At 34.9% G+C, this 127,287-nt stretch overlaps 3 protein-coding genes across 5 annotated transcripts; 1 reads left to right on the top strand and 2 right to left on the bottom strand.

The window, feature by feature from the left end:
- Nucleotides 1-20,031: 20,031 nt before the first annotated feature.
- Nucleotides 20,032-20,779, bottom strand: LOC129906971 (peptidyl-prolyl cis-trans isomerase Fkbp12). Its single transcript, XM_055982968.1, has 2 exons — nt 20,624-20,779; nt 20,032-20,560 (listed from the first exon to the last, which is right to left on the bottom strand). The coding sequence occupies exons 1-2, from the start codon at nt 20,658-20,660 to the stop codon at nt 20,271-20,273; spliced, it is 327 nt and encodes a 108-aa protein (XP_055838943.1). The 5' UTR covers nt 20,661-20,779; the 3' UTR covers nt 20,032-20,270.
- Nucleotides 20,780-24,883: 4,104 nt separating this feature from the next.
- LOC129906970 (epsin-2-like) lies at nt 24,884-25,678 on the bottom strand. Of its 2 annotated transcripts, none has more exons than XM_055982966.1 (3): nt 25,447-25,678; nt 25,030-25,397; nt 24,884-24,969 (listed from the first exon to the last, which is right to left on the bottom strand). In XM_055982966.1, the coding sequence occupies exons 2-3, from the start codon at nt 25,353-25,355 to the stop codon at nt 24,915-24,917; spliced, it is 381 nt and encodes a 126-aa protein (XP_055838941.1). In that variant the 5' UTR covers nt 25,356-25,397; nt 25,447-25,678; the 3' UTR covers nt 24,884-24,914. The 2 variants fall into 2 exon arrangements, with proteins under 2 accessions (XP_055838941.1, XP_055838942.1); XM_055982967.1 differs by having other exon boundaries at nt 25,030-25,383.
- Nucleotides 25,679-38,966: 13,288 nt separating this feature from the next.
- Nucleotides 38,967-104,376, top strand: LOC129906969 (F-box only protein 42). 2 transcript variants are annotated; one of them, XM_055982964.1, is made up of 4 exons: nt 38,967-39,079; nt 39,149-39,279; nt 98,999-100,245; nt 103,010-104,376. In XM_055982964.1, exons 2-4 carry the CDS (start codon nt 39,159-39,161, stop codon nt 103,433-103,435), a joined length of 1,794 nt encoding a protein of 597 aa, XP_055838939.1. In that variant the 5' UTR covers nt 38,967-39,079; nt 39,149-39,158; the 3' UTR covers nt 103,436-104,376. The 2 variants fall into 2 exon arrangements, with proteins under 2 accessions (XP_055838939.1, XP_055838940.1); XM_055982965.1 differs by lacking the exons at nt 38,967-39,079; nt 39,149-39,279 and adding an exon at nt 58,529-58,694.
- Nucleotides 104,377-127,287: the final 22,911 nt, after the last annotated feature.

Raw genomic sequence — 127,287 nt, 5'->3', positions numbered from 1 at the left:
ACGACAAAAATTCTATGTATTTTTCAGCTTTTTTTTCTTCAGTATTGGTTTGTCGTACGTCGTACAAAACAGATAGGGTAGAAAATTTCGAACTTCTTTTGTCTTACATGTATGTAGGTATATGACCCAAATAGAATATAAACAAATATAATAAACCTACTAGAAAAGTATTTATTGAAAATAAGGACTTCATGTGCTATAAGGACAACGAATTTAAAAACTAAGGGCTGCATTAAGCTTTGCGCTACTTGAGGTTTTGCACTATTCCTAGCGGTGCAAGGAAGAAAAAAGTGCATCTGAGAGACATCTCAAATGTTTTGTCATGGTTCTTGTCGTTTGTTAATGCCGCTAGATACTTGACCTCATCCTCGGTCGCAAGTACCGCTTATAAATATGTACACTTGTTGAACTTCTATCGAACACAAGATCAAGAAGTCGACCGTCGGTCGCGGGCGCCGCTTCGTTCAAGCGCGTTGTCTTGAGCGAGGTGAAAAAAGGTCGCAGTTTTATTGTTTTATTGTTGTACACTTATTGATCTTGTCACTTCGTTCGCGCGAGCTGTCTTCAACGAAGTAAAGTTAAAAAAAGGTTGCTGTTTTATTGCTGTATACTTATTGATCTTGTATCGAACACACAAGATCAACAAGTCGACTTTAGTCGTGGGCGCCGAGCCCGTGGCGCCTCTTCGTTCACGCGCGTTGTCGTGAACGAAGCGAAAAAGGGTTGCTGTGAGTTTTGTTATTGCACCCGCTCGCAAAAAATCACCTGCTGGTCGAAAATTATTTTTTTAAGGCGCCATTGTGCTTCGCTAAATTTGCGTTATTGGTTTGCAAATTGATGATACTGATGATACTTTTACACTATTTTATAAAGCGAGCGGTAGAAAAGTGGAATATAAAAGCTCATCAATATTTAAAACATATAAAAAGTCTTCCATAGGAACTCCTGTAAATTTGTTCAGCCAATGTCTTCAAATTACTAAAAAATCTAACTCGATAACTAAGGATAAGATTATTGATATTAAAAGCCTTTTCATATTTATGCCTAAATCAGACCAAGAATATTATGAAGCGTTATTCAAATCAAAAAATTAGAATAAATTCTTTAGTTTGATATTTATTTAATTTACTTTTATTTATAACCATATATTAATTTATTAATTTAACCAAACTTGGTTTATTTTTATTTTATTTCTTTCATATTTCATAGCCAAAGGATGACTTTTATTTTTTGTTAAGACATTTTTTAAATTTTTTTTTATGTTTATGGTCATATTTTTTGGTTTTTCTTTATTTTAAATATATTTATTTTAATAATTGAGCCTCTAAGTCAAACCAATACTACTTCTATGTAATAAGAAACTATTTTTTAAATGTTTAATTAATAAATAAAAAAGAACTGTGAAAATTTTTTTATTTATTTTTTAGTATTGGAATGTTGTACGTGCGCCTACTTTGTCGTACGTGTACGGGATGGTGGCGTTTACGACAAACTGATTTTGGATAAAAACCTTGATAATTTGAAAACTAAAATAGATGTGACAATTTTGACAACATAAATATGAAGAAGATATCGCACAAAATATTCTATTAAAAATTGAAAAAAATCTATCGGCCAGTTTTTTTTTTATAAAAGCTCAAACCTTAAAATGCGATTTCCCAAAATTCCAAAATTAGCGTATACGACAAAACAATTCTCAGGCGACGAGTTATTATTTGTATCAAACATGTGGGCCTTGTCGGTCTCTTTCTTTTTTATTGATCGGAGATGTTGAATCTTATCTCAGCGGGTCGCCTTGTTTGGCCAACGTATTTTTTGTTGCAATTAGAGCAAGAGATTTCATAAACTCCTCAGATTCGATTAATTTGTGCTTGATCTTTTGTGGATCCTAATTTAGTTTTAAGTTTGTTGTTGTTTGTGTGCACAATTTGCATTTCAGCTTTTTCAAATACTTTTTTTAATCGGCAGGTGACGTTCGGGTCGAAGGGTAGCGTAGGGATGGGAAAAACCAGCCGGTTTAAACCGATTTCGGTTTTTTTGATTCGGTCAAACTTTTTTTTTGGTTTTTTTGTTCTCCCGGTTTAAACCGGTTTTTGCAAAAAAACCGAGCAACCGAAAATAAACCGAGTGAAAAAAAACGTCGAACAAAAAAAGATCCGACGAGACAAAAAACTGAAAACCCTCAAAACTTTCATTTCCTCTCTCAACTAACTATAACATATAATCATAAATTTTCATTCATATTTAGCTTAAACAATACCTCAAAACTCCTACTAAGAGTGAGTTAAGAACTCTTATAACAATAGTGCCTGGCTACACAGCGATTTTTCAATCGATTGAAAAATCACATGCAGTGGCTACACACTGTTGTGCCCAATCACGTTCCACTTTTACATTTTCTAGGAACAAACGTCAAAAAGAAGAAAAATTTAGAAATGGAACTGTACTGCCCTCCGAAAATTCAGTTCCCTTCGTGAGCATCTTCCCCCTTAGGCGATTCAAAAATCACCGTGTAGCCACGGTTTTTCCAAAAACCGGTTTTTTGGCCCGGTTCAAAACCGGCCGGTTTAATCGAGAGAAAAAAACCGGAAAAACCGAAAACCGGTTTTTGTACTAACAACCGCCATCCCTAGGGTAGCGTGACACGTTGTTTGTTTACATTCTATTCAAACAAGGAACTAATGTTGTCTCCTTTAATTTTGGTTGAATGTTTTTGATTAAATTGTCTATTGATTTGTGATATCCATTTACATTGGCTATGTGTAATATTTGTTGGTATTCTTTTATGTAATTTTCAACAGATAAGGGTATACGGCATAATCTGGGGTCGAACTACGGCATACGTTCGTTAACGTATGGTTTATTTATTTATTTATTTATTCATTCTACGATATTACATCAACAGATTCGAAAATATAAAGTTTAAGTTCTTGAGATACATTTGTGGGTTAAATAAGCCAACAACAAATTCTTAAAAATGTTTCTTTTTAAACTTATATCTAGATTATAATAAGCTTCATTAAAAATTCTACAACAAAGGCTTAAAGGTTCGCGTAATCCATAACAAGTTCTATGTGCAACCTCAAATAGTAATGGCCTTTGTCTTAATGCTCTCGAAGGTGCATATAAAGAAATTAGAGCAAGTAAATTCCTGCAATCTACAAGATTACATAGAATGTCACGAACAAACATTACACTATAAATTTCTCTGCGTTAATGCAGAGCTTGCATTCCTAGTAACAAACATTTTGACTGATACGAATGATGAATTGTGTTACCACTGCCAAAGAATTTTCTTAACGCAAAGCGCAAAAAGTTCCTTTGAACACTTTCAATTCTATTTATATTACATTTTGTTGTTGGGTACCATTTACCATACAACACAAGCATATTCCAATGAAGGCCTAATAATACTACAGTAATGGGATTTAAGAGTATAAGGATCTTTAAAATCTGCGGGATTTCTTTTTAAAAATCCCAACATTGAATTAGCTTTGGAAATAACTGAAATAATATGAAGTTTAAATGTTAGTTTCTCATCAAAGATGACACCTAGATCCTTAACATCATGAACGATTTTAAGATCAACATTTTCCAAAGAATACAATGGAACAATATGATATAAAGACCTATTGTAGGACATCGAAACACATTTATTGATATTTAAATTAAGATCATTCAGGTTAAACCACCTACAAAATTCATCAAGGTCATTTTGAAAAAGCAAGCAATCACTAATACTAGAAATAACAGCAAAAAACTTTATATCAACTGGAAATAAGAGACATTTGCAGAATTTTAGGATGTACAAATTGGTTACGACCATGTAAATATGAACCGAACAAACACAGCAATGACCCATTAATTCCATAGGACTCAAGTTTTCTCATGAGGATTTTTAAATTGACCCTGCTGAATGCCTTTGTAAAATCAGTGTATCGATCAGTACGAAACACTGAACACAAAGACATTATCGAAGAGCTCTTCAGTTTTAATATGTTCATGAAGCCATGTCTCAGTAAACGCAAATATGTCACATTCACAAGCATCGATAGAGAGAGCAAGATCTCTTAATTTAGAAGAGAACTCACCCATGTTTTGGTAATATGGCTGTGTGTGAATTGCGTTAAATAGATAACACCGTGTGAAAATTTTGACACTATTGAGGTGAATAAAAAATTTTCAGATGTTAAAAATTTATTGGGCTCTGGGACCTGGTTAAATTTGAGTTAAATTTTTTTGCAGATGGTTTTGTTTTGTTTATGTTTTATTAAAAAGGAGTTTCATGGCAGAAAAGAGGCAGAGAAAATATAAAACAATAAGCAATACAGCTGAAATTTTTTTGTTCACCTCAATAGTGTCAAAAATTTTACACGGTGTTAACTATTTAACGCAATTCACACACGGCCTAAATACTCAAATTCGATTTCATGTGTGTGGGTGGAAGAGAAAGCGTTGATGACTGGTGGGTGACAGTTTGTTGTTGATCAGGTGGTGTTGGAGGTTGTGGGTGCGGAGAAACAGTAGCAGAGGTTACACTTTGACATTGTTCGTTTGAGAAATTACATAGTTTTTTGGACGATTTATAAAGTTGCTCACATGAATATTAGATGGCCAGTTGTTGGCATTAAGTGCCAAATCATATTTTTCGGATGGAATACCAACTTTAAAATGTATATGCTTTAAACTTGTTATATTAACATCGTTTTTTATTAACTTAAAACACTTAACGTCTTCTTCAGGAATGATTAATTTTGAAGAAATATATTTTTTTATTGATAGTTCAGATGTTGTACTTGTAAATTTAGATAAATGCAACCATTTAGTGGGGGCGATCACGCATATATCCAAAGGTGGCATGGTGGGGCAATGGGTTTACGGCATGGGCATCACTATATATAGAATTGGTGGTTTTGGCGGGGGTGGTGGCACTAGGTTCTGTATGCACTGAACTATGAACAGCATTATTATTAGCTGAGCATGACAAAGAGTAAACACTTGCACAATCATTACTATGTTGTTGTATTGTTAAGTTATTTGTATTAGATCTATAGCTCTTATCGCAAACAGTTGATAAAATCTGATTTAATTTTGAGTTAAGAGATTCAAACCCATTTTTCATATGAGAGAGAGAATTTGCAATTTCAGAGATTTTGCACACAAATCCAAGCACTGGCACACTCGCACAAGAATTGCATTTCCAAAAGAAATTTGTTGGTTGCTATGTGTATGCCATTGAATGAAAAGTGGCAAGTTTTTGGCTATAAGGGCATTAATTGAATCGAATGTGATATAACGATCTGTTGTTGTTGATTTTCTGAAGACCCTAAAATCGAATTTTTCGTCTTTTCGTTTTATTTCTAAGTCGAGAAATGTTACTGTGTGAAGTAATTCATGTTCTTTCTCTGATTAAATACATTAACAAACATATACAAACTTGACGCATACGAATCAATATATATTCATATAAGGCCGTGTGTGAATTGCGTTAAATAGTTAACCCCGTTGACGCTATTGAGGTGAATAAAAAAATTCCAGCTGTATGGCTTATTGTTTAATATTTTTATCTGCCTCTTTTCTGCCATGAAACTCCTTTATAATAAAAAAAAAAAACAAACAAACAAAACTATCTGCAAGCAAAATTTAACCTAATTTAACCAGGTCCCAGAGCCCATTAAATTTTTAACAGCTGAAAATTTTGTATTCACCTCAAAAGTGTCAAAAATTTTACACGGGGTCAGCTATTTAACTTAATTCACACACGGCCTAAATGCTGTTAATTGTCATCAAGACGAAGAGAAAATAAAAAATCAATTTGCTTAAATTGTTTCACTTTCTCTTTACTTTCTTTCTTTTTCTTAACTTAAATCTATTATGTATTTTACTTGTCAAACTTTTCCATTGTTTTCTTTTGTTATCATTCTTGTAAAAAACAAAAAGTGTCGTTCGCTGAAGATGGTTTCACTGTTTAGAACCGAAATGCATTCGATTTAAATAAAGTTCAAAATTCAATAAAGGATCTTAAAAAAAAAAAATAACTTTTTGTGTATGAACACAAGATCGAAGGAGAAGCGTGGTGAAATTGCGAAAAGGAAAACTGACGAAAGAAAGACAAAGGCAAGAAAATGAGATAGCGCCATTTTTTTATTTATTTGTTATATACTGCAGTTCCTCGCGTGTCGTGCTCGTGGCTCGTCATAAATGTTAATAATAATATTTTTAATATTAATTGGAATAAATATATTGTAATGTTTTATTCCGGGTTCACAATAAAACTTATTTAATTTCTACTTATATTTCCGTTCAAATAAGAACACACTTTATTTCAACTCAATTTACTTTTATTATTCGCTCAAACAAACACACTTTTAAATCACTTTATTTACTACCAACAATTCGCAACACTTTATTTCACTTTGTACTGTACTCTTTCACTTTCAAGATTAAACTGTCCCCGGTCGGTGTCTACGTTGCCCTTTTATACCAGAATCTCGAGACTCGAGAACGTCCTCGAAGGCTCTCGTCCCTGCCTCTGGAAACTTCCTTTCCAGGAAGGGCACTTCATACTTCCAGTCTAGTGGGATATTTTTAGATGTGTTCAGTGGGATATTTTTAGATGTGTTCAGTGGGATATTTTCTTAATTACTAAAGGTCCGTTCACATTTCTACCTTTGCAGTAGTAGGTAGTGTGTTCAGACTTTTATCTTAAAAGTAGTTCAGTAATCCATCGTTACAACATTTTTTAGTGAAAAATAAAAAAAAATTCTTTTTTGGTTGCAAATGGCTTCAAACACCTTCCTTTTTTCAATTCCTTTTGTGCTCCGACTAGGCTCCGTTTTTTCGCAATGGAAAATTTCACCACACCAATAAATATGCAATGGACTCCGCGGTGATTATAATTTTCATACTAATTTGAACCGCCGGGGAACCCGATGCGAATTCAAGCTCGGACTCACTTCCGACTCGTTTGCTTGAAGGGTTATTCGTCTCGCAGAAAAATAACAGCCCGCTTCCACAGGAGATATATTTCTCTAACTCAATGTCTAACATCTACATAATAACCATTTTCATTTTCTTGGCTGGGTAAGTTATGTTCGGACAATTCATTTCATATGGCTTCATATGGTTCGCCAGAGGATGATGTATGATTTTTTGAGGACAACATTTATTTTATATGTCGTCAATTTTGTATGAATACTTCTTTTGGTTTTTTTTTGCCTTCTAAAAAATAAACAAGCCTTTTTTTAAATCAATTATAATTAGCCCTATTCTGCTTTTTGATTCACGTGAATCGAAGGATTCCCTTTTTTAATCATGTCAAATTGGCTTTGAAAAACTTCTAACTTTCGATAGCAAAGTGTTGTTCCCGCCTGTTTAAGAAATTCTAAAGAAAAAAAAAATTGTCTCGATTTAATTTAACCACTTTTTAAACACTTCTTATTTTAGACATTGTTAAATAAATTCAAAAAGTATATACCAAAGTATATACTGTAACGTTTTATTTCGGGTTCACAATAAAACTTATTTAATTTCAACTTATATTTCCGTTCAAATAAGAACACACTTTATTTCAACTCAATTAACTTTTATTATTCGCTCAAATAAACACACTTTTAAATCACTTTATTTGCTGCTAACAATTCGCAACACTTTATTTCACTTTGTACTGTACTCTTTCACTTTTAAGATTAAAACTGTCTCCGGTCGGTGTCTACGCTGCCCTTTTATACCGGAATCTCGAGACTCGAGAACGTCCTCGAAGGCTCTCGTCCCTGCCTCTCGAAACTTCCTTTCCAGGAGGGGCACTTCATACTTCCAGTCTAGTGGGATATTTTGGGATGTGTTCAGTGTGATATTTTTAGATGTGTTCAGTGGGATATTTTCTTAATTACTAAAGGTCCGTTCACATTTCTACCTTTGCAGAAGTAGGTAGTGTGTTCAGACTTTTATCTTAAAAGTAGTTCAGTAATCCATCGTTACATTGCCCCCCTCTTAGGATTGTTCGTCCCGAACAACGATGTAAACGGTCACAATGAACTACCTTTAGTTTGAATCTTACCCCTCTTTGTATACGGTAAACCACGTCGTTAATTCTGGTTATTACTGTGTAAGGGCCTTCCCAGTTTTGATGTAGCTTCGGTGATAGTCCCTTTTGTCGGTGGGGATTGTAAAACCACACGAGTTCTCCTTCTTGAAACCCTGTTGCTGTCGCTCGTGCGTCATATCTTGTTTTCATCCTGTCACTAGACGCTTTTATATATGTCCTTGTCCGTTGGTGAATGTCAGCCAGTGTTCCTTTCAGTTTATCTACGTACTCATCCATTTCATGTGGCTCGTTTGGAACACTTCCAAATTTTATCTCACTTGGCAGGCGTATTGTTGAGCCAAATAGGACCTCCGATGGTGTATGTCCAGTAGAACTATGTGTTGCCATCAAGAATAATGGAATATGTCGGTCCCAGTCTCGTTGATTATCATTGACTACTTTTGACAGGTGTTCCTTAAGTGTCCTGTTAAATCGCTCAACCATCCCATCAGATTGTGGATGAAGCGGTGTTGTTCGCGTCTTCTTGATGCCAAGGAGTGAGCAAACCTCTTGAAAGATCTTAGATTCGAAGTTCCTTCCTTGGTCGGAATGAAGTTCCATGGGTACTCCGAACCTGCTCACCCAATGAAAGACAATCTTATCCACAACTGTTTTGGTTTCCTGGTTTGGAATGGCAAATGCCTCAGGCCATTTGCTGAAGTAGTCCATCACTACAAGGATGTATCGATTTCCGTTGTTGGTTTCGGGAAAAGGACCTGCTACGTCTATTGCAATTCTCTCAAAAGGTGCACCCACATTGTACTGCTGCATCTTGCTTTGGATTTTTCTAGCTGGTCCTTTGCTAGCGGCACAAGTATCACATTTTCGGCACCACTTTTCAACGTCTTCTCTCATACGTAACCAGTAGAATTGCTGTCGTAGCTTTTCCAGCGTCTTGTTGATGCCTAAATGGCCTCCAGAAATTCCACCGTGCATCTCTCGGAGAACATCTTTTACCTTTGACTGAGGTACGACTAGCTGCATTACATAGGATTTACCATCTGCGGATTCCCATTTACGCCTGAGTAGCCCTTCTTGCACATGAAGTGAGTCCCATTGTGCCCAATATGCTTTTAGAGTGGGGCTTCGGTCGGAGATGTCGGCCCATTCTGGTTTCTCTTGATGTTCCTTCCATGCAAGGATGGGTTCGATGTCCGAATCTTCCTGTTGGGCCATTCTGAGTTCTTCATTACTCCAGCCGCAAATGGGATCAGCTCTCGTTCTTCTAACAGCGACAACTTCCTTTTCTTCTACTCGTGTGCAATGCTTGCAGTCTTGCTTGCACGGGCGCCGAGATAATGCGTCTGCATTTGAATGCAGCTTTCCTCTTCGATGTTGAATCTGACATTGATACGTCTGAAGTATCTCGATCCATCTTGCTACTTGACTCTCTGGATTTTTGAAGTTCAAAAGCCAATTTAGTGCACCATGATCTGTGCGAAGAAGGAACTTCTGTCCATAGATGTACTTATGGAAGTGCTTTGTTGCCAATACTAGAGCTAGAAGTTCCCTTCTGGTCACGCAATAATTTCTTTCTTGTTTCGAGAGTACCTTGCTGAAATAGGCAACGACCTTTTCTTCTCCGTCATGAACATGCGATAAAACAGCACCAACTCCAACATTACTTGCATCTGCGTCAATGATGAATTGTTTGCCTGGAGTCGGATAGGCCAGCACAGGAGCTTCACATAACCGCAGCTTTAGTTCCTGAAAGCTTTTCTCACACTCACCTGACCATTTAAAGGGTTTACCCTTCTCCGTAAGTTGGTGCAGGAAACTCCAAAGTTGATGCTTGTCCTGAGGGGTTGGCCAGTTCTTCACAGTGTCAACTTTTTCAGGATCAGTCTTCACTCCTTGGGATGAGATGATATGCCCCAAATATTTAACCTCGGTCTTGAAAAGTGCACATTTCTTTGGATTCAACTTAAGATGTGCTTCTCGTAGCCTCTGGAATACAGCCTTTAGGTTTTCACAATGGTCATCAAATGTTTTTCCGTAAACTATGACATCATCCAAATAGACTAGGCAAGATTTCCAGGTTAATCCATTCAAAACGCACTCCATCAAGCGCTCAAAAGTAGCTGGGGCATTACATAGCCCAAACGGCATGACATTAAACTGCCACAGACCATTTCCTGTGGAGAAAGCCGTCTTTTCCCGATCTTCTGGATGGATTTCCACCTGCCAGTAGCCACTCTTCAAATCCAAAGTCGAAAACCATTGTGCTCCTTCCATTGCATCTAGAGTATCACTGATTCTTGGCAGTGGGTAGCTGTCTTTCTTCGTCACATCATTCAGCCTGCGATAGTCAACACAAAATCGAGTGCTTCCATCCTTCGTTTTTGACGAGAACTACCGGTGATGCCCAAGGGCTTTTGGAATTTTCGATTAGCCCGTCTTTCTTCATTGTTGTTATCATTTCTTCAACTTCACCTTGTTTGGCCAAGGTGAGACGTCTTGCTGGTTGACGAATCGGCCTAGCATCTCCTGTATCGATTCGATGCTGCACCAGTTGTGTTCGGCCGTATTGCCCGCTGGGTGAAGAGAAGATATCAGCATATTCATGAAGAAGCCTTCCCGCAACATTAAGCTGATGTTGACTCAGGTTGTCTGAATTGAGAATTTGTTTCTTTAGTTTCTCCGAGTTCATAGTCATCTGTGTATCCACCTCGTTGATCTTAGTTATTGCGGCCACAGATTCACATTGCCCAACAACTTCTCCTTTCTTAAGCTTGATTGGGTACGGTTTGATGTTAAGTATCCGTACAGGTACCATGTTGTTCTTTGGTGCCACAAGAGTCTTCCCGATGATGATGTTTTCGGAACTTTGCTCAACTTCTGGTTCAACCATGAGGTATCGATGGCTTCCAAAGTTCCCCTTTAACTTGGTCCACACAAAAACTTCTGAAGAAGGAGGCAGGCACACGTCTTCTTTGATGACAGTTCTAATTGTTGTCGAGTTTTCGTTGCCATAGACCATTGGAATCTCTACATTTCTGTATTTCAGGACTTGATTACCTATATCCAAAATGATTCCATGCTCCTTCATGAAGTCGATTCCAATGATGCACTCTTCACATATATCTGCCACCAAAAACACATGTGGAAACTCTAGTTCAGCTATACGGATCGTAAGCAGTTCTTCTTGGTGGCAATCTGCACTGCCGCTGGAGATGTACTGTCTTGTTACAGTTCCAGCATCGAGCAGCTCCGTCTCGCTGGTTTCTTTGGAATGCGAGTTTTTGACAAGAGCATTCCTCCACTGCAACTTCTCTTACCCGATGAACGCCTTGAGAAGCCTGTTCTGCTGCTTCCATAGTTAGTGCAAACGCTAATGCTTCAGGAAGGGAACGTTTTCCAGCTGTTCGAATTGCTCGCTGAAGATTTATATCAGATACAGCACGTACAAAGGCTTCTGTCGCAAACTGATTGATAATGTCGTCTCCTGCTGTCGGATATGCCAGATGAGCTAACCTTTCAATATCTGCTTGGAGTTGTTGCAGAGTTTCTCCTCTTTTCTGGACTCTTGTATTGAGTTGGACGCGGAAGACTTCCTGCATATGGCCATCTCCAAAGCGTTTTTCAATGACCTGGACAAGAGCGTTAAAGTTACCATTCTTTTCTGGTGGTAAAGTTTGTAACAATTCAGCAGCAGGACCTCTAAGAGCAAGAGTCAGCGCTATACATTTGTCTTCGTCATCCCAGCCATTTGTTGTGGCAGCTGCCTCAAACTGTTTCTTGTAGATCGACCAAGAACTTTGTCCATCAAATGTTGGTGGATGCATTTCCTTCTTCTTTGGGTACTCACCAGAACTTTCTCGGATCTTAATTTTCCGAACCTTGTCAAGTTCCTCAGTAATACTTTGCATTTTAACTTCCATTTTGTCAAATTTGTCATCCACTTTCTCGAACTTTCCTTCTACTTTCTCGAGTTTTCTTCAACTTTCTCGAACTTTTCTTGAGATTGCTTTTCAACGCATTTGATGGAAGCATCAATAGCAACGAACTTGTTCTCGATCGCGTCAAGCTTACCTTGGATGATGTTTTTCTGTTCATCTAATTTTTCGAGAAGATTCTGTTGTTCACTCTTTTGCTCTGTTCGTTGTTGTTCCATTTGTTCTCTTTGTTCATTGCGTTGTTTTTCTAATTGTTCTCTCTGTTCCTTGCGTTGTGTCTCAATTTGTTCAAGAAGATTTTTCTGTTCATCCTTCTGTTCATTACGTTGTTCTTCCAATTTGGCAAGGAGAACAGCCACCATGGACGACATATCGGAAGTATTACTTACTTGTTCTTCTGTCATTTCAACTTCGAATTGAAATGTATCCAAATTTTCGTTCTTCTGGGTTAAATAATCCTGCAGACGAATAATGAGGACATTTTTCGATCCAGCAGTAGGAAGACCTCGCTTAGTTAATTCCGCCTTAAGCTCAGTCAAACTTAACTGATTTAATGTTTTAATGTTTTTTTTTTTTACCCATTTTAACTTTTCAAAACGCGAGCACTTTTACTTATTTCAAAGTGTTTTACACTTTGTTTATTGTTAAAACACACGCGCACTTTTTATTTTATTCGCGAAATTATCTGATTCGCACAAATAAATAAGTTTTATTCCACTTTTCTGACACCAATGTAATGTTTTATTCCGGGTTCACAATAAAACTTATTTAATTTCAACTTATATTTCCGTTCAAATAAGAACACACTTTATTTCAACTCAATTTACTTTTATTATTCGCTCAAACAAACACACTTTTAAATCACTTTATTTACTACCAACAATTCGCAACACTTTATTTCACTTTGTACTGTACTCTTTCACTTTCAAGATTAAACTGTCCCCGGTCGGTGTCTACGTTGCCCTTTTATACCGGAATCTCGAGACTCGAGAACGTCCTCGAAGGCTCTCGTCCCTGCCTCTGGAAACTTCCTTTCCAGGAAGGGCACTTCATACTTCCAGTCTAGTGGGATATTTTTAGATGTGTTCAGTGGGATATTTTTAGATGTGTTCAGTGGGATATTTTCTAATTACTAAAGGTCCGTTCACATTTCTACCTTTGCAGTACTAGGTAGTGCGTTCAGACTTTTATCTTAAAAGTAGTTCAGTAATCCATCGCTACAATATAAAAGTTATACATTGCTGAAATGTAGTTAAGCAATTTTCTAATTAATCTGCTTTTGTTTTTCGTAGAAATCTTCTTCTCCGGCAAACCAACGCGTGAAACCACCACCAACGCCACTTCAGTTGCTGTATCAACATAAAATTGTTAAAATGTTTAGTCTGTGAAAATAAAATGAAACATTTTTTAGTGAAAAATAAAAAAAAATTCTTTTTTGGTTGCAAATGGCTTCAAATACCTTCCTTTTTTCAATTCCTTTTGTGCTCCGACTAGGCTCCGTTTTTTCGCAATGGAAAATTTCACCACACCAATAAATATGCAATCGACTCCGCGGTGATTATAATTTTCATACTAATTTGAACCGCCGGGGAACCCGATGCGAATTCAAACTCGGACTCACTTCCGACTCGTTTGCTTCAAGGGTTATTCGTCTCGCAGAAAAATAACAGCCCGCCTCCACAGGAGATATATTTCTCTAACTCAATGCCTAACATCTACATAATAACCATTTTCATTTTCTTGGCTGGGCAAGTTATGTTCGGACAATTCATTTCATATGGCTTCATATGGTTCGCCAGAGGATGATGTATGATTTTTTGAGGACAACATTTATTTTATATGTCGTCAATTTTGTATGAATACTTCTTTTGGTTTTTTTTTGCCTTCTAAAAAATAAACAAGCCTTTTTTTAAATCAATTATAATTAGCCCTATTCTGCTTTTTGATTCACGTGAATCGAAGGATTCTCTTTTTTAATCATGTCAAATTGGCTTTGAAAAACTTCTAACTTTCGATAGCAAAGTGTTGTTCCCGCCTGTTTAAGAAATTCTAAAGAAAAAAAAAATTGTCTCGATTTAAAATAACCACTTTTTAAACACTTCTTATTTTAGACATTCACGTGAATCGAATAGCAGAATAGGGCTGAATACCTGTTAAATAAATTCAAAAAGTATATACCAAAGTATATACTGTAACGTTTTATTTCGGGTTCACAATAAAACTTATTTAATTTACACTTATATTTCCGTTCAAATAAGAACACACTTTATTTCAACTCAATTTACTTTTATTATTCGCTCAAACAAACACACTTTTAAATCACTTTATTTACTACTAACAATTCGCAACACTTTATTTCACTTTGTACTGTACTCTTTCACTTTCAAGATTAAACTGTCCCCGGTCGGTGTCTACGCTGCCCTTTTATACCGGAATCTCGAGACTCGAGAACGTCCTCGAAGGCTCTCGTCCCTGCCTCTCGAAACTTCCTTTCCAGGAGGGGCACTTCATACTTCCAGTCTAGTGGGATATTTTGGGATGTGTTCAGTGGGATATTTTTAGATGTGTTCAGTGGGATATTTTTCTTAATTACTAAAGGTCCGTTCACATTTCTACCTTTGCAGTAGTAGGTAGTGTGTTCAGACTTTTATCTTAAAAGTAGTTCAGTAATTCATCGTTACAATACCATGAAATCTAATTCAATTCAACATAAAACATGCAAAAATTCGCAAAACAAACAAATATATTTTGTAGTCCGCTACTACGGAGACAACCTTGCTCATGAGAGGACAAAAAATAATGACAAAAACTACACTTCCAAAAGAAAAAAAAAAATCTGTCAAATTCAATGTTAGACAATCGTGCTCTTCAGACAAAATTGAAGACACGGTTGTCTAACATTGAATCATAACAAGAAATGGCGAGCCTCCACAAGACATTTCTTGTTAAGACACGTAAACATGACAAAAATTATCTCCTGTGGAGGCGGCCTGTAATGACCATAGTTTGATTTCGCTGAAATGTTTCGTTTAAGATCTCTATCCAATAGGGCTGAATGAATGACAATATTTAATGTCTGTGGCAACAAGGAAAAACAACCTAAGTCAGTTTTTACAACTTTTCAGGAGAGCGTTTTGAAAGTTTGGCCTCCCATTTAGGCCGTGTGTGAATTGCGTTAAATAGTTAACCCCGTGTAAAATTTTTGACACTACTGAGGTGAATAAAAAATTTCAGCTGTATAAAGTATTGTTTAATATATTTCCCTGCTTCTTTTCTACCATGAAACTCCTTTTTACTAAAAAAACAAATAAAACAAAACCATCTGCAAAAAAAAATTAACCTTATTTAACCAGGTCCCAGAGCCCATTAAATTTTTAAAAAGTGAAAATTTTGTATTCACCTCAATAGTGTCAAAAATTGTACACGGTGTTAACTATTTAGGCCGTGTGTGAATTGCGTTAAATAGTTAACACTGTGTAAAATTTTTGACACTATTGAGGTGAACAAAAAAAATTAAAAAATATGTATTGTTTAAAATTTTGTTTGCCTTTTTTCTGCCATGATACTCCTTTTAAATAAAAAAAAAAAAAACAAAACCATCTGCAAAAAAAATGTTACTCAAATTTGACCAGGTCCCAGCACAGTACACATAAAAAGGTAATATATTCCGAACTGACATTGGTCGCCAGATTGTTAAAACATGACACTTTGGCGACTAATGTCAGCTACCGAATTCTTAATTGTTTAAAATACCGACGAAAAACGCACAAAAACCGATAAACCACGCACACCACTAATTTTTAAACAATTATTTACCATTTTCCGCGATGAAACACGAAGAAAATTTGTTATTTTTCAATTTATAATATTTTTAAATGACATTTTATAAATTAAAACAAAAACAAATTTCCTGTTTACTGCGATTGAAATATAAAAATTTCTTGACGTGTCAAGATATTACCTACAATATCTGAGAATGCAGGAATTTGATGCTCATTTAGTGCTTGATATAATAATGCTCTAATTAAGATACCTACTAAATTTTTCTACTACGTAGGATAACTAACAAAAATATGTCACCTCCACAAACCACATACATAAATTTCAAAATCTGAGTACCTGCCTATACAGATGATATTGATACTTTAACTATATGACTTCAATGGAAATTTGACGTCTAATTGATATTATTTAATTACAATTCGTAACTTAGATTGATGCTCTTCAAAAAGCTACCTTTCAAATAGATATCTAATCTTAACTTAAAACTCAAAAATTCGCAAAAGTTCGTAGGTACCTTCATATTTTACTTATGCAACAACTTTGTTCTCCTAAGGGTAAAGGTCTCAATCCCACATTTGACCCCTCTTATATTGGCGAACGTTTTCAAAATTGAAATTGAATTTTAAAAATTAAGCACTCAGTTTTTTCAAACATAGGAATATGATTACAATAAGCATTATGGTTACAATTTCTTTTATCTCCTAGAAGAACCTTTAAGAACTTGTACAAATTGTGTATAGTGTATTGATATCCTAACATTTTGATGTTGTTTTTCCGTCGGCTAATTTAAACATCACAGTCTATCTCTATATAGCCTTAATTTTGGAGAGATGCATTTCACATTCATTTAATTTCGTTTGTTAGAGTGGTAACATTTCTAAGGACCTCAACGCTCTTCATCCAATCAGGTCGCTACTTACTTTTTTTTAAACAAACGACATAAAAATGTATGTATCTATACTAAATAAAAAAATCACATATATTGATTTTCATAAGAATAATCGCGTGTGTATGCATTGATTTTAATTTTGACTCCGCCCTCAAAGGCATACTTTGATGAAAATACACTATCCAAATCTACAATACCTTCACCTTGAAATGTTTCTTTCTTTAGTCGGTTTCAGACCTCTTCGCAGGTAAGTATGATGTGCGTTCTCTCGAGTAAAAAATATTATTATAAAGGTGTATCTATACAAGCCAGTTCATTTGATTAAAAAATAAAGTTGTTTCTTAAAAAAAAGTAGTTTTAATTTTTTGTTAATTTTTCGAAAATGAAAAGATATTTTGGATCCACTTTTCTGTTTTTGTTTAAAAACAAATAAGAGCATCGAATTTTAAAAACTAAATTAGTACTTAGGTACATACAATTTTGAAAAAATTAGTTTGAAAATTTATTTTTCAATATTTTGTTCAAAATTTTGATTTTGAAAATTAATTTTTCGAAAACTATGCCATAAAATTGCTAAGTTTAATTTTTTTGTAAAATACGAGGTTTTTGGCTTTACAAAAAAGTATATCACGTTATTGTAGGTGTAATCGTCGATTTTTAATAATTTATTTTCCAAATTAAGCCTTTTTTTTAAATTGCACCTCCCCGCTTAACGAGGGGGAATAGACCCCCCCCCCCTCCTGTACAATTTTTTTTTTGTCTCTACCCAAATTACATGCTCCAGCTTTTTGGCACATTACTCCTGAATCACCCTGTATAGACTCTTTTGATCCTAGGTTTTTAATCCAAAAGCAAACTTTTTGCCAAGTTCCAAGAGGGTAGGTAACAGTTTATTTTACCTGTAAGTACTTCCTTTAAATTTTCCTCTTTCACTGAAATACCGTAGGCTAGGTACCTACCAAGGAGTTTGAAACGTTAATTGAAGTAGACGGGAGCCATGGAACCACTTTTTTAGATATCTTAACAATTTATTGTGAGTGTTTGATTGTTAATTTCACTTAGAATACCTACTTACTTACAATAAGTGGTTTTCCCTAAAGGTATGCAACGATTTGGGTACTAATTTCAATATTTAAAATATTTAAATTCAGATGAACTGAAGAAACACCCTACAACCTACATTATATACTATGTGTTCTGTATAGATATAAAACCTAAATTTTAGAATAATTTAACAACTCATGTTTCTAGCTCAAATGAACTGGCTTGTATAGATATACCTTTATCATAATATTTTTTACTCGAGATAACGCACATCATACTTACCTGCGAAGAGGTCTGAAACCGACTAAAGAAAGAAACATTTCAAGGTGAAAGTATTGCAGATTTGGATAGTGTATTTTCATCAAAGTATGGTATGGTATTTTCATCAAAGTATGCTGTTGAGGGCGGAGTCAAAATTAAAATCAACGCATACACACGCGATTATTCTTATGAAAATCAATATGTGTGATTTTTTTTAATTAGTATAGATACATACATTTTTATTTCGATTGTTTAAAAAAAAAAGTAAGTAGCGACCTGATTGGATGAAGAGCTTTGAGGTCTTTAGAAATGTTAGAGTGGTAGTAAACGAAATTAAATGAATGTGAAATGCATCTCTCCAAAATTAAGGCTATATAGAGATAGACTGTGATGTTTAAATTAGCCGACGGAAAAACAACATCAAAATGTTAGGATATCAATACACTATACCCAATTTGTACAAGTTCTTAAAGGTTCTTCTAGAAGATAGAAAAAATTGTAACCATAATGCTTATTGTAATCATATTCCTATGTTTGAAAAAACTGAGTGCTTAATTTTTAAAATTCAATTTCAATTTTGAAAACGTTCGCCAATATAAGAGGGATCAAATGTGGGATTGAGACCTTTACCCTTAGGAGAATAAAGTTGTTGCATAAGTATGAGATACCTACGAACTTTTGCGAATTTTTGAGTTTTACCTTATCACCATTTCTTTCTTCAATGAAGTTAAAAATGTAATGAAAAATGTTAGGCTTGTGAAAGTAAAAAGTTAAGATTAGATATCTATTTGAAAGGTAGCTTTTTGAAGAGCATCAATCTAAGTTACGAATTGTAATTAAATAATATCAATTAGACGTCAAATTTCCATTGAAGTCATATAGTTAAAGTATCAATATTATCTGTATAGGCAGGTACTCAGATTTTGAAATTTATGTATGTGGTTTGTGGAGGTGACATATTTTTGTCTGTTATCCTAAATAGTAGAAAAATTTAGTAGGTATCTTAATTAGAGCATTATTATATCAAGCACTAAATGAGCATCAAATTCCTGCATTCTCAGATATTGTAGGTAATCTACTTTGTTGAGGTGCTAACTTTTCTTTTGTCGAAGTGACGTCATCAAAGACTAGCTTTTTGGCATATAAGACCGGAATGGATTGCGATTTAAAGTTTTAATGTAACTTTTTGCAGAGTGTCACATCATATTTATTATTTGGCATTTTTAGTTTTTTTGAAAAAGATTATCCAAAAAACTGCATCTGTTGCAGCCGATTTTATGGTCAAATCATGGAGCAACAAATTCAATATAAGAGCAACTAATTATCACTAAAATCCTGCATACTCAGATTTTGGAAACAAGGGGGTGTGGGTGCTATCTTGACGTCAAGATAGCACCCACACCCTTTCTATCAATTTTGAGGGTGAAGGGGAAATTCAAGAATAGAGCAACTAATTAGCAACAAATTATTGCATACCTACTTATTTTTTTAAATTTTTAGGTTTTTCTTGGTGTGGGTGCTATCTTGACGTTTTGATTTGTTCCACAATTTCCACAATGCATTTTGGACATGAAGGTGAAAAGGTGTTGAGAGGCCCTTTAATTTGATACCATTTTTGTTGTTGTGGGTTAAATATTGGGGAATTTAGATTTTTTGAGAAAACTATTGAAGTGCATTTCAAGGTCAAATCTTGGAGCAACAAATTCAAGATTGGAGCAACTAATTAGCAACAAACAACTGCGTACTCAGTTTTTTTGAAATGTTGGGTTTTTAATGGGTGTGGGTGCTATCTTGACGTCAAGATAGCACCCACACCCTGTCCATCAATTTTGAGGGGGAAGGAGTGGAGCAACAAATTCGAGATGAGAGCAACTAATTAGCAACAAATTACTGCATACTCAGATTTTGGAAATTTAGGGGTGTGGGTGCTATCTTGACGGACCTGATAGAATCGCTTATTGTGCCTCAGATTTTGTAAAAACTCTATCTCGACATAAGTTGACTTATGTTGGTATTCCTTATTGCCACAGATTTAAGAACAGCTAGTTTTCATGGTTCATAAAAAGAATGTGTACTTTCATAGTCTATTTATTGCAGGTTTATAAGATCATAGAAAAACATTATGGATACAGTTGACGTTAAACACAAGCTTACCGTCTAATGTTTAGCATTCACGAGTAGCCTTTCGTACTTAAATCGCAGTTATAACTAAATAAAAATGTGTTAGATACTTTCAAAATGCATAGTTATTAAAATTTAAGATGCCTATTGGCCTTAGTTTTGCTGCTGCAATTTGATGATAAATTGTTAATTATTCTACTTTGAGCAGTTCTACATCAAACGTCAATGTAGCGTTTGGTGGAATGATGCCTGGATGGCCACGACTTCCATAAGCGTAGTCCGGCGAGCAAACAAGCTTTGCGCGTTGACCAAGAGACAATTGCTTGACACCTTCGTCCCAGCCACGAATTACTTCACCCCGACCAATAGTAAATTTGAATGGTTTACCGCGGTCGCGAGAAGAATCGAATTTAGTCCCATTATCGAGAGTACCAGTGTAGTGGACAGAAACAAGTTGACCGCTTTTAGGGTATGTACTTCCTGTAAAAAATAATTAAAATCAATATGGAGCCGAAATAATTATTATTAACTTCAGTGGTTTACCATCACCAGGAGTAATTGGAATAACGTCTACGCCCATATTTAGGTACAAGAAATTCTTTTCGATAATGAAAAATCAAAAATTATTAACAAACTGTACAAAATGTATAGCGTGGTGGAGAAGAAATTTTCAATATTGGATGTCATGGATTACGTTTGGCAATTTTTCCAATGACAGGTCTTCTTTGTTTTTGTAATCATTAGATTGCATTCCACTGGAAAACTCATTGCATTTTCTTCATAAGGCCGTGTGTAAATCATTGTAGGTCTGTTTGGGTTCTTTTTGGACAGAAATATGAAACCTGTCAAATTTTAAGGAGTGGGGCATAAACAAAAAATACCAAGCCTCACAGTACACATAATAAGGTAATATATTCCGAACGTTGTCAAAATTTGTTTGTCAAAAATGGGCACCAATCTGTCAGGTCGGCCTTTAATTTTTATATTTCAATCGCTGTAAACAGGAAATTTGTTTTTGTTTTAATTTATAAAATGTCATTTGAAAGAATTATAAATTAAAAAACAACAAATTTTCTTCGTGTTTCGTCGCGGAAAATGGTAAATAATTGTGTACTGTGACCAAGCCTGGAAACTCGGCAGTCAACTGACGTTTACCTACAAGCTGCGAGGAGTGGTGAATGTCGTGAACCTATCGTTGAGTTCGTGTCCGATGAGTGGTGAATGTCGTGAATCTATAAATGTGTGCGTGTTAACGTCATTTACCAACGTGGTAGCTTTCATATTTATTCACAGACAACACTGTACACAACAAGGTTTTGGGGGGAAAGATGTACGAAAGTTTCCAGTCTTGGTATTTTTTGTTTATGGAGTGGGGATTAAATACTCTCAGAGAAAGAAAAATTGTGTAAAAGTACCCAAACGCTTTTGGCACAAAATTTTCTGCTAATTTTTCTACAATGACAAAAATGTAAACAACACCAGTTACCTAAAAAAAAATAAAGAAACGAAAAATATCAAAACATTTTGTTTTGTTTTACAAACACTTTTTTTATTATTAAATAAAAAAAAAACAAGAAAAAGCCACGCAGCCATGTTCTAGTTTGTTTTGCTTATGTTGTGAGACAAGAAAAAATAAAGAAAAACAGAGAAAGCATTACCTTTGACAGATTTCAGATTTTTCCCTTCAAGCAAACAGGTCCGACCTCGGTCCGAATCTGCTCCGCCTGAGGTGGAGCTGAGTCCGACTTCGGATCAGAAACTGGTCCGAAGGCGGCTCAAATTAGTATGGAAATTATAATAAACGCGAAGTCGATTGCATATGTATTAGTGTGGTGAAAATCTCCATTCCGAGAAAACGGAGGCGAAGTCGGACCGTATGACTTCATGTGTATCACGTCCGTATGCATTGGCCCACCTGATTGATCGACTTTCAGTTCGATCTGTGATTTTTTTCATTATTACTTGGGGGTTTTATGCTGCGGTTCAACACACTTAATTTGAAGCTTATGGTATTGGTGGCTGGTCCAAATTGATGTGGTACACTTGGGCGGATGGTTATTAGATTGTTTGTCATTTTTCGACGAATAACCTTAGGTAGATTATAGCTTTGGTTGCTTCTCCACGTAATTGCTCTGCTTAACGTTTGATTTTACTTCTAAGTTTTGAAGAGAGTTTGCTTTGAGAGTTAGCTTTTGTCTCAAATCGACATGATGGTTTAAAAAACAACTAATTAATGTTGCAATATTCAAATTAGCAGCTAGTGAATAAACATCGTCTCACATATAAGCGATTAAATAAATTCCTCCGTTGTTGTCGTATCACTGTTAAATGCATTGATATTTTCTCCGCCATTTTTTGTTTCGCCTTTGTCCAGCACATTATTTCCTAGAAGAAATCTTCAAAGATTGACTTTTATAACGTTTAAAGACAGAAATGCTATTCATTTGTATACAATAGTTATTTCACTAGGTCAATTTATAGGAGAATGGCTAAAGTAGTGCTAAGTTTAACTAATTTTTAATAAAAAAAATATAGACAAAAGAAAATAATGATTAAAATGATAGGGACTAGGGACGTGATGTCAACAGATTGCATTTGTTTCCAACTTGCATGTTTGTGGTTAAAATAATTATAATTATTACGGTGGACCAAGTCACTTTTTGCCTGGTTTAAAAAAAACTTACTTAATAACCTATTATTAAGTCACAAATGGGACCAAAGGAGGTCCATGTTAAATAGTTAAAATTTCTCTGTTTTTATCCTATTAACCATGGTTTGCAAAACAAAAACTATTTTTATTTACATTACGAAATTCAAGTCGTGTATAAATATATGATGATTTTGTTTATCCTATTATGAATTCAAGTCTTAATTAATAGATACTTTGATATATAAGAATAATATTTGCATGTTAAGTTAAGATCAAACTTGTTAAATAATATAAAAGATATGTTGTCATTAACTGATGGGAGTAAGGATCTCGATGGGTCGTTTTAAAAAAGAAAGCTGGAAGAATTATTAAAAAAACATCATTGATCTTCAGTCAATTTTTTCTAACAAACTTTGTACGAAGTTTTGTGAACTTTGTTGATTTCGATTTCAATATTAGTTTCCAAAACCTGCTTATTTCACCCCCATTTTGTTTTGGTAGTCGGTAATTATGTACTTAACATAACTGATTTTATTTATTGAATTTATTAGATCCTTTCTGTAGCAAAGTTATTATAGGTCGTTTCAAATCAAAAGTCCTGACTCTGAGTTTATTTTCTCCCTTCCAATAAAATTGAGAACAAATAAACAAAAAACTCAATTTTATTGGCTCATTGCGACAAATCAACTCAAAAATAACAACAAATCATTCTTGTTTGAATGAAAGAAATGGTAGAGAAAAAAACAAACAAACAAAAAATCTGAATTTGTTTATTAATGATTTCTATGGTGACGACTCCAAAATAATTGAAAAATAAAAATAAGATATTTACTGCCCAATTATACAAATGAAAAGATGTGAATAGAATTTTAAGTTTTGAATTGCTATCATATAAACTGGACATTTCTGGTCCATCTTCACCTATTCTTATACCAATATCTTGGGTTAAGTTATATCAACTACCTTCAAATAATAAACAATTAAATAATTGTATGTTTTTTTGTATTGCCCACGGATATGAAGTGATGCAAGTTTGGGAGACTTGCCTCCGCTTTCTGAGGCTGACCCAGTGAATCTCACAGAAGGATCAATTAGTTAAAATGGGGAAATCCAGAACGGTTCTTCATTATTATATCGTAATTTTAGAAAAGTTCAGCTGCCTCATAAATGCTTCCTTCCAGTAAGCGAATGAGTTTTTTTTTATTTTTGCTCAACATTCCATGGGACTTTTGATTTGAAACAACCAATAACTTTAACCTCGAAGCATTTTGATATTGTAACGATGAATTACTGAACTACTTTAAGATAAAAGTCTGAACACACTACCGCAAAGGTAGAAATGTGAACGGACCTTTAGTAATTAAGAAAATATCCCACTGAACACATCTCAAAATATCCCACTGAATACATTTCAAAATATCCCACTGAACACATCTCAAAATATCCCACTTGACTGGAAGTATGAAGTGCCCTTCCTGGAAAGGAAGTTTCGAGAGACAGGGACGAGAGCCTTCGAGGACGTTCTCGAGTCTCGAGATTCCGGTATAAAAGGGCAGCGTAGACACCGACCGGAAACAGTTTAATCTTGAAAGTGAAAGAGTACAGTACAAAGTGAAATTAAGTGTTGCGAATTGTTAGTAGTAAATAAAGTGATTTAAAAGTGTGTTTGTTTGAGCGAATAATAAAAGTAAACTGAGCTGAAATAAAGTGTGTTCTTATTTGAACGGAAATATAAGTGTAAATTAAATAAGTTTTATTGTGAACCCGGAATAAAAACGTTACAATACAAAAAGATACCTTTGCATTTTGTTCAACCCCAAACCGTTTAGTCTTGCCTTCATATTATTATTATTTTTTTTTTATTCAAGAAAAACCAAGAGGTTTTGCAACTTGCAACATCATCATAACAAATTTACCAGTGGTGCTGCTTTACTAAGGGCCAGTTGGACAAATATTTAATCCGTGGTTCAGCAACTTTTATCTTCTGAATTCGGTGGTAAAATTGATTTTTAGTACTGGTTCTATGTCCAAATAGGTTGAAATAGCTAAATCCATCCTTGAACCAAAGTTGATCCACTGCTAATCCGCCGAAATCGGTGAGTTAAATTCCTGATCCGAGGCTGAACCACGTTTGTACAACTGGCCCTAACTGGTGCTCGATAGACTTGTTGCTATCCAACAAATTCAGCAAATGGCTCTGTTGCGGTTCACTACCCTTGGGTTCTGGTCTGGTTTAACTCTGCAAATACAAAAAGCGTTTAGACACAATCATCAACTATATTCATTTCTCTAATCTCACTTAAAATCATTTTCACTTTGACTCAATGCAAATTGCAAACGCACATCATCACTGCGACGTTTGCCTTCCTCTTGTTCGGCCTCTTCCCTTGACATTAACATTGCCAGTTGCAATTGTAATTCTTCCTCGCCAGCTGTCTGTGGACGTACAAATTCCAAATCAGACACAGGCTTTGGTTCTTCTTGCCAATCGGCTGGTTGATTTTCTCGATTGACTGGCCCATCTGGGTAACCATCACTGCCAAAGCCACTGGCATTTTGAGAGAAACGTTCTTTTGCTTTGAGCGCTTTGATGCGTTCGTTTTTCAGTCGTTCGTCATCTTTCATTAAATTAACCAATAGGGGTATTCACGATCTGGTGCAACAGGTCTAGTAAAAGTGTAAAATTTTATTTTTTTACAATAGATCGTGAACGCACCTCTTCTTATCTATAGTAAATATTGAATGGAATCCATGATATGAATTATATCAGCTTCACTCTTTTTTTTTACGGAGTTGTCTTTCCACCGATGCTTCTTCTTTTTTTTCAATTTTTTTTTAATTTCATTCTTTGTTGCGTTTGGGTTAATTTATTTTCACAAATTACATCAAAAGAAACAAATAAAAAAGAATAAGAATAAAAGAGATAAACTGTTCATCATGGGCGACACGCGACGGCCCTTCAAGCAAACAGGTCCGACCTCGGTCCGAATCCGCTCCGCCTGAGGAGGAGCTGAGTCCGACTTCGGATCAGAAACTGGTCCGAAGGCGGCTCAAATTAGTATGGACATTATAATCACCGCGAAGTCGATTGCATATGTATTAGTGTGGTGAAAATCTCCATTCCGAGAAAACGGAGCCGAAGGCGGACCTGAGTCGGAGCAGCGAAAACCTACCAGAAAGAGGAATAAAAAGGGGATGACGTTTCGCATTTGCGACCAAAAAAAGAACAAGATTTATTTTTTTTTTCACTGAAACTGTTTTATTTTTTTTCATTTTTTTATTTTATTTTCACAAACACAATTTTTATAACTATTTTCTAGTGAAGGTCAGCGGCAGGAGAACTCGATGTAATTCGACAAATTGTGGATGTTGAATGTATGTGGGTGCTGGTGGCGTCAGGCTGCCGAAGAAGATTTCCTAAGAAAAACACATAATGATTAGTTTTTTATTTAAAAAATCACTGCGCGAGCACACTCACCCATATTTTATCGATAAATTCTTTTTTTGCCTTAAAATGATCCCATATTATTTAATATTTATTTAATTTTATATTAAACAAGGCGAGATACGACACGCCACAAACACTGCTAGAAAAAAAATAAAATGAAGTTGACGCTTTGTTTTTCTGTTCCCTTTGTCTTTCCTTCGTCAATTTTCCTTTTCGCACTTTTTCACCACGATTCTCGTTCGACTTTTGTGTTCATACACAAAAAGTTGCAAGTGTGTGAGTGCAAGCCCGATTTTCGCGGTCTGAGGTCGGAGTTTCTTTGTTGAACTCAGTTTTCTTGCTTGAAGGGGGCGAGCTGCCATCTGTCAAAAAAATTTTACACCATTGTATTTTTATTTTGCAATAGGGTTAGGGTATAGCAAAAGTGCAAGACCATTGTAAAATTTCAATCCATATATTTTGTTGTTGTAGTGTTGCAAGATTTTACACTTCTGCACTTTTGCAATGATACAAGACCAGTTGCATCGGATCGTGAATACCCCTAATGTTTTTGCTTTCTCTCGGACATGTGTTCCTTGATCTTTGCCCTCTTCGAAGTAAGTGAAGTCACGAAGTGTTTGTATTTGTATGGCAAATATATTTTTTTTGCATTGTTGGGCGACCTTATCGGTGCCAGTTTTAATCAAGTACTCAAGGAGGATGAGTGCTTTGTAAACGTGGCGTCAGTTTTTGCCATGATCATTTAAGCGTTTCCAAATCATTTGCATGATCTCGGAAAATGCCACCACAATTTAAGTGAGATCGGCAACTTCGGCCATAATGGTTGCTGATGGTCCCCATGGATCATTGGAAGTTGCCTCTCGTACTTTAACCTGCAACGATGCAATAATATTGTGGATGGTTTGAGTTTAGTTTGTTTTTAATTAGTCTTATTTTGGATTCATGACGGAAAAATAACTCAGTAGCAAGCCAAGATGGTAAGAAAGCTTTACAACACTCGACCGAATGTTAAATTTCCGTCTATTCAGAACCAATCTTGTGAATAAAAAATTATTATTTAGTCAGAAAGCGGTTTTGTTTGTACAAAGCTATTCGATTTGGAGAGAAATTTGGTTGGAAGGTGAAATGTAGCAAGATCTGCATTCTAGACTAGACAAATCAACTTTTTTTTTGTTTTATTAATTTTGACGTTTTGTTCTTTTGTGAAATATGGGTTTGCAATTGTCTCTATCCTAAAGTGTTTTCCTTTTCGCACTTTTTCACCACGATTCTCGTTCGACTTTTGTGTTCATACACAAAAAATTGCAAGTGTGTGAGTGCAACCCCGATTTTCGCGGTCTGAGGTCGGAGTTTCTTTATTGAACTCAGTTTTCTTGCTTGAAAGGTTGTCCGAAGAAATTGTTTGGGCAGAAATTCGCAAGAAGGGGAAATTTTTTTCTCTCTCGCGGCCATCTTTTTTGTGAAAAAATGCACAATTTCAGAGTACCCAAACAGGAATTGGGTTAAAAATGTTGAAAAAAGTAGAAATATTTCTGTTTTAGGCAGTACCCAAACAGACCTTGTATATATATTTCTGAAAATATATAAACAATGGTGTGAATTGGGTTAAATTTTTAACCTCTGATTTTTCATACTTGAGGTGAATAAAAAATTTTCAGCTGTTGAAAATTGAATGGGCTCTGAGACCCGGTTAAATTAAGGTTAATTTTTTTGGCAGATGGTTTTGTTTTTTTTTTCTTATTAAAAAGGAGTATAATCCCTTCAAGCAAACAAGTCCGACCTCGGTCCGAATCCGCTCCGCCTGAGGCGGAGCTGAGGCCGACTTCGGATCAGAAACTGGTCCGAAGGTGGCTCAAATTAGTATGGAAATTATAATCACCGCGGAGTCGATTGCATATGTATTAGTGTGGTGAAAATCTCCATTCCGAGAAAACGGAGGCGAAGTCGGAACGAATGACGTCCGGCATTTAGACATCGATCGATACTCGAGTACCGAATATATTTGACATTTCTAACCTAAAAACAATCCTGTATTAATTTTTTTCACTGAAATTGTTTTTTTTTTTATTTTAATGTTTTTGTAGCAAAAGAAATTACAATAAATACAATATTAAATATTAAAATAAATATTAAATAACATAAAGCTTTTAATTTATTGTTGCTACTGTTGTTGGTCCATGGATGTCCAGTATTCCCTCCACTTAGTGAGTGGTGGCCGGGTGGTTTTTGAGAATGTGCCTATGAACAGAAAAATTGTTATTTGATTGTTATTATATTTAAGAATCAGTAGGAAAATATATTGATAGTAATAAAACGCTAGAACAAAATTTATAACACTGCCGATATTTTGATTTACCTTTCGCTTCCTCAACTCGCTCACTTACTTACTTTTTTTTTTATTGTTTTATTAATTTTGACGTTTAAACAAATTTGCAAAATGGGGTTGCACTTGTCTCTATCATAATGGTGTTTTCCTTTTCGCACTTTTTCACCACGATTATCGTTCGACTTTTGTGCTCATACACAAAAAGTTGCAAGTGTGTGAGTGCAACCCCGCTTTTCTCGGTCGGAGGTAACCCCTGTTAATTTTTTGACACTATTGGGGTGAATACAAAATTTTCAGCTGTATGGCTTATTGTTCAATTATTTCTCTGCCTCTTTTCTGTCATGATAGGTACTCCTTTTTAATATAAAAAAAAAAACAAAAAAACCATCTGCAAAAAAAAATTCAACCTAGAAGTAACCAGGTTCCAGAGCCCATTAATTTTTTAACAGCTAAAAATGTTGTGTCCACCTCAATAGTGGAGCGGTTAACTATTTAAACCAATTCATACAAAGTACGCCTAAAAGTCTAGTACGCAGCAAATAGAGATACATTTTAGCTCTCAGCTATTACATGAATCCTCAAGAGGCTTGACTCTTTTTTCGAATTTAAATTCTTAAATTAAGTGACAGCTGACAGTTCTCGATTTTTTGTTTTTATTTTGTTTGCAAATTAAAATTTTTAGAGTTTTAAAATTCCATGAATATATTTTCCTTTCGGTTCTTATTTTGTTTAAAATAAATAAATGTATCTCGACAACCTTTAGAGAAGAAATCCCTGGTGACTAATGTCGTTCTCATTCTGATTTGTTGGACAAAGCTGTATGTTTCTGCTTTCTCCATACCCAGTAATTCAAATCGAACTGGAAAGCCATTTAATCCATTAATTGGTGAAAGTTACAAATATTATGGTATGGATGACCTAGGCTGGCGTGTTGTAGCAGAACAAGTCTGCCATCACCCACCGAATGCATCAATTCTCTGCGAAGAAAAAAATGGAACTGCTGGCAAGAGTTTGGCAACAAGACCAACTCTTGAACTGGTGCTTCATAGGCGTTGCCCTTGGCAAGCTCATTTACCGTAAAGTCTGTCCATTATTCTCAACAAACTGTTGGAACAAGGTAATATAGAAACGAAATTCCATAGATTGAGTTACCTGAAAACACTATTTTCTTTTTAGGTGAAAGGCTAAACCGACCTATGGGGTTATTTATTTATGATGGAAGTAGTTTTAACTTTTTTTGTTCAAGTGCCGAGCCAAAGTACATCTATCTCCACCAGCAGCGATAACTTTGTTTTAAAGCAATAACGACTTGTCGCCGTTGCGTCGTCTTCGAAGAAAAAGAAAATATTCAAGAATCTACAAAGCCAACAAGAATTTCAATCATGTTTGGCTTTCTTTGTATTTGTGAAATGGCAAATAATGCGAACATCTGATGAAAGTTTTGCTTATTCCATACAAATTTATCTTTTTTTTTGTTTCTATACTTTATTTAAATGTAATTTAAAGTTTGGCATAGTAAAATATCTCAATATTTACAAATGAACAGCAAACAATAACATTTCATTACTTTAACGTCTTAAGTGTGAACATGTGTGCGTAACTCTCGTTTTGATTCTGCCTCAAAATTCGGAATTGATTCTTTTCACAATTAGAACTGTCATGGAGTGCCAAACGAACAGTTTGAGAATCGTTCGGAGGAATTCCAAAACGAAGACGATATATGTGTATTCTTGGGAAGAATCGCCAGTTGCGATGTGGTATCTTTACCAAAGAATGTTTTTGAACTTTCCAAATGTATGTTGTGTTTCTGGAAGAGGATTTAGGCTAAATATCTCCAATTACAAGTTGTGTAAAAAATACCTCACGCTTATGTGCACAGAGCTGCACTTGATAAGCACTTTTGATCAGTACTTCTTTGACTAGATGTTCACGCCCAACGAGAACCAATGCACAGTCAGCATCCCAGAACACCTCGACATTTATGTGATTGTAGGAGTAGAGTTAGGAACACAATTCCTAGGTGGAATACTCTATCATAACATTTTATGTCATGCTGTCAACGCCATTGCACAGCTCAATTTCCATACCACTAGTAGTCCTATTGAAATGAATGAATTGTTGAAAAATATCGACATTTTTTTTTGGCGCCGCATCACATCCGGATCTTCCTCTTCAATAGCGGATTCAATGGGTTTCTCAATTGCAGTGGCATTGTTACTTGCTTCCAAAGTATTTTTATATATTTAGGGATCTTCTCTGCAGGTAGATTCCGTTGTGGACAATGAAGTATTGGAGTCATAAGAATCTACTTCAATGCTATTTCTGTTCTCATCTCTATGGGCGCAGGTTACACCTCTCAGACAAAGTTCCTTGCCATTCTATGTTTGGCGTCTCCAATGCTCTTTGCGTGGAAGAAATTTGCAGCAGTCGCTAGCATCTCTCCAGCCAAAACACTGACAAATGTGATGATCAGGTTTTCGTTCTGAGTGCTAGCAATTGCGCACCAAGATTCTGGACAGTGATCTTGCGGTAACATAATGTACTTGTAGAAACAAGTACATTATGTTCGGGAGGCATCAACAAATCAAAGAAATTAAAATAAACTTTTAAATCCATGTTTTACATGAACTTTTTTTTTATTTTGATCTGTCAAAATACTCACCTTTGAGCTATTTTTTTGTAGTGGAAATTAGGCGCTGTTCATATTTTTCATGGTAAGATTAGGATGCGCTTATACTTCTTTTTTATATTTTTACAGTTTTTAACAAAATTCATAAAAATTGTTGAATTTTTATGCTAAAAGCAATCAAAAGTAATATTTAACATATTTTTAATTGATTAAGTGTCAAAAAAAGAATTGTTTTCGGAAAATTTAATTCTATTTTTCAATTTTTGAATTAAACGAATTTTTTTGTTCAATTAAATTGCGCACTGAGCGCATTGAGCAAAACTCCACAGTTGAATGTGTTAAAGCTGAAACACAATCACGCTTTGCCGTCGATTTTGACAAAATCGCGCGATTTTTTCAGCTATTCTGTTATTTAATAATGCTTTTCAATGTTAAGATCGTGCTGCAAACTAATGCCTTTCAATTTTTGCAGCTTTTCTGTTACTTCCTGTTGGTTTGCAGCAATACTTTACATTGAAAAGCATCAGTAAGTAACAGAATAGTTCAAAAATCGCGCGATTTGTTCAGCTATTTTGTTATACTAATGCTTTTCAATGTAAAGATATTGCTGCAAACCAGCAGGGAGTCCATAATATGCGGTACTTTGCCAATTCTGGGTCCTTGATAAGCGGAATTTTACAACAGTTTTTTTGAACGATAATTTAGTATAGCATTTTTATGTAAATTATGAAATCGTCGCCTCAATAAAATAATGTCGTATGTTACATTCGGCTACTTTTGGGAAAACGCAATCAAAGTTCACAATTTTTTTTCCCGAAAACTGTACGGTGAATTTTTTTAAAAATATCATGGTATATACAGAAAACATTTGCCTATTGAATTGCGTTAGAATTATTTCAATATTCCAATCCAGAAACAAATAATAGTCAATTTTGTCCAATATGCCGTTGTCGTATGTAACGTTTTCACAGAAAAAATTTGTTAGTCAAACACATACGACAAATTCATGACACATACGACAAAAAATTAACAAAGTTTAAACCTACACTTGTTTACGACATACGACATTTTCGATGCGAAAAAAAAGCACATAGAACAAGGTTTTTTCTTTTTAAACGGTTTACGTTAATTTATTATTTTAAAGTAGAGCAACTTAACTCTTAATTCTTAAAATATATTTTTTTTTGTTTAAACAAAAAAAAAAAAAACTTAAAATAAAATTTAATTCACAGAAAAAGTATTATTTTTATGCCATTCCATTCGCATTTTTAGGACATTTTCACGCTTATTATCCAGTCTATCTCGTTGAAGAAGCAATCTTTTTTCTTGAAACTTGGTAGGTCTTAAGGGCACATTATAAAGTTGAAGTTCTAGAAGTTTCAAGAAAAACGAATCCAAAATAGCTAAATTATTAACAGACAAAGACGGTAACGGAGAAGATTTGTACGCGTCTTCTCCGTTACCGCTTTATCTGTGAATAATTTGGCTACGTTAAATTAGTTTTTCGTGAAACTTCTAGAACATCAACTTTAGCATGAGCCTTTAACACCTACCAAGTTTCAAGAAAAAAGGTTGCTTCTTCAACGAGATAGACTGAAAACAAAGTCAATGTTTGTGTCTTCTCCGTGTGGAATGGCCGTTCTTAAAATACCTATACTTTTTTTTGTCCAAACAGAAAAATACTTAAATCACATTTAATTCATCGAAAAAATAAAACATTTTTATGTTATTTTTGAACAATTTTAGAATTAGAATGGTAGATTCCGATCGTTGGGTTGATTATTTTTAGATGTGGATGGAGTATAGACATAAGAATATCATGTGCAGCTTCATAAAAATTTCGGAGGGCCGAGTTTTCATTTTGATTTTCTAACTGGTACGTGGGATCGCCGTTATCTTCATCGTCTGCTGAAAAGTCCTAGTCACTGGATTCAGAGCACTCATTGGGCGAATCTAATGGATCGACATCGAGGAATTCATCATCCAATATTTCGTTGCTCATGCTAAATAAAATAAAATAATAAAACCACTTTTTAAGCATTTAGTATGCATTATCATATTACGCATAAAGCACCTCCGATAAACTTGGCGCAGGTGACTCGTCAGCCCTGCTCGACATCTTGATTGCGACTGAAATTACACTCGTCTGTGTATTTCCTTATGGGACATACGACAAACGTTTACCGAAATTCCAGTAAAATATTGTCGTATGTGTAGCAAAAATAGCACATACTACAATTATTTACCGAACGAAGAAAACACAGATTTAGTATGAAAAAATTGTAGTATGTGATAATTTTTGTCGTATGTGCACGTTTTCAGTGCACTTACGACAAATAGATACTGAAAATGTTTGTAAACCTACAAATACGACAAAATTCATACTGATTATCTCGGAAACGAAGACAGATATCGAAAAACGGATTTCACAGAATGAAAGAGAAAAAATCAATTAGCAAAACTGCATTCAAATCTCAAAACCTCAATTTTGCACATACGACAATATTTTATTGAGGCGACGAAATGTGAAATAAAGCCCCAAATTGTTCTTAAAATAAAATGAAAGTAAGCCCCAAAATAAGTGTTGGGGTCTAATTTCATGGGGGCCTTATTTCGTAATGAAATTATGCCCCAAAAACAAAATGAAACAAGGCCCCAAAAAATGAAATAACACCCCAAAATTTGAGAAATTTCGTTGTTGTTGTTTTGTGTGTATTTTTTTGGGGCCTTATTTCATTTTTTTATTGGGGCCTTATTTCCTGGGGCCTAATTTCGCGGAGCCTATTCACGATCCGATGCAACTGGTCTTGTATCATTGCAAAAGTGTAAAATCTTACATCACTACAACAACAAAATATACGGATTAAAATTTTACAACAGTCTTGCACTTTTGCTATACTTTAGACCTATTGCAAAATAAAAATAAAATAGAGTAAAATTATTTTTGACAGATGGCAGCTCACCTCCTTCAAGCAAGAAAACGGAGTCCAGAAAAGATAGTCCGACCTATGACCGAGAAAAGCGGGGTCGCACTCACACACTTGCAACTTTTTGTGTATGAACACAAAGTCTAAGAGAATCGTGGTGAAAACTGAGAAAAGGAAAAAAAAGTAGACAGACATAGCCAACAAGAGCAAAAGCGTCATTTTGTTATTTTTTGTTGAAGTGTTTAGTCGCGTCGTGTCTCGTGTCGTTGCTAATAAAATATAAGTGTAATTATAAACAATTATATTAAACTATTAACAATATGGAAACAAAAAAAGGTATGTTGTATATATCGCTCAAAGTGTTTGGATTAAAATGATGTGTTTCTGTTTGTGTTGTAGATGTAATCTCTAATTATGAAGAAAAAGGCAGAAGGTGAAACATGCGATTGGGCATCTAAAGAAACACCAACAACAGCAGCAACAACAAATAAAATAAAATGAAAAAATGTATTCTATTTTATATTGTATATATTGTGAAAATTTCGTTTGCCAAAATTAAATAAAAAAAAACAGTTTCAGTGAAAAAAAATAAATCTAGTTCTTTTTTTGGTCGCAAATGCGAAACGTCATCCCTTTTTTATTCCTCTTTCTGGTAGGTTTTCGCTGCTCCGACTCAGGTCCGCCTTTGGCTCCATTTTCTCGGAATGAAGATTTTCACCACACCAATACATATGCAATCGACTTCGCGGTGATTATAATTTCCATACTAATTTGAGCCGCCTTCGGACCAGTTTCTGATCCGAAGTCGGACTCAGCTCCGCCTCAGGCGGAGCGGATTCGGACCGAGGTCGGACCTGTTTGCTTGAAGGGCCGTCGCGTCGCCCATGATAAACAGTTTGTCTTTTTTATTCTGTTTATTATGGTTGTCGGCTTGTCGGTACTCATGTCCCGTAATTTAGTTTCTTTTGATGTAAAATAATTTGTGAAAATTAATTAACCCGAACAAAACAAAGAATTATATTATAAAAAATGGAAAAAAAGAAGAAGCAACAGTGGAGGAACAACCCTGTTAAAAAAAAAAACATCATGGATTTCATTCATGCTTCAATATTTACTATAGATAAGAAAAGGGGCGTTCACGATCTATTTTTAAAAAATAAAAATTTTACATTTTTACTAGGCCTGTTGCACCAGATCGTGAATACCCCTATTAATATCCTTTTTCATTTTTCCACAATTAAATCAAGATAAAGACTTGGCCCAATAATTTTGTGAGTGACTGTTCTTTTTAATTTGACAGCAGATTTTATGTTGCAATCAGCTGTTCAAAGTCAAAGTGACAGAAGCGCGCTTTGAGGATTTCTCAACGTAACGCAACGAAGCGACGCCCTAAAGCGTGATTGTGTTTCAGCTTTTAGTGTCATTTAAAATGCACGGGGAAACTACCACATATAGCCACTGTGGAGCACAGTACACATAATAAGGTAATATATTCCGAACGTTGTCAAAATTTGTTTGTCAAAAATGGGCACCAATCTGTCAGGTCAGCCTTTAAGGCCGTGTGCGAATTGCGTTAAAATGTTGGTTAAAATTTCTACCACGATTAAAATTTGACGTTTGGTTAAAAAAGGGATCAAATTTATTTTTTTGCTGTGCGAATTGGGTTAAAATGTATTAAATGGGACTTTTTTCTTGGTACTACTTTGAATAAAATTCCGTCAAGGTAAAACAAAATTACCCTCAAAAATGGTTTTTCTTATGTTCAATTAACTATTTTTTTTAACAAAACCCAGTTGAAAATATATCAAGTTAAATATTCTAGTATGAAAATGTAAGAAATTCTCAATTTCACATACTTTTTTTTTTATTTTATCGATAAATTCCCATTTCATTATGATCAAAAAGAAATTTATTAATTCAGTCTTTTAACACTAATTCGTAGTTCTCCAGCTGCCAACAAAATAGAAATATAAAAAATAAAAAACACACAAACAATTATTTCAAATTATTATTTCAAGATGAATATTAATTTGAGGAAGTACTTTGTATTAATACTTTTAACATTTATTAAAATATCAAGGCATTATAACAAAAATAATTTCAAATCTATCTTGATCAGCTTTTGGTTTTCTATCTTGAGAAACGTCAAATTTTAACCACTAGTGTCAAATTTTACCCTGCTCCGCAGCTGGGTAAATTTTAACCTATTTTATTAACCATGCTAGTGTCAAATTTTAACCAAACGTCATATTTTAACCAACATTTGAACGCAATTCGCACACGGCCTAATTTTTATATTTCAATCGCAGTAAACAGGAAATTTGTTTTCTGTTTTAATTTATAAAATGTCATTATTATAAATTGAAAAATAACAAATTTTCTTCGTGTTTCATCGCGGAAAATGGTAAATGATTCTTTAAAAATTAGTGGTGTGCGTGGTTTGTCGGTTTTTGTGCGTTTTTCGTCGGTATTTTAAACAATTAAGAATTCGGTAGCTGACATTGGTCGCCAAAGTGTCATGTTTTGACAATCTGGCGACCAATGTCAGTTCGGAATATATTACCTTTTTATGTGTACTGTGACTGTGGAGTTTTTTCTCTCATTGCAGCTTGCAGGGTCGAAGAGAACAACCACCCGAAGTCGGTTCTCTAGGTATTCCTTCCTCTATGACACAAATTTTCTATGAAACAAAGATAATACCATTGAATAAGAAGTACAGGAAGGGGTGTATATCACACCTATAGAGTTGGCGAGTGAAGCCACAAAAAAATTTAAAAAAAAAATCTAATTTATATAAACTGTCAAAAATTTTATATAATCTGTCAAATTTCGAGCTCGTTTTCCAGGGGCGAACTCACTCTTATTGGTGATGACAAGGCGATGCAATCATTGACCGCCAATGTTTCAGCTACTCTTGATGATTTTAAAACAATTTTCAGTGTGATTTTAGTTGAGGAAAAAAAACAGTTTAAAATTCGTATATAATTATGATGAAAAATAGCATTTATACGGAAGTCTACGACGAGACCAGTTACATTTCTGTTGGCGCCCCTTGAGTGAACAATATATCTGCACTCCGACCCTTTACCAATACATGTGCATCTGTAGAACTCACACTAATAAAAAGCGGCTTCACTTATTTGAATAAACACCCCTTCCTGTACTTCTTATTCAATGGATACCCTTCAAGCAAACAGGTCCGACCTCGGTCCGAATCCGCTCCGCCTGAGGCGGAGCTGAGTCCGACTTCGGATCAGAAACTGGTCCGAAGGCGGCTCAAATTAGTATGGAAATTATAATCACCGCGAAGTCGATTGCATATGTATTGGTGTGGTGAAAATCTCCATTCCGAGAAAACGGAGGCGAAGGCAGACCTGAGTCGGAGCAGCGAAAACCTACCAGAAAGAGGAATAAAAAAGGGATGACGTTTCGCATTTGCGACCAAAAAAAGAACAAGATTTATTTTTTTTTCACTGAAACTGTTTTAATTTTTAATTTTATTTTGGCAAACGAAATTTTCACAATAAATACAATATAAAATACAATAAATTTTTTTCATTTTATTTCATTTGATGCTGCTGCTGTTGTTGGTGTTTTTTTTTTTAGATACCCAATCGCATGTTTCACCTTCTGGATTTTTCTTCATCATTAGAGATTACATCTACAACACAAGCAGAAACAACACTTTAATCCAAACACTTTGAGCGATATATACAACATACCTTTTTTGTTTTCCATATTGTTTATAAATTTAATATAATTGTTTATAGTTAATAATCTAACATTATACAAACAACGACACGAGACACGACGCGACCAAACACTTCAACAAAAAATAACAAAATGACACTTTGGCTCTTGTTGGCCTTGTCTTTCTTTTCCTTTTCTCATTTTTCACCACGATTCTCGTTCGACTTTTGTGTTCACACACAAAAAGTTGCAAGTGTGTGAGTGCAACCCCGATTTTCGCGGTCTGAGGTCGGAGTTTCTTTGTTGAACTCAGTTTTCTTGCTTGAAGGGTACCCTTCAAGCAAACAGGTCCGACCTCGGTCCGAATCCGCTCCGCCTGAGGCGGAGCTGAGTCCGACTTCGGATCAGAAACTGGTCCGAAGGCGGCTCAAATTAGTATGGAAATTATAATCACCGCGAAGTCGATTGCATATGTATTGGTGTGGTGAAAATCTCCATTCCGAGAAAACGGAGCCGAAGGCGGACCTGAGCCGGAGCAGCGAAAACCTACCAGAAAGAGGAATAAGAAAGGGATGACATTTCGCATTTGCGACCAAAAAAAGAACAAGATTTATTTTTTTTTCACTGAAACTGTTTTATTTTTTATTTTATTTTGGCAAACGAAATTTTCACAATAAATACAATATAAAATACAATACATTTTTCATTTTATTTCATTTGATGCTGCTGCTGTTGTTGGTGTTTCTTTAGATGCCCAATCGCATGTTTCACCTTCTGCCTTTTTCTTCATCATCTACAACACAAACAGAAACACATCACTTTAATCCAAACACTTTGAGCGAGATATACAACATACCTTTTTTTGTTTCCATATTGTTTATAATTTGATATAATTGTTTATAATTATACTAATATTATAATAACAACGACACGAGACACGACGCGACGCGACTATACACTTCAACGAAACATAACAAAATGACGCTTTTGCACTTGTTGGCTATGTCTGTCTACTTTTTTTTCCTTTTCTCAGTTTTCACCACGGTTCTCTTAGACTTTGTGTTCATACACAAAAAGTTGCAAGTGTGTGAGTGCAACCCCGCTTTTCTCGGTCGGAGGTCGGACTGTCTTTTCTGGACTCCGTTTTCTTGCTTGAAGGGTAATACATCAGAACTGTCAATGTCATACAATGTATGTAATGTATTATCTATGAAATAGGGCCGATTTAAACGGACAGAAATGTCAAATTAGTTGTCAAAACAAAAGAATTATTGCCTTTGCCAGATAAAAAGTTAATTATTAAAAGAGGCCAGAAGATAAAAACTTTGAGTTAATATATTTTAAACATTTTTGCAATTTTAGCGAATTAATTTTTTTTTTCTACATCTCAAAATATAGTTCAGTAAATATGGTTGATATCGAAGAATTACCTGATGAAATAATCGAATTCATCTTTACTTACTTGCCGCCATACGCTGATCTTGAAGGATGTAGTTTGGTTTGCAAACGATGGAATTCTATTGTGAAAAGTAAGTTTTTAAAAGCTCAATCTACATAAATCAAATACCTAGAAAAAAATTCTTGCAAGACAATTCGTTGTTTAAAATTGAACTATTGATTAACCTGCTTAAAAATTAGTATTATTCCCTAGTCGAGCTACATCAAATACATCAGCTACTATATCGAAGTCTTAATAGGCTTCTCAATCTAGGGAAATATTGTTTTTGTTCGGAATAATTCACATGTACTAAAAGTTTATCCGTGAAAATCGATGGGACGGACATATGTATGAAGTTTTAAATACAACAGGATTCCTTTTTCTTACTATAGATCAAAAAATAACTAGAAATTCGACTGGAATTCAATATAATATTCTTAATTTGTTAGATATTGTTGCTATACCTACACGCATTCTTTTTCTAGCTTCTATAGGGTAACGTACCCAGTGACCGACACCCTTAAGGGATAATTTGTGTTTGAAAATTCATAACGCTCCCTACTCTGCTTCAATTTTAATTATTTAAATGGTTAATTTAACTATAAGAAATGGTTTTTAAGTATAATGAAAGCATAAATAATTTAGTAATTCCTTAAAAATATCAAAATTAAAAATGTAATACCTTACCGGTTTTTTAGTTACCGACACCATTTTTTCAGTAGTGGACACCCGATTTTTTTAGTAATGGACACCCATATCTAAGCTGCATTTACACTCTTGGTTTTATTGCCGGTGTGTAAGATGTCCGTTTTTGAATCAAGCCTGGTACGCTGGTCGCGCTAAATTTTAGCCGAGATAAAAATCCCATACAAGTTATCGATAATTTGTATGGGACTCATTTTAGCTCGCATAAAATTTTTCGATAATTTGTATGGGAGCTAAAATATAGCTCGAACAGCGTACCAGGCTTTAGAACCGAACAACAAGACGGTTTTACTACTGACATTCTCTCGTTGTACGGTGTTAGTTCAAGAAGGAACATCGTACACCGGCGATAAAACTGAGAGTGTAAATGCAGCTAAGCATTCAACTACATTTAATGCAATTTGCAGACCTTCGTCTTTGTTTTGCTTCTGTTTTGGCCTTTTTAAATAATAGCCTGAAATGTCGACGCCGACGAACACTCAAGTACTTGAAAATACTGTTTAAACCTAGCTTACATTTCAACGCATAACAAAACTTAATTTTCAATATCTGGGATCGAATCACGGTAAAAGAAAAAGGTAGGAACAGATAGCGTTCATACTATTGGTCTAACCAAGTATTTTTGCAGAAGAAAAAACGTTCCGAAATGTTTAGTATAATTCATTTAAGAATAACTTTAATTTCCTAAAAAATCAATTTCATTACATTATTATTTAAATATAATAGGATTTTTTATCTTACGTTTTAGTTTTTTTCTCTCTTTAATATTTTTTATAATTTTTACTAACTTTTTTTTTTTTTTAATCTTAATTTGTTGAAGTTCGCCATCCAAATGGCAGATTTTTGCCGCGTGTTTGAAAGCCAAGCTACAAGTTATTTTAAGAATGAGATGGCTATATTTTGCAGAAATACTGCTCCTCTTCTTGGAATGACTTGTAGTTTGGGCGGTGATACCAAGTTCGCTTAACACTCCCCCCCGGTAACTGGGTCAGGATCCAGCTTACCAATTGCTTTGAACTTGTGAACATCAAGAACTGCAAGTTTTACGACTGGGCGAGTATAAATGCCGGTTTGAGTCTGCACGATTGCGCTCCGTATCGTCCCGTCTTTGCCAGGCATTACCTGGAGAACTTTACCTTTAGGCCAAGATTTTCTTGGATTGTTTTGGTCAACGATTACTACGATATCGCCTATTTGCAAAGATTTCTGCGGTGAAAACCATTTAGTTCGCCGGGTTAAGTCAGGCAAATATTCGCGCACCCACCTTCGCCAAAAGGTTTGTTTTGTGCATATTTTTCAGCAGCTAACCAATTCTTTTTAATAGCTGCTCCGTCATCTACACAAGGTTGATACAAATTTTTTGATTTGATGATTAGGGGTCAGTGCCTCACAACTCTCACTATCTATGGGTACGTAGCTTAAAGGTCTTGAATTCACAATACTTTCAATTTCTGTCATCATACTCATCAGTAATTCGTCAGAGGGGTTTCGGGTTGGACATATTTCTACGAGTGTTTGTTTAACGGATCTTACCATACGTTCCCAACATCCACCCATATGGGGGGCTGCTGGAGGAATGAAGTTCCATTTCAAGTCAAATTCGAATTCTTTAGCTAGTACGTTTTCGTTCAAATCATGTATGGCTTGCTGTAGTTCTTTACTTGCGCCTCGAAAATTTGTACCATTGTCTGAGTACACTTCTTTAGGCATACCTCTTCTGGAAATGAATCTCTTGAAGCCCAAAATGCAAGAATCACTAGAAAGACTGTAAACTATCTCGATGTGGATTGTACGTAGGGTCAAACATGTTAATAGCATACCCCATCTTTTTTCAAGACGCCTACCGACTTTGACGTAGAGCGGCCCGAAGTAATCCACTCCGGTGTAAGAAAAGGGTCTTTGAAATGGCTGAAGACGAGCATAAGGTAGGCTGGCCATGCGAGGAGGCAACGGTTTGGTTCGGTTGTTTTTGCAGTGTTGACATTGTTGCTGGACTTTCTTCAAAATGCGTCTCAAGTTTGGGATGTAATAATCTCGCCGAAGTTCGTTAACAACTGTCTCGTTGAAGAGGTGATGAAATCTGAGGTGGCATTCATGGATTACTAAATGAGTGATTTTGTGGTCTTTGGGTAAAATGATTGGTCGTTTGGTTTCAAATGGAACATTGCTTATTTCATCGATTCGTCCGGAGATTCGAATTATTTGATTTTCGTCAAGATAGGGTGAAAGCTTGTATAGAGAGCTGGCTTTGTTGATGCTGGCCTCTTCCCCAGAAACTTTTCCAGTAACAAGAGCTTCATATTCGAAAAAGATAATTTTTTCCAGCTTCTTTTTCATCCAGTTGGAATTCGTTTATTTCATATAGAACATTTGGTTTTCGCCATTTTTTAACGAACAGTCTGACGAATCGATAGACATAGATCATTGTTTTGAGGAGACTTTTCCATCTTGAGAACCGGTAGACATCTATTACGAGCGGAGAAGTTGTAGTTTGATGCATTAAGCACTCTTAAATTTCTTCTGGTTTTTGACATTTTTTTACAAAGAGCTTGATGAAGTGGTAGATGTACATTATTGGTTTGAGAAATCTTGTCCATCCTGAACATTGATTGGAATCCAAAACAAGTGGACTTGTAGTAGTGCAATGCATGAAACATTCTTTCTTCCGCACCTTCATTATCCGGAGATAAAACTGGATGTTCTATTTCAAGAGGAAGAGGGTTCTGGTATAAAAATTTTGGTCCTTTATACCATCTGCTCGAAGAACTGAATTCGCAGTTAGTCTTAATTTTTGATGCATCGTCAGCAACGTTATTCTTTGTGGAAACCCAGTTCCACTCGTTAGCGTTCGAGGTTTCAAGGATTTCTCCAATACGAATGGCCACAAAACTTTTAAATTTTTTGTTGGTTGACTTTATCCAGCTGATTACGACTTGAGAGTCAGTCCAAAATGTGACACTGTCGAATTTAATTGTGTGACTGCTTTGTATAAATTTTGAAAGTCTGACTCCCATTAGAGCCGCTTCTAACTCAAGCCGAGGAATTGAAAGCGTTTTTATTGGTGCTACTTTCGTTTTCGCGCTGATAAGAGAACATTCGACCTCATCTTCAGTAGAGACTCTCATATATGCTACTGCGGCCATATCTTCTTCTCCCGCATCAACGAAGATATGCAACTCGACCCGACTGCCTTCTCCAAATTGTAGATTCGTGAGATATTTTCTATCTATAGAGATATTTTTTATGTTGGGAATCAGTTTCAACCATGATTTCCATTTTTGAAATTGTCTTTCCTTTATCGGTTCATCCCAATCAACTGCAGAACGCCAAATTTCTTGTAGAATGATTTTTAAATGAATTGTAAAATTCGCTATTAGACCAAGAGGATCGAAGATGCACATCAAGGCTCTTAGCACCTCACGTTTCATTGGTACCTGTTCACCATTCATTATATCACTACGCAGCTTACTTGATTTGAAAGTATAGACGAACACATCTGCACCAGGCGACCACCACATCCCGAGAAGTTTTTCGAAATCATTTTGAGCGTTTTCAGAGAATGTTTTAAATGATTTTGTAACATTAGATTGAAGAGCGTTTAGAACGTTTGCAGAATTCGATATGAAATTTCTAATTTCGAAGCCAGCCTGTTTATGAATATATATCACATCTTTTGCCAGGGCGATGGCTTCTTCCTCTGTGTCGACACTATCTAGCAAATCATCCACATAGTGGTTTTCGATTATTGCCTTAGATGTCTCGGTAATTGACTCTCGTATTTCTTAGCATTTTTGTTTTTTTATAAACTGGGCGCAGAATGGTGAACAAGTTGACCCAAATGTCATAACTTGCATTTGATACACTTCGACATTTCCATTGTTTTTGTTCCGCCACAAGAACCTCTGAGAATCTTTATCTTCTTCCAGGATTTTTACTTGGTGGAACATTTCGCGTATGTCTGCTGAGATAGCAACTTTCCTTTCTCGAAATCGAAATAGAATTGATGGAAGTGATGGTACATTATCTGGCCCGGTCATCAAACAAGCATTTAGAGAGACTCCCCCAACTTTTGCCGCTGCATCCCAGACTATTCTCAATTTGTCAGGCTTGTTTGGATTTGTGACAGGAAATATGGGTAGGTACCATACACGCGACATAGGTTTGTTTACTTCGTCCTCGCTTAATTTCTTCGCGTAGCCCTTCTGAAGATACTGTTCAATTTGCATTCCCACTTGTTCAATTAATTCGGGTTGATTGGAAAGACGCTTTTCAAGACATCGTAATCTTCTTTCGGCCATAACTTTAGTGTCTGGCAAACGTAAATATTCATATTTCCAAAGTAGTGGCACTGCATAACAGTCACCCAAGAAAACAGTTTTTTCTTCCAACAGTCTTATAGCTTTATTATCTTCATTAGAACAGATTTGGTTTTGTAACCTTTGTTCCCAAATTCTCTAATAAGAAATATTTTTTCACTGCTTCATGCATCTGTGAATCGATTTGGTTTTGACAGTCGCAAAGATGAATATTAATGTTTGCAATGAGGCCTACTTCTGATGTATCTTCATTCGAAGCAACGCCATAAAGAGTCCATCCTAATCTGGTCTTAATCGCCGCTGGCTGAGACTCTTCACCTTCTCTTGTTTTTAAGGGCATGCCCAAACGCCAGTGTTGCAGTCCAAGCAGAATCTGTGGCTTCGCGTTGGAGTACGATTTTATCGGCAATCCATTTAAATACGAAAAGCGTTGTGTCAGACTGTTGAAATCGAGTGACTGTCTTGGAAGATCCAATGATCTAACCGTATGTGCATTGGTAACTAAGTATTTTTTATTGCTATCACCAGCCGATATTTCAAAAGTGATTTTCATTGAAGTTTCTTCTCGCCGATGTGTATTTGCGGTCCACCTTAAACAGAGTGGTTCTTTTGTACCGCTAGCTTCTAAAGAGAAAGCAAGTTCTTCATCAATAAGTGTCACTGAAGACCCATCGTCAATAAAGGCGAAAGTTTCTATAGATTTCTTGTTGAAATGCAACCTAACGGGAACGATTTTAAACAAGGTAAGCATCGTACCTGGACGCAGTGTCGTCCCACTATAATGGGCGTTTTCAACTGAACTGATCGCTCGTGGTTGATTTGTTCTTGAATCACCGCTGCTAGGTTCATTCTTTAGCTGAATTTCATCGTTGTGCAAGAGTGCATTATGTCGGAAGGTGCATCCTGAAACACCACATAGTTGGGATGACAACAACGACGCTTTACCAACTTCCATTTTTCTGAAAGTGGAAGTTTTGAGAAATTGTTACGTAGGCCATCGCGTTCGATTCAAAAAAAAAAAAAAAAAAATAAATAAACTTTAAACCTCAATTCTCAACCCACCCTAAAAACCTTCCAAATCATAAATGTATTTAAATGTTGAGTACGTAGATACATATTAACGTAAACATTGAATATGTCAATACGTACACTGATTAGCAACACACATCTACACTCACACAAACTATAACGATTTCATCCCCTAAGTAATGTCCTGACACCGTCATTTCCAATGGGCACTTATTATTACTTTTTTTTACTCACAATCACTAAAACTCACTTGTAGCATACAGGGGGTAGTTAAGGGGTTGATTTTTAATAAAAAAAAAAAAAATAGATACATGAAGCCGGTCTTTCCTAAGCGGGAAACCTGAAAAGAAAAAAAGAAAAAATGGTCAGACGAATGACGGATGGGGAGTTTCTGGTGGAAAATGTATCTTGAACAATCACTCAAGTAGAGTGGGTGTTTAAGAAACATTCCCCACCGTCAAACTTATCTTAAAGATCACTCTTGTTGCGTGGCAAATAGATTTATCCAGGAGCTGGCACTGAAAGCTGAAAAGAGAAAAAAAAAAATGTTAAGGTAGGCTCTGTATGGAGGCATAAGCATGGACTTACCTGAAAAGGGTAACAAAAATAATGTTTTATTGACATCAGGGCTTTATCGTATCGTATCGTTTTTATTTTTGTTTTTTTTTATTATTTTCTTATAGTTTTATTTCTTTTTGTATATAATCCAAAGGATTTAAAAAAAAAAAAAAGAGGTTTAACACACGCTAGAAATGTAAAATAAACTTGGAAATGTCAAACGAAATGACAGGCACGACAAAATTAGGAAGAAAAGAGGAAAAGAAGATAAAAAGAAAGAAGCTCGATCTTTTTAACCCGTGGCAAAAAGCCGAACTAAAAGAGAAAACAAGCAAAGAAAAACGGAAGTTAAAATGCTTGCAGTTTGATTCAAAATCAAGAATCAAATTTAATATTTATGTGCAATATTAGATATAAGATTCAATTTATGGAGAAATAAGACTGATCGTGTTTGTTTGAATGTTTAATTAAGTAGTTTAGACAAAATTTTTATAGTTTTAGCCACAAAAGAAATATAAGTACTAAAAGTAGTAAAAGTACTAATACATACACTAACTTAAAACGAAGAGTGTGTGAAGTAAGAAACTAGGAAACTGCTTGAAAAGGAAAGATCAATGTAGTAGCGGCGGGGTAAAAGAGCTTTTTCGTTTCCAAAGAATTTGGAAAAGAAGAAAAAAAGGATAATGAAAGAATAATGAAAGTGGGGAACTAGGGCATTGACCGCAGATGCATTTTTGGAATTAAAAATCATTTGATTGAAACAAGTGCAACCTAACATATGGTAGACTAGTGCTGTGTGCTACGGTTTATCGATTTTTTTTATAAATCCGAGAAGAAGAAGAAAAAAAAAAAAATTTGAATTTTTTGTGAAGCAATATAGGAGAATATAAAAGATCATATAGTGAGTAAATTTTTTTTTATGGATGATTTTTTTTATATATTAATTTATTTCAAATAAGAAATAAATGAAAGTTTTTTTTTTAAATACACATTTAAATATGTATAATAATTTAAATAGAATCTGTGGGAAGTGGATATAAGTGTACTGAGGGATTCACAAAGGAGTGCCAAAGACAATTAAGTCGGCCAAGTGAGGGTGTCGGAATTCAAAAGTAAAACAGAGGTATGTTTAGCAAATCCTTGAAATTCATTTTGAATTTTATTTAATAATAAAGGATATGCGTTGCTTAGGTTTAGGATTGGAACCAATTTAAATTCAAAGCCTGGCGAGACAAACGAATATATATACAATATAAATTCATATATATACATATATATATATACATATATAAGAAAGGTTAGATATACTATTATAACCATATATATTGAAATAAAATACTGAATAAAGTGATCTTCGTGATTAAAACAGGTTAACAAGAAAAGATAAAAGTTTCACCTAGACCTCTGTGTGATTTTTATTTTTGGATACGGGTTTTGTGCCAAGGTGTACCGCTGGTCAAAAAGGTACCGCTGGACAAAAAGGTACCGCTTATTCTTATGACTGTGAAAAGTCAAGGGCAGTCAAGGGCACAAGAATCAACATCCTTGGTTCCTGAAGATACATTTGTATCCGTGTTTTTCTTTTAATAATTTAAATGAAATCCAAGTTTTTTTTTTAATTATTATTTTAATCTAAAAATTTTTTTTTTGAGAAATTAATTTTTTTGCAATTTTTTTTTTGAATTTTTTTATGAAATGAAAAGGATTAATTGTCAAAAAGAAAGGTTAAAGTGTTCAATATAATTAAAGATACAAACAAATTAATCAAAAAAAAAAAAAAATTTAAATAATAGAGTGAAGTTACAACAAAGACTACATATATAGAATATATACATACATATATATATAAATCAAAAAAAAAAAAGTAAAATCAGTGCGCGTCAAGGTTCAAGAATTAAGAACCTCAAAAATCCGTGATCCAGGAACGTGCTGCCGGCAGGACTTCGTGGGACGAGAAAAATCGTAAGTTGTTTTTATATAATGATATATTGAAAAATTATATTTAAATTTATATATATATATATATAAAAATATACCTACGTATTGAAAATCTTTGTTGAAAAAAAAAAAATATATATATATAAAAATAAAATCAAAGAAAGAACAGAAAAAAAAAAAAAAAAACATTTTTTTTAAAAGGATTTAGATAAATCCTTAAAAATTTATTAATTTTGTATCCCCTGAAAATAAGGGAAAGGAAATTTAACCTTTTTAAAAAAAAAAAAAACATTCCATAATTTTTCATTTTTTTATTACTTTAAATTTCAATATTACTATTTCTAATTTTTTTAATACATTTATGTTAAAACAATCTATAAATCCATGATTAAAAAAAATCAGTATTTTCTTTTATAAGATTGAATTTTTTTTATTCATAAAGATGAATTGCTAAGTAAGATTAAAGGTGTGTGGGGTTTCAGTGAAACCGTCGACTCAAATGGGGTAAGTTTTCTTTTTAAATCATCGACTTTTAAACGAACAGGATGGACGCTACAATAGGGATAACGTTTTAGATGCCGAACAACTTCTAATTGCGACTGGAAGTTGCATTAGGGGCTACTTTCCAGATTCCGGCCATGGAGGTAGCGAAAGGTCGTATCATAGATACAAGGGTGGGAAGGCCAACTTTTGACACCAACATCTGTCAAGGCCTTGTGTGATTTGGCGAACCGCTGTCTGGGTGAAACATTGTATTTTGGAAGGTTTGTGGACTTCAATTTTAAGGGTAGTTTAGATAGTTTAGTTTGATATAAAATTTCGTTATATCTTTTCATATTGAGATATAGTTCGTTTATATTTTTATATTGAGATATAAGAATATAATCAATATAAAACATATTTATAGTTAGTTAGTTATAAGGGTTTAGTTTAAGATTTAGTTTTCAAACCGTTGCTTCAAAACTACAACCCTTCACTTAGACAGTGGCATAGATACCCTGTTTTGTGCTTATCCTTTCATTTTTGCTTCAGATTCCGTTTCCTTATCCTAATCATTTCCGTTTCCTATCCAAATCCCTATCCTATACTATACATTTCCTGGCATGATTTTTTTTGATTTGTTGAGTGGGAAATGATGAAGAGGGGGCAAGAACCACTCCCCATCCTACGAGCTAGGCCGAGCTAAAGCAAGCATGCCGTGCCCCTTTCCTCATCATCAAGGTCACTTAATTGCAACCTGCACTCACAACAAATGGCGCCCAACGTTCGAACGGCTAAAAGATTTATTGCTACTTCAAGGAGATGATTTTTACTATGAAGGTCATCCCCTTGGACTTGCAATGATCTGGTTTTTTTTTTATCATTTTTTTAATTTTTTTATATCCTATCCCTAAAAACACAAAATAAGGAATCGTTCATGCTTTCTGGTAAGCGATATTCTGAGGACGGCTGTCCAATTTTACAGGTCTAGCACCAGAAAATTTCGTGAGGTAGTGTGAAGGCTATCGCTAGCAGAGAGCGGAATATGGTGGAAGTGTTTATTTCTGGCGACTTTCCATTGAATCAGGCCCAGCTAGATCAATCGTGAGGCGTAAGAAATAGACATGGAAATCGTATTCGTGTGGATGTTTATTTTTGAATTCTCGGCTAACCTGCTATTAGGTTAATCACCAGATTGCACGACGTGGTAAGGAATTGAAAAATAAACGGAAACACTCGTCATTTTACAGAGGCACCAGTCGCAATTATAAATTACTGACAGACAAACTTGTGAACAGACAGACCGACTAAAAAAAGAGAAAAAGATCTACAGACGACATAACAGACTTTAGAACAGATGATTTAAAAAAAAAAAAAAAAAAAATGTAGATACCCTTTTGAGATTGTATTGGAAAAGTAGCTGCAATTCCACACACCTAACAATACATCAATACACAAACTTAAAATAAAAGCAAACATAATAATCAAAGAAATTGAATATTTTTAATACATATTTATATTTATCTTAATTAATTTTTATTTTATGCTATAACATGTATGTAGCTATCTTAAAGATTTGAAACATTTTTTTACATAATTTTTTTACTTTTTTCATTTTTTTACCTTATTTGCATTTTTTTTATTTTTTTTTATCTTTTTATATACCTACTTTTAAAATTTTTGAATTTAATTTTTTATATACTTTTTAACTTTTTATACAACTTGATTTTTTTTAATTTTTAACTTTTTATTATTTTTTTATAATTGAATTAACATACTTTCTAGTTTTTGAATTTTTATTTTTTTACCTTTTAATTTTTGAATTTACGAACATACTGATTTTTTTATTTACTTTTTTTATTTTTTTATTATTTTTACTTTCTGAACTGGAATATTAGAATTAGATTTTTTTTTAAAACACATATATTGAAATTTTTTTACCAATAAACAGGGTTATATACCTACTGTTTTTACAAACAAAAAATTTTCTGAATTATAAACTTAAATACTAGTTAAAACAAAACACCGATACAAAAAAAAAAAAAAAAAAAAAATAAACAAACAAAGAAAACGTATCATTTTTGGACCAAGGATGGTACGAGAAAATTTGGGGGCAAAGCCTAAGGCCACCTTGTCAGGTGCAAATACAAGTATAGGTGCAGGTACAAACACAGATACAGGTACAAATACAGGGGCAAGCACAAGTACAGGAAGAGGAACAGCAAGAGGTACGGGAGGGGTAACTACTAGAGATCCGTATCCACTTAGGTCTAGAAGAAATGGAGGTTTAGAAGATTCTTTGCTAAATTATACAAACGGGAATCATTCCTTCATAGAGAATCCCCTTTCTGATTCGGCGCTGAATCGGAATAATAAAAATGAAGAAATAGAAGAAGAAGCAGATGACCTAGATGAAGGTAATGAACAGGGGGCAGTAGGTCCTAATCCAGGAGGACAAAATGTTCCTTTTGAACTGATTGATTTAGAGTCAGAGGAAGAAAGTAGGGAAACAGTTCATAGGCGGACACAAGCATATAACAGAGAGTCGTTACAAATAACACTCGACGACTTAGAAAGGCAAGCATTAGAAGTCCTTGATGAAAAAAGAGAAGAAAGTAAGGTCAATGATAGCCTTATTAAAGTAATTGAAGCCACCGTTTCAAGGTCAGTAGAGGATACTCATAAGAAAACCATGGCATTATTATGTGAACAAATGAAGAGCATGAAAACCATGCGTTCAATGGTCCAAGTTGTCACTAATAATGTCATGACTCTTCATGAGCGTCTGCAGGTAGTTGAGAGTTCTGCTATATCGCTACACGATAAGCAGAGAAAGATTGAGTCGGATTTTGGTTCCAAAACTCAGCCTAAGCAGCGTACATCTTCACCCCAAAATGTAGGCCAGGCTATGTCTGAACAACATACAAATAATCATGAGGCGCCGAAGCGTCTCGACGTCCATAAATGGAAGGTCAAATTTGATGGAGATCCGAAAAAGATGTCTGTAGAGAGTTTCCTATTTAGGATAGAATTTCTCCAAAAGAAACATAAAATTAGCAGTGACCATGTTTTTGATTGTTTCAATTATTTGCTGACAGGGTCAGCGGAAGCATGGTACTGGCAATATCTTCAAGAAAATGAAGATGACGAAATGCTAAACTACTTTGATCTGAAGAATGCTTTGTTGAGACAATTCAGAAACACTAGAGGCGATCATGAAATTTTAAGAACCATCATGGATCGTCGCCAACAACCCCACGAGTCCTTCGATGAGTATTACTCAGAAATTAGAGGGCTAACACTACAAATGCAGAAAAGGCCAGACGAGAAAGATCTTGTATCTATTGTAAGGCAAAATATCAAAGATAGGGTGTCAAACCTTATTTTCAGCTCTACAATCCATAATATTCGTGACCTTAGAGAAGAGTGTCGACGGGCAGAGAAACATCTAGCTACCAGAGAGTTTAAGCAGAAGAAGCAAGTTAGTGAAATTGAAGAATGGGATCCATATCAAAAAGGTTCGTTATCAGAAGGATCTGAAGAGGAAGAAGAGGAACAAATTGCAGCAGTACAGCTTAATCGGACGGACCGATTCCAGACAAATACCAAACCTGACCAACGAAACAAGACATACAAACACAACGAACGCGACAAACGTTTAGAACATGGAAAGGACAAAAGGACGGAACTTACAAAGGACAACAAATCCACTGCTCCAGTTTGCCCGTCGACATTCCATGCGCTAACATGTTTCAGCTGCGGTCAAGGAAACATCTCGTTTAAGTGCGCTACTTGTGAGGGAAACATGCGAGTCGGCAGTTCACCCGGGATGACTCCGCCGGCGACAGTAACAATCCCGGAACAGAAATCTGTGGAAAAATAAAAATTTTAAAACGAGAACCAAGTAAATTAACAATAACTTACTGTGATGAGCATCCAATCAAAAGTCTCCACCAACGGATGCAGGAATATGAAGAGGCTCGAAAACGAATTTTTAATGAAGAAGTAACCTGTGATATAGAAGATATGACGATACAAACAAGTAGAAATTATAAAAAGATATCTAGGCTTAGGGAAAGAAGTGCAATCATTAGACGTAGGAAAGTTAATATAGAAGCAACAGTTTTGTCAGTTTCAGATGACAATAGGCCATATGCCAAAGTAAAAGTAAATGGAGAAGAGATGTTAGGGCTCTTAGACAGTGGGGCTTCTATCAGCTGTCTCGGGAATGGTGCAATGGATTTTATCCAAAAACATAATATACAAACTAAAGCAATGAAAATAGACATCAGAACAGCAGACGGCAATAATCAAAAGATAAGCGGGAGGTTCATGGCTGAAGTTTCTTGGGGTGGCCAAACTCAAGAGATGGAATTATATGTGGTTCCAAGTTTGCAACAACAGCTCTATTTGGGAGTGGATTTCTGGAGAACTTTTAAAGTTGCTCCTAACGTTATCAGTTCTCTAGACAATTTATCACCGGCGGAAGGGCAGGAGGGTGATCCTATGCGTAAGCTGACGCCAGAACAAACTGGAGAGTTGGAGCGGGTAAAGATGGCATTCCCTTCGTTTGCAGTACTAGGGTTGGGTAAAACCACATTAGAAGAACACGTTATTGAGATGGAGAACGACATTCCTATCAAGCAAAGGCATTATCCAATATCTCCTGTGATACAAAAGTTAATGTACGCTGAGCATGATAGGATGCTTGAGTTAGGAGTCATTGAAGAAAGCAATAGCCCCTACAGCTCTCCCGTTGTTCTGGTCAGGAAGCCAGGCAAAAACAGACTTTGCTTGGATTCAAGAAAAATAAATGCGGAAACAAAGAAGTTCGCCTATCCTCTTCCACATATTGAGGGGATTTTAAGCCGGCTCCAGGACACGCATTTCATTTCGAGCATCGATTTGAAGGACGCTTTTTGGCAGATACCTCTGGAGATCAAATCTAGAGAAAAGACAGCTTTCACAGTCCCTGGGAGGGCATTGTATCAGTTGACGGTTATGCCATTTGGACTATGCAATGCAGCTCAGAGAATGTGCAAGCTGATGGACAAAGTCATTCCCGCTCGTTTGAGGGAGAGTGTCTTTGTCTACCTCGATGATCTTTTGATTTGTTCTCCAGACTTTGAAACCCACATGAGCGTTCTCAAAGAGTGAAGCTGGGCTGACGATTAACGTCGAAAAAAGCAAATTCTGTTTTAAGGAGATCAAATACTTGGGCTATTTCGTCGGTGATGGTTGTCTGAGGACTGATCCAGGGAAAGTTTCGGCGGTGAAAGATTTTCCGATTCCTAAGACTTCCAAGCAACTCCGTCGGTTCCTGGGGATGACGGGGTGGTATAGGCGTTTTATACCTAATTTTGCGACTATATCAGCTCCAATGACAGACTGTTTAAAAACTGGAAAAAACTTTATTATGACCCCAGAAGCCTTAACGGCATTCGAACAATTGAAAACAATGCTGGTCACAGCACCAATTTTAGTAAATCCGGACTTTAAACGACATTTCTACATACAATGCGACGCATCAACCTCAGGTGTAGGGAGCGTACTTTTCCAAATAGATGACGAGAATAACGAACGACCCATAGCTTTCATATCCCAGAAGCTCAATCCCGCACAGCGGAACTACAGTGTCACGGAGCTTGAATGCTATGCGGCCGTTTTGTCGGTAAAGAAGTTCCGAGCCTACGTTGAGGGTCTACCTTTCACTATAATTACTGACCACGCAAGTCTCAAATGGTTGATGAGCCAAAAAGACCTGAGTGGTAGGTTGGCCCGTTGGAGCCTTAAACTGCAGGCATTCGTTTTTAAAATTGAGCATAGGAAAGGCATCCTCAATGTAGTCCCGGATACTCTCTCACGAGTTCATATGGACGAGATCGATACCGGAACACAAGAAGTTGACTTCAATTCATCACACTTTTCATCTGAAGAGTATGTTGAATTGAAGAAGACTATAGAAGAAAACAAGGACAAACTTCCTGACATATGCATCTCGGACGGATTTGTATACAAACGTACTGACAGACGGACAGGTGACCCAATACAAGAAGATAGAGCGTGGAAACTCTGGGTTCCGAAGGAGTTGCGTGGGAGTCTTTTGGAATCGGCACATGATTCATTTGCTTCAGGACATGGTGGCATACACAAAACTTTGGCAAAGCTTAGACAAAGATACTTTTGGCCAAATATGACCGTTGAGGTACAGGAGTATGTAAAAAAGTGTGATGTTTGCAAATGTAGCAAGCCTATGAATATAATATCAAAGCCACCCATGGGAGATCAAATTTTAACAGAGAGACCATTTCAGAGACTTTATATAGACTTTCTAGGGCCATACCCTAGAACTAAAAAAGGGAATACTCATATTTTTATAGCCTTAGATCACTTTAGCAAGTACGTATTTTTAAACCCAATTCGAAAAGCAACAGCAGCAGAGGTAGTAAAATATCTTGAAGAACATGTATTCCATATGTTCGGTGTACCCGAATACATACACTCAGACAATGGAAAACAATTCGTATCCGAACTGTTTTCTAGCTTCTTATCAAAATACGGAGTTAAGCATGTAAGAACTGCTTTCTACTCACCACAAGCTAATGCTTCGGAACGAGTGAACAGATCAGTCTTAGCTAAAATTCGATCATATATTGATCATGACCAAAGAAATTGGGATACTCACGTGAGTACCGCTGCATTCTCACTCAGAAGTGTTGTTCATGATGCAACAACTTTCGAGCCATATTATGCTGTTTTTGGGACTCAAATGGTTCAAAATGGGGAAACATACAACCTTCTACGAAAACTTGACATGTTGAAAGATACCAATGTCGAAATAAGTAACAAATCTGATAGACTTGCGTTAATTCGTAAAAATATTTTTGAAAATCTGAAATTGGCACACGATAAATCAACTAAAACATACAATTTGCGACCCAGAAATATCTCATACAGAACCGGACAAATAATATACAGGCGCAATTTCAAACAAAGTAACAAGAGCGAACACTATAATGCAAAATTAGGACCTAAATTTATAAAAGGTATCATTTTGAAACCTAAAGGAAATTCCCTGTATGAAGTAGGAAACTTGAAGGGTGAAAAGGTTGGCGTTTACCACGCGAAAGACCTACATGCGTAGATTTAGATCTTAATGACGCACTCTTGCTGCTGTTGCTTCGAATCCTTTCCAGTCTGTGATATTAGTTAGTTATTTATCCATGAAATGTATTTATTTATTCATATATCTATTTATCTATTTATTTTTATAATATATATTCTTTTATCTATCTATTTTAATTAATTTATAGCTTTATTTATTTATTTATTTTATGCATTCCTGCGATATAATTGTTTGTAATTGTCTTACAGATTTATTTATTTATCTATTTACTACTTAATTTATTTTTTTATATAGTTATTTATTTACTTTAGTGATTTGGTGCAATACTTCATGATAAACTGTGATAATAGATTTTTAAGTTAGAGTATTTATTTTATTAGGGTTAAACTCATTAATTTATTTATTTTCAATTATAAGCGTAACCTTCTTACAAAACTACACTGTGATATTAGTAGAATAAAATTTTGATTAGTATTTAATAGGTTAGTTTTATTTACTAGTGATAATAAATTAGTTCATTAATTAGTTTTTTTTAACTATTTTTCAATTTTAATCACAGACTGAGTAGGATAATCAGAAAACAAAATGACCCAAATCAACCCTTACCGATAAAAATGTAACTAAATCTCAGGGCGTGGGACGTACCACACGTAGTCCGAACGGCTATGAAAGGGAAACAGCATAATTCAATAATTAATACCTGCATTTACATTAACCGAACGCAATGACCTTACTTTTCTTACGAGTCCAGTCCACTCACGACCACTCATGGACTGTCATCGAGCATGTTACGTAGGCCATCGCGTTCGATTCAAAAAAAAAAAAAAAAAAATAAATAAACTTTAAACCTCAATTCTCAACCCACCCTAAAAACCTTCCAAATCATAAATGTATTTAAATGTTGAGTACGTAGATACATATTAACGTAAACATTGAATATGTCAATACGTACACTGATTAGCAACACACATCTACACTCACACAAACTATAACGATTTCATCCCCTAAGTAATGTCCTGACACCGTCATTTCCAATGGGCACTTATTATTACTTTTTTTTACTCACAATCACTAAAACTCACTTGTAGCATACAGGGGGTAGTTAAGGGGTTGATTTTTAATAAAAAAAAAAAAAAATAGATACATGAAGCCGGTCTTTCCTAAGCGGGAAACCTGAAAAGAAAAAAAGAAAAAATGGTCAGACGAATGACGGATGGGGAGTTTCTGGTGGAAAATGTATCTTGAACAATCACTCAAGTAGAGTGGGTGTTTAAGAAACATTCCCCACCGTCAAACTTATCTTAAAGATCACTCTTGTTGCGTGGCAAATAGATTTATCCAGGAGCTGGCACTGAAAGCTGAAAAGAGAAAAAAAAAAAATGTTAAGGTAGGCTCTGTATGGAGGCATAAGCATGGACTTACCTGAAAAGGGTAACAAAAATAATGTTTTATTGACATCAGGGCTTTATCGTATCGTATCGTTTTTATTTTTGTTTTTTTTTATTATTTTCTTATAGTTTTATTTCTTTTTGTATATAATCCAAAGGATTTAAAAAAAAAAAAAGAGGTTTAACACACGCTAGAAATGTAAAATAAACTTGGAAATGTCAAACGAAATGACAGGCGCGACAAAATTAGGAAGAAAAGAGGAAAAGAAGATAAAAAGAAAAAAGCTCGATCTTTTTAACCCGTGGCAAAAAGCCGAACTAAAAGAGAAAACAAGCAAAGAAAAACGGAAGTTAAAATGCTTGCAGTTTGATTCAAAATCAAGAATCAAATTTAATATTTATGTGCAATATTAGATATAAGATTCAATTTATGGAGAAATAAGACTGATCGTGTTTGTTTGAATGTTTAATTAAGTAGTTTAGACAAAATTTTTATAGTTTTAGCCACAAAAGAAATATAAGTACTAAAAGTAGTAAAAGTACTAATACATACACTAACTTAAAACGAAGAGTGTGTGAAGTAAGAAACTAGGAAACTGCTTGAAAAGGAAAGATCAATGTAGTAGCGGCGGGGTAAAAGAGCTTTTTCGTTTCCAAAGAATTTGGAAAAGAAGAAAAAAAGGATAATGAAAGAATAATGAAAGTGGGGAACTAGGGCATTGACCGCAGATGCATTTTTGGAATTAAAAATCATTTGATTGAAACAAGTGCAACCTAACATATGGTAGACTAGTGCTGTGTGATACGGTTTATCGATTTTTTTTATAAATCCGAGAAGAAGAAGAAAAAAAAAAAAAATTTGAATTTTTTGTGAAGCAATATAGGAGAATATAAAAGATCATATAGTGAGTAAATTTTTTTTTATGGATGATTTTTTTTATATATTAATTTATTTCAAATAAGAAATAAATGAAAGTTTTTTTTTTAAATACACATTTAAATATGTATAATAATTTAAATAGAATCTGTGGGAAGTGGATATAAGTGTACTGAGGGATTCACAAAGGAGTGCCAAAGACAATTAAGTCGGCCAAGTGAGGGTGTCGGAATTCAAAAGTAAAACAGAGGTATGTTTAGCAAATCCTTGAAATTCATTTTGAATTTTATTTAATAATAAAGGATATGCGTTGCTTAGGTTTAGGATTGGAACCAATTTAAATTCAAAGCCTGGCGAGACAAACGAATATATATACAATATAAATTCATATATATACATATATATATATACATATATAAGAAAGGTTAGATATACTATTATAACCATATATATTGAAATAAAATACTGAATAAAGTGATCTTCGTGATTAAAACAGGTTAACAAGAAAAGATAAAAGTTTCACCTAGACCTCTGTGTGATTTTTATTTTTGGATACGGGTTTTGTGCCAAGGTGTACCGCTGGTCAAAAAGGTACCGCTGGACAAAAAGGTACCGCTTATTCTTATGACTGTGAAAAGTCAAGGGCAGTCAAGGGCACAAGAATCAACATCCTTGGTTCCTGAAGATACATTTGTATCCGTGTTTTTCTTTTAATAATTTAAATGAAATCCAAGTTTTTTTTTTAATTATTATTTTAATCTAAAAATTTTTTTTTTGAGAAATTAATTTTTTTGCAATTTTTTTTTTGAATTTTTTTATGAAATGAAAAGGATTAATTGTCAAAAAGAAAGGTTAAACTGTTCAATATAATTAAAGATACAAACAAATTAATCAAAAAAAAAAAAAAATTTAAATAATAGAGTGAAGTTACAACAAAGACTACATATATAGAATATATACATACATATATATATAAATCAAAAAAAAAAAAGTAAAATCAGTGCGCGTCAAGGTTCAAGAATTAAGAACCTCAAAAATCCGTGATCCAGGAACGTGCTGCCGGCAGGACTTCGTGGGACGAGAAAAATCGTAAGTTGTTTTTATATAATGATATATTGAAAAATTATATTTAAATTTATATATATATATATATAAAAATATACCTATATATTGAAAATCTTTGTTGAAAAAAAAAAAAATATATATATATAAAAATAAAATCAAAGAAAGAACAGAAAAAAAAAACATTTTTTTTAAAAGGATTTAGATAAATCCTTAATAATTTATTAATTTTGTATCCCCTGAAAATAAGGGAAAGGAAATTTAACCTTTTTTAAAAAAAAAAAACATTCCATAATTTTTCATTTTTTTATTACTTTAAATTTCAATATTACTATTTCTAATTTTTTTAATACATTTATGTTAAAACAATCTATAAATCCATGATTAAAAAAAATCAGTATTTTCTTTTATAAGATTGAATTTTTTTTATTCATAAAGATGAATTGCTAAGTAAGATTAAAGGTGTGTGGGGTTTCAGTGAAACCGTCGACTCAAATGGGGTAAGTTTTCTTTTTAAATCATCGACTTTTAAACGAACAGGATGGACGCTACAATAGGGATAACGTTTTAGATGCCGAACAACTTCTAATTGCGACTGGAAGTTGCATTAGGGGCTACTTTCCAGATTCCGGCCATGGAGGTAGCGAAAGGTCGTATCATAGATACAAGGGTGGGAAGGCCAACTTTTGACACCAACATCTGTCAAGGCCTTGTGTGATTTGGCGAACCGCTGTCTGGGTGAAACATTGTATTTTGGAAGGTTTGTGGACTTCAATTTTAAGGGTAGTTTAGATAGTTTAGTTTGATATAAAATTTCGTTATATCTTTTCATATTGAGATATAGTTCGTTTATATTTTTATATTGAGATATAAGAATATAATCAATATAAAACATATTTATAGTTAGTTAGTTATAAGGGTTTAGTTTAAGATTTAGTTTTCAAACCGTTGCTTCAAAACTACAACCCTTCACTTAGACAGTGGCATAGATACCCTGTTTTGTGCTTATCCTTTCATTTTTGCTTCAGATTCCGTTTCCTTATCCTAATCATTTCCGTTTCCTATCCAAATCCCTATCCTATACTATACATTTCCTGGCATGATTTTTTTTGATTTGTTGAGTGGGAAATGATGAAGAGGGGGCAAGAACCACTCCCCATCCTACGAGCTAGGCCGAGCTAAAGCAAGCATGCCGTGCCCCTTTCCTCATCATCAAGGTCACTTTATTGCAACCTGCACTCACAACAAAATTTGTACATATTGCAAGTGATTTGCTATTATTGTCGCACGAAATACATTTATTTTCTTCTTTAGACTGAGGTTTTTCATCTTGATGAACGTTAATAAAGGCTTTAGTTTTTTTATTAATTTTATTTTCGAATGATTGGGGAACAGTATATGTTACTTCCGAGGCAGCCGTAGCATAGCTGGAAAGCCAGTTGTTAAAAACTGATAAGTCAACACAAGAAACGCTTTGTTTGTATAAACCCCAATTTAATTTAATTTGTGCTGGCAGCTTTCTACCAGCTCTTGTAATAAACAGGGATTATTTAAATGAGCTGCAAGGTCAGTGACCTCCATCATGCGACACATGTTGTCAATACCGAGGGAGAAATTTATTAACGTTTCTAACTTGTCGAACCTGGGTGCAGGCTCGCTTCTTATTTTGGTAATCAGAGATTGAATTATGATTTCGGGTCTACCGAATAACATTTGAAGTGTTTTTATTACACCTTCGACCTGATCTGGATGGAGGAGTCGGTACTGAACCGCCTCGAGTGCTTTTCCCTTCAGACACCGTTTTAGGCGAAGCATGTTCTCGTTCCTATTAAATCCGCATGCCTCAGACGTGTTCTTCCACCAACTTATAAAAAGCGGCCATTCTTCTGGTCGCCCCGTGAAATTTATATGCTCCTTAGACATAAATTGTCTTGACGCTATTTGAGATTTATTAAGATTTGGAGCTAGTCGCCTTTCCACCCCTAAGTCCTTTCTCTTATCATCCTCATTTTGACCCAATCTCGTTGCCACCCCTACTCCTGCTCTATTTTTATTAACTGAATTCACTTCTACCCCTAGATCCGTTCTTTTGTCTTTATTTGTTTTTTGTATCCACACTTGAACGCGACTGAGATTGTCACTTGAAGTTGTCAACGAAACGTCATCATCCTCGGAGTCAAGTTCTTCAAGAATTGCTTTTTTTTGTTCTAAATATTTTTTTTCAAGCTTACGCTCTTCTTCTAATTTGAGCAGTTTTATTTTTATTCTTTTTGACTTCGACGTTGAGGTTGACGACTTGGTTGACAACACCGTACATTGCTTTGGTGGTGGAATATTCCCCGAAGTGGACTTTTCTTTCGGAGGAACTTCAGTGGAGTTCATATTTCTTTGAGTGGAATCATCTATAGCAACGATCGCATCGTTTGCAGCTAAAGTATTTATTTTAGAGGTTGAAGCACCCCCATTTTGGCGTTTCATTTCTTTGATGCATTCTCTACAATGCCAATCTATCTATCCTCTACAGCCTGTGTAACCCCAACGCATGTAAAGTGGAACCAATCTTTACATGTACCACATTGAACCATAGGTGACTTGCTGTCTGGCTCAGTGCATCTTTTGCAATTATAACCCTCACTATCTGAATTTTGAGCATTGTGAATTGCAGACCCCAACCCATTACTACGACTACGAGAATTATGAGACATATTGACTTACCTTATTTATGTTGGTTGTGATGTACACGATGAGATGAAGCACAATGTTTGTGATCAGATGATCGGATGTGGCGATGATAATGGAGAGCCGATGAAAATGATGTGGAATCGATGTTGATGATGCAGTCGATGACGCCGGAGGTGATGATTGATGCTTATGATGACGCTGGAGATTTTTTTTTTTTTTTTTTTTGTCCGTGGGTAGGTGTTAAAATCTTCAAAAGATTCTATGAGGACCGGAAAACGCGTGCTCATAGATATGTGGGACTCTTAACCACTAAAACCACCTCCTCCTCCCGATTGCAACTAAGTTCAGATGGAACTTATCTAGCAATTTATCTTTCTCGAAGTTAAGTTACGTGTTGTAGGTAACTTTCCGATGAAAGTTCCTACTGATGATATTTAAAAATAAATAAATAACTTTTGTTTTAAATTAAATCATTAAGTAATGGTTTAAATTTTTGTTATCAAAAAAATATTTTAAAGGAAGTTAAATAAATAAAATCTCTAAAACATTTAAATTTATATTAATCAATGCCGATATTTCGAAATAAAGGAATTAAATTGAAAAATTTCACTGTACCAAATCGGAAGGTTTAGTCCTTCGCAAACGTCGTACTAAGTTTGTCTCGTCGAGAATTTCTAGTATTGTTCTATTAGTATGTTCGACTAACCGTTTTCGATGTTTTTGGGCAAACGTTTTTATTTCTTCGCGAACCGTGGGGATTCCAAGATCCCTGTGAAGATCTTCGTTTCTTATATACCACGGCGCATTTACAAATGATCTAAATAATTTATTTTCAAAAGTTTGTAATCTATTTAAATTTGTATCGCGTGTACAACCCCAGAGTTGAATACCGTATGTCCAGACAGGCTTAAGTACCTGCTTGTAAACTAATAATTTATTTTCGATACTTAGTCTAGAATGTTGTCCTAGCAACCAGTACATTTCTCTCAATTTCATATTTAATTGATCACATTTATTTTTAACATGCGCTTTCCATTTTAATTTCGCGTCGAGAGTCATCCCGAGATATTTTGCCTCATTTGCAAATGGGACTTGAGTAGTATTAATAAAAACAGGTAGTCTATTTATTTTCTTATATGTAAAGTCCACGTGGACTGATTTAAATTCGTTAAGCGCTATTCGCCACGTTTTTGTCCATTCATTGATATTGTTAAGGGCATTTTGCAATTTACTTGTCGACTCGTTGATTGTTTTGCCTACTGCAAGTATTGCGGTATCATCAGCAAAAGTAGCTACAATTGTGTTTTCTGTTTGAGGTATATCGCGTGTGAATAGAAGGTACAAAATAGGACCTAAAACACTACCTTGTGGTACCCCAGCCACTATTTCCCTAAAGTCTGAGTAATCATTTCCGTGTCTGACGCGGAAAATTCTGTTCTCTAGATATTCTCTAAGAATGGTAAAGAGTCCTTCAGGTAGGACTTGTCTTAACTTGAATTTGAGGCCCTCGTGCCATACTTTGTCAAAAGCTTGAGATACATCTAAAAAGACCGCTGAACAAATTTTCTTTTCTTCGAGAGCTCTCTCAATGACATCGGTGATTCTATGCACTTGATCTATCGTCGAGTGCTTGTTTCTAAAACCGAACTGGTGTTCAGGTATAAGACCTTTTTCTTCTATTATTGGCTGAAGTCGCTGCAAAAATATTCTCTCGAAAACCTTCGATACTACAGGAAGCAGTGAAATGGGTCTGTATGATTTCTTTTCGTGTGATGGTTTGCCAGGTTTCAAGACCATTATTACTTCTGCGACTTTCCATTGATTTGGAATGTATTCTAACCTTAAAGTGGCATTCATTATATAGAGGAGATTTATTAAACCTTTCCGTGGGAGCATTTTAAGAATTTCCGCTGTAATTAAGTCGTATCCGGGTGCTTTTTTTGGCTTTAGCTTCTTAATTTCTTTGTTTAATTCGGCGAGTGTAACATTTCTTGTGATAAAGCTTTCACTTGACGTTAAATTCATATTTATACTATCATTCAATGCTTGCCCATTGAATGGTTTGAATGTGTCCTCTAGGTAATCAGCGAAAACGTTTGCTTTCTCTTTGTCGCTTCTTGCCCATGCATTTTGGTCTTTCATAATCGGAGGTGCTGGAAGCTTAGGTTTTTTCGTGGCTTTTATAGCTTTCCATAGAGAGTAGTTAGATTCTTTACCTGCCGTCAAATTTTCAAGGTAATTTTTAGCTTCGCGGTTCTTGAAATCTGATATCATTTTTTTAAGCAAATTACTTAAGCGATTTGAATTAGATTTATGTTGAGGAGCACGAGTTTGTTGCCATTTTTTACGCGCTTTTCGCTTTTCTTTAAGTACGTCTTTTATCTCTTGGGGATATTTAGCATCTTTGTACCCTGAAATTTCTCTTTCTTGGCAAGGGGTATTGTTCCATACGGCTTTTTGAACAACATGCACAAAATTATCTACCGCTTTCTCAAGCTCAAGAGGTGTCTGTAGTGATACCCTTAATTCAACATTATCCTCAATATCTTTCTTAAAGCCTTCCCAGTTAGTTTTACCGTTTGTTAGCCTAGGTGGTATTTCAACTTTAACAAGACATTCGCTCATAGTGAGAATAACGGGAGAGTGGTCAGAGAAAAGATCAAAGCATTCCGTTATTTTGATTCGATTTGACGGTATTCCCCTGACTATAAAGAAATCAATCAGGTCAGGTATTTTCGAGGTATCTGCCGGCCAATAAGTTGGTTTTCCAGTAGAATGGAAGTCGCAATTATTCTCCATACCGGCTTCGTATAACGCTCGGCCTTTTTGAGATATGCATCTAGAACCCCAAAACGTATGCTTTGCATTTAAGTCGCCGCCGATAATAAAAGTTGGTCTTAGTAGTTTTAGCAAGTTTGAAAATTCATTTTTATCAATTTTGTACCGCGGAGGGCAGTATGTAGATGAGATATTAAGTACATCATGCTTAGTTTCAACTTGCACACTTATAAGTTGCATCGATTCAAGCTCAAGCTTAAGACCTATCGAGTGTTTAATACAATCTTTTATATATAATGATGCTCCGCCTCTTGCTTTGTTCGACGGATGAATTGCGTGGTAATCTAGAAAACCATTTATATTGAAATTTGATTCTTTTTTAACATGGGTTTCTGATATCAAACAAATGTCAATATCTTTTTCCCGCATAACCATTTCTAGTTCTCCAAGTCTTTGCCATAATCCGTTGGCGTTCCAAGTTATAATTTTAAGCTTTTCCATCATTTATATTTTGTATAGTGTTGGATAAAATAAAATCTTCGAGTTTAGAAAGCCTTTCAGACATAAATTTGTTAAGTTTTAACTGATCCTCGAATTTTGACAAAATTATAGCCAAGCATTGAGAAAATGCGACAGGTTCGGAATTATTTTTGATTACGGGTGAAGCCGCCATTTCAGCGTATGAGTTTCCATTACGTTTCTTTGGAGACGTGTTTGATGTTGTTGGCGTTTGATTTTCTTTACCTGCGGCGGGTTTTGTTGTATTTACCCTTTTAGGGGTCTTAGAAGTTTGGTTCTTTGTGGGCTTTCTTTGGGCATGAATTTTTTCTCGGCGTTTTTGTAGCTCTTTAGCTACTTCACAGCCTCTATAACTTGCCGGGTGACTTCCGTTGCAATTTATGCACTTCGCTGGACTCTTGCTGTTTCCGGTGCAATCTGCAGTTAAGTGTTTTCCCGCGCATTTCACACACCTAGGTTCTTTTTTACAATAAGTTTGTGTGTGGTTAAACCCTTGACAGCGTCTACACTGAGGGACTTGTTTTGTATGTTTTTTTAGAGGTTCGATCTTAACTACGAGGCTAAGTATTCTTTTGATTTTGTAGATTTCCTCTAGTTTTTCTGTTTTATCGAACGTGAGTATAAATAGTGGAAGACCACGTTGTACCACGACTGTTTCTTTATCTTTTTGTTGTCTTTCTTTCTTTATTATGTTTTCCGCATCTAAGATCTTGTAATTCTTTTCTTTAAGATCATTAATGATGTCGTTTTTTTGACATGAAGAGTGTAAGCCCCTCACCACGACGCGTAGGGGTCTTTCCGACTTGTTTTCGTATGTGTACCACTCTACTTTTTCTTCGTTCAGTCTTCGCGAAAGGAGACGATAATTATCGGAGTCTTTTACACAAACTTTCCACTTGTTGTTATTAAGCGAGATAACTTTGAAATTCGTTGGCGGTAACGCCTTTAAAATGGTTTGTAATTTATTGAACTCCGCAACTCCGACAACATTAATCGGTGGCGGTGGCCTTATTTTAACCGGTTTTTCTTTGATATTTGTATCTTTTGGTGCATTTACTTCTTTTATTTCTTCTGTCTCGGAAGAAGAAGCACCCTCTGGTGAGGAGAAAACTTTACGTTTTTTGGTACGTCTTTTTGAATTTTTGGAGGATCTTTCCGTTTCACGTTCTAGCTCTTCTTCGTCTGTTTTATATTCGGGAATTACCACTTGCTGTGGAGTTGTTTTTGTTTCTTTAAGTGTTTGAGCTATTTTTAACATATCATTTTCCTTGCGGAGAAGATCGATTTCTTGATGGGCTTTCTTTAAGGCCTCATTTTCAATTCTTAGAAAATTGATTTCTTCTTTCAACTCTTGATAGAGTTTCAATGTTTCGTCGAGTCTTTGACGAAGATCGTTATTGTCTTTTTCAAGATTATCTTTTTTCTCTGAGTCTTCTTTTGCACGCTCTGGCAGTTTAGGCAGACTCTTTTGCCCGGTTGCACTCGATGTTGGTGGTGGTGATCGCGTTATCATGGGTTTTCTTGAAAACGGATTTATCAAGTGCTCGAATTGGAATAATTGGCTCTCCCCAGAATCCTTAGAGCCGACCTCCGAAGAGGGTGGATTTTCCAGAAAATCTGAATTGCCACCTGGGGTACTATATCTTTCTGTTTTATTCATTCCATATTTTTGTATACGTCATTCTCAGTATACGGAGGGTGGATTTTAGACGCTGGAGATGACGATGATGATGCTGAAGACGAAGATGATGAAGCTTAAGATGATTTTGATGCCAATGATGACGCTGGAGATGACAATAATGATGCTGAAGACGCTGGAGATGACGATGATGGTGCTGAAGACGCTGGAGATGACGATAATGCTGAAGACGCTGGAGATGACGATAATGCTGAAGACGGTGATGTCGATCACAATATGACGTCTTACAGACGACAATTATGTGAAATTTGTAATTCAATAAATGAATGATGAATGAAATCTTGTTGAATTTGATTCTTGTGTGTTTGTGCACTACGAACAAGGGATGGGCAGTTTAATTAAGTGCCAATGCACCACCGTGCGTTTGTGCAACACGTGGATTTCGTATTAGACGAATTTTCTTGTTGGTTGTGCACGACAAACAGGAGATGTGGCAGTTTATAAAGTGCCAATGCACCACCGTGCGTTTGTGCAATACGTGGATTTCGTATTAGACGAATTTTCTTGTTGGTTGTGCACGACGAACTGGAGATGGGGCAGTTTATAAAGTGCCAATGGGCCGCCGTGCGTTTGTGCAACAAGTGGATTTTCGTATTAGACGATTTTTTTTTGTGGTTATGCACGACGAAAAATGAATGAGGCAATTTATAAAGGTGCCAATGTGCCGCCGCGTCTTTGGTGATTTTGCTCGTGTAAAACGAAATTAAAGAATATTGGTCTAACCAAGTATTTTTGCAGAAGAAAAAACGTTCCGAAATGTTTAGTATAATTCATTTAAGAATAACTTTAATTTCCTAAAAAATCAATTTCATTACATTATTATTTAAATATAATATGTTTTTTTATCTTACGTTTTAGTTTTTTTCTCTCTTTAATGTTTTTTATAATTTTTACTAACTTTTTTTTTTTTTTTAATCTTAATTTGTTGAAGTTCGCCATCCAAATGGCAGATTTTTGCCGCGTGTTTGAAAGCCAAGCTACAAGTCATTTTAAGAATGAGATGGCTATATTTTGCAGAAATATTGCTCCTCTTCTTGGAATGACTTGTAGTTTGGGCGGTGATACCAAGTTCGCTTAACACATACGTTAACAACCGTGTGCCGTGATTCGACCCCTGTTCTCTGTTCTACTTTAGGTGGGCTATTCTGGTTCTGTAAAAAGTTCGATGAAAATAGTTTTCATCGATTCTGATTCAGTGGAAACATGTAAATTAAAGTCAAAATTCTATCACATGAAAATAATTTTCTTATCGAAATATTTTCTGTGAAAAGAACAATACGTACCTGCCATGATAACAAAAAAAAGGAGCTCGAGCCCACATAAAGAGATTAGCAGTCGAGCAATACAAACAACCGTTGAACTGCGTACCTACATATATCAAGACACAAATTTTATTAAAATTCTTAATTCTCAATAAAGAAAAAAATCGTATAGGAGGGGGAATCTATTCCCCTTCGTTTATCGTGGAAAAGCAATTAAAAAAAAATGGACTTAATTTGGAAAAAAAAAATATTTAAAATCAACGGTTAAACCTAAAATAACGTTGTATACCTTTGTGTAAAGCTAAAATGCTAGTATTTTACAAACAATTTAAATAAAGGCATTTCATGGCTCAGTTTTTGAAAAATATTAATTTTCAAAATCAAAATTTTGAAAAAAAAATTTCAAACTAATTTTATTCAAAATTTTATGTGATTATTAGTATTAATTACTAATTAAGTTTTTAAAATTCGATGCTTTTATTTGTTTTTAAACAAAATCAGAAAACCGAATCCATAAATATATTGTTAGCCCAGTAATTTTAGGCATTTTTTACCCCAATCTGCGGAAAAATTCCTACTGGGCTCGATTTTGGTATAGACCTTCGTTACGGCGTTGTTATGCAGATGTGAAAAATCGACATTGATATCGCGTCCGCGTTAGAAATTATAGAGGTCAAAAGGTCACGAAAATCAGTTTTTCGCATATATCTCGTGACATGTTGCTCGGAGGTCAATAGGAGTCTATGGAAAATCTGTTCGTCATAAAATTATCTACAAGTATTGCCTTATGCATTTTTCTGTTAATCCAACCGTTTTCGGAATAGAGCTGTTTCAAGCGTGGGCATAATACATGATACGTAATAATAGGTTTGTTTTATTTAAGAGTGAATAATTCAGTATTTGAATACTGAAAAATACATGTGTAATCTCTTTTCCTCTTTATTAATACGTTTTTATAAGTTTCACTTGTAATCGATATTCAAACTAACTTACTAACTAACTAAGTTACTTAGCTACTAACTAACTATTTAATAAAATCTTAGCAATTAATTTTGACCCTCTGGTCAAAATTACTAAAACGTCTCAGGGTAAAGACATTTGAGGGTCAAAACACCCCAAATCAATCTGAGACTACTTCTAAGAGTCATATCGAAACTTTGAACAAATTTATGTAGTTTGAATGACTACGTTATAATATAGTCCGAAATCGGTTGGATTTACAGAAAAATGCATAAGCCAATATTTGTAGATAATTTTATGACGAACAGATTTTCCATAGGCCCCTATTGACCTCCGAGCAACAGGTCACGAGATACATATATGCGAAAAACTGATTTTCGTGACCTTTTGACCTCTATAACTTCTAACGCGGACGCGATATCAATGTCGATTTTTCACATCTTCATAACAACGCCGTAACGAAGGTCTATACCAAAATCGAGCCCAGTAGGAATTTTTCCGCAGATAAAACCTAAAATTACTGGACTATGTCATTTTCGAGAAATTTACAAAAAAACCAAAACTACTTTTTTCTAAAAAAAAACTTAATTTTTTTTTTCAAAAAAGTTGAAAAATTTTGATTTTGAAAATAAATATTTTCTAAAAACTGAGCCATGAAATGGCTTTATTTAAAATTATTGTAAAAGACTAGCATTTTAGCTTTTAACAATTTTTAATAATTTTTTTTCCAAATTAAGACAATTTTTTTTTAAATTGCCCCTCCCCGCTAAACGAAGGGGAATAGACCCCCTTCCCATCTGATTTTTTTCTTGTCTCGACCCAACCTACACGCTCTAGCTTTTTGGCACATTGCTCCTGAATCACCCTGTGTATTTTTAGTCAAACACAGAAAACTAGAAATCTAAATCTCTTTTAGTTTTTGGGAAAACTGAAAGTTATGGAATCTACTTCAATGACAAGAGCTCAAAGCTTCCAAAGAATACAAAAATTGTTAAAATCGGTCAAGTCAAGTTCAACTCAAATCTTATTCGGGAAGACAGTTTTATATAATATTAATTTTGATATGAGAATTAATTCTGACATACTTAGCATAGATTTAGATAGTTTCTAGAAAAAAAATTTGAAAACCGTGTAAAAATAAAACAATGTAATGTTGGCGTTGGTGAAAAAAGTAGGTTTCAATATTAGCCCTGTCTCTCGCATTAGTCTCAATATCTCGAGAACGACTGGTCGGACAGAAAATTTGCAAGGACTTTTAAGATTGAAAATATAATTATCTTTCTTTCTCTAGTACAATTTTTATCTCAAAGAGTTATACTTTCAGAGTTACAGTACCGCAAATAGTGCATTTTTTGATATTTTATATTTTTATAACAACCCTCAGAGTTAAGTTGGAAATAACTGAAAATGAGATATTTGCGGTACTCTTACTCTGAAAGTATAACTCCTAGAGAAAAATAATGTACTAGAGAAAGATAGATAATTATATTTTCAATCTTAAAAGTCCTTGCAAATTTTCTGTGCGACCATCAGTCGTTCTCGAGATATTGAGACTAATGCGTTTTCCAAAATGCCGGACGCCCCACAAGACCAAACAATACGCAAACTGAGATTTATACTCAGGATTTTATAATTAAAAATTATTGCATTTCATTTCATTTTTTAAGAATCATAATTTGAAGTTTTTCTTGCTAATAACCTGTTTTCACTAATGTTCAGATTTAAAATTTAATTTTTTTCTATACAGTTTGAAATTTGAAATGAGATAATTTGCGAATTTAGCTCATTTGGGCTGTAGTGAAAACAGGCTATAAATAAGATAATTTCGCAAATTAGGTCAGTTCGAATATCAAATTAAATAAATTCCTATACGGTTTGACATTTGAAATGAAATAATTTGCGAAATTGATTCATTTGGGCTCTAGTGAAAACATTTGAGACTAGCTTACCCGTGCGAGACTTCTCGCATGCTTAAATAAAAAGAAAGTATAGGTAGGTAGGTACAAATGTAAATGCAGAGTGTGTTTTTTAAAAAGTCGAGAATTACTAAAAAACTCCTATCTATCCCATTTAAAATACATTAGATTAGCCCCAGTTTAAGTTAAACAGCTATGAATATGGCACATTAAATTTAGCAATTTTAGGTTCCCTAAGTTGTACATACATTTTATAATTAACTCTATTTCAAACAGGTTGCCGCAACTAATATCTCAAACTTGGTCAATTTGAAGAACTTGAACCGATGTTGAATCATGCATTCACCACCTTAAATCGTCAATAAAAAAATTGTTGAACGTAAGGTTTCTGTCTGATTCTTACATCCGACAATTTTTCCTTTGACGATTTTTCTTTGCTGTTGTATTGGGCTTTTCCAAAAATTATCTTAGATCCATTTAATTCACACTCCATTAAATTTTATATCGCTATTCAAAAGTGGAAATTTTAAAATTCGTATCTACCTACGTGATTTCATAGTTTTTCATTTTTAATAGCCACTAATCATATTTTAGCCTAGGAAGTACCTAAACGGACCTAACACCCCTATTACGATTGTCAACTATCAATAAATTGATAGTTGATAAATACTGAAATTTGATGTTTTAAAATCGAAATGGGGGGAAACTGGTCATTTTTTTAATGGATCTTTTCAGTTACATTTCACGGTTAGCATCATTCTTCGTTTTCAAATTTTTTTCAAAGCAAATAAGAGATCGAATTTTTTTTTAACAACTATAAATTCTTTGCTTCCGGCTACAAAGAGGTTAAGTCACAAAATTGCACTTTCGGGTTTTGATGAAAAGAGAATAAGCTCTTTTATTTGGTATCAAAAACATAAATTTAGAGTAACTCTTTCTTATAAAAATAAGAGGATCAATGCTCAAAACTTCATCGATTTTCAACTTCAATCGGATTTTCTGGTAAACTATCATTTATGTAAGTCCTTTTTACCCAGGGGCAAAGAATTGATAGTTGACAATCGTAATAGGGGTGCAACACTTACGCCCCTATAGCACGCAAAGAGCAAATGAAGGGTCCAGGGGAAAAACGGCACATGTCCACTTTTTGTCAAAAATAAACGAATGATGAGGTCTTGTAGTATTTACTGACCACTATCTGATGGCATCCTTACTTTTAAAAAACAAATTTAAGCCTTGCTGAAAAAATAAATAAATTGTGTGCTTTAAGTACTAAGTTGTATGGAGAACAAAATTTAAAAATGCATTTTTCTCGAAATGAGTTGGAATGGACTTGTGCTGTTTTTCCCCTGGAGCCTTCAAATATTCCGGCTTTTTTCTTATGTACATTATGTATATACTATATATGTACATATATAGGTACACTTCCCAGACTTTTCCTGGCAAATGGAAGATGAAATGTTCCTACGGAATATGTTCATACATATATGTACTTACAAAAAATATTGAAAAAAAACCATAGGTGTGTTTTTTGTTTATCTATATTGATTTTTGAAATCCATGCAAATATTTGGCACCACTGTACATAAACTTTGGCAGCTGTCTGTCAGAAAAGTCGCTTTTGTTTTTTTAATATTAACTCCGCAGTGGAAGGCCATTACATCCACGATGGATGCAAACAAATTTTTTCACAAAAAAAAAAAAACCATAGCATGGCATCCATTTTGGATTCAAAAAATTTCACAAAAAACCAAAAATCAAAACTGACAGCTCTGGTTCTGAAAAAAACAGAATTTCTCTTCTGGTTTTAAAAACAGAATCAGAAGCAGAATCACTCACACATTCATAGATTTAAATGTTAGCAGTACAAAATGTTTGCAGCACAAAAACAAATGAAGTTTGCCGCGATTACACATATATGTAGCACATGTTAAACTTCAGATTCTTCGGAATAAAAAAACTGTTCAATTGGGATTCTGAATCGAAGAACAATTCCGGATTGCCAATTAAAAACGCCATTAAACGTTTGTTATTGTTTTGTTTCTGGCGGTGTTTTTTTTTTTTCATAAAGGGAAATTCCAAAAACTATCTTTGTCTTTTCTTTTTCTAATTTGACATATCTCGGCAGGGAAAATGTAAACAAAAAAAATATTGTCACACACACTTACAACAAACACTGTGTGTTCGAAATCATTTAACCACAAAAACTTTTATATTTCGCGATTGTTTTCAAATTTAAAGTTTTTATTTCCGATTAATTAAAAAAAATAATTAATTTTACATATTTATTTTGGAAAACACGAACTAAATTCACAAAACTCTATCACAATTCGCGCCTCCTTTTGTTTGTTTATGTCTTCACCATCCCAGCTATAGCTGTAAATTTTTTTTTTCTTGTTTTTTTTTCGTTTTGACTATTTTCTTATACTGGCAATCGTTGGAAGTTCCCCACTGAACTTATTCCAAAGATCCTGTCAAAAGCGATGAACACTTCCACTTTCCAATCATTTTGGAAACATCTTATGTAGAAGTGTTCAATGATCTGAAAAAATAATTAAAATAAAGGTAGGACCGCACTTGATGTTGAAGGAACTACGCTAAGTACACCAAAGTAAAAAGTAAGCAAAATATTTTGTATCTTTCATTGGTTATCGGAACTACACTATGTGGAATATAATTATTCCTATCAAAATATCGTATTATGTGATAAATGAATAAAATAAATCAATTATTTGTATTTGACGAATTCGACGGAAGAAATAGCACAACTTTCTACTTTTTCATCTGTCGTATCCTTTGACATTGGTTGTCAACAATAGATCAGTTCGATTTTCTGTTTCGGAGTGCACACCGGGGAATTTCAGAACTAAGAACTGTGTTCTTTTCTTTTCTGATTTTATGAATTGTGAACTTTAGTTGTTTATTTGTGAAGAAAATGTAATAAAAGTAACATTTAATGATATATCTAATAAATTATATCAATTAAATACTAAAATTCTGTTGTAGAGTTCAATTTTGCTATGCCAAAGTCATATCTACAAATGATAATCTGTTATTAAAAATTGTTTTTAACTGAAAAGCAAGTAGGTACATATATAAAGTCTAGTAGCGTATTTTATTTTATTAAAAAAAAAGAACAACGATAATAGTTAACAATTTCTTGCATCAGAACTTCCTTAGTGCACATTAATCGAGAAAATATCGAACACACCTTGGAATTTAAAGTGAGCTGTCAAAAAGCAATCCGTCATGCAACGTATTCTTTGGGTCACCCCTTTCTGTCCCATCCTTCAATTTCAACGGATTGATTGACACAACGGGTGGAACGGATTCTATGGGTTGGGGCCTTTAATTTCAAATTAATCTTTCGATCCATTTTACCTCGATGAGGATTAGCAATTTACCATTAACCATTTGACATTCAAAATGAAATAGTTTACGAAAATATCTCATTTGGATTTTAGTGAAAACATGATATAAGGCACTTAAATAAAAAATAAAACTTTTGAGTGATCTTTTTTTTACGGAGGTTGACTACCCAGTCAAACATTTCCAGATTCATTGGAAAGTGGTAAAAAGTCATTTTAAAATTCATTTTGGCTGGAATATTATTTTTTAAACAAATTAAGATTTCTTAAAAATTATAAACATTTATATATTTATATTTTGCCAGATTCTGGCGGCAGAAATTCGCCTTTTTTTAAGATATAATTTATTAAAATCTGTTCGGTGTAAGTCCCGGAAAAGGGTGTTCGACAACCGTAATAATATATATGATGTTAGAGAAATTCCAATTTTTTCTCATTTGCTAGCATTAATTACACTGTGATAGTTCGATTTTGCAACAGAAGCGAGACACATCGATTCTAGTTAATTCGAGTATGCTGAATTCAGTGGTGGCAACCGTTTTGAAAGTTTGGCTCAAGTTTTCGAGATATTTCGAAAATAAAATCTTAGGTCGGGACTATTAAAATACTGATAATTTCGAATAATTAAGTTTTTTTAAGCAGTTTTTAGTTTAGAGAAAAGCTATTCCTGTATATAGCTATATGTTTAACACTATTCCAACCTAGATTGTGATGTTTCGGTCGCTTACAAACATTTTATAAACAAAAACTTCACTTTTTCATGTTTTTTTTTTATTTTGTTGACTTTCAAAGCCTTTAATATGGAGGCAATATGAGTTTAACATTGATTCGGGATATTTTATATTATTTAAATAGCATATCATTCCAAAAATGAATAAAATACTGCAAACCTGAAAAAGTTCACTAGTGAAAATTAGTCTATTAAGCTACGGAAATGTATTAAATAACACTGGTAAGCAAAATTAAACTTTTTTTTGCCACAAGAACCAAAATATACTTTTCTGAAGGTGAAAGGGGTGCTGAACTCGAATCCGAAGCCATACATATTTATTTGGCTTCCTTTTTTTTTTAAATATTACAGTTATAAAAGGGAAAAAACGTTATTTTGACTGCTTTTATCCTGACATGATGTAAGTATATAAGAACGTTTTTTGTTTTTCCAAAAACTGTTTAATTCATTAATTTATTTTCTGTTAAGCTTAAGCTGAAAATCCAAAAACTATCTTAATTTAATCTTAAGTTCAGGTTTTGATACATTTCCGTAGCTTAGTAGGCTGATTTTCACTAGTGAACTTTTTCAGATTTGCAGTATTTTATTCATTTTTGGAATGATATGCTATTTAAATGATATAAAATATCCCGAATCAATGTTAAACTCAAATTGCCTCCATATTAAAGGCTTTGAAAGTCAACAAAATAAAAAAAAACATGAAAAAGTGAAGTTTTTGTTTATAAAATGTTTGTAAGTGACCGAAACATAAAAATCTAGGTTGGAATAGTGTTAAACATATAGCTATATACAGGAATAGCTTTTCTCTAAACTGTCTAAAAAAAACTTAACTATTCGAAATTATCAGTATTTTAATAGTCCCGACCTAAGATTTTATTTTCGAAATTTCTCGAAAACTTGAGCCAAACTTTCAAAACGGTTGCCACTACTGAATTCAGCATACTCGAATTAACTAGAATCGATGTGTCTCCGCTCTGTTGCAAAAAAAAGTTCTAAAAACTATCACAGTGTTATTTTCCCGACGTTTCGAAAACAGGCTTTAAACAAAAATTAATTTGCTTCCAATGAATTCAGTATAACCAAGTTAGTACTTTGTTAGTTGACCATTAGTTTTCAAAGTTGGTTGGCACCTGTTTGGTAAACTTTCAACTAAGGTATGGCATCTATTTGTGAAGTAGAGTACCACGTTTCTCTGATTTCAGTCCAAAGATCATTTGAATTTTTGAATTTTGTTTGTCCAATCTTAATCAATCTTTTTTCGTCCGAAAACCAATCTTGCACCTTTTTCATGCATGTTTAGGGTCATTGTCATGCTTGAATATCCAATTTACTATAGAAAATAGGAGAATCAATTACATAACTCTTGGGTCCTATCTATACCAGGAAAATGCTTCTCAGACCATCAAATTCCATCCTCTTGGTTTTATCGTTTTGAGATTATACTTTAGATTGTACTCTTTACACTTAGGGCGATGGACACTAATGTTTTGTGATCGGGTCCAATGTAGTTAAGCGAATCATCTCTCCAGAAACACTCTCATTTAAAATTGCTTGTTTTTATTATGATAAATCTAAATAAGGGCTAAAACTTTGAAGGAATTTTGAAATAGATTTTGAATGTTAAGATTCATAATTTTAAACAGGTTATCTTTTTAATTTTTGAATGGGTAATGAAATTTAAAACTTAGCGTTACTCAAACTATATTTTTTTAAATAATTTGTTGGAAATCTATTATTCTTTAAACCCGAATTGAGTTTTCTTGGCAAGCTCTCGACTTAGGCCTCACAGTGTTGCTCAGGTATTGAATAGCAAGCATTCTGTATCTCTTGCCTCAAATCTGTTAAAATTTTCGGTTTTTGTTTTTCAATGCGTTCCTCCACGTCATTCCATAAATTTTCTATCGGGCTTAGATCGCGTAATTGAGCAGGCGACTTTAAAACATTTACTACATTGACCTCTAAGGCACTTTTCGCTAATTTTGAAGTGTGCTCAGGGTCATTTACGTGCATAAAGCGCCATAATGATGTACTTTAGAGCGATGAATCCAAGTTCTGTCGAATTGAATCGGGCGGTAAAATACATTTGTGGCGTCCACAAAACAAAAAACTCAAATTTGATATTTGAGAAATAATTCACCAAAAATCAGAATGAATGATTTTTTAAATAATTTTTATGTGATAAGTTAGGAAAAAAAATAACTTGACACGTATCTGTCAAATTTTTAATATTACTTACCGTTTTTGCTTAGGGATTTTTTTAAAAAGTACTTATTTTCGTATTTCAACATATGAAAGGAAAAAATCCCGTCATAGGACGACCTATCCACGTCGTTATACCAGTTGAGAGTTATATTTTCTGAAAGGTAGTGACTAAGGAAATAAATTGCACATGGGTTGCCTAGCGATATCCTGTCAAGGCATAGGGTTGCCAGGCCTTAAAGTTTATTTTTGCGTATTTTTGAATACGCGACCCTGCTTATATGGCAAGCCAAAGAGTTATAAAAAAAATATTATGTCATAGGAAATTTAATTTAAAAATTTTAATTTTCAAGATTTTTTAAAATTTGAAGTTTGAGTAGGGTAAACAAAGGTGAATTTAGAAAAAGGGCAAAAATCTATTATCTAAACAAAACGTGATAAAAATAAAATTGAAATTGGAATCGATAGATATTATAAATATATGAAAGCCACACATACAAATAAAAAATGCAAAAAATCTACAACTCGAGATATAGTCTTTTTAGAGTCATGATACTCAAATTTGATATTTGAGAAATAATTCACCAAAAATCAGAATGAAAGATTTTTTAAATAATTTTTATGTGATAAGTTAGGAAAAATAAAATAACTTGACACGTATCTGTCAAATTTTTAATTTAACTTACCGTTTTCGCGGAGCGATTTTTGTAAAAAGTACTTATTTTCGTATTAAAGGAGAAAATCCCGTCATAGCACGACCTATCCACTTCGTTATACCAGTTGAAAGCTATATTTTCCTAAGGGTAGTGTCTAAACAGTTTGCACATGGGTTGCCTGGCGACATCCTGTCAAGGCATAGGGTTGCCACGCTTTAAAGTTCATTTTTTGAGTTTTTTCGACCACACCACCCTGCTTATATGATAAGTGTTAGAAGTGTAAAAAAAAATTATGTTACAGAAAATTACATTTAAAAATTTGAATATTCAGGAATTTTAGAAATTTGACATATAAGAAGGGGAAACTGAGGTAAATTTGAAAAAAAAAGGTCAAAAAGCTATTTCCTTAACAAAAAGTGGTAAAAAAAAGATTTATACTGGAATCGATAGATATTGTGAAGTTATAAAAGCCACACATACAAACCAAAAATGTAAAAAATCTGCTACTCGAGATAAAGACGTTTAAAAGTCAAAACGGTGAAATTCGATGTTTGAGAAATAATTCACCAAAAATCAGCGAGAAAAAACGAAATAACTTGACACGTATCTGTCAAATTTTTCATTTGACCAACTTTTTGGCGCCTGTGTATTTTAGAAGAATTACAGATTTTACAATTCAGCTCACTCTTTCGGTGAATGGAATTGTAAAAATCTTCTAAAATACACAGGCGCCAAAAAGTTGGTCAGATGAAAAATTTGGCAGATACGTGTCAAGTTATTTCGTTTTTTCTCTCTAATAACATAAATATTGTTTCAAATACCTTTCGTGCTGATTTTTGGTGAATTATTTCTCAAACATCGAATTTCACCGTTTTGACTTTTAAACGTCTATATCTCGAGTAGCAGATTTTTTACATTTTTGGTTTGTATGTGTGACTTTTATAACTTCACAATATCTATCGATTCCAGTATCAATCTTTTTTTTACCACTTTTTGTTAAGGAAATAGCTTTTTGACCTTTTTTCAAATTTACCTCAGTTTCCCCTTCTTATATGTCAAATTTTTTAAAATCCTGAATAATCAAATTTTTAAATGTGATTTTCTCTAACATAATTTTTTTTTACACTTCTAACACTTACCATATAAGCAGGGTGGTGTGGTCGAAAAAACTCAAAAAATGAACTTTAAAGCGTGGCAACCCTATGCCTTGACAGGATGTCGCCAGGCAACCCATGTGCAAACTGTTTCTTTAGACACTACCCTTAGGAAAATATAGCTTTCAACTGGTATAACGAAGTGGATAGGTCGTCCTATGACGCGATTTTTTCCTTTAATATGTTAAAATACGAAAATAAGTACTTTTTAAAAAAATCCCTAAGCAAAAACGGTAAGTTAAATTAAAAATTTGACAGATACGTGGCAAGTTATTTTATTTTTCCTAACTTATCACATAAAAATTATTTTAAAAATCTTTCATTCTGATTTTTGGTGAATTATTTCTCAAATATCAAATTTGAGTATCATGACTCTAAAAAGACTACATCTCGAGTTGTAGATTTTTTGCATTTTGTATTTGTATGTGTGGCTTTCATATATTTATAATATCTATCGATTCCAATTTCAATTTTATTTTTATCACGTTTTGTTTAGATAATAGATTTTTGCCCTTTTTCTAAATTCACCTTTGTTTACCCTACTCAAACTTCAAATTTTAAAAAATCTTGAAAATTAAAATTTTTAAATTAAATTTCCTATGACATAATATTTTTTTTATAACTCTTTGGCTTGCCATATAAGCAGGGTCGCGTATTCAAAAATACGCAAAAATAAACTTTAAGGCCTGGCAACCCTATGCCTTGACAGGATATCGCTAGGCAACCCATGTTCAATATATTTCCTTAGACACTAGCTTCAGAAAATATAACTCTCAACTGATATAACGATGAGGGTAGGTCGTCCTATGGCGGGATCTTAGACTTTATATTTTGTAAATAAAAGATCCCCTGAAGAGGATGGCAATCACCATCGAAACATCGGGAAACTAATGAAATTGTTGTTTCATTAAAACACCATTACTACCAAAACAGCCGATGGGAAAAAAATTCGAATTTTCTCAAACATCTTTAATTAAGTAATTACTTGGTCAAATAACTCATCACAGAAAAAAAAAATATTTTTTTTAAAATAATAACTTTAAAATTAAATTTCTCAAAAACTATTTACTCAATTAACTTCAAATAAACATCAATTTCAAGCTTTCCAAAAAGGTATAGAACATTATAATGTGCTTTTGTTTCTTGTTGAATTTTTTCCCTCATTCTAAGTCAAGTGTATATACAGGGTGTCCCACAGTCACCGCCCCAAATGAAAACCATGGATTCCTGAGGTAATTTTAAGTCGAAAAACTTAAGAGGTAATTTTCTCGTTTTCGTCCCGTTTTCGAGTTACCACTGTTTTTATGATTTTTGCTCTCTTGTCCTTTAACTGGCCTTATCTTTGCCAAACTAAGTTTGATTTGAAAGATTTATTTTACAACCAATAAAGAATTTATTACAGTTTAACCTCGCGGCGTGCATATAAAATAAATTCATAAAAAGTGCAATAACAAACAACAACAACACCTCAGTACCTCTCCCGCAATAAGAAAAAAAAAAAAAAACAAACAATAGTTCACTGTCCCTAACCAAATTATATAATACCAAAAAAAAAATACAAAAACAATAACAACAACAACAACAACCGTAGCATCGCCAAATCACAAAAAAAAAAGTCTCGCGCCTCTAAATAATAGTCTTCAGTGCATGTGCATAACGAGTTTTCCTTCTTTTCCTTCCCCCCATCATTCTCGCAGTCGAATTAGCTTAATGATTGTGGTATTGTGAGTGGAGCTTCTTCTCATAATGCCGCAATCGTTATCAGTTCGACTCCAGACAGATTATTGTATGTATTAATAAATAACCAGGGGCGGATCGATACAAATTGTCACTAAGGCATAACACTAGTGATAATTTGTTTTGTTGAAGCTCAAATTGGAATTTATGTAAGACATTCAATATAGGTAATTGTCGGATAAGGTTTTTTAAAGTTTTAGTATATTTAAATGGTAGGTAATTTCAGGGTCGATTATGCCAACATTCGTGGGCTTAGATCGAACTTCTGCGATGTGTACATTTACACTGTACAAAACAGGCCAGCTGTTTTGGCATTAGGTGAGACTCAAATAAGATTGTTCTGAATTTAATCTAAATGGGTATTGCTTGGTGCCATTATTCTTTTCTCACCACGGTCTCGCCATTTATATTAGAAATGATGTAGCTTATCAACTTCAACCACAATACGGCCTGTGTGTAAACACAAATTTCAATTTCATGTGGTTAAAATTCACGGTTAATAAGCGCATCATTCATACATGTTTCATTTATCGAAGACCCAACCTGGACAGTAATTCAACTTCTAACGAATTTGATGCTCTGTCCGACTCCATCCAAAGGATTGTTTCGCTGTATCCTCACACTGAAATCGTCATTACGGGCGATTTCAATGTACACAATTCTTCGTGGCTTCGCTATTCTGGCCAGACAACACCCGAAGGAAGGTGTGTTGAGATCTTCGCTGAGTTAAACCATCTAACTCAGCTTGTAGACGAGCCAACTCGAATCTCGGACGTTGTGGGCCAAGCTGAAAACACTCTAGACCTGTTTCTTACCTCGGACCCAGATAAATACACTGTTAGTGTATTATCGCCTCTAGGCAAGTCAGATCATTGTGTCATATCTGCAAATTTCTCATGTCTCAAAAATCCAGTTAAAGAAAAATCACCAAAGAGAACAGTTTGGCAATACGAGAAAGCCAACTGGGAGGGACTCAACGGTTTCTTTAAAAACTTTAACTGGTCGCTATGTTTCCTCGATAGTGACGTTGATTCCAGTGCAGATATGATCACAAATTTAATTCTCTCCGGAATGAGAAATTTTATCCCGAATAGGGTTAAAACAATCAAACCGAAAGAGAATGCATGGTTTGACTCAAGCTGCAAAGAGGTTATCAGGATTAAAGAGGTAAGCTTTCGTTGTTATAAAGCCAATCCCACTGAGGAAAACCGGAAAAAGTTCAAACAGGCTAGAAAGGTCAGCAACGCCCATATCCGACGAACCAAATTCCTGCATGATCAAAAATTAAGACAAAAAATACTTCAATGTCCCACAGGGAGTAAAAATTTTTGGTCATTTGCTAAAAACATTAAAAACTCTTCGTCATCTGCGGTTCCAACGCTTGTCTTAAATTACACTCCCTTTGTTAGCTCTGTTGAGAAAGCTAATCTTCTTGCAAAGCAGTTCGCTGCCAACTCAACACTGCCAGATAGTGTCATGACTCCTCCAGTTCTTGAGTGTGTAAACGGATCCATGGGACGAATCTTCTTTCGCACTCGTACAGTGGCAAGAGTCCTGAAAGACCTTGACATACACAAATCCGCTGGCCCGGATAGTATCCCTCCCATCGTTCTGAAGAGGTGTTCTTCCTCGCTGGCAAAACCACTGCGTAAGCTTTTTCATCTGTCCTACTCTACTGGACTCGTTCCGAGTGGATGGAAAACCGCATTTGTCCAGCCTGTCCCTAAAAAAGGCGAATCCTCCTCACCCTCCAACTATCGACCGATTGCACTCACGTCCCTTCTTTCCAAGTTCATGGAAACGCTGATTAATTTCCAGCTTAAGAAATATCTCGAAGAACGGAAGCTTCTTAATGACCGGCAGTACGGCTTTCGTAGCAATAGGTCCACTGGTGATCTGATGGTACATCTCACCGAACAGTGGAACAAATCTTTGCATCGTTTTGGAGAAAACAAGATTATTGCGCTTGATATTTCAAAGGCATTTGATAGAGTTTGGCATCAAGCTCTCTTATCGAAAATGCATGCATTTGGTATCGATGATTCTCTTCTTCATTGGATTAGAAATAACCTTTCGGGCCGTTCAATACAAGTCGTATTGGATGGTTTCAAGTCTGAAACCCACAAAATAAACGCTGGTGTGCCCCAGGGCTCCGTTTTGTCTCCGACTCTCTTTCTCATTTTCATTAATGATTTGCTCTCTGAAACTTCTAATCCATTAAATTGTTTCGCAGATGATAGTACCCTCAGCTTTTCATATTCGTTTGAAGATTCACACCCATGTCCTTCGGATGTGGAACTCCAACGGCAAAATATGATAAGCTCATTAAATTCTGATCTCGAATGCATTGTCCAATGGGGAATAAGAAACCGCGTAGAATTTAATGCTTCTAAAACACAATGCTGCTTACTATCATTAAAACGAAACCTTCCCCCTTTGCCACTATCCATGAGTGGTACTTGCATAGAGGAAACTGATCAGCTTTCGATTCTAGGTATGTCCATTACAAACCACCTTTTGTGGAATGAGCACATATTTGATGTAGCCAAAAACTCTGCGAAATTCTTAGGTTTCCTCCGAAGATGTAAGAAATATTTCACCCCAAAGCTCGAGTATAATTCCCATATCTGGGCAGGTGCTCCTAAGACCCACTTGAGTTATTTGGATAGAATTCAAAATAGAGCTTTTAAAATGATAGGTGATAGGTCCATTACTGATACAATCCCATCTCTTGAGCACCGCCGGAATGTATCATGCCTGTCCTTATTTTATAGGTACTTTTTAAAAAAATGTTCTAATGAAATAGCTAGCTGCATTCCTCCCCTTAAACAATTCAACCGTAATACTCGTACTTCAAGGAATGCCCATCAGTTTACACTTGAGCCCAACTTCGGACGTACCGTCAAATACAGAGATTCTTTCTTAAGTCGTACTACTAGAATGTGGAATGCATTACCCGCCCCAGTTTTTCCCTCCTATTTTAATGTTCAGAACTTTAAAACCAATGTGCATCGGTATCTCCTTTTACATCCCTTCCTCTTTTCCTAAAGCTCGTACTGTGTATATATATACATATTAAGGGTACCCAAAACCCCTTTAGTGCGCGCTCATTATATAAAAAAAAAAAAAAAAAAAGTTTGTCTCAAAACTTTTTTTTCTGCGTTTTTCTAAGTTTTATTTCATAAAAAAAGCTACTGAAAGTAATTAAAAAAAAATGTAACGAGTTATTTAGCTTTGAGGTTCTGCTGGCACAAATATCATCCCTAGCTAGCTCAGCTGTGGGTTCTTTTACCTCCTCGTTATCAAAAAAAATATGCCAGGCTCTATACATCTTGGTGTTATGATGCGCGAGATGTTAGTTCAAATCCCACCCTACCTGGTTGTTTTCTCGCCAAACAACCCCTTTGCACCCTTTCCTTTTCCTCGACCCCCCCCCCCCTTACCTGTTCATCACTTCCTCCTCATCTTCCCCTTTTCAAATAATTTAGAAAATCATATTAATTTCGATAGCATAGGTTTAATTAAAATTCAATTTCTTAACAGAGTAGTTATGCATATTATTTTTCACATTAGGATTTAATTTTAGGAAAATTTTATTTAAAAGTATCTTTATCTTTTTATAACTTGAGAATCAAAATTATAGCAAATACTTCTTTTGTATTTATGGATAAATGTTATTAATGCAGATTTATTTTATATTAAAAAGGGGCAATACTTATTAAATTATATAAATGTCCTTTTTGACAAACATAACATTAAATAACTTACCCCCAAAATTATTCGTCGCAGTGGCCACTCTTTCGATGAATCTTGGAGTATTTTCTTTTTTGGAGCTTTCCTTTTAACACTTCTTGAATTTCGTAGAATTATTTAAAATTTAATAAATATCACCGCACTTTCTTCTTTATATTAAATAAGATTTGCTAAAAGCATATATATATATTTATATATATATATATATATATATATATATATATATATATATATATATATATATATATATATATATATATATATATATATATATATATATATATTAGGGTGGGTCAAAAAAATCGAAAATTTTTTTTTTGATTTGGTACTCCGAAAAATCGATTGCTAGACCCCTCTAGAATATACACACCAAATATGAACTCTTTATATTAATGGGAAGGTCCTCCGCTTCGCAATTTTCCATTTTTACATCAAGCTTCTACTAAAAAAAAATAATTTTTTTATTAATTGACTTTTTAGCAAATTTCTTTTCATATTCTTGTAGGAAATTGAACGCTCTACAAAAAAAGCCTTATACACTTTTTTCGTTTATCTAACCGTTGAATAGATATTTGAGGTCCAAAAATCGAGAAAATCTTTAAAAACTCGTTTTTTGTTCTCAATTTTGTAACAAATTGAAAAATTATAATGATCAAACGCGCAAGACATATTCTTGTTGAAAATTGATTGCTCCACAAAAAAGGTCTTATTAACTTTTTTCATTAATCTAACCATTCTAAAGATATTCGAGGTAAAAGTTAAAAAAAAATATAAAAACATTTTATATTTTTAAAAAATTTCTAATTCACTGAAACTTCATTATTTTCAAATTAGCAAGATATATTCTTGTAGGGGCTTAAACGTTCTACAAAAAATTCCTTGGAATGAAATTGATTGCTTTAACCGTTTAGAAGATATTCGTATCCAAATCGCAATGCATACGGGTCATAAGAAAACTATTGAAATCAGTGAGCATTGGTTTGGATACGAATATCTTCTAAACGGTTAAAGCAATCAATTTCATTCCAAGGAATTTTTTGTAGAATGTTTAAGCCCCTACAAGAATATTTCTTGCTTATTTGAAAATAATGAAGTTTCAGTGAATTAGAATTTTTTTAAAAATATAAAATGTTTTTATATTTTTTTTTAACTTTTACCTCGAATATCTTTAGAATGGTTAGATTAATGAAAAAAGTTAATAAGACATTTTTTGTGGAGCAATCAATTTTCAACAAGAATATGTCTTGCGCGTTTGATCATTATAATTTTTCAATTTGTTACAAAATTGAGAACAAAAAAACGAGTTTTTAAAGATTTTCTCGATTTTTGGACCTCAAATATCTATTCAACGGTTAGATAAACGAAAAAAGTGTATAAGGCCTTTTTTGTAGAGCGTTCAATTTCCTACAAGAATATGAAAAGAAATTTGCTAAAAAGTCAATTAATAAAAAAACTATTTTTTTTTTAGTAGAAGCTTGATGTAAAAATGGAAAATTGCAAAGCGGAGGACCTTCCCATTAATATAAAGAGCTCATATTTGGTGTGTATATTCTAGAGGGGTCTAGCAATCGATTTTTCGGAGTACCAATTCAAAAAAAAGAATTTCGATTTTTTTGACCCACCCTAATATATATATATATATATATATATATATATATATATATATATATATATATAAATATATATATATATATATATATATATATATAGGTGCTTATATACTTATATATGTATATATATATATATATATATATATACATATATATATATATTTCTTTAAAATTGCAAAAAATTCACAAACAAAATTTTAAATTATTTTGATTTTCAAAAAATATACATATTAAAATTTACAATTATGCTTTTAATATAAAAAAAAAAAAACAAAAAAAAAATAATTAAAAAAATTGATTTGAAATTTTTTTTGTTTGCTTTGTAAGCAAATGCCAATGAAGCGAAAACTGTCTTGATGATGCCGCCGCAAACGACGACGTTTTTGCGCCCCCTTGGCGATTCTTCTTTTCCCTTTTTGATTCGACAACCAACTTTCGAAAACTTGGATTTTAGATTCCAAGTTAATTCCGATGACGGTAGATTTTTTTGATTCGGTTTAACTTCTTGGCTCTTGTAACAAAATAACGTTAGAATCGCTATTCTTTTGTTCAGGCCGCCAAATATCTTGACGACCTATGTAGCTACACATAAAGAAATCATTTTTTAAATTACTTTTTACACTTATAGATTTAAGCTTTCGCTAATGGAAGCTTACCTTCTTTTCACGGTTTAGGAATTCTTTTCCGTAATATGAGATATCGTTAGTTTCACAAATATGTATCTTATATATATATTAGGGTGGGTCAAAAAAATCGAAATTCTTTTTTTTGAATTGGTACTCCGAAAAATCGATTGCTAGACCCCTCTAGAATATACACACCAAATATGAGCTCTTTATATTAATGGGAAGGTCCTCCGCTTTACAATTTTCCATTTTTACATCAAGCTTCTACTAAAAAAAAAAATAATTTTTTTACTAATTGACTTTTTAACAAATTTCTTTTCATATTCTTGTAGGAAATTGAACGTTCTACAAAAAAGGCCTTATACACTTTTTTCGTTTATCTAACCGTTGAATAGATATTTGGAGTCCAAAAATTGAGAAAATCTTTAAAAATTCGTTTTTTGTTCTTAATTTTGTAACAAATTGAAAAATTAAAATGATCAAACGCGCAAGACATATTCTTGCTGGAAATTGATTGTTCCACAAAAAAGGTCTTGATAACTTTTTTCATTAATCTAACCATTCTAAAGATATTCGAGGTCAAAGTTAAAAAAAAATAATAAAAACATTTTATATTTTTAAAAATTTTCCAGCTCACTGAAAATTCATTATTTTCAATTTAGCAAGACGTATCCTTGTAGGGGCTTAAACGTTCTACAAAAAATCCCTTGGCATCAAATTGATTGCTTTAACCGTTTAGAAGATATTCGTATCCAAATCGCAATGCATACGGGTCATAAGAAAACTATTGAAATCAGTGAGCATTGGTTTGGATACGAATATTTTCTAAACAGTTAAAGCAATCAATTTGATTCCAAGGAATTTTTTGTAGAATGTTTAAGTCCCTACAAGAATATATCTTGCTAATTTAAAAATAATGAAGTTTCAGTGAATTAGAATTTTTTAAAAACATAAAATGTTTTTATATTTTTTTTTAACTTTGACCTCGAATATCTTTAGAATGGTTAGATTAATGAAAAAAGTTACTAAGACCTTTTTTGTGGAGCAATCAATTTCAAGCAAGAATATGTCTTGTGCGTTTGATCATTATAATTTTTCAATTTGTTACAAAATTAAGAACAAAAAACGAATTTTTAAAGATTTTCTCGATTTTTGGCCCTCAAATATCTATTCAACGGTTAGATAAACGAAAAAAGTGCATAAGGCCTTTTTTGTAGAGCGTTCAATTTCCTACAAGAATATGAAAAGAAATTTGCTAAAAAGTCAATAAATAAAAAAATTAGTTTTTTTTAGTAGAAGCTTGATGTAAAAATGGAAAATTGCAAAGCGGAGGACCTTCCCATTAATATAAAGAGCTCATATTTGGTGTGTATATTCTAGAGGGGTCTAGCAATCGATTTTTCGGAGTACCAAGTCAAAAAAAAAAATTTTCGATTTTTTTGACCCACCCTAATATATATGTACCATATACGTACATATATATTTGGTTTGCCCAAATTCAGGAATTTGTTCTCAACTGGTCTATAGAAATAGATATTTCTTGATTTCGCTGGTAAATTAAATTTACAATCAGAATTTAAAATGCACAGATATTTGAAATTATTATTACTCACATATAAAATTATAGATTAACTTAAATCCAAATTGGTATTAAGTAATTCGTTCTTTCTTCTATAATATAAATATTCTTTCCTCTATGTATAGACTCTATGGCTTCTTGCCGCTCGGGTTTATCTTTTTGAAAAGAAAGTACCTACCGTCGGCTTTGCTATAGAAACCTAAAATCTAAGAATTACACTAATACTTACTTATCTAAATCTTCCAGCCTTTGTTTATTCGCATTTTTATACAACTTAAATGTGGGTGAAAGTGCAATTGTATTTTCATGCACTTGTCTTGATTAAATTGAAGATCGAAACCTGGATACATTTATTTCATGAAACATAAATCTTATAAACATGTTTCAGCAACAAGGGTGCGCATCCCCAAAACATTTAACATTTTTATAGCGCTGAATGATACTCATTTTATAGCAAAAGGTTGACATTTACTCAAATTACATGAGAAACAAAACATTCTCCTCCTATCAAAAAGGAAAGACCTATACCCTTTATTTCCTTAACCTCTATAGGTGTAAATGAGATAACATAATTTGTTGTTTAATGTGCGGTGTGGGTAAACAAAAAAACATAAAGTTGAAGAAGTCGTTGTCGTCGGTCGTGATGCTTTTTCTAAGTTTTTTTCTTTCTTATTTTTTTTTGCAAATAAATATTCGTAAATAAAAAGCCAATCTGGTTACAAAAATAAACAAACTGAGTGAATTAAAAAAAAAATAATTTTTAAATAAAAAAGTAATTTAAATGAATTAAAACTTTTTCGGAGCTTTATCTATTTGTTCTTTTCTTAACCACGATAGCTCAGAAAAAGTTTTTAATTCATTTAAATTACTTTTTTATTTAAAAATTATTTTTTTTTTAATTCACTCAGTTTGTTTATTTTTTTTAATTACTTTCAGTAGTTTTTTTTATGAAATAAAACTTATATTTTTTATGAAAATACACTGGGCTTTAATAAAAAGCACAACAAATTAATACTCATTAACGTGTTTTTTTTACTTAAATAATATGAAAGTATAAAAAACAACTTAAAAACGAAGAAAATTGTGTTTGATGCAAAATTGTGGAAAAATGGGTGTCCGAAGAAAAAAAAGTTTTGAGACAAACTTAAACTGTAATAAATTCTTTATTGGTTGTAAAAAAAATCTTTCAAATCAAACTTAGTTTGGCAAAGATAAGGCCAGTTAAAGGACAAGAGAGCAAAAATCATAAAAACCGTGGTAACTCGAAAACGGGACGAAAACGAGAAAATTACCTCTTAAGTTTTTCGACTTAAAATTACCTCAGGAATCCATGGTTTTCATTTGGGGCGGTGACTATGGGACACCCTGTATATACATATATAATGCCTGTAACTCAAAAAAGGGATCAGGTCTAATTTTGAAATTTACAAATTTGGAATCCTGAGGTCATTTCGAACAAATCTGCGTCATTACTTTTAAGGTCCATTTTTATAAAACCTGCCGCGTTTTCAAGACCACCGTGAAGCGTGAACGAACATTCCCTCAAAATGTTGTTCAGTGAATTTTTGCATTTTCAGATGGTTACTATTTATAAAAGTAAGTTAACTGATATTGCTATACATAATTTTTGTTCATTTTGGTACTATGGCATCATAGTATTGTGGTCATGCTACAATTTTTTTTTCAAAAGTTTTGATAGTATGCATAAATTTGTAAATGTGCTTTTTGAATTACAAACACTAAAATTTGTACGTTTTGCATTTCGAATCGAAAAATTCAGAAGAGTTCCAAGATTAACTAAACAATAACGGTAAGTGATTCGTTTGCTTTAGTTTGGCGTTAAGCCTTAAGTCTTGACCAATTAAGACCATCCTTTTAAAAAAAACACTGTGCTTTTGAATAGGTACTTCGATTGAATAACAACAACTCTTTATTGTTTTCCAAAAGTCCAGAATTATTTTAAAAGTTAAAATTAAAATACAATTTTATTTAAATTTTGTTTTAAAATTGTATGTGAATTTCATTAGGTACTTTAATAGTGAGGGAGATACAGTTTTCTTACAAGAAATTAGAATTCAATGCTGTTTGCGACACATGTTTAGGATGATTTTTGATTCAAATAGATACCTCTGTCAAAATAGTAAAGAAAAAAAAATATTTATGGCGTAACAGAAAATATTAAACAAAATTCTGCTAGTTTTAAGGGTAGATATTTTGGAATTCGTCAGTTTTCAGGTATTTATCAGCGGTTTACAATATAAAACTGATTTAGTTTTGTTTAGATATTAGATTAAGTGACCTAAGCTTGCTTTAATATTTAATTTGCTTTTAGACAAGGTTGCTAATATTCGTATCTATAAAATCGGTTTACCATTGATGATTAACAAATCAATTTCAAAAAATGTAAGAGAGTTAGCTAATCTATGTATTACAAATACTATTATATTCTGTAAGCAAACAAAATTCACCAAATTTGATCAGTCGAATGTATTGAACTGGAACATTGCAAAAAGATTTGGGAAATGATATTCTTCTTAAAAATTTTGCCGGCGACGTATGTAATCAACAAAATTGACCTCCACACAGCAAGGCCACAAAAAGGTTATTTTATACATATTTCATTCACTTCATCATATAGATTATCAAATAAAACCGAAACTGTTCATGCACAAATCTGTGTAAGTAAAAGATCATTTTTGGGAAAACTCCAATAACTTGATTTTTTTGTCGAAATCAATTATAAAATGGCTAAATGATAGCTTGCCAGAAAATGCGATTGAAGTTTGAATAGTGACATTATTTTGCCCATCCTTGAGATGCTCTTCAATAGCTGTCTCAAACTATTTTATATACCTGTGCTATGGAGGGAAGTGAGAGTTATATTTATACCCAAAGCAGGAAAATATTCCCATGTAGAACCGAAAGACCTCAGACCTATCAGTCTATCATCACTCCTTCTCAAAACCTTTGAACGAATGATTGATATCCACTTAAGAACAAGTATTGATACTAGACTTCTGTCTATGGCGCAGCATGCTTACTGCAAAGGGAAATCGGTGGAAACATCTCTCCATACACTGTTGAGAATCATCGAATACTCCCTCCATCATAAAGAATATACTATGGTTGCCTTCCTGGATGTACAAGGTGCTTTTAACAATGTCAATACATCTGCAATCGGGTCTGCACTGTCATTTCTTAAGGTGGAAGATTCGCTTGGAGAATTGATCAAACAAATGCTAACTTGCAGAATGATCAATTCAAAGCTGGGCGATTCCTCTGTCAGTAGAGAGTCGCCGCAAGCCGATGACCTTTCACCCCTCTTATGGAACTAGGTAGTAAATGAGCTGTTGAGACATCTAGAGGGGGAGAGTTACAGAGTGATTGCATATGCGGATGATATTGCTATTGCTGTATCAGGAAAGCATCCCAGTACCCTTTAAGATCTGTTACAACATGCCTTAAACAAGCTAACAAGATGGACCAATCGATGTGGACTAGATTTAAATCCCCACAAAACAGATCTTATCCTCTTCTCCAGGAAATACAAAATTCCTCATATAGAACCCCCTTGCATTAAAGGTATGTAATGTAATGTAATGTAATGTAATGTAATACTTTATTTGGCTCTGATTATGCCATTTCATTTACGTAATTAGACATTGTTAACATATTAATAATTACTACATTTCAAGATTACAATAGCACATACGTTAATACCCAACACACAATACATATCTAGGTCTGATGTTAGATAAATAGCATAATAGCATAAATACAAATTTTAAAAACTTTATTCAGAAGTAAATATTTTGTCGTTGATATCGTCGTCAGTCATCGGAAGTCCCGTTGTGTCGGTCTTGTTGCGATTTGGGTGTAAGAACCCGAGCGGCCGAGCAAATGTTTTCTCGGCAAGCATCATTGCTGCTTGTATTGTTTTTTTCCACAATTCATGAAAAAAAACTTCTAAAAAATGACACCTCTACAAATCGATATCCTGGAGAACAATACTTTGTTTATTTCCATTACTAACCAATTTGTATGTTTTAGTTTTGATATCGTTTTGTGTGGAGTCAGGGTCCAAGTAACATCGTCAAAGAAACTCAGAATGTCAAAGCTAAACAATATCGTAAGTCGAATTATATAAAAATCTTAGTCATCTCTTGAGATGAATGTTTGTACCTTTTCAGCTACAATTCAATTCAATTATCAATTTTGGTTTATTGAACTTGCTATTTTCAATTGACTTAAAACAAATTATTTCTAAGATACCTTGAAGAGATACAAAGTTTTGAGGGCCTAAAGTAAACAATGACAAAGTTATAAAATATAAACAAATATAATACATGGATAAACTTAATTTAAAAAGTCTGCTGACTAGATTGTCCTCGGGGTGATCAGACCCGGATGTCCAGTTCTGGGGTTGGTTGAGTTGGTTTGGTTGGCGTTTAGCCACGATAGTATGCCGACTGGGTGTCGGCGTAAAAGTTAACTGCTTCTTCGTTGTCCACTGAAATTATGTGCTCATCCAGTATATTCAAAGCGCAAAGGTACCTAGGTTCCGGATGTTGTTGTTGGGCTATCATTCTCATCAGCTGTATCGTTTCAGCAAACGGGCCTTAAACTTCCTATTAATTCGGGGCTAATGATACCATTTTTCACGAACTCCAAAACCAACCTATCCGAGAACGCCATCAACGCTGGACTTCTTTCTCCCAACATCAAACCTCATAAACATCGAACCAGCCTACAGCAACTTCAACTGTTCAACAGTACCCAGCGACTCGGACCATGAAGCTGTTCAGCTTATTATCCAGCTTCACCAACCCATCTCCCTAGCAGCACAACAATCGGCGTTCTTCATCAACTACAGAAGTCTTGACGTAGACCGGCTGCAGAGAGACGTCGAACAAACCGTCACGCCCGTCCACACAATAAGAACCTTGAGAATATTGAAATTGATGCTGCTATTGACTCCCTAGAAATGGCAATCACAAGCGCAGATGCAAACATATACGCCCACAGACAACGGTTAAGGAAACGCCTCCAAAGGATTCACCGACGGAACCTGAATACATCAAACACCAACTACCGGACAGTGTGGAGTGAGCTACAGTGCACTAAAATCATGCTCCGTAACTCCATTCAACACTATAACAATACACAGTTCCAGAAGAGACTGCAGTCAATAAAGCCAGGGCCTGATGCCTTCAAGAACATCAACCGAATTGTTGGACAGAAGTCACCTATGCCGGAAGTCGTTAACACCAACAATGGAGAAGCAACAACATCTCAGGAAAAAGCAGAAGCATTTGCAGCCCACTTTGAAGGTAACTTCTCACCGAACCCTTCCGCAGACACAGCCTTTTTAGAGGAAGTCGAGGCATCCATCCAAAAAACTTTGTAACCTAACCCGGATAAAGTGACATTCAGCGACACCAATCCTGCAAGTGATCCTAGTGACAGCCCAAACCTGAGTACCCCAGAATAGATTGCCGAAATAATTAACCTATCCAAACCGAAAAAATCAGCTGGACCAGATGGCATCTCCAACTTCATCATAAAGATGCTCCCCAGAAACAGTGATAATCGTCTTGGCTATCATCCTCAACAATTCCATAAACAACTGCTACCTCCCACAGAAATGGAAAACTGCAAGAATTGTGGCGATTCCTAAGAAAGGTGCTAGGAACATCATCTCCAATTACAGGCCAATCTCTCTTCTCAACAATCTTAGTAAGCTCTTGGAAGAGCTGACACTCAGGAAGCTAAAGAAGTTTTGCAGCGATAACAACATCATCCCAGACATGCAGTTCGGTTTTCGGAAGAAACACTCCGCACTGCATCCGCTCATGAAGTTCCACCAAGACATCACCTAAGCTTTAAACAACAATCAAGTTACCGTCGCATGCTTTCTGGATATCGAGAAATCATTTGATAGCGTATGGATAGATGCATTATCCATAAACTTCATTTTCTAAGCTTTCCTTTGCACTAATTAAAATTATTTTTTCTTTTCTCTCTTCCAGAAACTTTTTTGTACAAGTGGAGGATCGGAAATCACCAATGAAAGTCATTTGAGCTGGAGTTGCTCAAGGATCCTGACATCAGACCAACCGCCTGCAAGTGAGTGCGAGAACCTGCTTTACGCGGACGATTCACTCACATACAGCAAGTCCATCTCGCCAACCATAGCTGCCAGGAAGGTAGGTAGGTAGGTAGAGATGGTGGTCATAAGCAGCCTAGCTTGATGACCCAATTAGCGCAGAAAGCGCCGTTTTGATACCAAAACTTGTGAAACCTATGAGTTATAAATGGATTAATTGAAATAATGTGATTTCAATACAAACGAGTGTTGGCCTAAAACCACTTCGTTGCATTGAGGAATGAGATCAAGTCTTTGATCTTTAATTCTAAGATGTTATTTATTAAAATTCACTGCCCAGAGAGAGCACTCTACTTCTAGCAAGGGCAGGACATTGGCATAAGAAGTGGAATACCGTTTCTTTTTCCTTCTGATTCAAACAACTGCGACAAAAGGTGTTGTAAGGAATACCTAGCTTTGATGCGTGTTCTCCTACCGGGCAATGTCCCGTACATACCGCAACGATCCTGCTAATTTCTTTTCTGGGTCAAGAAATTAGATCATATGTTTTGGATTTATTATAGGTGGGCCAGATTTTTCTGGATATGACGCAGCTAGTCAAGTTGTGCGACGTATTGTTAGCTTTTGTTAGGTATTTTAAATAGATATCGCCCTTCATGACTCCCATGGGGATGTTAACTATTTCTGCTAGTGACTCATGAAGGGCCGATCCCTGTCTGGCCATTTCATCCGCCTTTTCATTGTCTTCAAAACCACTGTGACCTGGGATCCAGATGAGAGTGATTGTGAGGCTTCCACTCAGCAATGAGAGTTCCTCTCTGCACTGCTGAACTAATTTGGAGGATGTCGTGACCGAAGCAATTTCTTTTTAAGCTGCCTGACTATCTGTTAGTATAGCTTTGGTTTTGATTTGGATATATGCTAAGTAATTTGCAAGCTTCTTTAATTGCCAGCAGTTCCGCTTAGAATACACTGGCAAAGTTTGGTAGTCAAAAGGATTTTGAGATATTGAGGGATTCATAGTAGACACCCGCACCGACCCCACAATCCATTTTTGAGCCATAAGTGAAAATGCAAGTGTCCAAGTCTCTCGTCACAATGCCCTCTTCCCACTCTGATCTCGACAGGAAGCTGACCTTGCAATTCATTACAGTATTCAAAATAGGAATGCAGTAGTCCGTGGGTGTCAGAAGCATATCTAGGGATGGCGGTTGTTAGTACAAAAACCGGTTTTCGGTTTTTCCGGTTTTTTCCTTTCATTTAAACCGACCGGTTTTAAACCGGGCCAATAAACCAGTTTTTGGAAAAACCGGTTTTCGGTTTTTTTTTGCTTGATTTATAAAAAGACAAAATTAAACCTAAATTGTCAACCAAAAAAAAAAACTTTTCGAAGAAAATCCCTGAGCAAAGCTTTTTTAGTTTGATTTTGTTATAAGGGCCAATTTATTGACTCTCCATTAAACTTAAATCGCCATTAAAAAAGGGAATTTCAAAATTTAAAACCAAATTCGTTTAATTCAGTCTCTTTTAAGAATTTTTTTGAAGTTTGGCATCATTAACTAATTGAGCATTAAATTTAAAAGTCGTTTTAGTTAAAACACCAAATTCGACCTTTTAAGTGGGATTTTTAGAGCAAACGAAGGTTTTAAACATCAGGATTTCTATTTATTCACTCTCCATTAGCGTCAAATGTCATTTCATTTATTATTTTATTAAACAAAGTTTCAGTGTAAGTTAACAACTACAAATGAATAAAACATGCATGAATATGGAAAAATGGGATGGTAAAAATGTGTTCAATCAATTTCATAAGTTTGGTAATTGGTAATTTTGGTTTACAGAAAAAGTCGTTTTTGTGTTTTTTTAGTTCAACGACATGTACGTAATAGGAATGAATTGCTTCAGGTTTTGGTCACTACTGGCATTTCTCTCTCGCCAGTATGGTATATAAATTTTTAAATCTATGGGTATGAGGGTTAATGACACAAATAGACACAAAATTCAAAGAAATTAATTCATTTCTTATCCACTTCACATAGCGCAGAGAATATCTTCACGACTAGTGAAACTAATCAGGGTTGAGATGCTGCGTAATCCTAATTGTAACACCTTCTGTTACGGGTCATCATTTTTGTGTTTTTATATTGTTTATCCTTCAAATCTTCAAATTTAAATATATTTTATTTGATAAAAATGTAGCTTTTGACAGTTTAATTTTTCAAAAAATAACCCTGCCATATTTCTAATGGGGTTTTAAATTTAAAGTTTCAATTAAAAGAAAGACTTTAACTAAAGCAGAGTGAATTAAATGAATTTTTAATGAAGGAAACTTAAAGACGTCAATAGATTAACAAAGCTTTTAACTAAAACGATAAATTTCCAAATTTAATGGAGGCTCAATAAATTGGCCCTAAGAGTTCTTAACTCACTCTTAATAGGAGTTTTGAGGAATTTGTTAAACCGAATATGAATGAAAATTTATAATTATATGGTAAGTTGAGAGAGGGAATGAATGTTTTGAGGGTTTTCACTTTTTTGTCTCGTCGGATCTTTTTTTTGTTGGTTTTTCAGCCGGTTTTTTTTTCGGTTTTTCGGTTTTTTTGTAAAAACCGGTTTAAACCGCGAGGACAAAAAAACCGAAAAAAACCGGTTGACCGAAGCAAAAAAACCGAAACCGGTTTAAACCGGCAGGTTTTTCCCATCCCTAAGCATATCCGATGGTATTAAATTTGCTGTGTCACTGTGATTAAAAGGTTTGCCTTCCAACAGCAATTTTCTTTTAGCGCTTAAAACCTGGTATTTTATATGAAGGTGTATGGGTAAAAGGTGCACGACCGGAGGGCTCCAGTACGCTTGCTGTTCTTTGGATTTTCAATGCAATGCTCGCCTTCTTAACCCGCTCTTCTATATTTAGCTTCCAGGTCAGTTTAGTGTCCAAAATTACAACTGAATATTTTGCGCTAGAAGGAAGTGATAAGATTTGGCCGTTAAGCTGAGGTAGAGGGAAGGTAGGAGGGATTTTGGTTTTAGATGTAAAAAGCATCAGTTCCGTTTTACTTTGATTAACTCCTAGGCCACAGCTTGTAGCCTAACTAACTTGTAGCTTGTAGCCTTGCTAACTTTTCTCAAAGCCGTGTCAGTGATCTCGTTGATCACGGGTAAAAATTTTCCTGATACAAGTACAACCAGATCATCCGCATATGCCACTGCCTTCACTCCACTTCTCTCAAGCTTCACGAGGATATTGTTCATGACAAGGAGACATAAAAGGGGGGAAAGAACGCCACCCTGAGGCGTACCCCTGTTGACGCACTTAAAACAATTTGAATTTCCTAAACTTGCTTGAATTCTTCTCTCTTTTAGCATTGAAATAATCCAACTTCTGATGTAGTCTTCTACTTCAAAAGTCACTAGGGCCTCGAGAATAGATTTGGTTAGGACATTGTTAAAAGCTCCCTCTACATCTAAGAAGGTAGCTAGGGTATATTCTTTAAAGTGGATCGAGTTCTCAATTGTTCTAACGACTTCATGGATGGCCGTTTCCGTAGATTTGCCCCTCATATACGCGTGCTGCGTGAACTAGCTAAGGGACATCTTGTGAAAATGTCTCTAATATGAGTTTACAAGATTCGCTCTAAGGTTTTAAGTAAGAAAGATGTTAAACTTATTGGCCGGAAATCCTTCGCGGATTCATGTCCTCTTTTGCCTACTTTGGGTATGAAAACTGGTTGGAAAGTTGAAGCTCACATTCGCAAACTGTATGAGTTCTACAGTAAATGGGGTATCCGGATCAACTCATCCAAGTCGGAACTATTGTGCCTTAGACGATCAGGAGGAAGAGGCAGTCGATCGGCTGGAAACTGAAGAAGCATCAAGTTGACACTTCCAGATGGAACTAGATTGCCAGCCAAACGCAGCGCCAAGTACTTAGGAATCAACTTTAACGAGCTCCTCAGATTCAAAAATCACTCCCGTTTGGTCCTCAAAAAAGCCAACTTTGCCTGCCATCGCCTTCACCCTCTGATGAAAAGAAGAACAGGATTAAGTCAACCAAAGAAACTCTTGATCTACAAGCAGCTTCTGCACCGGACTTTACTTCGATCGACATCGACAAAAATATTACAGCAACAAGCGACTCTACGAGGAAGCAAAAATCATCCCACTGGACAAGTATCTACTGCAATCGGCGAAGATACTTGTAGGAAATATCGCCAACCACCCCAATCAGCTGATGAAAAGAATGACAGCCTAACAACGACATCCGGAACCTAGGTACCTTTGCGCTTTGAATATACTGGATGAGCACATAATTTCAATGGACAACGAAGAAGCAGTTAACTTTTACGCCGACACCCAGTCGGCATTATATCGTGGCTAAACACCAACCAAACCAACCCAACTCAACCAACCCCACAACTGGACATCCGGGTCTGATCACCCCGAGGACAATCTAGTCAGCAGACTTTTTAAATTAAGTTTATCCATGTATAATATTTATTTATATTTTATAACTTAGTCATTGTGTAAGGTTAGGCCCCCTCTGTGCCAACAAAATTTTATATCAATCAATGTATCTTAGAAATAAGTTAATTTTAAGTCAATTGTAAATAACAAGTTCAATAAACTAAATTGAATTGAAAAAAATCCAATTTTCATATCAAAAACTTTAAGTACGAAGGGAGAATATGATAATTATTTTCGGGATTCCTAGTACGAATGTACTACGTCAGTGGCCTGTGATTTGGGTGATTATTTAGGATAATATGTACGTAAATCTATTATTCATAACTATATATTTTTTCACATACGCCCTGTAATACGCTGTTCAAAAATGTTTTAATGACTTACTCCTTGATTAGAAGATGTACGGACACGGTCCAAAAAACGAATTATTAACCATAGCCTTGTATTTAGTGATAGTATTTAAAATAATTAAATCATATAAAATAACTTATGTAGCCTTATACTATTATTAACAACAATTTATTGTTTTACAGATGTAATACGACGTTCAAAATTTAATTTACAAAAAGGTCTTAATGACTTTCGCCTTGGTTGGGAGATGTATCGTCCAAAAGAAGAAGTTGCAACTATAGCCGGACGATTTTCACATTCGGCTGTCTTTCACGAAAATTCAATGTTTATTTTTGGTGGGGGTTCATCCTCCGACACAACATTCAATGATTTATGGAGATTTAATTTGTCACACACAAAGTGGGAACGCCCCATATCCTTGGGCACCTATCCTTCTCCTAAAGGTTCTGCTTCAATGGTCTGCTATCAAAATCAATTGATTTTATTCGGTGGATGGAGATATCCTTCTTTGCATCCACCATATCAGCCGTGGTGTTTGTTTGATGAGTTGCACATGTATGACCTCAAAACAAATCGGTGGATTCATGTTCGTGCCCAACTTCCCACACCTCCTCCGATGGCCGGACATTCAGCAAGTGTTCATCGCCACAGAATGGTGGTTTTTGGCGGTTATCAGATATCCGAAGGCGTAAATAACAATTCTAACGATACTTGGTGCCTAAATTTAGACTCGCTTACTTGGTCTACTCCAAAGATTGCAGGTAATACAAAGCCGCCCCCACGTTATGGTCAGTTTCAAGTTAGCCTAGACGAGGACCATCTTCTAATTGTTGGTGGTTGTGGAGGACCTAACAGTATATACACAGATGCTTGGGTATTAGATATGTCGAAAGAACCATGGCAATGGAAATCTATCCCAGTTAAAAATAAAAAATGGGGTGCTTCACACATGTGGTGTAATCCAGCCTGCAAAGTGGACTCTAAGCTAGTAGTGTTGGGCCCAACTCCAAATTTACCAACAGATTTTCAAATGATGAAACAGACAAGAGCTCCTACTGCAGTAAGAGGCCCGGAACAATTTCCCGATAGGGCTGATGGCTTAAATCGTTTTGATAACTTTATGATGGTTGATGACAGGCGTTTAAACCAAAGGGGAATTGTTATGAATAACAACCACCAGAACAACAACAATAATATTTTCCCAGGAATGCACGCCCCTCCCAACCCAGATGTTAGAAACCATAACCGGCCACAATTGAGAAATCTAAGAAATAACAATGATGTTGGAGCGGCGCCCGCACAGCCTGCTCAAATTGAAGATAACAATCCTAATGATATGGAGGCGGCAAATCGCTTGCAAAGAAATTTGGCTCTTCGATGTCGGGATCATGAACCTCGTTTACCAAAACGTTTTGATGAATTGTATGAGGTAAATAAATATATACAGCTGCGAGCAATAAAATAGCAGCGCATTGAAAAATATTTTAAATAAGTCATTAAACATAAAAGAGATTTGATTTTGGAAATTATTTTAAGTAGAACTCCTAAGGTTTCATTAAAAATTTAATTTTAAGTATGAAATAATATATAAGCAAAATAGCTAGGCAATAATCCAAAAACCAAATACACCTGAAAAAAAGGCGAGCAAGATAATAAGTTCAGAGTAACAGAAGTATCCCCAAAACATTATACTGGTTCCTCCGTGTTTAATACTTTTTGATTTGTTTTTAGTGTTGAATTTTGTGTTATTTGAAAAAGGTGTTATAACCTTTTTTTTTGTAGTAATAACTCGTGACTCCAAGTCATATACTCCCTTATAGTTTTGGGGATACTTGTGCTACTATGGACTTAGTTCAATATATTGAGTGAAAACTATATTTAACCAGCTCCAGCACCTGTATAGTTTGGAAAATATTATGCTGCTATTACACCGAATGCAAATTCCGCTTAAATGGGTCTTCCAACAGGATAATAACCCAAAACACACCAGTAGAGCAGCCAGGCTATGGGTTCAAGACACTAAAATTGAGGTCATGGAGTGACCTGCTCAATCTCTCAGACCTCAATCTCTTCTGGAATCTTTGGAGGAACATATAAGAAGGTAAGGCCAAACCTTAAAATAACGGGAGTTATGAACCGTTGCTAAGCAGGTTTGGCGATCTAAAAATCTCAGGAAATTTACGACTTGATATGGTCATGGAAGCAAATACTACCTTTTTTCAAGTAAAATACCGTTTAATTGAACCTTTTTTGACCTTGTTTTATTTAAATTTCACAAAAAAGGAAAAGCTCGCCTTTTTTCTTGTGTATTAGGCTTTTTGAATTATTGCCTAGTTGATTCGCATTAAATTAAATTTCATTCATACTTAAAATTAAAAACCTTAGGGGCAATTCCATGGTAACTCACGTTACATTCACAAAAATTTCCAATACATAAATAATTTTGTTTTTGTTAATTTTAATATAAATTGATACGAAATTGCTATCCATGAATGAAGCTTAACTATTCACAGTGAGCCTGAACAAGTTTAAGGTTGACCTAAAATGACGACAAAAACTAAAGATGAGGCTTTGTTCCTGAAGGCCTCAGCAATAATAATCTGTTTTTAACAAAATCGGATTAGCTTCCTTTTTCGAGATACCCCCCGTAAACGTGTTTTTTTTAGAGAAAAATTCATATCAACGCAAGGCTCGAGTACAATAACTTAGTCGCCGAGAATTGAAAACGGTCTTTAGTAGAGGTATTCAATATAATCGTTTTTTGCTTTGGGAGGGGGGGTCTATGTCCCCCCCTTTAGGCGGGAGGGGCAATTTTCTAAGAAATCATACAAAAAATTATTATAAAACAATGCCAACACTTACAGTTATGAATGATACTTTTTTTAAAAGCTAGAATTGTACACTTAATTATAGTTTTTAAATCAAGTTATTTTAAACAGTTGTTTTCGAAATAATCGATTTCAAAGTCAACAATTGTGAAAAAGAAGTTTAAAAAAATACATTGAATACTATTTATGTCAAGACTTTGGGTTTCATTACGGGATAAATTGATAAAGTAAACTACCTCAAAAAATTCCTTATCAAATACTGAAAACCATATGTTTCTATGCCCTCTAGTTTTTGAGAAAATTGAAAAATAGGAAAACTACTTTCTTTATCAGGCTCACTAATGAGCGTTCTGGTACCACACTGGTACCAAGAAATTTTATTTTTAAGATCCAATTATAAATGGAAATAAAACAAATTCATGGAATCGAAGTAGTTTAAGCACAGTACTTTTTAGTTTTTGATTTTTGATTATGGCAGAGCAAAATAGCCAAGAAAATAAAAATAAGAACAGGAATAAAGCCTCATCTTTAGTTTTTGTCGTCATTTTAGGTCAACCTTAAACTTGTTCAGGCTCACTGTGTATTACTTTCATAATTAGCAAAAAAAATGTCTTTATTTTTAGCATTTGATTGGGACAAATTAAAGTGTGATGGTAACTCAAGTTACAAAAATCGGACACGAGTTTTAAGACAGTATAAGTTTTTCTGCGAAATTAAGAATCTTAATCTGTTTTTAATGAAGACTCCATAAATACAAAATTACAAGCTTTTAATATTAGTGACAAAACCAAACATTTGTTCAATATTTCGAGGAAAAATTTTAAAATATTTAGGTTACTCACGCTACATTATTTTGGTAACTCATATTACCTGCGATTTGTGGTTCCAAAAGTAAAGAAAAGATGCATTTTCACTCAGGTTTTTTTTAAATCGAATATTGTGTAAAGAAGCTTGTTTAAATGTTAGTTTATTTTAGCAATTTTCATGTCAAATTCTTCTGTAGTTGGCAAGCTTAAGCTTTAAAAATGCTTTTAGATTATTAATACTCCCTGAATTTAATTTCTATCCACAAGGGAATACAACAAAGAATCTTTTCTTGCAACTTGCATAAAGTGTTACCGTTTGTAAATAGTAATTTGATATTACAAAAAGTACAAAAAACTGCATAATTTGTTCAAAATTCGTGTCCACTTTTTCATGGAATTATCCTTAGGAGTTCTACTAAAAATAATTTCCAAAATCAAAGCTCTTTTTATGTTTAATGCCTTATTTAAAATATTTTTCGATGCGCTGCTTTTTTTTTGCTCGCCACTTGGTTAACCTATACTATATATTTTAATTATTTTTCTATTTAAACGTATTTAGGACCCTTTTCGTATGGCTGCATTTAATGTACCAAGCCGTCACCGTAGTTTATCGAAAGACCACCATGAACGTATTCGGCGCATGGAGGAGAAAATGAATGCCATCAGAAACTCGAGGCGAGCCCTTGTTGTAGAGCAAAAAATTAAAGAACCTTCTCCAAAACGCGTTAAGCGAAACGTTCTCTCGCTTTTTGTGTGCGATCTGAAAAACGCTCTATCGGAAATTGATCCTTATTTGCAATGGATAGAGTTAAAAAATTATGGCATAATTCCTGGTGCTCCAGAACGTTTAATACTCTCATCAATGGTTGCTGGCAATGGTGAATTAATACTTTTTGGAGGGGTACACAAGGAAACCTTATCTGAGATAACCCATTCGGTTTCAAACTCTGTCCATTTTTTGAGTGCTCCCAGAGATATTGTTTAGATTTTGATTTTTTGTTAAGTTTTATTTCTCCATGCTATTCACACTTAACTTAGAGTAGATAATGTTATTCAATTATACGCGAAAGTTAAAAAAATAATAAAAATGCAAAAGTGAATTTCTATCACCTGATGTAATAACATAATATTAATATAATACATAATAGAGCAAGATCCCAGGGCCGCCAGACATTACTTATTTTCTCAAGAAAAAAATGTATGGAATGACGTAGTGCTAGGACATACTATTATGGCGTTTTTAATTGGCAATCTGGAAGCAAAAAAAAGCAATCTGAAAGCGTTCAATTGGGCAAAACTGACAGTTCTGATTCTGAAAAAAAGAGAATTTCTCTTCTGGTTTTAAAAACAGAATCAGAAGCAGAATCACTCACACATTCATAGATTTAAATGTCAGCAGCACTAAATGTTTGCAGCACAAAACCAAATGAATACACATATATGTGACACAAATCAAACTCAACCAATACATTCACACCAAACATCAGATTCTTCGGAATAAAAAAAAACTGTTCAATTGGGATTCCGAATCGAAGAACAATTCCGGATTGCCAATTAAAAACGCCATTAGTGTATGGATACTGGCTATCTTGTGCCGACGGCCATTATACTAGTAACAGGTGCTAAAGGTACGAAAAATACGTACTTACTTTTCTTATTTTCTAAAGGCTGATTTTAATATATGATACTCAGGGAACTAATTCAATAATTTTTGTAAGCTGCCAAACCCATCGGATGGGCCTAACACCTTGCCAGACACGCATAAAAGGAAATAGGAAAGTTAGATTTTATTATATGGAGGTCTGAGAAAAAATTTATAAAACATTTTGACTTCAGGACTCGAAAGAGTATCAAGACACACGTGGAAAACCACATTTTGCACAATCGGATCTAGAGTCATTTGGCCGCCATTTTGTTTTTTTTTTTTTAAATAAAAATTGCAATTTTTCACATAACTCACGTATTTTTGAATCTACAGAAAAAAAAATGTATCGCAAACTTGAAGATAATTTAATTTACTACAGTATATGTTAAATTACATTTTTGGTTAGAGAGTTAGGGTGGTTTTTTTTTAAACCACAATCGAAAAAAGTAATTTAACATATATTGTAGTAAATTAAATTATCTTCAAGTTTGCGATACATTTTTTTTCTGTAGATTCAAAAATACGTGAGTTATGTGAAAAATTGCAATTTTTATTAAAAAAAAAACAAAATGGCGGCCAAATGACTCTAGATGCGATTGTGCAAAATGTGGTTTTCCACGTGTGTCTTGATACTCTTTCGAGTCTGGAAGTCAAAATGTTTTATAAATTTTTTCCCAGACCTCCATATAATAAAATCTAACTTTTCTATTTCCTATTATGCGTGTCTGGCAAGGTGTTAGGCCAATCCGATGGGTCTGGCAGCTTACAAAAATTATTGAATTAGTTCCCTGAGTATCATATATTAAAATCAGCCTTGAGAAAATAAGAAAAGTAAGTACGTATTTTCCTACCTTTAGCACCTGTTACTGGTAAAATGGCCGTCGGCACAAGATAGCCAGTATCCATACACTAATAGTATGTCCTAGCACTACGTAATTCCATACATTTTTTTCTTGAGAAAATAAGTAATGTCTGGCGGCCCTGGGATCTTGTACTATAATATTAAAAGTATTTTCAGCTCCCTCTTTTTTCAAGTAGATAAACTACTAAATTTGTTTTTATTATATTAATAAAATCGCATGTATATTCCTGTAAAATTTACTTATTAAATGTACTGTAGCAATATTCCTAACGTAAAATGTTGATTAGTAGTTAATCAATCTCTATATACAAATAAATACTATTAATTATGTATAAATACTATTAATTGTGCCCATGATTATGAAAGTGGACTAAGTCACTTTTTGCATTGTTTGAATAGAAACTTACATAATAATTTTCTTATAACGATTTAATTATATTTCTTTTATGAAATCACTAGAGGAGCAATAAAGAACTTTATTTACTGCATTTTCGCTTTCAAATAAACTCTACCCCTTAAATAATAATCATTTTTAGGCTAGATTTGATGCCATTTTTAGGAGTGACTTAGTCCACTTTCATAATTAAGGGCACAATTATGTAGGATTTTAAGTGAACTTGTTTTATTTCAATTACCTTTGCTTGATAAAATAAATAGAATGCTTAAACAAAAAAAGATCGTTTGCTGAATCTCGTCTAGTCCCACAATTTCGGTCAATAAAATAGGTTCGCCCTGTAAACGACAAAGAAATTAATTTTCACCTAAAAAAACTTTTTACTGATGCACATTCATGGAGTGCCTTTCTTTGACATAATTATAAGAAAAAAATAGTTTCAAAACTATTATAACAATTATTTGGTTTATTTAATATCCACTTTTACTTTCCGTTCAAATGAAAACAGGCTTTATTTCAACTTAAATTATGCCTGATTTACAATATAGCGAGACGACGAGACGAGAGCGAGACGTTTATTCTGAACGTTTTCGATTTTAAAAAAATCGTTTTAAAACCGTATGGAAATTCACAATACTGCGATTTTTTATTCTACAAAGATAAAAAAAAATAAACAGTATTTTTTGAGAATTGAACTCCGGACCGTGAGGCTACGAGGCTACCTTATCACCTAGGCTAACTCGAATTTAGAAATTATGAAAACTTTTATCCATATAAGCGGTTTAAAATACAGGGTGTCCCAAAAGTAATGGATCAAACGAAGTATGCTGATAGGGGATCTTAAGGCTCTCAGAATTTGGTAACTTGTTCATCCCAAATCATTACGGATTTCGATTTAATGCAATTCTTGTGAAATTTTGAAAAATCCCTACTTTGCAACAGTATTTTGCCTCCTACGCTCATTATTGATTTTTGTTTTTTTTTAAATTATTTAACAAAAACATTGCCAAATAATTGGGAGCAATTAATTAATCAAAATATTTTTTATTCCATGTGCCATTTTGCTGAAAATTAACTAACAGTTTCAAGTTTTATAAAAAATCAGTTTCTTACTTTTTTTTTAAGAGCAACACCGTTAAAAAAATTTGTACGGTGTGAGAATGGTTTATTATTTTAAAAAGTTGTCCTGTTATTGTTGTTTCATATATTTTCATTATTTAAAATCGTCGTTTAAAATCGTCAAGGAAAATCTCGTCTCGCAATATTGTGAATGAGGCATAACTTTTATTATTCGCTCAAACACACTTTTTAAATCACTTTATTTACTACTTATAATATCGAACACTTATTTCACCATTGAATAAGAAGTAAAGGAATCAGGAAATGGTATTAATCCAATATAAATATATGTACAATATTTATTATAAAGCTCAAAGGTTTTACAATGTATATTATTTACAATTATTGAAGTCTAAAATATTCTAATCTGCGAGCACAGAAGGGGCTCTGCTTCGTTATTTGTTGTTTTAATTTTTACATTTTGATAACAAAAGTGTCTTAGTCTAACAATATGTTTACTTATAAAATAAATGATTTTCACGTCAGCGTGAGCAGTGCTCACGGTCGTTGGCTGGTGATGGTTGAGGGGTTGAAATAGATAAAGGTCCTTGATGGTTTGGTTTGGTGGTCCTTGTGGTCTTCTGGCGGCTCCATCCTCTGTTGTGCTGCGTACCTGCAGCCTCGTAGAAGTTTCCAAAGCTTTCTCCATCCGATATTTCAAATGCTGGATCCATTATAGAGAGCACCTGGAGGTATCGGTCGTCTGTGGCTGGGTTACTTGAAATTAAATTAATAAGAGGGATGGGATTTTCCTAAGCATTTTTGTGCTAAGATGGTAGATGTATTTGTCTAATGGGACAATTCTTGAGGCTTCGTAGAGCCTTGCGTTGCTATAATAGCGGACAGAGTTTGGTTTCATGAAGAGGGAGGTGCAATGACGGAGAGCTTTACGCTCGAATAATTGTAAGTTTGGCTTATTGTGTACCATATAGGGAAACAGTAAGTAAGAATTGGACGAATGAGTTGCTTGTAAAGCAGAAGTTTCGTTCTCATTTGGAGTTCGCCTCTTACTTTCATAATAGGACGTATTAAGGACAAGGCATGATTTTCCTTGCGAAGGGTGAATTTGGCGTGTTGGTTAAATTTGAACCTTTCAAAGAAGTGAACTCCCAGGTATTTAACGCTTTGTTTGGGTCTGATAACTGTGTTATCTGGAAGTGTAGGGGAAAGGAGTTTGTATTTTGAGGCTAAGCCGTTATGCGATGATTTTCTAAAACAGATTAGTTCTGTTTTAGAGGGGTTAATTTTGATTCCCCACTGGAGGTAGTAGTCCCAGAGTCTATGGACATGGTCCTTGACTCTGCGGAGAGCTATGTCTGGGCTTATGTATGCACTATATGTGATGGAGTCATCAGCGCAGCGAAGAGGAGGGTTCTAGTGTTAAGAGTATTTGCAGGCTGGTCGGAGGTATAGAGGTTGAATATTTAGGGCCCAAGGCGAGATCCTTGGGCAACTCCAGCCAAAATGTTCTTAAGTGTTGAATTAGTATTCCCCACACGAACGTAAAATTTACGGTTTTTGAGAAAACTGTGCATGATGAGGATGAGATGGTTAGGAAAGTGAAGAGCTTATAAACTAAGCCTTCTATCCAGACGAAGTCAAATGCTTTTTGAATATCGAGCAGGCAGGCTACGGTGGTTTCTTTTCTGTTAAGAGCCAAAGTTATGTCAACGTGTAGCTTTAACAACGGGTCGAAGGTAGAGTGGTATGCTTTGAACCCAAATTGGTTATGCTGCACTATACCCAAGGTTGAGCATAGTGAGCGAAGTTTGTTGAGGATCAGCATTTCAAGAAGTTAGCTGAGGTTAGGAAGGAGAGAGATAGGGCGGAAATTGTTGATACAATTGGCTCCTGGTTTTTTGTGGATAGGGAATATTTCTGCTATTTTCCATTTATTTGGGAAATAGCTATTATTGATACAGTTATTAAGAATAATTGTGAGAATTATGATAGCAGTCGGCGGGAGTTTTTTAATGACAAAATTGGAGACCTTGTCTGGTCTCGAAGATTTTTTGGCATTGCCATATTCCATATTGGATTGATCCGTAAAGGTAAACTGGGTTAGTGAATATGTCATCTGCTGTCGTTTAGACTGAAGAGTTTTCTTCAGAAAATCGTTTAAGCGGCAAAGGATTCTGAGATATTATTTCAGTGACTTCATTGTTGACACTAGCGAAAAAGTCGGGCAAGTGAATTGGGTAGTTAGGTTTGAAATTGCTTTCAAAAAAGTCAGCGAATGCATTTGTTTTTTCTAAATCAGAAGAAAGGAAGGAGTAGGAGAAGCCTTCTATCCAGACGAAGTCAAATGCTTTTTGAATATCGAGCAGGCAGGCTACGGTGGTTTCTTTTCTGTTAAGAGCCAAAGTTATGTCAACGTGTAGCTTTAACAACGGGTCGAAGGTAGAGTGGGATGCTTTGAACCCAAATTGGTTATGCAACACTATACCCAAGGTTGAGCATAGTGAGCGAAGTTTGTTGAGGATCAGCATTTCAAGAAGTTAGCTGAGGTTAGGAAGGAGAGAGATAGGGCGGAAATTGTTGATACAATTGGCTCCTGGTTTTTTGTGGATAGGGAATATTTCTGCTATTTTCCATTTATTTGGGAAATAGCTATTATTGATACAGTTATTAAGAATAATTGTGAGAATTATGATAGCAGTCGGCGGGAGTTTTTTAATGACAAAATTGGAGACCTTGTCTGGTCTCGAAGATTTTTTGGCATTGCCATATTCCATATTGGATTGATCCGTAAAGGTAAACTGGGTTAGTGAATATGTCATCTGCTGTCGTTTAGACTGAAGAGTTTTCTTCAGAAAATCGTTTAAGCGGCAAAGGATTCTGAGATATTATTTCAGTGACTTCATTGTTGACACTAGCGAAAAAGTCGGGCAAGTGAATTGGGTAGTTAGGTTTGAAATTGCTTTCAAAAAAGTCAGCGAATGCATTTGTTTTTTCTAAATCAGAAGAAAGGAAGGAGTTATTGTGTTTCAGTTGGCAAAGTATAGGATATTTTGTTCCTACAATTTGGTTGATCTGCTTAAAAGTATCTGGTCAAGGTTTAATGACGTTAAATCTTTTTCAGAACTGAAGGTCGATGGAGGTTTTGGTGTTTTGGTCGATGAGGGCATTAAGACACTTGAGTTGGAATAGAATACTTTAATATTCGTTGCCGTGTGTACTGAAAGTACGATGGAAAATTCTCTGGAGAACTTTCCGAAGTTTTTGTCTATGCTTGTACATGTTAAGTATATATTCTGGGAGGTCTTTATATTTGGATTTAAAATTTTATGCAGAGGATTGTTCAGAAATGGAGTCGATATCCTCATTACTCAAGTTGGTCGATGAGCTAGGAGTATGAGGTCGTAGTTTGTCCGTTAAGGAACTTATTCTTGCGGGGAATTAGCAAGAAGATTGAAGTTTGTCCGAAGACAAAGGTCTAATTTGACTGCTATTTTTTTTTTTTTTTTTTTTTTACAATGAACGCGCACTAAAGGGATTAATCTACCCTTAATATGATGAACACAGTAATTTTTATAATTTTGGTGGGGGCAGCACCCCCATTTATTCGGCTTAATTCAAGCTACAAAAAACTTAATCTAACTTAAAAACTAACTTATAGCTAACATAGAGGGTGATCGGGACAGTTAAGAAGGCGGTGTTTAAGAAGAGACGTGCTGATGTTGAAATCAAAATAGTCAAGGTTAGTGTTTATACTCCGCAACATTCGAGTGAGGGGTTCGTTGGATCCATAGGATGTACGGTGGGAGGACAAATAAAAAAGGCGAGGATTTCTCAGATTTCGGGGGTTAGTATTAAAAGAGATGGAATTATAGAGAGTTTGACAGTCAACAGATCCGGTGAGAAGTCGGTGAATAAATAGAATATCGTTTATTTTTCTTCGTTCTTCTAAAGTTTTCAGGTTGATTAGTTGGAGACGATTTTGATAGGGAGGGAAGATAAAGGGATCGTCCCACGGTAGGTGACGAAGAGCGAAGCGAAGAAAGCGACGTTGAATGCTTTCGATTCTGGCTGTGTGGACATGGTGATATGGTGACCAGACTTGAGAGGCGTATTCAAGGATGGGTCTAACGTAAGTTATATAAAGGGAGCGAGTCACATAAGGGTTAGAGAATTCTTTGGACCATCGTTTAACAAAACCGAGGGCTGAGTTGGCTTTGTGTATCATGTTATCGATGTGCATTAGAAAATTGAGTTCTCGGTCACATATGAGACCAAGATCTCGAATCGTTTCAACAATGGGAATGTGTTCATTGTGGAGTAGGTAGTAACGGGGAGGAGATTTTATGCGCTTACGTGTGAAGGTCATTGATTGGCATTTGGTTACATTTAATTCGAGACAATTTTTAAGACACCAAACTGAGAAGCTGTCAAGGTCTGATTGAATAAGTTTTGAATCATTTACCGATGATATTGTTTTAAAAAACTTAGTATCGTCAGCATACAACGAGATATGGGAGTGCTTTATGATCATATCGATGTCATTAATGGCAAGAATAAAGAGGAGAGGGCCTAAATGACTTCCTTGGGGGACCCCCGAAGTAGCGAGAAAGGGGGTAGAGTAAGCATTTCTGAAACGCACTCTATAAGAACGGTTTTGGAGGTAGGAAGATATCCATTTCAAAAATATAGGTTCGAAACCAAGTGCAGTAAGTTTGAAAAGTATTAGGCTGTGGGAAATTTTGTCAAAGGCTTTGCTGAAATCGGTGGAGACAACATCGACCTCTAACCCAGCCTCAAGTGCTGAAAGGGTAAAAGATACGAATTCGATGAGGTTAGTGGTAGTGGACTTACCCTTGAGAAACCCATGTTGTCTAGGGGATATAAGTGACTTACAGCGGAAGCTTTACGCACGGAAGCAGTACGAGCATTAGGAACATAGGGATGGGTTTGAAAGGAGATACCGATGTACATTAGTTTTGAAGTCCTGAGTTTTGAAATGGGATGGAAAAACAGAGGCAGGTAATGCGTTCCACATTCGCGTAGTGCGGCTAAAGAAAGAATCTCTGTATTTGACGGTACGTCCGAAATTGGACTCGAGGGTAAACTGATGAGCATTCCTGGAAGCGCGAGTGCTACGGTTGAACTGTTTGAGGGGAGGAATGCAACTAGCTATTTCTTCTGAGCATTGCTTATAAAAATAACGATAGAACAACGTGAGGCATGAGATGTTACGCCGGTGCTCGAGAGACGTAATTGTATCAGTTATTGCTCTATAATGGCACCAAGTTGTAACCAAATAGATTAAATTCAGAACAATCTGTATTTTCACCTATTTGTGTTTCACTCAGTGCCAAAACAGCTGGCCTGTTTTGTACAGTGTAAATATACACGTCACAGAAATTAGATCTAAGCCCACGAACGTTGGCATAATCTACCCTGAATTTACAAACCATTCAAAACTCAAAAAAACTATTCAAAACCTATTCAGACAATTACTTATAATGATTCTCTTATCAAGTCCCAAACTTGAACTTCACAAAACAAACCGTCACTAGTGTTATGCCTTAGTGACAATTTGTATTGATCCGCCCCTGTTTGCTACCAGTAAGACAATCAATAATATATCTGAATCAGATTGATATCAGCTGTGATAATGCAAGAAGAGTTTCTGCTTACAATACCATATTGCGAAAGAGGTGGGGAAGGAAAAGAAAGGATTACTCACTGTGCTCATTGCCTGTTAGCATATCGCGACACAAGATGATCGGAATCTGGTACAATTGTGGAACAGGTGAAATTTTCAAGTGTAGGGATTCTACTAATAAGATTGGGGGAGCACATGAAGAAGTCAAGTATTGAGGGAGTTCGGGGGAATGTTGGGATTGGTTGAGATACAATCTCAAAAGAGTGGTTGTGGGAGTTAGCGCAGAGCCAGTCAGATATGGCTTTTCCTTGGGGACTATTTATGGAATCCATCAATAACACTGTGCAAGTTTTTTGAAAAAAATTTTTGAGACAGGCGCGCGATTAACTGTTTCGCCCTATTTCGGACCCGAGAAATCCATTGGCATCATTAGTTTTTCGATTTATCGGTACGACTTCGAACAAAATTTGTTTTGAAAGTTTTTTCAATTATTTTGAGATTTTTCCACTGTTTTTAGTCATTTTTCAATCAAAAACAATGTTTATATTGCTAATAATTCTGCTCAAACGTTATTTGCTACATTGTAAACAATTTTGAACAATTTATTTGAAAGTTTAGTGATTTTTTTTAAATTTTTTTTTAAAAAATCGGAATTTTTTACATTGTTATCGTTTTTTCGCACAAAAACAAAAACATGTTCTCTTTTGCACAAATAGGTACATAGCATGTTTTCCATTAAAAATTAATTTAACTGTAAATTTAGTGTTGGTTAAACTTTGACATAATATCGATAGCATCGATAACAAAAAAATATCGAGTATTTCGATACTTCACAAAACTATCGATAGTTTCAATACTTCCAAATTATTTTACCATAAGGCTACCGATATTATCGATAGCTTTGAAATTAATTAAACACAATTTGAACTACAAGTTAAGTTTTCGTTTGACATTGGATGTAAACAACGAATTAACATAGTGTTTGGTAGATATCGATAGTTTCCATTGTCGATTGTATCGATAGTTTTAAGAAAAAATATCGGTAGCCTTGTGGTTTAATAATTTGGAAGTATTGAAACTATCGATAGTTTTGTGAAGTATCGATATACTCGATATTTTTTTGTTATCGATGCTATCGATAGTATGTCAAAGTTTAACCAACACTAAATTAACAGTTAAATTAATTTTTAATGAAAAACATGCTATGTATTTGTGCAAAAGAGAACAAAAACAGCGAAAAAACGATAACAATGTAAAAAATTTCGATTTTTTTAAAAAAAAATCAAAAAAAATCACTAAACTTTCAAATAAATTGTTCAAAATTGTTTACAATGTCTTTCTACTGGTAGCAAATAACATTTGAGCAGAATTATTACCAATATAAACAATGTTTTTGATTGAAAAATGACTAAAAACAGTGGAAAATTCTCAAAATAATTGAAAAAACTTTCAAAAAAAATTTTGTTCGAAGTCGTACCGATAAATGGAAAAACTAATGATGCCAATGGATTTCTCGGGTCCGAAATATGGCGAAACAGTTATTCGCGCGCCTGTCAAGAATTTCGACTTGCACAGTGTAATTGATGACGAGCGTTAAAATCGCCACCAATTAGAGATTGGGTGTAGTTTTGACAAAATGCGTTAAGCAAGTTAAGGTCATGTTTTATGTCAGATTGGGACGCAGAGCACTGGTTGTAAAGAGATATCAAGAGGATATTTTCGTTATTTTCCAGTGCTATGACTACACAGGTTACTTCAAATGTAACCAAACCTTGTATAGTGACTTTTTGGCAATAAAAGGGGGGTTTTACCTGGATGGCAGTGCCAGTCTTGGCAATATCTTTGTCCGTGCGGAACAGAGTGTACTTTTCAGCCTTGAGACTAATTTAGTTTCGGAGAGCAGAACGGCGTCTCGGAGTGTTTATCCAAATCAGTGAAGCCGCTTTTTATAAGTGTGAGTTGTACAGATGCACATGTATTAGTAAAGGGTTGGAGTGCTATTGTTCACTTAAGATGCGCCAACAGAAAGTAACTGGTCCGGTGAGAGACTTCTTTTTAAGTGCTATTTTTCATCATAATTATATTCAAATTTTTAACTGTTTTTTTACTCAACTTAAAAACAGACTGAAAATTATTTTTTAGATTAGATTAGATTAGATTAGATTTAGATTTATTGATTCATCGAGAAAAAGAATTACAAAAACATTTTGTTTAATTAACTTAAATCTTTAAGGGCATGGCCAGATGGGCCGTCAGCCAGATGATAGCTTTGCTAAATGATTACATTTATGAATTTGTAAATTAATTGATTTTTGTTTCTTTTTAATATAATTTTAAAAGGCTTCTCTTAATATTTTGTTTCTATAACTTAATGATATTTTTATATATTGCGATAGTTGGTGCCAGTTTTTCCCATTTAAAATTGCAAGAAGATCAGTTTCATCCAAATAGTTTTGTTGCCATACTTGTCGCCTTATTTTTGCCAAAATTGGACATCTTGCGATGAAATGAACAATATTTTCCCTTTCGTTGGTATTGCATAAGGGCCATTTCAGAGCTAAGTCTTCGCGGTGCGGTATGAAATTCAATGCTAACAATTCCCCTCTTGCTCTGAATATGAAAGATATTTGTTCGAAGTTAAAGCTGTCATTAAAAAAAGTTGCCTTCACCTAGATCGTACTTCAGTTTTGAATATACTTCCCTGTGAAGTGAACTTCTCGCCTGCTCTACACTGTTATCTCTTGCTTTGTAATGGAGCCGTTCAAGTAGATTACAGAGAAATGGCTTCCACTCTGCCACATTTTCCAACGTCAAACTGAACGGTATTTCACACATGTCTGCTAAATTTTTCCATTCTTCAAACCAAGAACTTTGGGATCTTATAATATTGAATGCAAATTTCCTAGCAATTTTGTCGTTGTGGCTGTTCATGAGTTTGACAATGTAGTTGAAATGCATCTTAAGTGATGTAAGGTATAGGGGTGACAATCCGGTTTCGATAAGAAGCATGTAGATAGATAGATAGATAGATGATTTTTATTAAAATATTTTACATACATGTATAACAATTATTTAAACAAAAATCTTATTAGCATGGCTTGAGCCGTCTGCCAGAATGACAACAAAAAAAAATATATACATTATAAATAACACTTATAATATAGTTCATCATAAGCTTTCTTGATTTATCATATTGCATTTTTTTTTAAACTATTATGAATAAAAAAGAGAAGAAAAGAAAAAAAAAAAGGATTTACAAATCTTCGTTGATTATTCTTTGTCTATATCTTAAGGCGATTTTGCAGTACTCATAAAGTTTATTGACATCCATCTCATTTAATTCCCTCAAAACTGCCTCGTCTGATAGGAAATTACTTCCAAACACAGATCTTCTGGTTTCACTTAGAACTGGGCACTTTCCAACAAAATGGATGACGTCTTCACGTTCTTTCAAGTTACATAGACTACATTCAAGTGGAATATAATTTAAATCTAGCATTTCACCTCTTAGCTTGACCATCATAGATATCTTTTTAATGCTGTTCGAATCACAAAAGTAGTTATTTCCTGGGCGATTATGAGAAAGTCTGCTATAAGTTGACCGAAGCAACGACTCGGCCGCTTCCAATTCATACTCCGCTCTACACTGTTCATCATATTTCCAGATAATTTCATACAAATTATTTCTACTTGCCGGTAGATCATCACCATTTAACTCCAATGTCATGTTGCATCTTTCCGCCAATCTCAACCACTCTCCATACCAACTACTACGGTCTTGGATAGATTTGAGGACTGCTTTTTTTACCAAACGAGAATCAGGCATTCTCAGAACCTTAAGCAAATAATCCGCTTGAAGCTTAAGCGTTTTTATAAACAGCGGAGAGATTCCTGTTTCCAACATGACAACGTACTTTGGATTGCTTAAGGGAAGCTGAAACACTCTTTTAATATAGTATATAAGGAGTTTCTCGACGGAGTCGAACCTTTTACATCCCCACGCCTGGGCACCATATAGAAGTATCGTCTCCGATACCGACTCAAAAATTTTGTATTTACTGCTGTGTGATATGTTGTCGTTTTTAAAGCAACTCTTCCAAGAGATATTTATTGCTGTCTTAGCCTTTTCTAGCTTATCATTGAAATTCTTCTCCATGTTCAGGCTATTTGTAAACGTTAAACCAAGGTAATTGTACTCCTTCACTATTTCAATAGGTTCTCTATTAAAGAACCATCTTTCATTGGCAGCTTGTCTTCCACCTCCTCTTTTGAAAGTCATAACTTTAGATTTTTGAATGTTAACAAAAAGATTCCATAACTGGCAATATGCAAACACCTTATTTATCATAAGTTGCAATGCCTCTGGCGAGTAGGCGAACATAACAACATCATCAGCGAAGAGTAATGCTTTTATTTGCACACCCGCAAAGAGAACTCCACCAGGAAGGTAATCAATCAGATCATCCAAGAAGAGTGCAAATAAGGTAGGACTCAGAGTACAACCCTGCTTTACTCCTGAAGTGGTAGCAAACCATTCGGATAGCTCAGTTCCGTTCCACACTGCAGCCCGTGTATTTCTATACGCCTCTTCAAGTACGCTTCCGAATTTCTGTGACATTCCAAGACTATACAATTTGTAGAACAAGGCACCTCGGTCAATGGAATCAAAGGCAGCCTTAAAATCAATAAAAAATACATACAGTTTTTTACCTTGTGACAAAAAGTTTTCTGCTATACTTCTCAGGACGAAAATATTGTCTATCGTTGAGTAGCCATTTCGAAAACCTGCTTGGAACTCTTTCAACAACTTATTTGAAGCGATCCAGGCTGTAAGACGCTTATGTAGAACCGTCGTAAAAATTTTATAAGAGGCGTTCAGGAACGAAATTCCTCGATAATTTGCCAGATCCAATAATGATCCTTTTTTATGAATTGGGCAAATGATCGAATCGCGGAATTCATCAGGGAAGAGCTCACCATCCATTACTCTGTTAAAAACCAGAGCTAAACTTTCTTTGAAGTATTCTGTCGCATATTTATAGAATTCCAAGGGAATAGCATTTGCACCCGCTGCCTTGCCATCCTTGAGAGTTTTCAAGACCAGTTCTATTTCCAGTTTTGTAATGATTTCATCAAGGATCTCGTTGGTAAATCCAGGAGCTGCATATTGCCATATTGCTGCCGAAGTAGTCGGATTTAGTAGTTCATCAAAGTGATCACGAAGTGTATTTATACTGAGCTTGGTGTTAATTTTTCGGTTTTCACCATTTAGTTCCCAAGCTAATTTCCAAAACTCAGATGCATTTTTACATAACGCCAGCCTCGATGCTTGCTGTTCACCGAAAGCTTTCTTCTTCATTTTACATAGCATCTTGTACGTTTTATTCGAATAGACGTAGTTACTTCTAAACAAGTCTTGCTTAGTGGACCTGAATAATCTCAGCCAAGCAAAAGATTTTTTACGTGCTCTTTGACAATCTTCGTCGAACCACGGTTCCTTTCGTTGCTTATTATCTCTTCTCAGATTGGGTATTTGCGGATACGAAGTTTTTATCGCCTGTTCGAGTGCAACAAAGTTCAAGTCAGAGTACTTATGAAGATTTGCGTCAAGAACTCGTCTATACGCTTCAGCATTTTCAGTTTTCCATTTCAATCTAGGAGGTAAACTCATTGTAATAGTGTCCTCATTATTTTGATTCTCTGTTTGAAGAGTGACAATTAGTGGAAGATGGTCGGAAAAGGGAACTGATTTTACCTCGACATCAACAATGAGTGGTTCCCAATCTTCGCCTATAAGAGCATAATCAATGACCGATGTGCCTTGGCCACCAACAAAGGTGAAGTTCCCAGTTGAGTCACTCAAGCTTGTACCATTTAGAATCCGGAGCCCAAACGAATCACACATATCCAGCAGTTGCTTTCCTTTCTTGTTCAACGTTTTGTCATCAGATTGCCTGCCAATAACCTTGATCCTATTTATAGACCCAGTTTCAACACCTATTCTCGCATTTAGATCGCCAATGACCATAACACTGGTTGAGTCCTTATGTGATAAAATGTCATTCAATCTTGCAAAATCATAGTCCCAGTTGTTGCAATTCAAATACACAGGAATTATCCATAAATGTTTGCCATTAATTTGCAAATTAATAAGCGCTGCATCTTCATATTCAACAAAATCGCATTTTAAAGTCATTAAACTTTTCTTCATTCCGAAGTAACACCCACCGCTTGCTCTTCCTTTATTATGAAACCTTGACGCCGGTATCCATTTAAAACTATAATCCATCAACCTATTTTCTACTCTTTCAAAATTACATTCAGTTACAAAAGTTTCAAACAGAAAAGCTAAATCATAGCTGTTTATAAAGTTAAAAAAATCACTAAATATAAATTTATTGGTTAAACCAGATACGTTATATGACAATACTTTTAAATTTAAAACATTTCTTTTTACATTAGTTGCAATACTTTTTAAATTATTACTTAAATTTGAACTTTTTATGAACTGACAGACGGCTTTAGTACTAAACATAATAATAAACACTCCTTTCGACGGCACTGGTAGATGCTACTACCTTGCCGACACTTCCCTCTTGTAATTGGGTGCGTTCACGTACGCACAGATACCCTATCCAAGATACCATAGTATCCGGTACGTTTGTGAACACGAATCAGCTGTTCTTCAAATCTCCCATAAGATACACAAGAATCCAGAAATTTTTAGGATACCTTTGGATTTTTTTGCTTGTCAACACATGTGTTCGATCAGCTGAGATTTTATATAGGATTACAACAACACAAAGGTATCCGGATACCCTTGGATCGGTACGTGAACGCACCCATTGATGATCATCTCCTGACGTTTGACAGCTGACACCCACGTCCCTTCAAGCAAACAGGTCCGACCTCGGTCCGAATCCGCTCCGCCTGAGGCGGAGCTGAGTCCGACTTCGGATCAGAAACTGGTCCGAAGGCGGCTCAAATTAGTATGGAAATTATAATCACCGCGAAGTCGATTGCATATGTATTGGTGTGGTGAAAATCTCCATTCCGAGAAAACGGAGCCGAAGGCGGACCTGAGCCGGAGCAGCGAAAACCTACCAGAAAGAGGAATTAGAAAGGGATGACATTTCGCATTTGCGACCAAAAAAAGAACAAGATTTATTTTTTTTTTTCACTGAAACTGTTTTATTTTTTATTTTATTTTGGCAAACGAAATTTTCACAATAAATACAATATAAAATACAATACATTTTTTTTCATTTTATTTCATTTGATGCTGCTGCTGTTGTTGGTGTTTTTTTAGATACCCAATCGCATGTTTCTCCTTCTAGATTTTTCTTCATCATTAGAGATTACATCTACAACACAAGAAGAAACAACATTTTAACCCAAACACTTTGAGCGATATATACAACATACCTTTTTTTGTTTCCATATTGTTTATAATTTGATATTGTTTTTAATTATACTAATATTATAATAACAACGACACGAGACACGACGCGACGCGACTATACACTTCAACGAAACATAACAAAATGACGCTTTTGCTCTTGTTGGCTATGTCTGTTTCACTTTTTTTTTCATTTCTCACTTTCCACCACGATTCTCGTTCGACTTTGTGTTCATACACAAAAAGTTGCAAGTGTGTGAGTGCAACCCCGCTTTTCTCGGTCGGAGGGCGGACTGTCTTTTCTGGACTCCGTTTTCTTGCTTGAAGGGGTTTGATAACAAGTTTTGCAACAGCTGACATCGTCATCACATTTCAGAACATTGTTGTTATCGTAGTAGTATGCTCTTTGATCTACATGTAGTGTTTGTCCTTTAATTAAAACTTTAATGTTTTTGTTCTTTTCGCTTATATTTTTTCTAATTTCTTTTTGTTGTTTGCGCTTATCTCTAGCTGCTTTAGTATAATCCCGGTGAATGGAGATTCCAGTGCCCCGCAATTTGGTGGCATACTTCAGAACATTCGCAACATCTTCTACATTCTGCATTTCGATAATGACGTAAGCCACTCTATTGTCTCTAGAGCGAATTATTTTCGTACGAGCAATTCTTTCCGGGTCATTTCTCTGCAAAAGATCCAAACATAGGTTTTTCGCTTGCAATTTCACATGTTCGTCATTTTCCTGGGACGGAATATGAAGTACCAAGTTTCTTTCGTTGCTTTTTCTTTCAAGATAATCGACTTGTCGTTCCAGAGACAAGCATCTATTTTCCACTTTCAAGCGTACGATTAGTTTGCTCTAGGGATTGCATTTTTGTTGTAATTTCTGATAAGTCAGACTTCGTTGGCAAGTTTTTCATACGCTCGTCAAGGAGAGTGCTTAATGTACTTTCCATCATAGCTTTGAGGTCCAGAACTTGCATACTTCCAACATCACTTTTTGGTAGACGCTCAGGGGAAAACACTGTGAAGGGTCGCTTTTGCGACGGACCCTGTTGTTGGTGGTTGAAAGCATTATTGTTTGTGCTTTGTGGTGGTGATCTTATAACGCAGCCTTTGCCCATATTCATTTTATGCAAAAATTTTTAAATGATAAAGAAGAAATGTACTCTCACCTAATATCGTATAACTAACCAAGCGTTGAATCGATTAATTTAAGTGAAAAGCACTATAAAAATACTTTTAAAAACAAAAAAAAAAAATATAAAAATTTCAAGAGCTTAAATGAAAACACTTCTTAACGTCACAAAACCAGTGTTGCCAATCCAAGAAGCATGTAATTTGGCGTTGTGTCTGGTAGACGAAACTGTCGCTTTAAAAAGAATCGGAGGAGTTTTCGGTGGTCTCCGACTGACGCCAGCCCCACGATTCTGCAGCATAGAACATGATGGATTGAGAAGTTGCGTTGCGATAAAAACTTGGTATTTTGCACTGAATGGAAGACTCGTATTTCCGTATATATTTTGCCATACTGTACCAATAGCGTTTTTGGAAGCAGATAGCTTCTTTTCCAAGTGTTTTTCGGTATTCAGGTTACTTGTTACAGTGAAGCCAAGGTACTGGTATTCTTTAACATTTTCGATTAGAGTTGCGTTATAAAACCATTTTTCATTTGCAGCCAAACGTCCAGTTCCTCTCCGAAAGACCATTGTTTTGGATTTGTTGAGATTAACAGTAAGGTTCCACTTACAGCAATAATCCCGTAACTTCTTGATCATCAACTGCAAAGACTCAGGTGATTCCGCTAGAAGAACTAAGTCGTCCGCGTAACATAAGCATTTTGATAGGGAACCCATCGATTGTTATTCCACATGGCATCTCTTCATTTAAGTCTTGAATGTAAAGACAGAAAACAGCGGGGCTAAGATTACATCCTTGTTTCAACCCAGCAAATGCAAGAAACCAATCTGACAAATTTTGCCCGTCCCATACTGCATAGCTTGTTTCTTTGTAGATGTTCTCAATCATCCTCCCAAATTTAAGAGATATCCCGTCTCTAAACAGCTTGAAAATTAGGGCTTTTCTGTCGATAGAATCAAAAGCTGCTTGGAAATCGACGAAAAAAGCGTATAATTTTTTGTGTGTTTCGAAGATATATTTCTGCAATATTATTAAGGCTAAAGATGTGGTCTACTGTAGAGTATCCTTTCCTGAAACCAATTTGTACTTCACTGAGAAGATGCTTACTTTCAACCCATTCTGTAAGGCGGCACCTTAAGATTTCCATAAAAATTTTGAGGGACGAGTTAAGGAAAGAGATACCTCTTTAGTCTATAGATGGATCCATCTTATCTCCTTTTTTGTGTAGAGGGAATATGATTGATTTTCTAAAAGCATCCGGTGCATTTCCTGTTATGAAGATATCATTATATACTTTTGTGAGATGAATTAGAAAATCTTTTGTTGCATATTTGAAAAACTCATTTGGGATCCGATCAACTCCGGGAGCTTTATTTTCTTTTACTTTAGCTACAACATCTTCTACTTCTGAAAGTGCTATTTCGTTATCTAGAATTTGGTTTTCGAAATAAGGTGTTGCATATTGAATTGGTTGAGAGAAAAGTTCTGCGTTCAACTGATTTTGAAAATGATCTTTAAGTGTTGATGTAGGTAAAAGTGTTTTTGATGCAAACGTTTTTCCTTTTATATTTTTTATTACTCTCCAAAAATCCGAGGAGTTTCTGCAGTCAGTTATACTTTCTGCTAGTTTTTTAGAGTAATTTGCTTTTTTAGATTTACAAAGCGATTTGAAGGCTCTATTTGCTGCAATGTAGTCTGTTTTTAAAGAACTGGCATTCAAATGTTGGTATAGGTTTAGAAAAGCAAAAGATCTTTTTCTGGCAGACTCACAGTCCTTATCATACCAGGGTGATTTAAATTTGCAGGCCTCTGATGGTTTAGCGTGATGTGTAACAGCAGTGGATGTTATGACGTTCTGCAAAACTTCTATGGTCAGATTGTTTTCATTAATTCCTTGAACTGTCATATTACGGTTTAAACTCATTTGATACGCTTCTACTCGACTTTTGTTCCATTTCAATTTTGGAAGAAGGCAGTTTTGTTCTTTGAATTGTGGTTCATTTTCTGATTCTGAAGTGGTTAGAGTGGTGATCAATGGCATATGGTCGGAATATATCTGACTGTCTACCTCAAAATCATATAGGTTAGGTTAGGTTAAATGGGCTGACAGTTGATCTTGTTACCGTCACACTTAGATCAATGTAGATCCCTTGTGATACCCTGAAGTATTGTAACTTCATGAAAAAGTGATAACCTATGAATGCTATGGTTGTTCGAGCCATTTGGAGGACTTTACAAAGTTCAGTAGGCTATTGCCTGAAAGTTCCGAAAGTTCTTCTAATTCATTAAAGAAGTAGTTTCCTAAGAATTTTTTCCTAGTGCGACAGAGTGCTGGGCAGTGACAGAGGAAGTGAAAAGTGTTTTCCTGTTCGTCCTCATTGCCGCAGCCTCTGCATAGATCATCCGTACTAAGCCCCATTTTCTTTTTGTGGTATCCTAGTAGGTTATGTCCCGTTAAGATGCCTATTAGGGATCTTAAGGAAGGTTTACTAAGTAGTAAGATCTTGTTTGATTTTTTCTCGTCGAAGTTCGGCCATAGTTTCCTGGTGTGACCGCAGGATTCTAGGAGGTTCCATCTTTCATTTGTTTTTTGTGAAATATTGTTGACAATATTTCGTTTTATTTCACATTGTGGGATTCTGATGTTATGGTCTATGAGAGAGGGATCAAGAACTGAGCCCTCCCTTGCAAGCTCATCCGCTTTTTCGTTGCCGAACACATCACTGTGGCCGGGAACCCAGCAGAGTCTTACATTATGCTGCATACCAAGAACCCTAAGCTCTTCGCGACAGCAAGAAACAAGCTTTGACTTGATTAAGGTGGCAGAAATCGCTTTTATTGCCGCTTGGCTATCAATGAAAAAGGTGATGTCAGCAGGTGATATCGCCATCATGGATATTTGTTTAGCAGCATTTTTTACTGCCAATATCTCGGCTTGGAAGACACTGCTGTGATCGGGGAGCCTGAAATAACTGGCAAGGTTAAGGTTTTCTGAGTAAAAACCTGCACCAACCCCAGTATTCATTTTCGAACCATCAGTAAAGATGGCGATAGTCGACTCATTTGAGAAAGGTACACTGTTTTCCCAATCTTGTCTGTTTGGGAAACTGACATTAAAAGACTTGTTGAAGTCTAAGTAAGGGGTCATGTAATCTGTACTTACGTTGTTGCCAACGTAGTTAGAAAGGATCGTAGTGTGGCCGTTTTGACTAGTATTCCAAATGTTGGTTTGACTGAGTCGTAGGGCGCTGTTTGCTGCTAATTCTTGTACAAATAGATCTAAGGGAGTGAGATTAAGGATTGCTTCCAGCCCTGCGGTTGGAGTGGACCTCATCACCCCCGTAGTGCTAATGCATGCTGTTCTCTGTACTTTGGTTAGGGTCTTCAAGTTCTAGGATTTCTCCAGAGCTTGCCACCAGACTAAGCTGCCATAAGTCGGAATGGGTCTGACAATGGCGGTATACATCCACATGATTATTTTAGGATTTGGTCCCCAGTTTCTGCCAAGAATTCGATTGCATGAGTAAAGTGCAAACGTGGCTTTCTTATATCTTTCTTGAATGTTTGGACCCCAGTTAAGTTTCTTATCCAAGATCACTCCGAGATATTTCGCTTTATCCGAAATCTTAAGTGGGGTGCCGTCAATTTTTGGCACTGCAAAAGGAGGAATTTTCCTTCTGTTTGTGAAAAGCACCATTTCTGTTTTAAGGGGGTTTACTTTGAGACCGCATCTCCTGGTCCAGTTATTGACCTTGGATAATGCGCTTTCTAATTGTTCGCTTACAGTGGTTAGGTATTTACCTGTCGCTAGAAGAGCTAGATCGTCTGCGTAGGCTATAACCTTGACACCGCTGTTATTCAGTTTGATGAGAATCTCATTCATCACCAAAATCCAAAGAAGAGGTGATAAAATACCGCCTTGTGGAGTTCCTCTAGATGCGTACATTTTTATATGTGACCCACCTAATTCACTATTTATATGTCTGTTTTTCAACATGCACACGATCCATTTTATGACCGTGTCTTCTATTTTAAGATCAGTGAGTGCTTTTTCAATTGCACTATTATGAACATTATTGAATGCTCCTTCAATGTCTAGGAATGCTGCGAGGGTATATTCTTTAACCACAAGTGACTTTTCTATTGTTCTGACTGCACAGTGTAAGGCTGTTTCTACACTTCTACCTTTTGTGTATGCATGCTGAAAGGGTGATATAGTCTCCGGTCTTAAATAACTGCGGATATGTATATCGATTAATCTTTCAAGAGTTTTGAGTGTAAAAGAAGTTAGACTGATAGGTCTGAAATCTTTTGGTTCTGTGTAACTGGATTTACCAGCTTTTGGTATAAAGACAACTTTGACTTCACGCCATGTTTTAGGGACATATCCCAGTTGTAGGCTATTTTGGAATATTGAGATCAGGTATGGAATAATGAATTCACTACTTTTTTGCAGCATCAAGGGGAAGACGCCGTCTAGGCCTGGAGATTTATAAGGAGAGAAGGAGTTGATGGCCCAGATCAACTTTTCTTTCGTAATAATTTCTCTAGGAATTTCACAAAATGAGTGCAAAGAGTTTGTGGAAACATTTTCCAATTCAGAGTTACTACCTGGGAAGTGAGCTTGCACCAAGAGTTTTAAGCTGTCTTGACAAGATTCAGTCCATTGGTTATCAGGCCCTTTTAGGGAGCCTATAGGAGTGATTGTTTTGGAGAGGATCTTCCTTAGTCTTGCCGAATGATTTGTACATTCGATAGTACTACAAAAGTTTCTCCAAGAACATCGTTTGGCTCGTTGGGTTTCTGTCTTAAATTTTCTTTGACTGGTTTTGTAGGATTCCCAATCACTTTCAGCTCTAGTGCGTTTAGCACGATTGAAAAGTTTTCTAGTTTCTTTTCTTATGTTACTGAGCTCAACTGTCCACCAGGGTGGTTTGTTGTTTTTCTTCGTTGCGGTGATAAGAGGACAACTTTTGTCCAATGCATCGCGTAGAATTCCTGTGAATTCCTCTGTCAATTTATCTAAGCCATTTGGGTCTAGATTATTATCAGTCCTCAGGGGACTGAGGTTCTTAACTATTTCCCTATTGAATACCTGCCAATCGGTACGCCTATTATTCCTAAAGGGCTTATTGTGCCTATCAGCATCAGGGATATAAAATTCTATTAGCCTATGGTCGGAAAAAGAGATTTCATCTAAAACCTTCCATTTTTCTAATAGGCAAGTGTCTGAGTTATTCGTCAAAGTAATATCAAGAACCTCTTCACGTGTTTTTGTAACAAAGGTGGGGGTGTTGCCTCTGTTAGCTACCACAAGGTTATTTTCGATAATATATTCGAAGAGGGACTCGCCCCTAGTATTTATGTCAGTGCTTCCCCATTGCACATGATGTGAATTAGAATCACAACCTAAAATGATATCAAATTTGTTCTTACTTGCAAAAGATATCAACGTTTTAGTGATATCTGCCGGTGGTCCTTCTATGCTATCATACGGCATGTAGGTGGAAGAGAAGATGAGCGTTGGAAGCCCATCGTGTTCCAGTTTTACCGTAGTCTGGTCAATGTTGCTGTAAGTAGTTAGAAGAAAAAGATTAAACTGTTTCTTAGCTACTATGCATGTTCTAGGGTTACTATTTTGACTGTCAAGATTTGACTTGTACAGCAGTAGTTCTTTAGATTGTAGACCCTTGATATTCCCTCTTACAACCCAGGGTTCCTGTATCAGGGCTACGTCGTATTGTCTACTCTCCATGAGGTAGACAAGGTTAGCAGTTGCGGCTTTACTATGATGAAGATTGATTTGTAAGATTTTCAATTCCATTTATATAATAAAGTTTAAGTTCAACGCATTACTAACCTGTTTTCTCTCGTTGCGAATCAATCTAAGTTTGCACCTAGTGATCCCAACGCGTACCTTAAAGTCAGCCTTCCTCAGGAGTGGTAAAGATTTGTGACTCAATCTCACCACCACTTCGGTGCCATCATTCGTTCTTTCACACTTGACCCATTCCCATTCTCTGCTCAAGAGATCACTATTCAGGGATAGGATGTATCTCTCAAGCCGTTCGCTGGGAAGGGTCGGGCCTTTGACCAACAGCCTTCCAAGAGGTCTGTTGAGATCTTTTATCTCCTTTACGTCGATGAGACGTAGTTCGGCGCCTTGCCATGGAGCTGATGTTTTCTGCAAGAACTCCCGAAGCCATTCGAGAGTCACGTCATTCTCACAGCACATCACCTTGAAACCATGGACAGTCTTAAGGTTACCGAAGAGTGGAACCGTCCAGCTCTTGACGATAGCCTCATTGACTTGCTCCAGGATTCTTAGTTCAAGGAGATGCCATTCGTCTTCAGTCAGTTTACGTGTAGGCTTACCATAGTCAGCTATAGCGACGTGGTGACCTTTTACGTTATCCTGAGAGGTTCTATACTTCTTCTTCGTCTTGTTAGGCGAAGAGCTGGTAGGTGAATTAGCATCGTTCCTAGCTCTTTTGGAGGTGCTAGGTGTGCTTTCAATTCCCTGTTCTGCCACTGCACGTAAACGCTGTTGTTTGTCCAGTGCTACTCGCTCTTTTGCCGTGAGGGACTCGGGAGTCCTCTTAGCAAAGCGACGGACAATCTTCTCAGCGTTTCGATTCTAACGGCGGCGAATCTCGCTTTCATCGATCGGTCTAGC

The sequence above is a fragment of the Episyrphus balteatus genome, chromosome 1 (assembly GCF_945859705.1).
Source record: "Episyrphus balteatus chromosome 1, idEpiBalt1.1, whole genome shotgun sequence".
NCBI lineage: Eukaryota > Metazoa > Arthropoda > Insecta > Diptera > Syrphidae > Episyrphus > Episyrphus balteatus.
Note: the sequence above shows the minus strand (reverse complement) of the source record. Positions and strands in the feature narration are given on the sequence as shown.

Coding starts and splice junctions, on each gene's coding strand:
- LOC129906971 (XM_055982968.1), bottom strand. CDS start 20,660: ATGGGCGTAGACGTTATTCCAATTACTCCTGGTGATG. Junction 20,561..20,623: donor TCCAATTACTCCTGGTGATG/GTAAACCACTGA, acceptor TATTTTTTACAG/GAAGTACATACCCTAAAAGC.
- LOC129906970 (XM_055982966.1), bottom strand. CDS start 25,355: ATGAAAGATGACGAACGACTGAAAAACGAACGCATCAAAGCGCTCAAA. Junction 24,970..25,029: donor CAAAGTGAAAATGATTTTAA/GTGAGATTAGAG, acceptor TTGTATTTGCAG/AGTTAAACCAGACCAGAACC.
- LOC129906969 (XM_055982964.1), top strand. CDS start 39,159: ATGGTTGATATCGAAGAATTACCTGATGAAATAATCGAATTCATCTTT. Junction 39,280..98,998: donor ATGGAATTCTATTGTGAAAA/GTAAGTTTTTAA, acceptor ATTGTTTTACAG/ATGTAATACGACGTTCAAAA. Junction 100,246..103,009: donor GTTTTGATGAATTGTATGAG/GTAAATAAATAT, acceptor AAACGTATTTAG/GACCCTTTTCGTATGGCTGC.